This window comes from Gopherus flavomarginatus, chromosome 5 (genome assembly GCF_025201925.1).
Source record: "Gopherus flavomarginatus isolate rGopFla2 chromosome 5, rGopFla2.mat.asm, whole genome shotgun sequence".
NCBI classification, from domain to species: domain Eukaryota; kingdom Metazoa; phylum Chordata; order Testudines; family Testudinidae; genus Gopherus; species Gopherus flavomarginatus.
Window position 1 is genome coordinate 133,044,355 of NC_066621.1, and position 144,179 is coordinate 133,188,533.

The window sequence follows — 144,179 nt, forward strand, 5'->3', positions numbered from 1 at the left end:
GAACAATTTATTCAACCAATTTAGCCTCTTTCATTTGTCATAAACAATCTACAGACAGACTTAGATAATTTTGAACAACAAATTCTGTGAAAATCTAACCATTTGTGAGCAGTGCTTAAGCATGTAGCCCAAATCAAAAAATTGGCTATGAATAAACATACCCGAAGGCCAAGGGCTTTGTGAAATTAATATAATTGTCTAAATTTCAAATGGCCCTTAACTTTAGAATAGGCTGAACTACAAGCCCAGATCCAAAACATCCTGGAATGTTAGGATGATTGAAATCTGCATCTGTGTTTTGTGTCTTGACCTATTTCAGATTGAAAGGGAAGAACAAAATGTCTGTGTCAGAACCTTTGTCTTATTAACAGTACTCTATGCAAAATGACAATGTTGAGCAAACATGCAAATCATATATATGCAGCCCACAAATGAGCAGTCTACAGAAACCAGCCGCCATGCTGTGCTCTCATTATGGTGGCACCAGAGATTGCTGCTTCAGCTCCTACGTCCTTCTGTTTCTCAGGACTTTGATATCTCTGTTTCTTGTGCTACTGAATCCCACTTGAACATGAGAGCACAAGTAGGCATTGACTGCTGTTGCTATGCAATGAGAAGCTGAGTGACGCAAAGGGAAGGGAAGTTTATCTTTCTGGTGATTGAACTGCTGTTGATGCAGAAAGAGTCAGTAAGCACTAAGGACTGAAGCTTTTTTTTAAATCTGGGCACAGGAGAGGGAAAGAGAAAGACAGAGAGAGAGAGAGACTGTCATAAAATAAAAGACTTAGAACAGAATCCAGCAGCCTGTAAATGCCTCAGACAGTTCTAGAAGGAACCAAGGGATGAAAATGGAATGAATCTTTATAGGCTGCAGTTTAATCATTTTTAAAAAAATCTATGTAATCAGTTTTGGGAAAAGCTGTCCTCCCTTTAATAGTTCATGATGAAGGCCATTAGCTGGTGGTATCACAATGCTGGATGCCTCTTGAGAAGGGACCTCTGAAGGAGATGGACTTTGGTCTGTCAATGGGGGTATCAATTCCATCCTCCAAAAGTCTTTATTGTAGAGCCACAAGAGTTCTCCATTAGCCTATGGCATGGTGTGATGGGGTTCAGACTCACCACCACTGGCGCCTCCTGCTGTTTGCTTTGGGAATTAGCTCTGTCCACTGTGGAGCGCTCTCAGTGTGTGGTGTCTTGTCTGCTGTCCGTTCTGCTCTGCCAGTTTGGGACCCACGTTGCTCTCTGCTCGGCGGTGTCCTCTTTAGGACACTGCCCTCCGGCAATGCCCACTATTCCAGACTCACCCCCTTCCGGGAGGAAGGGGGGAGGTGGTTAACAGCAATCTTTGGGACTTGCACCTGCCTCCGTGGCCAACCAGAATCTAGCCTCATAACTCAGGGGCAAATTGCAGTCTATATTGGCCACAGTCTTCTGTGGCCAGCTGCAGTATAACGGGGGGAAGGGGAGGACTAGGCCCACCTGCTACTCTGGGTCCTGACCCAGGGGCCCACTAGCAGCAGCCTCCTTCTGCCCTCCTTCATCCCCCTCCTGTCTGCTTTCCTTCCTGGGCCGCTTCCCCTTTGGCCCTGTACACCTCCTTGACCCTTCGTAGCTATTTAACTAACTCAGGGCCTTCTTTCTGATCCTGTAAATGGACAGCCCCTTTGGTCCAGGTGGGGCTCAATCCTTACAGAAGCATTGGCAGGACTTTGGCCTCCTGAGACCCCACAAGACTGAGCATGCATGTTCTGAGCTGAAACTGTGATAAACGTTTTACCACAAGAAAAATTCCTGTGTGGGGTTTGAAGGAATAATCACCAACCAGAGTCTTTGGCAGAGTGAGTGATCGTCTGTGGTGGACTTATTAGAAGGTATGTGGTTCTTTTATTGTTTTTAATGTTTTCTCTGTAATGCTTTTACCTTAAGAACAAATGTGCTTGCTTAGAAAGAGGTTTGTGTGGTAGTTAGACTGCAGGAAGTTACACTATTTACTATCTCTCTGAAGTGAAGCAGGCCTGCTTAGGCAGTCTGACTTTGCTTAGGAGTTCACAGCATAGGAAGGGAGCTATGCAGTCTGGAAAGCAGGGAAGGATAGCTCAGTGGTTTGAGCATTGGCCGGCTAAATCCAGGATTGTGAGTTTAATTCTTGAGGGGGCCATTTAGGGATCTCAGGCAAAAAGAAAAACAAAACTGTTAGGGACAGTACTTGGTCCTACCAGTGAAGGCAGGGGACTGGACTCATGACCTTTCAAGGTCCCTTCCAGTTCAATGAGATAAGGTATATCTCCATATATTTATTTTTATATTTAAATACCCTAGTCCGGAGGGAGATAAATGCAGGTCTCTCATCAAGAGAAGTGATGGATGAGGAACCTGGAACCTAGGGTGGGTGCTATTGCAGGACCTTAGAGGGGGAATACAAGTGTAGTTTCTCTGAACTGTGATGAAGACCACAAGTTACATCAGAGTTTTAACTCAGTAGTTAGATACATTACATCCCTTCAATGTCTGATTTGATAGGTGATTTGTTTCATTATACAGGCAATGTATTTGATTTGATTAGTTCATGGTGTGTTTGACTTGGCAGGTGCTATATATTTGTCAGGGAACAATGGATTAATTTTGTCAGATGGTAATGGTTTTTGGCAGCATGAGCAGCATAAGTCTTACTAGAAGATGTGTTCTGCACATCAAGTTAGTGATGTATAAGGCAATACAGGTTACCTTTTTGGTGTATGTTTTAGTAATTAATTTCAATATGTAGTCTATCCACATTTTTTCTGTAGTGAATCTTTATGGCATCACAAACCTTTCTTGTTAAAGGCATTTGCCTGACAGGGATTGGGGAATAAGGTTTGACTCACTGCAGGAGTCTGCTCCTTTACATCCATTTCTGAAAGTAGTGGAGTTGTGTGTAATGACAGTATCTTTATTATGTGTTGTATGTGCACCCTGAGCTTTATGCAAGGAAGTATTTTATTTATCTAAACTATAACTAAACCATATGAAGGTATTGTTAATGACTGTTAATGACTGCTACAAAGTTTCCTACAGTAGCTTCTAGTCAGTGTTGAAATGTTACATGCAATATTTGTAATCTGTTTGGGGCAGGAACTGTCTTTCACTATATGTTAGTTGTATAACATCTAGTTCCAATCAGTTTGCTTACTGAAACATAAATGTTAAATCATCATCATCATTTTGGATATTGCCTGATTTTATGCAGAAATCACTGAACTGATTTCTGAAAGTAAAGACTAGGTTATTCAAGAGCCTGGGAGCTCCTTAGAATTGGTTTCTTTATCTAACAATAATTGTTTCTGAGGCTCATGATGCACTACAGTTTTTCAGATACCACTGTGTCGCCTGTGTAGCACTGTCCATGTGTAAATCACAGAACGCTTTTTGAAGGTCAGTACCACCATCCCCATTTTAAAGTTAGGGAAACAAGGGACATGGAGCTTGTACTAGAGCAGATCTTTTAGAAAGACATGCAATCTTGATTTAAAAATTGATTGCGATGGAGAATCCACCACAACCCTTGGTAAATTGTTCCAGTAGTTACTCACTGTTAAAAATGTATGCCTTATTTCCAGACTTATTTCCTAACATTGAACCTAAGTTTTCCTTCTTGCCGTTTCATCCCATTCCTCCATTGTGTACACCATTTTATTCCTGTCTCAGTGATGGTTGCAACCTTCAAATAATTGTAGGTGGCTACATATATCTTCAATAAATGGCAACATTTTGAGCCCCACCTCTTTATGTGAGAGGAGTCTGCAGGTCTCCATCCACCCCACCCCCTGAACAGGCCCTCATGTCAAAAAATCCACCACCAGTTGGCAATCTCAGTAGAGAGCCCAAGTTCTAAATAAAGAATGAATACTATAGCATCTCCTCACCCCTGTAAAGTTGTTGTAGAAGTGATCAGATGGTTTTATTATAGACGGTCTTATACAATATGTTCTTTTTATTTGATGTATCAGAGTTAACAGTTACCAGTGCTACAAGAGCTGTTTGGCAGTTCATTTTAGAAATTGTGCCTATCGACAGTAAATTTGTCCTCTTTTCCTGAATCTCTGATTGGATCATCTCTTGGGTCCAGAGCTACTGCCTAAAGGACATACGCACACAAAGAAAAATCATTATATGGTGTCAAAACGCGAGACCCTCTGTGCTAGAGGTGATCCCTCCTAGTCATGGATGAGCTACAATGGAAGAGCAGCATGGGGAAATCTTGCACTGCCTCTGCTCATGCTATCACGGGGTAGAGGATATCTTGCTCCAAACCATTAGTGAATACTAAAAAGCATAGAAAGTGTTCGTAAATTTTTTTCAAAAAAGAAACATTCCCATTTGTCTAGCATTTCCTGAAGTGGCTCAAATCCTGCCCTGTGGATCAATCTAGTTATACCACAGCCATCACAGTGGTACTGTATCACCTTCCAGTGAGCTCTGTGACACGAAGCTTTCAGGATGGGGGGGAGGGGGAAATTTCTAGCTGAAATATAAACGTAAATGCAACAAATACTTCAGTTTACTGAAGAAACAGGTAAGTCACATCAGTACTTCCCACAGTTTTTTACCATCAAGAAACTTCAGTGCTATTTCGTCCAAAAAGTATCAAACGGCCTCCATTTACCAAAGAAGCCAGTTTTCTTCCTTTCAGTTAACAGTGTTTTGCATGGGCAAATTCATTCACTTTTTTAATTAAAACACTTTAATGCAATCAAAGAGAAATTATAGGACAGCAGGGCCTCCTGAGGGGTTATACAACATTGACTCTATAATTTGTTCCACTTTAAGCAAATTGCAACACATCTAGCTCCTCGGAACCCAAAGTCACTCATCCAATGAATAGGCATTAAACTTTGTTTGCTGTCCCTAGTATTATACATCCCTAAGCACCTCTCTTCAGCCTGAATGGCAGTGTCAGCCCTGGGAATGCGTGGCAACTAAAATATGAATGGAAGAGAGGAGATTGTTTGGGAATGCTCTCCCCTCCAGCCTCTCTGACATTAGGTAATTAATCCTGAAAAGCAAGAGAACAAATGAATGTATTTTCACAGCACATCCTCCAGAATTCTCATTAAAGCAGAGAACAGAAAGTAAGCAGGAGAGAATCTGGAAAGGAGCTTCTGGTTTAATGAGCACCTTTCACATCATTTCTAGTTGCAGGCTTCAGAGGAAGAAAAAGACAGTTTTGCTCCCTGCTAATGCTCTTCTCATCTCTACTACAGAGAGAAAGGCTTCTGCTTACTTTTCCTCTTCACAAAAGGGCACTTTTCTTTCTTTTGAGTTGACTTTGCAGGGCTTAACAGAAGCTTCAATCCTAAAAGGATGTGAGATTGTAATTTTAGAGAGTTTACCAGACACTCTCTGTGTCTTATCTTCGCTGCCACTCCATTGCTATTGTATTTGCTCTGGCTGAAGAGAGAGCACAAGTGATCACAGAATCCTAGTATCCTGTGCATTGATATGCAACTTCTTAAGGGACAGGGAGCAGCCCATGGACAAGAAAACAGAAAACTGCTCCCCTTTTGCCTGTTAATTTGCTATTTTATGGTCAATTAGAGAGTTGTCCACAACTCACTCTGCCACCTTCCCCCAGCCAATAACCAGTTAGTGCACATTCATCAGATGCTGGCACAAGAGGAGACGTATCATCTAGCCACAATTAATAGGCTGTGATTCCCCAACTCCTACCCCCACTAGCCTGTATTGATGAATGAATGCAAGAGATAGTTGTCACAACTTTAGTCCCAGATTTGGACCTTAGCGTCCAAAATATGGGGGTTAGCATGAAAACCTCCAAGCTTAGTTACCAGCTTGGAGTTGGTACTGCTGCCACCACCCAAAAAATTAGAGTATTTTGGGGCACTCTGGTCCCCCTGAAAAACCTTCCCTGGGGACCCCAAGACCCAAATCCCTTGAGTCTCACAACAAAGGGAAATAATCCTTTTCCCCTTCCCCCCTCCCAACCCAGAGGGTATGCAAAGTCTGGCGAACAATCCAACACACACAGATCTCCCTCTGACTCCTTCCTCCCACCAATTCCCTGGTGAGTACAGACTCAACTTCCCTGAAGTTTCCCAGTAAAGAAAACTTCAACAGGTCTTAAAAGAAAGCTTTATATAAGAAAGAAAGAAAAATACATACAAATAGTCTCTCTGCATTAAGGTGACAAATACAGGGTCAATTGCTTAAAAGAATATTGAATAAACAGCCTTATTCAAAAAGAATACAAATCAAAGCACTCCAGCACTATATTCATGTAAATACAAAAGAAACAAACTCTTTGGTACTCACAACTTGGAAACAGAAGATTAGAAAGCAGAAATACTTCTCCAAAGCTCAGAGAAAGCAGGCAGACAGAAAACAAAGACTCAGACACAAACTTCCCTCCACCCAGAGTTGAAAAAATCCGGTTTCCTGATTGGTCCTCTGGTCAGGTGCTTCAGGGGAAAGAGACATTAACCCTTAGCTATCTGTTTATGACAATAGTAACCCACTGAAAGGCATACTCAAAATACATCCAAGAACATGTGTGTTCTCTATAGGAAAAAATTATACCTAGTCCTCAAAGAGCCTTGGCCAAGATTTTCAAAAAAGTGACTAGTGATTTTGGATGCCCAACCTGAGGTATCTTAAAAGGGCTTGATTTTCAGGAAGTGCTCAGCACCTGTCCTCTGAACTCAGATATTTCTTGTTGGGCACCCAAAATGCAGCCACCTGAACTAACTAGCCATTTTTGACAATTGTTGCTATGGTGCAGTAGCTCAATAGAGTAGTGACCCTCTGATGCCGTGAAATATAACCATTCAGATTTTGTAATTTAGTGCATGGTGTCCTGTGAGTCCTTACTGAAGCATAAATTCTTTTGAGATATAGAAGCATGTGTAGAACCTTTCATTTCCCATTCAGCAGTCTCTTTTTGCAAAGGGATTGAAGGTGTAAACAGTGGCTATAATTCTCATGAACTGTGTCCATTGGAAATATTTGTGGTACTGGACTAAGATTTTAGAAAACATTGACAGTTTCTCCGAGCTAGTTAGGAATTTTTCAACAGAATTACTTGTTAGAAAATGGTGATTCAATAAAATAAAAAATGTTGATGATACTTTTGCTGGGAAATTTCTTCTGGTCCAGGATGGAATTTCTAATGAAACCAGAGAGACACATACACACAGACTCCCCCACCCGAACGAGAATAGGTAATAGTCTAGTGTCTGGGGCACTTTTTAATCATGGTGTCCCCTCAGCCATGCCAAGAACCTATATGACTTAAATAGAGGGAGTAATATCCTTGAATTGGCATTAAAAGAAATAATGATAAGATTTGGCAGACTATTTGTTGTTTCTCTAGACTATAATTTTTTAAAGAGACAAGGCGGGTGCGATAATATCTTTTATTGGACCAGTTTCTGTTGGTCGTCTTCTTAGCATATGCACAACATGCCTCGAGTGGCACATGACCAGGATTCATCACCAAATTTGGTCCATTAGTTGGATCATTAGCTTCCCCAGTCTGGGCTGGGTACTGACTGGGAGTGCGACATGAAAGCTGATCCATGCCACCCACTTCTGTTGGTGAGAGAGACAAGCTTGGAAGAACTCTGTGTACGTTCGAAAGCTTGTCTCTCTCACGAACAGAAGTTGGTCCAATAAAAAATATTACCTCACCCACCTTGTATTTCTACTAGCTCAGGACCAACACAGATACCACAACACTGTAAATTCTTGGTAATTTTTGTGATAAAATTACCACCTTAAAATACTCCTTTCTATGGCACATAATTCAATGTTAGCGTCTTAGTCAGCTTTAACATATGAACCTGACCTGAGGTTTGAAAGAAATCCCCTTCCTCAGGTGTATGGTCCAGGCCTATTTGTGGAGGGTAGGCTGGGAATGTTTGCTTTCCTTCAGAGCCTATGATGACATATCCCTTGTGATTGATTTCTGGTGATTACAGGAGGAGGGCAGAAGCTGGGCACTCATGGACATTGAGTTTTCCCATTCTCTTCCATTATTACATGTAAGTGTATGGTCACGTCCTCATTACATTTCAGACTACAGCAGCATTTTTATAGCATGTAATCAGATTGTAAGTAGTTTATACATAAGGCCCATCACTCAGCCCTGGATTTGCACAGTTATTGCCCTCAACACCCACAGGAGGCCCAGGTCAGCTGGCTTGGGTTGCAAAATTGATGTGTAGACATATGGTCTTGGGCTGGAGGCTGAGCTCTGGTAACCCATGATGAGGGAAGGTCCCAGAGCCCAGGCTCCAGCCTGAGCCTGAATTTCTACACAGAATTTTTTAGCCCTGTAGCACAAGCCCTGTAAGCCCTGAGCCAGCTGACCATAGCCTGACTGGGTGGCCTGGGTCTTTATTCCAGTGTAGATGTACCTTGATAGACTTGTGCCCATTAAGTATGGTTGATAATGTAAATCTAAAGCAAGTTATGGATGCTAATGAAACCTACATCAACTCAATGTGATGCTCTGTTTCCCCTCTAGTGGTGATTAGAACACACAGAAGTTGACAGCTTTGGTTAACAGAAAGTTTTTTTTTTTTTTAGTTCAGGCAATAGAGGCTCATGATTTGGATTTAGAGGTAATGGGTTTGATTCCCCACTGTTGACTCAGCCAGGAACATGGCTGTGTACTGATAACAAACCAAATAACAGTTGTAGTCTGGAAGTTTTTAAAATTTCAAAATATAGGTTTATGTGGTGTCTTTTCAACGATTGGAATGTGAAAATTCTGGATGACATGAGAGCATACTGATTTATGCCACAGGCAAGCTTATTGATGTCAAAAGGGTGTATGTTACTGCGAGGAAGCACGGGCTGAATTTTAATAGGCTCAAAGTCCTTTGTGAATATTGCTTGAGGTAGGGACAGTCCAAGCAGATATATACAACTATCTTTTATTTCCAGCTGAATATTTCGATGTTTACTTTCTCTCAGTTGATTTCTGGTAAGCTGAACTAAGCTAAAAGATCATTCCCTAGAAGCTTTTGCAAAACACACATAGCTAAACAGAAGTGGTAGGTTTGCAAAAGATATTTTGAGCTGGCAGAAAACCCAATAGTTCAGTACAGCAATTGTAATGTATCATAAGCAAGAGTCAAGGAAGTGACTCATACAAAAAAGCCTTATGTGTATTGATGTCCATCTATAAAAGCTCCAAAGAAGCAATAATGAATCCTACTCTAATTCCTGGGTTGTATTTCCAAGGAAGATCAAGTTTTTATGCCAAGAAATGAGAAAGAGTTCTGAGTTCTGTTCTATTGCCACTGCCACACAGAGTTGGCATGTCACTGAGCAAGTCATAACTCTATCCCCCCATTTCCTGTAAAATAGGTATAATAAGTCTTAGCTTGGTGTCATGAGGCTAGATTTCTTAATATTTGTAAAGCATTCTAAAATCCTTGCTTTGCATTTCTATAGCATTTTTGATGTATTAATTAGGGAATATAGTGCAAAATACTTACATTTTAAGCCAAAATCTTTAAATTTGTTTGACAAAAGTTAGGCATCGAAGGACTTGTCTCCAGGAACACTTAATTCATGGCAAGTTGGGATATAAATCTTCCCCTACTCTAGCCTGTCACATACTGATTTTCCATGAGGACCCTGCTGCTATGCACTAAAAGTTCCCTAGTGCACTTAGATCTAGGGCTTGGCTACACTGGAGAGTTGCAGCGCTGGTGGTGGCTTTACAGCGCTGCAACTCACTCACCGTCCATACTTGCAAGGCACATACAGCGCTGTATCTCGCTGGCTACGGTATTGGCTGTACTCCTCCTCGGCCTGGGGAATAATGACTGCAGCGCTGGTGATGCAGCGCTGCTCCGCCAGTGTGGCCACCAAAAGCGCTGTTATTGGCCTCCAGAGGTATGCGGAGGTATCCCAGAATGCCTGTTCAGCCACTCTGCTCATCAGTTTGAACTCTACTGCCCTGGCCTCAGGTGACCTGCCCTTTAAATGCCCTGGGAATTTTAAAAATCCCCTTCTTGTTTGCTCAGCCAGGTGTGGAATGCAATCAGTGAATCTTTCCAGGTGACCATGCCTCCACGTGCTAAACAAGCTCCAGCATGGAGCAATGGCGAGTTGCTGGACCTCATCAGTGTTTGCGGGGAGGAAGCTGTGCAGTCCCAGCTGCGCTCCAGCCGTAGAAATTACAGTACCTTTGGGCAGGTATCAAGGGCCATGCTGGAAAGGGGCCATGACCGGGATGCGCTGCAGTGCAAGGTTAAAGTGAAGGAGCTGCGGAGTGCCTATTGCAAAGCCCGTGAGGGAAACCGCTGCTATGGTGCTGCTCCCACGACCTGCCATTTTTACAAAGAGCTGGACACGATACTTGGGGGTGACCCCACCACCAATCCGAGGACCATGATGGACACTTCAGAGCGGGGGGGGGGGGGCAGGAGTAGGAGGAGGGGGTGGAGGAGGAAACCTAGAGTGAGGGTATTGGGGTGGGGGGAGACACCCCGGAATCCCTGGAGGCATGCAGCCAGGAGCTCTTCTCAAGCCAGGAGGAAGGTAGCCAGTCGCAGCAGCCGGTACTTGGTGGAGGGCGAACTGAGGAGTGGGTTCCCGGTAAGCGGCTTTTATTTTCAGGATGGAAATTTTTTGGGAGAGGAGGGAGGGTTCTGCATGCATGCATGCATGCCTAGTTGTGGAATAGCGAGGAGCGGGGGGACCATTGCTGCACACAGGCAAGCTGCATGGGGCCAGGGCGGAATCCACAGTGCTGTAGAAGACCTTCCTGCTCTTCCCAGGTGACCCGCAGCAGCGAGATATCTTCCAGGATCAACTCCTGTGGAAAATGTTGGGAGAGTGTTCAGTGTAGGTGCCCCCTGCAGCTGTTTGCTTTCCCCAACGCACAGAAACCCCGAGGGCAGTACAGCCCTGAAGCAATCAGCCCCCTTACTCACCATTTCGGGGCTCCTGTGGGTCATGTGCGCTCTCTTTGGTATGGGAAAATTATGCTATTGTGAAGAATGTTACTCCTCCACTGTGTGGGAATAACTGCCTGAGATATAAACAATGCTGCCTCTGTTAAGTGTTGCCTTTTTTGCCTTTCCACAAGCAACCTTGAGTTCTCGGCTGCCCATGTTATCAACAGTTCAAAGACTCCAAAACCTCTGGAAGAAGCCGCGAAAAAGCAAAGAAGACCTGCTGCAAGCAGTTATGGATCACTCTGCCACAGAGAATCAAAAAGTGCAGGACTGGAGGGAAAAGAAAAGCAGGATCCACCAGAAAAATGCAGCGGCCAGGAAGAAAAGCACAAAGCAGCTGATAAGCATCCTGGCGCGCCAAGCGGACTCTATCTAGGGGTTCGAAGTCATGCAGGCAGAGCACTACTGCGCTGGCTCCTCCCCATGCCAAAGCTCTTTCCCTTGTGCCCCAATGTCAGCTCAAAACCCCCTTCCCCAGCATCCAGGTTCTTACCACCACCAGCTGCCTCCAACACCTATACGTTCACCAATCAGCCTTGAGAACTACGACCCTTACCCTCTGCATTCAATCCCCATCACCATGCAGTATAGCCATCCTGAAGTGCAGCAGTCATTGCACAGCACTCCAGACAGAACATATTCAAACCTGTGACTGTGCAGTTCCCCACCCCACCCCCCTACCCTTTTAGGTTCCCAAAATGTTGTGTGTATGTATCAGTAAAGTTAATTTCTTTTCAATAAATGAATTCTTGGCTTTGAAAACAGTCTTTATTATTGCAGAAAGTCAAAGATACCTTAGCCCAGGAAAGAAACAGGCACTGCAAATCATTTTAGGAAAAACAGATTCCTACTAACATTGTAACCACTGCACTTCACTCCCGTGCAAGGCACCAAACATTACTGTTGGTTTTCAGCCTCAAATTCCTCCCTCAAGGCATCCCTAATCCTTGCAGCCCTGTACTGGGCCTCTCTAGTAGCCCTGCTCTCTGGCTGTGCAAATTCAGCCTCCAGGCTTTGAATCTCGGAGGTCCATGCCTGACTGAATCTTTCACCCTTCCCTTCACAAATATTATGGAGAGTACAGCACACGGATATAACCGTGGGGATGCTTTCCCCCAAGTCTAGCTTCCCATACAGAGATCGCCAGCGCCCCTTTAAATGGCCAAAAGCACACTCCACAGTCATTCAGCACCGGCTCAGCCTGTAGTTGAACCGGTCCTTGCTCCTGTCAAGCTTCCCTGTATACGGTTTCATGAGCCAAGGCATTAATGGGTAAGTGGGGTCTCCAAAGATCACATTGGGCATTTCAACATCCCCTACTGTGATCTTCCATCTGGGAAAAAAGTCCCTGCCTGTAGCTTCTTGAACAGGCCAGTGTTCTGAAAGATGCGTGCATCATGCACCTTTCCAGGCCAACTTGTGTTAACATCAATGAAATGTCCATAGTGATCCACAAGCGCCTGGAGAACCATAGAGAAATACCCCTTCCGATTAACGTACTCGGATGCTAGGTGGGGTGGTGCCAGAATAGGAATATACGTCCCATCTATCGCCCCTCCACAGTTAGGGAAACCCATTTGTGCAAAGCCATACACAATGTCCTGCATGTTCCCCAAAGTCACGGTTCTTCTTACCAGGATGTGATTAATAGCCCTGCAAACTTGCATCAACACGATTCCAACGGTTGACTTTCCCACTCCAAACTGGTTTCCGACTGATTGGTAGCTGTCTGGAGTTGCCATCTTCCAGATTGCAATAGCCACTTGCTTCTCCACCGTCAGGGCAGCTCTCAATCTCGTGTCCTTGCACCGCAGGGTGGGGGCGAGCTCCTCACACAGTCCCATGAAAGTGGCTTTTGTCATCCGAAAGTTCTGCAGCCACTGCTCGTCATCCCAGACTTCCAGGACGATCTGATCCCACCACTCAGTGCTTGTTTCCCGAGCCCAGAAGCGGTGTTCCACAGTGCTGAGCATTTCCGTGAATGCCAGAAGCAATTTAGTGTCATACGCATCAGGCGACTTGCTATCATCGTCAGACTCCTCATCACTTTGTATCTTAAGGAATAACTCAACTGCCAAACATGATGTGCTGGCGAGACTCGTCAGCATACTCTTCAGCAGTTCGGGCTCCATTTCCCACAGAAATCATGCTGCACAGAAACCGTTGGGAGAGTCAAGATGGCGCCAAATGTGGACGGAAAAACAGGAATTGCTGGGATGTGAAGTGATTCATCAATGGGCGTTGGGACAGGAAGCAGAATGACCCTCACCTTCCGCCCCCTTCCCACAACCCACGGGGCCAAAATGGCATGAGGTGCTCTGTGGGATAGCTGCCCATAATGCACCACTCCCAACACCGCTGCAAATGCTGCAAATGTGGTCACATTGCAGCGCTGGTAGCTGTCAGTGTGGCCACACTCCAGTGCTTTCCCTACACAGCTGTACAAAGACAGCTTTAATTCCCAGCGCTGCACACCTGCAAGTGTAGCCAAACCCCTACTCTGCTTTGAAACAGATATACATAAAAGTGCACTAGGGAATGTTTAGTGAGTGGCCATAGGGTCCACATAGACACTTAGTGCATAGCAGGCCAGTGCAAAGTAGACTTACACTCCAGCTTGTTACTAACAAAGTGTTCATATAGACAAGCCCCAAACTTCTGTTTTGAGCTATATCATATATTTCAGAAAGGGTTAGACCAAGCAGTGTTCGTGGCCTACAAACACCTACATGAGGAAGAGATTTATGAGAAGAGATGGCTTGTAGAGCTAGCAGAAAAAGGCATGATGAGATCCTGTGGTTGGAAGCTGCAGAAAGATAAAGAGGGAGGGGTAGCTCAGTGGTTTGAGCATTAACTTGCTAAACTCAGGGTTGTGAGCTCAATCCTTGAGGGAGCCATTTAGGGATTGGCCCTGCTTTGAGCAGAGGGTTGGACTAGATGATCTCCTGAGGTCCCTTCCAACTCTAATAATAATCTATGATAGATCAGTAAATTCTAACTAGAAATAAGGCACACAATTTTTAAGAGTGAGGGCAATTTACCTAGGAACGTTATGGATTCTCCGTAATTTGACTTCTTTCAATCAAGACTGTATGTTATAGCTCAAACAGAAGTTAGGGGCTTGATGCAGGAATTATTTGGTGAGGTTCTATGAGTCATGTTATGATGAAGTCAGCCAAGATGATTGTGATGTTTCTGGCCTTTAAATCTCTCAATCTATTAAATGTTCCATCTGTGAACATATCGATGCAGGCCACTTAGCTAGCTGCATTGTTTATTTCTTCTATAGCATATGGAGATGATCGTGGTGGAGTAGCAGAGCTCTGTCAGATGTTTGTAATGAGCTCTTTCTGAGCCTTCAATCTAACCAGCTTGTCACTTTTGGTCTTAGAATTATGGAGAAGGTGTGAGGCGATAGCCTTTGACGACACTTTCAGCTGACTGCGTTATATTGAGCTAGCAGCTCCCAGCTTATGGAGGAGTGCCCAGGCTTTGCAACTGAAATGAGTGATGTAAAGATAAGGGCTAGTAAATGTCTGTAAAAACAGTTGAGACCCTCCTATGAAAGATGCTACAGTAGTGAAGGCTAGGAGGTGATTTACAGTTTAATAAGTCTATGCACAGGGAGAAGATTTCTGATAGAGCATTCTTTAATCTAGCAAAGCCATAACAAGATCTAATAGCTGGGGAGTGAAACTAGACAAATTCAGACTAGAAATAAGGCATACATTTTTAATAGTGAGGGTAATTATCCATTAGGACAACTTCCTAGGGATATGGCTGTCATAAACAGATAGCTAAGGGTTAATGTCTCTTTCACCTGAAGCACCTGACCAGAGGACCAATCAGGAAACCGGATTTTTTCAATTTTGGGTGGAGGGATTTGAGTGTCTAAGGTTTTTGTTTTTTCTGGCTGCCTGCTTCTCTGAGCTTTGGAGAAGTAGCTCTACTTTCTAGTCTTCTGTTTCCAAGTGTAAGGACAAAGAGATCAGATAGTAAGTTATATGGTTTCTTTTCTTTGGTATTTGCATGAATATAAGTGCTGGAGTGCTTTAATTTGTATTCTTTTTGAATAAGGCTGTTTATTCAATATTCTTTTAAGCAATCGACCCTGTGTTGTATCATCTAATACAGAGAGAACATTTGTACTTATTTTTCTTTCTTTTTATATAAAGCTTTCTTTTAAGACCTGTTGGAGTTTTTCTTTACTTCAGGGAAATTGAGTCTGTACTCACCAGGGAATTGGTGGGAGGAAGGAATCGGGGAGATTTGTGTGTTGAAGTGGCTAGCCTGATTTTGCATTCCCTCTGGGTGAAGAGGAAAGTACTTTTTGTTTCCAGGATTGGGAACAGAGAGGGAGATTCACTCTGTTTGGATTCACAGAGCTTGTGTCTGTGTATCTCTCCAGGAGCACCTGGAGGGGGGAAGGGAAAAAGGATTATTTCCCTTTGTTGTGAGACTCAAGGGATTTGGGTCTTGGGGTCCCCAGGGAAGGTTTTTCAGAGGGACCAGAGTGCCCCAAAACACTCTAATTTTTTGGGTGGTGGCAGCAGGTACCAGGTCCAAGCTGGTAACTAAGCTTGGAGGTTTTCATGCTAACCCCCATATTTTGGACGCTAAGGTCCAAATCTGGGACTAAGGTTATTACATGGTGTGCAGCTGGTGGGACTAGAATCCAGAAGCCAGTAGGAATATTATATTTTTCTTTTCTCTGCTAAGGGCTTTTTAGCAGAGAGAAACAGTTGGTTTTAAAAGGGAACCAGAGAGAATTTTTTTTCTGCTCTCTCTCGCAGTTTGTGGCTTGCATGTTAAGCAGAAGTCGTTAAGGACTATTAACAGTCTTTTGTCACACAATAGCACTCCCATTGAGAGTCATACCAGCACTTATAGGCATGCAAATAAAGTGGTTTTTCTGGTTTCCCTTCATTGAACATTAGCTAGAAAGAGAAAAGGAAAATTAGCTAAAGGTACTGTTGCTAGGCAGACTTCAGGAGGCAACAGAGAACCTGCAGTTCAAAAGATAAACACCGGAGGGCACCCCAACACAAGAAAACAGGAACCATGACTTCTAAGGCAAAAATTGACGCCGAAGAACAAATCAAAGAAGCTGAACACAGGCGAGAGATGGAAAAACACAAACAGCAACTGGAAATAAAACAAAAAGAGATGGAGATGAAAGAAAGAGAAGGACAGATCAAAGAGGCAGCCTACCAAAGAGAACAGGCAGCCTACCAAAGAGAACAGGCAGCCAAAGAGGCAGCCAAGGAGGCAGCACACAGAAGAAAACTAGAAGAAGAAGAGGTGGCCCACCGCCGAGAAATGGAAAACCACCACCGAGAAATGGAAAAAACAACAAAAAGAGAATGAAGAGAAGGAAAAACAGAGAAAACATGAACTGGAGTTGGCAAAAGCTGGGCTGCCTGTGCCAGCCAACCCTAACAACCCGGCGCCAAATATTGCTCCACAGCACAGGAAATTTCCCACCTACAAGGCAGGTGATGACACCGAGGCCTTCTTGGAAAATTTTGAAAGAGCCTGTCTTGGGTACAGCATTCCCGAAGACCAGTACATGGTAGAATTGAGGTCACAGCTCAGTGGACCTTTAGCAGAGGTGGCAGCTGAAATGCCTAAGCACCAAATGAATGACTATAAACTTTTCCTAACCAAGGCCAGATACAGGATGGGGATAACCCCAGATCATGCCCGTCGGCGTTTCAGAAACCAAAAGTGGAAACCAGAGGAGTCATTTCCCAAACACGCCTACTGCATTGCAAAAACTATGAGGCCTGGCTAACAGGAAACAACATTCAAACCTTGGAAGAACTGAACCTCCTCATACAAATGGAGCAGTTCTTGGATGGTGTTCCTGAAGACATCACGCGGTACATACAAGATGGAAACCCCAAGAATATCGCTGAGGCGGGGGAGATTGGAGCCAAATGGATGGAACTGGCAGAAAGCAAGAAAGCTACTGTCAAGGGGAACGATTACCCCAGGGGGCACACAGACCATAAACCCTACAACCGAGGACAGCCAAAGACCCCACATACCACCCAAGTAAAGCCACACATACCCTACCCTTCAACCTCACCAGTCTCCAGTAACTCACCTCGGCCCAGTGACCCATCAAATGGAAGATGCTTTAAGTGTAATGAACTGGGACATATCAAGGCCAAGTGTCCCAAGAACACCATGCGAGTGCAATTCATTACACCACCATCACACCAAAGATCCCCAGGCCCGGATGCCTCTCAAATACCCTTGGAGCGAAGGGAAAATTTGAGAGTGGGCGGAAAGAAGGTTACTGCGTGGAGAGACACGGGGGCACAAGTGTCAGCTATCCACCAATCCTTCGTTGACCCCAAATTCATCAACCCAAAGGCCAAAGTTACAATTTACCCCTTCATGTCACAAGCTGTAGACTTGCCTACAGCTCAACTGCCTGTCCAGTACAAAGGCTGGTCAGGAATGTGGACTTTTGCAGTCTATGACAATTATCCTATCCCCATGCTACTGGGGGAAGACTTGGCCAACCAGGTGAGGCGGGCCAAGAGAGTGGGAATGGTTACACGTAGCCAAACCAGGCAAGCTTCCAGACCCATTCCTGTTCCTGAACCGTCCACAGAGGCCCCGTCTGTGTTACCAGAGACCCAGACAGAGGTAGTGGACCCGGATTCCATGCCTACCACTGAAACAGCCACAGCATCTCCAGTCCCAGGCCCGGAACTGGAACAGCAACCAGCACCAGCCATTGCAACCCCATCTTCAAACTCAACGCCAGAGGGCGCCAGCGAGCCAAAACTGGCAGAAGCAACAGACAGCCATACCCAAAAGGCTCAGCCAGAGCCTGAAATACCCTCAGGTGCACCAGCGGAGAGCGGTTCACCAGCAACGGAAACAACCCCATCACCTACATCGCTTCCAGAGGGACCAAGCCCAAGTCCACAGTCTGAGGAAGAACTGGTGACCCCAGCCTCAAGGGAACAGTTCCAGGCTGAGCAGGAAGCGGATGACAGCCTTCAGAAAGCATGGGCGGCGGCACGGAGCACCCCACCGCCTCTCAGCTCTTCTAATCGATCCCGGTTTGTTATAGACCAAGGACTTTTATACAAGGAAATTCTTTCTGGTGGACACCGGGAAGAATGGCAGCCGCAAAAACAGTTGGTGGTTCCAACTAAGTACCGGGGGAAGCTCTTAAGCTTAGCCCATGATCATCCCAGTGGCCATGCTGGGGTGAACAGAACCAAGGACCGGTTGGGGAAGTCCTTCCACTGGGAGGGGATGGGCAAGGACGTTGCCAAGTATGTCCGGTCTTGTGAGGTATGCCAAAGAGTGGAAAAGCCTCAAGACCAGGTCAAGGCCCCTCTCCAGCCACTCCCCATAATTGAGGTCCCATTTCAGCGAGTAGCTGTGGATATTCTGGGCCCTTTCCCAAAAAAGACGCCCAGAGGAAAGCAGTACGTACTGACTTTAGTGGACTTTGCTACCCGATGGCCAGAAGCAGTAGCTCTAGGCAACACCAGGGCTAACACTGTGTGCCTGGCCCTAACAGACATCTTTGCCAGAGTAGGTTGGCCCTGCGCCATCCTTACAGATTCAGGGTCTAATTTCCTGGCAGGGACCATGGAAAAACTGTGGGAAACTCATGGGGTGAATCACTTGGTTGCCACCCCGTACCACCATCAAACCAATGGCCTGGTGGAAAGGTTCAATGGAACTTTGGGGGCCATGATACGAAAATTCATCAACGAATTTTCCAATAATTGGGACCTAGTGTTGCAGCAGTTGCTGTTTGCCTACAGGGCTGTACCACATCCCAGTTTAGGGTTTTCACCATTTGAACTTGTGTATGGTCACGAGGTTAAGGGGCCATTACAGTTGGTGAAGCAGCAATGGGAGGGGTTTACGCCTTCTCCAGGAACTAACATTCTGGACTTTGTAAGCAACCTACAAAGCACCCTCCGACACTCTTTAGCCCTTGCTAGAGAGAACCTAAAGGATGCTCAAGAAGAGCAAAAGGCCTGGTATGACAGACATGCCAGAGATCGGTCCTTCCAGGTAGGAGACCAGGTTATGGTCTTGAAGGCGCAACAGGCCCATAAGATGGAAGCATCATGGGAAGGGCCATTCACGGTCCAAGAGCGCCTGGGAGCTGTAAACTACCTCATAGCATTTCCCAATTCCTCACTAAAGCCTAAAGTGTACCATGTTAATTCTCTCAAGCCTTTCTATTCCAGAGACTTACAGGTTTGTCAGTTTACAGTCCAGGGAGAGGATGCTGAGTGGCCTGACGGTGTCTACTACGACGGGAAAAAAGACGGTGGCGTGGAAGAGGTGAACCTCTCAACCACCCTGGAACGTCTGCAGCGGCAACAAATCAAGGAGCTGTGCACTAGCTTCGCCCCATTGTTCTCAGCCACCCCAGGACGGACTGAACGGGCATACCACTCCATTGATACAGGTAATGCTCACCCAATCAGAACCCCACCCTACCGAGTGTCTCCTCATGCCCAAGCTGCTATAGAACGGGAGATCCAAAACATGCTACAGATGGGTATAATCCGCTCATCTACCAGTGCATGGGCATCTCCAGTGGTTCTGGTACCCAAACCAGATGGGGAAATACGCTTTTGCGTGGACTACCGTAAGCTAAATGCGGTAACTCGTCCAGACAACTATCCAATGCCACGTACCGATGAGCTATTGGAAAAGTTGGGACGTGCCCAGTTCATCTCTACAATAGACTTAACCAAGGGGTACTGGCAAGTACCGCTAGATGAACCTGCCAAGGAGAGGTCAGCATTCGTCACCCATACGGGGGTGTATGAATTCAATGTCCTTCCTTTCGGCCTTCGAAATGCACCCGCCACCTTCCAAAGGCTAGTAGATGGTCTACTAGCTGGACTGGGAGAATTTGCAGTTGCCTACCTCGATGATGTGGCCATTTTTTCAGACTCCTGGCCCGAACACCTACTACACCTGGAAAAGGTCTTTGAGCGCATCAGGCAGGCCGGACTAACTGTTAAGGCCAAAAAGTGTCAAATAGGCCAAAACAGAGTGACTTACCTGGGGCACCAGGTGGGTCGAGGAACCATAAACCCCCTACAGGCCAAGGTGGATGCTATCCAAAAGTGGCCTGTCCCACGGTCAAAGAAGCAGGTCCAATCCTTCTTAGGCTTGGCCGGATACTACAGGCGATTTGTACCACACTACAGCCAAATCGCTGCCCCATTGACCGACCTGACCAAAAAGACCCAGCCAAATGCCGTTAAGTGGACTGATGAGTGTCAAAAGGCCTTTACCCAACTTAAGGCAACGCTCATGTCTGACCCTGTGCTCAGGGCCCCGGACTTTGACAAGCCATTCCTAGTAACCACAGATGCATCTGAGCGTGGTATAGGAGCGGTGCTCATGCAGGAAGCAACAGATCACAACTTCCATCCTGTCGTGTTTCTCAGCAAGAAACTGTCTGAGAGGGAAAGTCACTGGTCAGTCAGTGAAAAGGAATGCTATGCCATTGTGTACGCCCTGGAAAAGCTACGCCCATATGTTTGGGGACGGCGGTTCCAACTACAAACTGACCATGCTGCACTAAAGTGGCTTCATACTGCCAAGGGGAACAACAAGAAACTTCTTCGTTGGAGTTTAGCTCTCCAAGATTTTGATTTTGAAATTCAACACATCACAGGAGCTTCTAATAAAGTTGCTGATGCACTCTCCCGTGAGAGTTTCCCAGAATTCAGTAGTTAAAAAGTGTTCTTAAAATGTAGAAGTCTGTTAGTTATATACTTAGGAGTATATGTAAAGGTGTATGTGTTGTATTAATCTGTTTATTTTCAAGTTCTAGAAGGAAATCGCCACCAGTGAGCTTCCCCACTGTCTGCAATTTGGGGGGCGTGTCATAAACAGATAGCTAAGGGTTAATGTCTCTTTCACCTGAAGCACCTGACCAGAGGACCAATCAGGAAACCGGATTTTTTCAATTTTGGGTGGAGGGATTTGAGTGTCTAAGGTTTTTGTTTTTTCTGGCTGCCTGCTTCTCTGAGCTTTGGAGAAGTAGCTCTACTTTCTAGTCTTCTGTTTCCAAGTGTAAGGACAAAGAGATCAGATAGTAAGTTATATGGTTTCTTTTCTTTGGTATTTGCATGAATATAAGTGCTGGAGTGCTTTAATTTGTATTCTTTTTGAATAAGGCTGTTTATTCAATATTCTTTTAAGCAATCGACCCTGTGTTGTATCATCTAATACAGAGAGAACATTTGTACTTATTTTTCTTTCTTTTTATATAAAGCTTTCTTTTAAGACCTGTTGGAGTTTTTCTTTACTTCAGGGAAATTGAGTCTGTACTCACCAGGGAATTGGTGGGAGGAAGGAATCGGGGAGATTTGTGTGTTGAAGTGGCTAGCCTGATTTTGCATTCCCTCTGGGTGAAGAGGAAAGTACTTTTTGTTTCCAGGATTGGGAACAGAGAGGGAGATTCACTCTGTTTGGATTCACAGAGCTTGTGTCTGTGTATCTCTCCAGGAGCACCTGGAGGGGGGAAGGGAAAAAGGATTATTTCCCTTTGTTGTGAGACTCAAGGGATTTGGGTCTTGGGGTCCCCAGGGAAGGTTTTTCAGAGGGACCAGAGTGCCCCAAAACACTCTAATTTTTTGGGTGGTGGCAGCAGGTACCAGGTCCAAGCTGGTAACTAAGCTTGGAGGTTTTCATGCTAACCCCCATATTTTGGACGCTAAGGTCCAAATCTGGGACTAAGGTTATTACAATGGCTGATTCTCTATCAAGTGAAGTCTTTAAATCAAGATTGAATGTCTTTCTAAAAGATACATACTCTAGCTCAACTACAAGTTACCGGCTTGATTCAGGAAGTATTGGGTGAAAATCTATGGCCTATGTTATGAAGGAGGTCAGTAAAGATTATCCTAATGGTACCTACTGGACTTATAATGCATTAATTTATAAATACAAAGTGTTACCAAACAACATTATTCTCCTTACTGATTAAGTATTCAGTTCCCTGAATGGCACCAAAAAGAATGATAAAGGGAAAACATTTCTAAGTGAATTATCCTTTGGTAATTCAATCCAATCAGGCTCTATATTAAAAATTCAGAATCCCTCTGCTTAAATTATGATGTATTGTAACAACAGGGGTCTGTCAGAAACAATGCACTCAGTCTTCAGGCAAGGTTCCACACACTGCTTTGAATGTTTCCTCCTGAAGAGAACTGTCAGCTGCAGCCGTGAATGAACAAGACTTGGTACAGTGAAGAGAGTAGGTTAAAACTGAGGTTCAGAAGAGAATAGTTTAATTATATCACAAATTCACCAAAACCTCGGATTCACCTTCTCTCCAGCATGGAGAAATATTATCTATGTAAATGTAAATTTTGAGATCAAAGGGAGGCAGAATTGGGAATGCTACAGCACTGCTTTGGTAGTAAAATACAACATACAATAAATATGACTGTACAGATACAAGCACACTTAAAATCCTTTTCAGTAGCAAGACTCAATTGTCAAGTTTTGTTAAGTCTGCGTTGTGAAGCAAAAACAGAGCTTATGTATGCATTCAGTGCAACAAAGGATTTCCTACTATGCCCCAGGAAATCTAACAAACCAAACTATTCTCTAATTGACTTATGTTCCACTGCACTGAAAAATGTGGTCTTTTTAATAAACAGCTCTAAAGCAAATTAAGAAGCACGTTAGGCAATTGTAGCTTGGTTTTGGAATGCAATAATGTTACACAACTGTATTTGCATGTTAAGCTAGGTGCTTTTATGCTGTATTTGTCAAAGGCACTAATAAATCATAACTCTATTTAAATGTTGTCAATCTACTTCATGAGACCCATGGTTGGCATGCTAGCTACTGGACCTCTATTCACACCTTACACCATCATTAATAGAAGACAGAAGCAGCCCACAGATTTATTTTACAGCAGAATTTAAAGAATTTGAATAGAATCCTGTGGCATCTTATAGACTAACAGACGTTTTGGAGCATGAGCTTTCGTGGGTGAATACCCACTTCGTTGGATGCATGTGACATGCATCCGACGAAGTGGGTATTCACCCACGAAGGCTCGTGCTCCAAAACGTCTGTTAGTCTATAAGGTACCACAGGATTCTTTGCTGCTTTTACAGATCCAGACTAACATGGCTACTCCTCTGATACAAGAATTTGAATGATACTATAGAGTAGTTTAGATGCAAAATTGAGTTTTGCATAAGGAAAAAGTGTTTATAAATACTCTTCTAATAAATTATTGGAATGAAAGCTGTTCATTTTTCATGGCATAGCATTTGCAATTCAAACATTTCCGTATTGTGCTGTTGCAGGAGCCAAGAAGAGAAATTGACAATGAATAGAAGTGAAAATTGACTAGTCTATTCCACTAGACAAGCAGAGTGAAATGCAAAAAGTAAACAAACAGCGTAAATCATATAAAAAATTATCTGTCAAATTATTTTACTTAAATCATCTAAGGCCTTGTTAGTAAGGGAGGTGAGGACATTTTGTTTTTAAAATGTGGAGATTATTATTTCCTTTTAGAACAAAACATGACCAAACAGCATACCTATTATAAACAAAAACAGTAAATTTACCTCTTTCAAAAAAGAATGACATCTGAAACGGTAACCTCCATTGTGGTGAAGAAGGAAGCTGGAAGTTAAAAAGTTATCTTAGGCAGTTTTTCCCAGGCAATGCTGGCGAATTCTGCCCAGGTATTATTCCCATAAAACAGACTGCCTAAACTGTGTTGTCAGAGAAAGGGCCCCAACAGACAAAGTTCTATCTCTGGTCAAGCCACTCAGGAAGTAATTCTCAATGGTAACCATTGGACTTTACTGCTGCTTATAGCTAGATCCCATACTGGAGTACATTTTGAACCTGCAATAATCTATTACTTTATTATTCCTCTACCATCTGCCACTTCAGTCTCTGCCACTTCTGCCACTTCTAGAGTGCTTAGCAAATAAAAGATATGATTTACCTGCTGCATATCCAATGAATGGATATACTGCGAAGTATAATTCTGGCACCATATTCCAATGGCACCAGATATAATGAGACTCTTCTCCTTCTCAGATAGTAGAAGAGCATGTAAGAAATAAATGTAAGCAAAGTTCTACATAATCCAAACTGCGGAAGTGAAGAAGAAGAAGAAGAAATGAAGCTAAGCATTTGGGGTTCAGAGTAGGAAAAAACGGGCTGAGTTGCTGTCCTCTGTGCTAAGCACCACAATGTTAAAAATTGTTTATATTAAGTAGTTTTTCTACTAAATCCACTAAATCTACTAATGGCTTTCACCTACAAGGGTCTAAATCAGAAGTCATTCCACAAGGGATATGCACCACGGAAGTGAAAATTTTGAAATTTGATTCCAAATGGAAGACTAGTCTAGGGTCTGGGCCATTGGTCCAGTAGCCTCTCCCATGAGTACTGCACAAAACCAGACACTGTCACCCTGATTTCCTTTTGCTTGAGTTTTTGTCCTTGTGTGTTGTATGACATTCCTTCATAAGCCTTTGATCTAATGTACCTGTCGATTAACGTTCTGCATATTGTGCTAGCCCAGCTGTATTCTCCCTGACCTTAGTTACATAGGTCTGCAGTGGAATTCAGGAGTTGGACAAGTTTCTTGTGAATCAAGACTACAACGAATAAGAGAATATCAGCAGTTTGAGCCTAGAACCAAATCACAAACTTGGTTCTAATATGCTAGTCCTACACCACTGGGGGGAGGGAGGGGAGAGGAATGGAGGAAGCACAAGGGACAGAAAAACCCAGCCCCTCAGACCTTAATGAGCAGATTGAACGACTGCCTGTTAACCACCTAAGCATCATTTGATTGTCCAATAAACCTGCAGGAAACTCACTGCACCTTTCCAAAATCAAAACTGGAGAGAAAACCATAGTTTAAGCTATATTCCTTCCTTCCTTCCTGCATATTTCTGCCCATCTTTCACGGAATTAATGCAGAGTTAGGCTGAGTGTCAGTGCCAGAGCCATGCCCCTGCACAGCTCTTAATACACAGGTCAAAGGATATCCTCCTTTAGGCCCCAATTCTGAAGAGACTTAAGCACATGCCTAACCTTATGCACTGTGAGTAGCTTATTGACTTCAGTTAGATTGCTGAAAGTGCATAAAGGTAAGTAAGCGTGTAAGTAATTGCAGTATCAGGGCCTTTGCTACTTTATTTTCCTACTGAAGTGATATTGCTATAGCTTTTATTGTGGAGGGAGCCAAATGACCCTATTACACTCACAGGGATGGCTATAAATGCATGCAAAGTTCATCTCAAGACAATTAATTATTGCAACTGCTTTGAAATTACCTTATGGCTTGTGATGCATGTCAATAACCTTTTAAACCTTTTAAGACTTTGGAGGACTTCCCAAAGTGAGACAATTCCATTATTCATAGAATCTAATTTAAAATCTTAAAATGAGAGAACCTCATTTAGATTCTGTTGTGGGTTTGTTTGTTTTTTTCCTTTCAGTTAATGGTAATCTTGACACGTACGAGAATGTTTGGCAGGGACACAAACAAAGCCATTCAAGTAACTGAGAATTGATTTTTTAATATATCATCTTCTTTCCATCATCACCCTCTGCAAAACTGTACATAATTATATTGAAAAAAATTGTATAAGATGCGTCTACTGATTAGAGGGGGGTGGGAAACCCCAGTGCATAGGATCAAGGTAAAGCTGATTCTTTAGATACTGCTGCCATTAATATGCTCTTACTTTATTAGTTGTATCATAGTAGCATCTAGAAGCCATGATCAGGGCCGCATTGCGTTAGGTTCTTAACAAACATGAAGCAATAAAAACCCAGCTACAGCTCCAAATAGCTTAAAATCTTGAAGCTGAGGCAACATGGATGGAACAAACAGATGTGTGGCAGGGGCAGGATGAAGTAACAGCAATACAAGTAAGTCTAGCATACTGAGTAGTAGTTGCAGCTTTCTACCACAGTTGCCAACTTTCATGTGGTAAATAAGCATCCCGACTTTCACAATAAGCCAAAAATCAAGCTAATCCCATTTCAAAACAAGGCCAAAACAAGTCAATCCCTAAGAACCCCAACACTCTGTGTGACTAGATCTCCTCCCCAGTGTACAGTCTGGGACCATGACTGTGCACCCATGACTCTCTCCCCTTGCCTGCTGGGAGCTGATCAAAAAAAAAAGCTACAAGCCAAACAAGCTACAAGCCAAAAACTAGCCAACAAGCAACTCACAAGCCAAATACATGCCCAATTTCTGCATTTTTTGAATAGGTTTGGTGTGTCTGCTCTCTACCCATTTAATAATGGGCAAGGTTTTTAAGGCATCTCAGCAGAGGTGAGACTTCAGGAGGGATCCAAAAGTGGATAAAATAGCAGCTGTACGGGCGACTTTTTCCCCATGTGTAAGGGACAGCATAAGAAAAGGTGTGAAGATGTTTGAGAATGAAGCTGCCTATTGAGTGGTAAAGGCTGGTGAGGCTGGGAGAGTGAGGGCAACAGTAGATGTCATGATGAATGAGAGTGGCTAGGTAAGGAGGGGCTAAGTCATGGAGGGGCTTAAAGATGTGATGTGGTGGAGCAGAGGGAACCAATGCAGTGATGCAAAGGGAGGGGTTATGAGGCCAGAATGAGGAGCCAGGAAGATGACTGCAGCAGCATTTTTTGGATAGACTTGAGGGAGGCGAGTTTACAGCAGTCAAGTACCTCTGTGAACCGGGATGGATTGGTACAATGTAATATAAAGCTCTGTGAGTGAAATGCAGGCAAACTGGAAACTCTTATTCCTCATTCTATTAGTTGGTCTGGCCCTGTCTTACTGGGAGTTCTACAGAACTCAGCACTCGCTCCCATGATCATAATGCATACACACAAGGAGGCTGAATTAAGGTAGCACAGGCAAGTTTATTTTTTGGAATTTCATAACTTTTGAGTGCATGACTTTGTAACCTTAGTGTTCTTGTAATAATTGTGTGTGTCAAGTATCAGAGGGGTAGTGCCACAGGATTCTTTGCTGCTTTAACTGTCTGTGTGTAACTCCCTAGGTTTTTAAAAAAGCAAACTGAAAAAAAAAACAAATTCCATCAGGTGACATCATATTGACACACACATGGGTACCATAGTTTGAGTCTTTAGATCCACCGTGCAGACTGTTGCCACTTGAACTGATAGGGTAACTGATAGCAATAGTAGGTTGTCACCCTCTATGTAGACCAGCATTAGAAGAGGGGATAAGGCTCCCACTTTTCAGGCAGGATTCACGGATGTCTGCTGACAGCAAAGGAATGATGCGATTCAGGAATCTTGAATTTCATCCAAGGCTCTGGAGGGGAGCTTTAGTGGACACTATCTCCTGCCTGTTTCCCCAAAGCTTGACACCTCCTATCCCATTCCCTCCATCCTGTCCCTGTCCCTTCTCTTCCCCAGTCCTGGCTTCTTGTCCCAGTCCCATTCTCTTTGCCTACCCAGTTACTGACTCTACTGCTTGGGTTTTTCATCTCTGTTTTCTTACCCAGCTAGTCCTTACCCATCTGGGCTCACTGTCCAAGCTCCAGTCCTCCACTGTCCTTGCTTCCAAATCACTCCCCACACCCCATCTCAGTCTCCTTGCCCAGCCAGTCCCAGTTGGCTGGCACCAGTCATCCCCCATTCCCTTGCCGGCTCTCACTCCCAGTCTCCTTGTCTAATTAGCCCTTGCCTCCCCTCCCACCCAGCTCCAAGTTCCAATCTCTCCACCCAACCAGTTCCAGCCTCTTTTCCAAAATTGCCAATCTCCCCATACATGGTTTTGTCTGGTATCGGACAGGAATTTTTTGATTTTTTTTTACAAGGTCATGCCAGTTAAGGTGGAGTAGTATGTTCTTAAAAATGGCGCCTTGTGGCAGCGTGACTTCATACACACCAGCATGACCTTGCATGTATGATGGAGGCTCACGTCATTCTGATAAGTGCCGGAATGTCTGATATTACAGGAACGTGTGAGTGGACTAGTCCTAGTGCCCAGCCCAATCTCACTGGGTGCAGATATAACAGGGATAGTTCTTCTGAGTGTCTGTAGTCCTGGGCTGAAATATGCTTAATTGCTCTGGAATATGGGGATTAGGCAGGTTCAGTCTGGTCCCATATAGCATGAGCAGTGAGGATGGAAACTTCTGAGATTTTAGTTGTTAAGCTCCAGAACATCTCTATCAAGCATGTGCAAATTGTGATTTTTTTCAAAGGTTTATATCTCAGCCAAATATGGGTGGATTTTCATGGAGATGAAAATCATCCCTGACACTAAACTATCCACCTGCCCAATTTCAAGTCTCCACTCCGAAGCAAGGGGGGGTATTAGAACATTTCAGAGGCAAGGTCTCCAATATTTTAATATTTTTTGCCTAGCCTCCTTCTTAGAAACAGCTGGACCATTTGGGCTGAAATTTTCCACTAATATTTCAGCCCGAGGCAGAACCCAGCATGGAAATTTTTAGTCCAAATAAGTGTGGCAAAGTTATAAGCAACTGAAAATAGGGTCTTATGATGGGAAGTGTCAGGCAGCCTTATGGTCTACCAGACCTTCCTCTAATATTGTAACTAATTGTATGAGCATTTCAAACACTTCCAGAAAAGGAAGCGTGCACCCTGATAGTTATCATTATTACCCTACAGTACAACACAGAGGAGTGGTGGGTAGTTTTTAATCAATATAGCTTTCAGGGGTTGATTTTTCCTGGCTAGGGAAAGAGATGGATGCCACTTCAAGCAAAGTTGAGGTCTTGGTCTCCTGCAAAACAGGGGGCTTGCCCTTTCCTTCAGGCCTAAGAGTGTTAAGCTTTGCATGCACTAGTAGTCTGGGAGTGGTCTTGGGGGATCCAGTACATCCCCTCGCCCCAGGTTTGAAGGCTTGCCTGTGCCTGACACAGTGAGCCTGGTTCCCGCTGCCCCGGCAGGAGTAAGTGGGGGGTGAAGCCGGTGGAAATGCGGGGCCAGGGAAGGCGCAATGTCTGTCCAAGGGCGGGTGGATTGGAGCTGGGAAGCCGGAGAGCAGCCCCCGCACGCAGCTAATCGCGGTGACGGGCTCAGCCAGGCTCGCGCGGCCGGCAGCAGAGCGGGCTTGTTCCCCGGGCAGGCGAGCGAGGGAGAGCCCGGGCATTGCTGCGGGGCTTTGCCGGAGCAGCAGGTGGGGAGCGGGCGGGGATCACATGACAGCTCGGGCTGCTCGGCGGCTGCGGTGCTGGGAGCTGCCGCTGCCTGAGCCGCTGCCCGCGCAGACCATGAGAGGAGGCTGCGGGGAGCCGGGCTGCTGCCGGGGCGCCGCGATCGCACTGCGCTGGAACTGCTAACGTGCCCGCGGCTGCTGCTGGGGGAGGACCAGCTCCCCCCTCCTCCTCCTCCGCAGCGCCACAGGGACCTGCCGACCCCGGGCAGCAGCAGCAGCAGCCTCTCCAGCAGCAGCGGCAGCACCACCAGCAGCAGCACCATGGACCTTTCCTTCATGGCTGCACAGGTAAGTGGCCAGTCCCACCAGATCTCAGTGCCTGGTTAGCCCCCACCCATCTCTGCCTTCCCCACAGGATCTGAGCCCCCTTCCTCGCCCGAAACTCCACCCCCTCCCGCCCCCAGGGGCTGCCCGGCCTTAGCCTCCAGTCCGGAGAGCTTGGCAGGTGCGCGGGGGGGACACGGGGGAAGATGCTGCTTTCTCCCCGCTGCTCCTGCTTGGCCCTGAGGCTCCGGGGTGGGCCGCGCCCGGCAGGGGCTGCTGTATTGCCAGAGGCTGCGAGAGGGAGCGGGGCATGTGGATCGGAGCGGATGCATTGTGGTAACTGAGCTTCCCCCACTCCCTGCCCAGCAGGGAGGCTCCTTTTCCGAGTGACTCTGAAGCTCTGTTTAGAACAGAGCGAACGGCGAGCACTGACCCAAATAGCTGGCAATAGAGGGAGTGTTTTGTGTACAATCGTGCTTAATGATCATTTAAATTGCACAATGTCATTATTTGGCAAAGGGGAGAAGGGATTATCCTTGTGCTCTCTGGGGAAAGAAAACCAGCAAGATTTCAATGCCAGCCGGCACCCTTTCATATAAATAAAAAATTTTACTGACTTGATCACAGAAACAATTAATCGCAATTCGTTTCATAACAATCATTAATAAAACCCAGTACAGTCGATTTATTTTCTCAAAGACCTTCCAGGATATCAGTAGGCACCATATTAACAAGAGTTCTTATGCACAAATCAGCATACAGCACAACAGCTGTTTACACTGAACAGAGCTGCACTTCTGAAAATGGAGCTGCTGTTCTCTATAAATAGTTTCATAGTTGCCTCTCTACTGCTAGGTTTACATTCTTGCAGGGGCACAACAGCAGCAACATTAGAAGCAAAATCTTATTTTTTAGTTGCCTGTTGGTGCTCAGCTGGCTGCCAAACCATTCATTTATATTACATTACGCTTCAAGCTTATGCCAGGTGATTTCATGTTAAATTGGATTATGTTGTATTCAGGGAGGAGGAAGCATGAAATATTTCCAGTTCTAATGTCTGCTGGGTGCCTCCAAGGCTGAAATATGGTTGTATAAAATCAATGGTCATCTCCTTATGCAGCCCTGCTTTCTATTATATTTATTTTGTTTTCAAATTGGAGTGAGAACAGTATTTTTCACCAGAGCCAGAGATTATTTTATCCCCTGAAATATTAATGGGAGTACAGTGTACAATTTGTTTTTCTCTCTTTAAGTGTGCGTTTGTGAATGTCTGGGTGTTTATGTATATTATTTTCTGATTCTGAAAACTGTTTCTGTATATGTCGTGTGTGTGCAAACGTATGACAAGCTGCCAACTGAGTTCTGTGGGGTAGTCCTACAAATGTATAATGAAATAAACATTTGCTATGGGGAGAGCAACTGGGTGGTTCCAGATATCCTCAAGGCCAAGAAAAGTCTGTGACCTGTGCGATACAGACATGGGGTTTTTGTATTGTTTTGTTTTGAAGAAAGAAGCTGTATCTAAGATATGCTATGAAAACACAGGTTTTTATGCCAATAGGTCATCTTCAATAGATTGTACTTTTAGGAGACTTTATGGTCATTTTTAGTGGAAGTTTTTTGTTTGGTTGGTTTGGTTTTTACAGAGAGGTGGGTATGATCTGCAAAATATGGAACTTTGCCAAAGGATTCAGCCCATCTCTCTTTAGAAATATACTAAGGTCTCAGTTTACATCAGTGTAATGGCCTGGACACTCATTTTATGAGTGTAACAGAGCAAAATTTGGTCCCAAGTATGCTGTATTTCATTAATGGAATGGTAGTGTTCTCTTCTATGCATCCTCTCCCTCTCCCTCTCCACAGCCTGCATTTTCTTGGTGTGGGTATCACGCTATGTCCTCCTGAAGGAGGGCTGACCCTGTTGCCCAAAAGTGAAGTAGTCTTTTCTGTGTAGTGGGAATGTCCGTAATAAGAATATTTTCTAAGCAATGCCCTACTGGGTGAGGTGGGGGTGGGGCTGGCGGGAATCAGTGGTTCATCTAATCTGCTCTCGTTCCTTCAACAGAGTTCCGTGCTGGATTATTCAAAGAAAATGGTCATGCATGCCAAGGGTCCTTGTTTAAGAAGGAATATACTTCTTTAGTTACAGGGTTTTCTATGGTTCCTATTACCATAGTCTCTGGGTGAGTGGACTTAGACAGGGACAAATGATTGTCTCAATGGACTGTAGGAGGAAAAGGTTAAACAATCTGGAGCTGTATTATCTTTTCCACATGGCCCCCCTGGTCCCGAAAATTGCCATGGCCAAAGGAGTCCCTGGGAGTGCAGCTCCAAAGCCATGCTGCCAGAGGCCAGAGCCAGGATAGAGGCAGAGGGCCCCTATGGGCCTTCTGTGCTTTTTCCAGGAGCCAAATGAATTCCAAGGGATCTGCCTGTTGGGGAAAAAGGGGGAACTCCATGAGGACATCCTTGTGCAGATTTCCCTTCATAAAACCCTTGTTGCATAGGAGGGGATGATCGGGGGTCTTATGTGCATATTATGTAAATCCATTTTAAGGGTTGCTATGTTTAGTAGAGATGCCCAACTAGCCTTCACTGGACCTTTACCACAGCACCTCTTACTCTGTCTTCTTTCTGAATGAAACAATCCTTTCCCCAAGTGGAATTTCATACAAACAGACACATGTCTCAAATTTTTGTTGCCCTTCTTTTTCCGGCCCCCTTTTCCTGCTGTTTTTGTAATTCAAAGCCAAGACGTATGGTCTGTTTGACATAACGGCTTTACCCTAGGGGTTCCAATGCTTAGTGTTGTCATCATGTCACCTACAGTATTTACGCAACTCTTCATTTTTCAAACTACCCCTTGGCTTTCAATCTGCTTGGTGTGGCTGGAACCATCTGTGTCCATAGCGTCTGTGATGACATATAGTGCACTGAGTTGGTCCTGCTTGACATGGAAAGTGAGGAGTTGGTGGTTAAAGGAGAGGATGTGTGAGGACAGCAGGTGAAATGGGGGCAGGAGGAGATCCAGTAAGATTGTGTTTGCCACTTTACTGCATAAATGCCCAATGCATAAATATTATACCTGATTTTTATGACAAGGTAGGCAGTGCTTATTTATGAGTGTAGAGCATAGTTAGCCACAAAGGCAAGGGTTAAATCTTAACTGAATTTCCTTGCTCTTATGAGTTCATCAGGCCATCTGCATCTGAGGAAGTGGGTATTCACCCACGAAAGCTCATGCTCCAAAACGTCTGTTAGTCTATAAGGTGCCACAGGATTCTTTGCTGCTTTTACAGATCCAGACTAACACGGCTACCCTCTGATACTTGACATCAGGCCATTAATATTCCTGTGAGAGAGACTTTATATATTGATCTTTAAGTAATGCATTCACACAATACATCAGGGATGGGCAACTTTAAGGTACAGAGGACCATTAAAACACTTTGTTTTTAGGCTACATATTGCATAACTCAGAAACGTTTTCTACATATAGCATGTTGACCAAACAAATAACTATGTACTAAGAGTGTAAAACTGAAGTGTTTTTAAATATAAAAGCCCCTTACAGATCAACCTTTAATTAAATAAAACAAAGTTTAAACAAATCTTTCATGAATCTTTTTTTTTCAGTGTGCAGAAGGGCAGCAGATTAGAAGTTGTTCATTAATTATGTAACACATTAAGGGTGGATCCTTAATTTTCATGTTTGTTTCAGTGTTACAAGAGTGAGAGGAAGATCTTGAAAAATGACTAGAAAAGATGTTATGTCATTTATGGACAGCCCCTTTGTAAATGAAAATAACAAAAAATAATTCTGAAAGATGTTTTTGTCTTTGTTGCTTTTAGTCTGCCTCCGCTCTGCTTCCCCATGGACTCAGGCTTCACCCTGGGAGCAGGTGCCCATGCGCTGGTTCAAAAAAGACATTCAAATTTTGACCCAGCCCCACCCCTTCGTCATGCCAGCAGGGAAGAGAATCTGACATTACTCAACTCTGGTTATTGCCTCCCCATTGGACCCACCCATGGCTGAGAGAGGTGTGTGGGGGGGAGGAGGGACTGTGGACTGGGGCTGGCCATCGTCAGATTGTCTGGGGTGGATGAGAGCCAATGGAAAAGCCGTAACCAAAGTCGGGAGGCATGGGACAGAGCCCCTCCCCCGTGTAAGTGATGGAGAGGTGGTTGGGCCAATGAGTGCTGTTGTGACTTGGCACATGAGCTCCTATGCCTAGTCCTAGGCTGTGCTCTGTTCCCCATCAACACAGGCTCCAGCTTCATCCCATGCCACTCAGCTCTGAATATTTCCTCCCTGTTGGCAGAGGTGTGCCCTGCCCTAGCCCTTTGTAAGGGAGCCTGGCCAGAATCTGATTAGCTCTCAGTTCCCAAGCAATTAGACAGTGGGGGACAGTAAGTGGAGCAGGGTGGTATGAGATGGCACTGGAGTCTGCGTTGATTGGTAAATGGAGCCAAACAGAGCGGTATGAGGCACCAGCAGTTTTATTAAAAGATTGCACCTCTCAGCAACCTGATTTAGTCTTAAACTCTGAGGCTGTAACCCTGCTATGAGTGGGACAAATAAAATGATCTGGTGTACTGGATATGGCTAGTTGCCCACCTGTACCATATAGCATGAGCCAAAGCCTGAATGGGTGAAGGCCTGTAAAACACCGTGAAACAATAGTATATACCTCAGAGCTTCTCTGATCTACACACTTTGGTGGCTGGTATAAAATGGGTTAGCTCAAGTCACCTCAGTGGTACTAGGCTGACTTACACTGACGTAAGATCTGGCCTCATTTAATTTACACAAATTCTCTTTCTCTTCATGTCTCAGTGAAAATGTAATGCTGGTAGTGAAGTTCCCTCTCAGACTCCAGTGTATCTGGAGCGTACCAAATACGCTGTTGGCCAAGATTCGCAAACTTGTACATCTTTAAAATTAGGCACCTATATTGCCATTTAGGCATCTGTATAAAAGTCTCCTGGTTTTCAGAAGTGCTGAGCACCCAAAACTATTGAAATCAATAGGAGCTTTGAATGCTCAGCACCTCTGAAAATCTGACTACTTTTGTTTAGGTTCTTAAATACAGAGTTAGGCGCTTAACTTTGGACACCCATAGTTAGAAAAACTTGGTTCTAGTGCATTTATTCCTATGTTCTGAAGTACTATACTTGATCACAACAACTAAATCACAGTTGTAAAAAACAAACACGTTTTGCGAGTCTGTGTCCGTGCTTTCTTACTGTATGTGTTCACTTATGGCCCAATTTTGCAGACCCGAACAATCACTACTCTTGCAAACACTCCATTAATTTCAGTGGGGTGACTCATGCTAATAAGGTTTTGCATTTTAATATAGACTTCAAAGAGTATAGTTATGTACTACTGAAAAACAGTATACGAGATATGTTGGCATGAAAGTTTTGAGCTATATTTTACCTTTATGTGCTGTTAGTATATATATTTTACCTTTGTGTGCTGTGTGTTCACCTGGGAGCACATTTGTACTGTAAATAATCTTAGAAATAAAATTGGCTTCTCTTTATTTTACATAGTGATTCAGTCTTTCAAAATAATGGCCCAATTCTGTGCGGGGCTGAACACCCTCAGTGCCCAATGGGAGCTGAGGGCATGTGGGACTTTGCAGACTGAGCCCTGAATTCTGCCTACATATCAGAAGGCTGTGCTGGTTAAAAAAACTGACTTAGTTTAGGGGGGAAGTGAAAGCAGCTGTACTAATAAAAAACAAATAGAAGAAAGAGGAAATTGATAATAATGACTATAAATCATAAGTTAGAAACTGAAGAAAATTGATAAGGGCAGCAAAAGGACACAAGGAGAAATCTATGGCAAGCAGAGTTAAGAACAATAAGGAGTTTTAAAAATATATTAGGAACAAAAAGAATTGTGACAGTGTTATTGGTCCATTACTAAATGGAAATGGTAAAATTATTAATAATAATGTAGAAAAGGCAGAATTATTCAATAAATATGTATTTGGGGAAAAACAGGTGATATAGTCTCATCATATAATGTTCATAACACTCCATTCCACTAATATATCTGGAGGATATTAAACAGAAGCTACTGAAGTTAAACATTTTTACATCAGTAGGTCCAGATAGCTTGCATCCAAACATTTTTAAAAGAGCTGGCTGAGGAGCTCACAGGACAGTTTAATGTCGATTTTTCAAAAAGTTTTGGAGCACTGGGCAAATTCAAAAAGACTGAAAGAAGGTGACTGTTGTGCCAGTTTAGAGTAAATGAAATGACATGGGTAAGCCTGTCAGCCTGACATTGATCCTAGGTAAGATATTGGAGTGGCTGTTCTGGGACTTAATTAATACAAAATTAAAGAACGATAATGTTGTTAATGGAAATCAACATGAGTTTATAGAAAATAGAGCCTGTCAAACTAAGTGGATATATATTTTTAATGATATTACAAATTTGGGTGATAAAGGTAATAGTGTTAGATTTCTGTAAGTCATTTGACTTGGCACTGCATGACATTTTGATTAAAAAAACCTGGAACTATATAAAATTAACATAGTACACATGAAACAGATTAAAAACTGGCTGATAAGTCTGAACATGTAGTTGTAAATGGGGAACTGTCATCAAGCAGGTGTGTTTCCAGTGGGATCCTGCAGAAATCAGTTATTGGCCCTAGGTTATTTGAAATTTTATCAATGTCCCAGAAGAAGACATAAAATCATCACTAATTAAGTTTGCAGATGAGACAAATTGGGGGAGAGGTAAACAATGACAAGGACAAGTGACTGATTCAGAGCAATCTGGATTGCTCGGTTAACAACATGTGTTTTAATACAGCTAAATGTACATATATACATTGAGGAACCAAGAATGTAGGCCATACTTACATGATCAGGGACACTATCCTGGACCCTATCCTCTGACAAAGATTGGGAGGGAGGTTCATGGTGGCTAATCAGCTGAACATGAGCTCCCAGTGTGGTGCTATGACCCAAAGAGCGAATGTAATTCTGGGATGTGTAAACTGGGGACTCTTGAGTAGGAAGTGGAGAGGTTATTTTACTTCTGTATTTGGCACTAGTGCAACCACTGCTGGAAGATTGTGGCCAGTTCTGGTGCCTACAGTTCAAAAAGGATGTTGATAAATTGTAAAGGGTTCAGACAAGAGCCATGAGAATGATTAAAAGATTAGAAAATGTTCCTTAAAATAATAGACTTGGGGAGCTCAATCTATTTTGCTTAACAAAGAGAAGGTTAAGAGGTGATTGGATTACAGTCTAAGTACCTAAATGGAGAACAAATATTTTAATAATGGGCTCTTCAGATAAAGATGTAATGCAATCCAATGACTGGAAGCTAAAGCTAGACAAATTCAGACTGCAAAAAAGGTGTAAATGTTTGATTGTGAGGGAATTAACCCCAACAGTTGTGATGGATTCTCCATCCATGACAATTTTGAAATCAAGGTTAGATATTTTTCTAAAAGGTATTTTCTTTGAATTATTTTAGGGAAGTTCTGTGGCCTGTGTTATACAGATCTGACTAGATCGCAATGGTCCCTTCTGGCCTTGGAATCTACGAATTATTTTGTCAGTGAACACAACCCAGTACCAGGCAAAGATATGTTTTCTGGTTTTGTTTTGTTTTTTGTTTGTAAAAACTCTGTAATTAGACAACAGCTTTAAGCGATTACAAAAAATTGGTGAAAAAGAATGGTTATATGGTCTTCAGTGTGAAACATATCATTGCGATGGTACATGCCAATTGTATAACTAGTTCCAGTGAGTTATTTTTTTAGGATTTACATTTGCAATATTCCCTACTCCCACAATGATTAAAAGAATAGAAAAGATCGGACTAATTTTTGCTCCGTAGTGAAAATGAAAATTGGGGAATCCTGCTTTCCTTTCTTTGTATTTTTATTGCACTAAGTGCTAAGTAAACTGCTATTTTCTGAACCCCATCAATGTCCTTTGCATTGTACCAACAAAAAGAGTACCTGGTAAGGAAAAAACTAAGCCATTTAAGACTCTGGAAAATGTGGTCCAGGTTTTTAATAGGTTCATTGACACAAGTGTAATTTACAAAATTTAAATTATCTTTCTGTTCTGCCTGGTTCAAAAGATTTTTCTGTACAACTTCTGAGAATCCAAGGTCAAGTTAAAGTTAACTCTTAGGGCTGCAATTTGAGTTTGCTCAGATAAAGTACAAATTCTTGAGGTTGCTAGAGTGACTCCTCTAACCTTGAATTTATGCTAGGGCTAGGTACATCTTGTACTTTGTGCTCCATAGACATTAAAGTGCAGCTCAGCAGTGCACTGTGGAGGTTAAAGAAACACATTTAAAATAATATATAGCAGATTCTATTTTAATTGTTCCCACATTCTGTGTAGGATGTGAGTCATTCCATTGACTTTAATAGGCATGGATCAGGTCCTTTTCACAGGAATGTGTTCTTTATCCCCAGTGCAGCTTAGAGAAACTCCAGGGCTCTAAATTGTGCCAGCTTGTTAATATACTCCATGGACTGTTACGCTAGCACAGGACCGCCAGATCATAGTGTGATCTTGCCATGTTCCCACCTCTCCAATCAACCCCTACCAGAGGGTCCAGGAAGTGTTGCCAGTGTATAGCTATTATAAAGACATTATGCTATTTGAAGAACCTCCGACAATGAGGTTATTCCATAGGGGCCTTTAAAAACCTTTATGGCCCCTTTACAGCAGCATAAAGTGGTCCCAGCATCAGGCAGAATCTTGACTACTGATTTTAGATGTATATGTTGAAACCTGGATTCAATATCAGCTTAAAGAGTTAGATCTTGTTGACTTGCTTGGTACCTTGAATCGGTGTGTCTGATATTCAGGAATGAATCACACTTGGGAACTTGTTCTTGTTTGGCACAAGTTCAGGAAAATGTTCTGAGCTTCAAAACAGTATATCATGTGGAAGAAAACAGATTAGAAAAGGAGATTTAAGATGCATGAGTATCACATGTCAGCTTTTTAGACTTAAAAGCCAAATCCTCTTTGATCCTTGGCATCCAACTTTAATAATCCTACCAAGTGGATGCAGACCTTCCCTTATATGAAAACATAATGGTTTCAATACAAACTTGCATAAACATTTACAATATAATAAGGCACGATAAATTCCTCTACCAGCTTTTCCATTTTCCAAAAGTTAAAGTGATTTTCAAAATTCAGGTCCAGACCCAGGTTTCAAATTCTCAAAGTTCAGGGCATCTTTTAAGATCAGGGGTTTTGATATGGCCCGTTATAGAGATATGGGCCGCTTGGGAAATTTAGGTACATATCAAATTCCACCCTATTCCCCTTTACCACAGATGTCAGTCGTGTTCAGATCCAGGACATTTGTTGGGCCCATTACTATACAAAAGGCTATCTGCTGCTAGGAGCTCTGGTGTGAGTAGTCTTTGGTTTGGCCTGTTTGGGATTTGATCCCATATGCAATTTATTTCTCTCATCAACAGAAGTTGGTCCAAAGAGAGAGATTACCTTACCTACCTTGTCTCATTGGAAATTACTAAAACTTTTAGGGAAGGAAAGGTGGGTGGGTAGGTGTATGTGTGTACTTATTGTGGACACCTGGGTTTTCCATTCATTAGTTTGTGTTTGTGTGGGGTTTTGTACATGTGCATGTATACACAGTTTAGTGAGAACAGTGCCTCTCTTTGCTGTCAGTTTTATGTGGCAATCAGCTAATAACTGAATTTTATGAAGCATTACAATTACGATTTTATTTCTGAGTCTGTTATGAATCACCACATCCCCTGTCACTACATTTTGAATCGTTGACAATTAGAATCCGAGTCTTTTTTAAAATTTCCTGCTAGTGCAAAAATGAAGTGGATAAAAATATTTGGAAACAGACATTGGTATTATCCATCAACACTCTTTAAAGAAAAAAAAAAAAAGGACTATTTCCCAGCTTTGTTATGGCAGGAGCTCTGTCGGGGTCCCATTGTAAAGTGGAAATTGCAAGAGGTGGAAGTGTGGAGAGGAATCAAGATTGAAGAAGCACCACATGCTGGTTGAATATACTGTTCATGCTTATGTGCATATTTTCCCCTGCCCTAAGATCCCAGTACTGCCATGTTCTGGGCACTCTTAAATGGGCTGAGCACTATCAACTCCTTTGAAATCAATGGGAAATGAATTCTTGGAGTACTCCCTCCATGTTTATATTATTGGGTTCTAAGTGTACATAAACAGAATTGCAACCTGTATTATTTAGAAAATTTGGCCCTGAGTTTTATGCAGATCTCTTTTTAATGGATATAGACTGGATCTCACAATGCAGGGATAACGTGCAAACAGAAAAGCATGCTAAATTAGACAGACACTTTATGAAGAATGAATAAACTGACAAACTTTATTGACAAGTAACATTCTTTGTGGGCTAGAAAGTTATCATTAGTTGTTTTAATTATAATAATCATTACCGTTGTTACAAGGATTTTTTATGGACCATGTGGTAGGGCCGGCTCACTTCTGTCCCTGTTTAATTCCACAAACAGCTCAGAGATCTTTATGCTGGTAAAAAACCTAGTGCAGTTTATTTACAATGCTGGTTCCCATTACCCTTGTATACTATACAGCCTTACACATAGGGAGCCCCCCAGCTTAATTAGCCTTTTAGTTCTCCTCAGCCCATCAATTAGGCCTAGGTCTTCTTAATGAAGTCTGCTCTGGAAAAAGCACAGCAGTTAGCACTGCAGTGACCAGAGTGCTGGCTTAGCTGCTGTTGCTCAGTACTCTGTTGCAGGCTGATACACTTTCTTGAGAATTTTGTGTGGCTGCTATAGGTATTAGACAAGATTCTGTGGCCTGTGATTGTTCTCTTTGCACCACTTCTCCACCACAGCATCCCCCCTAAGGCCAGTCTGCCAGTGGGAGAAACTGCCTGGCAGAATCTTTCAGTTGTGGTAGAGATGCAGTTGAGAATTAGGGAGCCAGTTCCGGCTCTTGATGCACCTGCTCCAATTCCTGTGCAGGACAACACTCAGCATAGAAGAGTTTAGCCCAATGACACAATTTTATTTTTTTTAAAGCAAACTATTTCTCCGCCCCACTCAGAGAACCCCCAAACAAACCAAAACTTGGTAGGAGACGTAGAGCTACCAAATGAGAATCCATTCTACTGCTTGTTTGCTTTAAGCTCCAGAGGTTCCAGGTTCAATGCCACCCGTTGAGGGCGCTAAGCATAAGCAGACTAAGCAATTGTTTAGGGCAGTGCTCCTCAACTAGGAGTAACGTACCACTAGGGGTACGCAGAGGTCTTCCAAGGGTACATCAACTCATCTAGATAGTTATCTAATTTTACAACAGGCTACATAAAAAAGTACTAGCAACATCAGTACAAACTAAAATGTCATATAGACAATGACTTGTTTATACTGATCTATATACTACACACTGAAATGTAAGTACAGTGCTTATATTCCAGTTGATTTATTTTATAACTATATGGTAAAAATTAGAAATACTGAAAAATTGCATAATAATGTGCTGTGCCACTTCTGTGTGTTTGTCTGATTTTTGTAAGCAAGTAGTTTTTAAGTGAAGTGAAAGTTGAAGGTACGCATGACAAATCAGACTCCTGAAAGGGGTACAGTCGTCTGGAAGGTTGGGAGCCACTGACTTAGGGCCTCAGGCAGCTCAAGGGGCCCCCTATTAATTATTATGCATTTGGGGAGGGCAAAAATATCCCTACTTAGGAGCCTGAATGGGCTAGTGCTGGCACTGCTATGATTTCACATAGTCCCTTGACTAGGTGAGATAATATAAAAAGAACCTGCTAAATCAGAGGTGCCCATACTTTGGAGCATGCCCCCTAGGAGGGCACAGAGGAACGTTCAGGGAGGGTGAGGCTGGGCCAGCCCCCATGGGGCACGGGGAGGAAACACTACGCAGCTCTGCTCCTGGCCCCGGTCCTGGCTGCCAGCTCCGTGCCTTGAGCTCAGCTCCTGGCCCACTTCTAGGGTCCCGGCTGCCAGCCCTGGCTGTCAGCCTCATGCCTGGGGCCCTGGCTGCTGGCTCCATGCCCAGTGCCCCAGCCCCCGGCGTCGGGCCAAGGCTCTGTCCCTAGCCATGGGCCCAACCTCGGCCCCCTTACCCTGGTCTGTGTCCTTCTCTTCCAGAGCTGCGGCCCCACTCCTGGCCCCGGCTCCTGGGACGGGGTAGCGGTGGGAGACAGACAGGGTAAGGGATGGATGTGAGATAAAACGTTTGAGGACCACTGCCCTAAATGGCTTACACAGACCACCATGTAAACGGATGCCTTAAAAGAGAAAAGGTAAATTAGTGTTGCTCTTAATAAAAAAGTGCTTTCAACAAACGAGTGCTGTCATCTCACTGGAGGTCCACCCAGAGCAGCAGTAAATTGGCAACATTTGTGCCATTCACTAAGGGCCTGATTCTCCTCTCACACTCAGGGCTAAATCAGGACTAATTCCATCGGCATGAATGGAGTAACACCTGTGTGAAACTGGTATAAGTGAAAGGAGAATCTGGCCTGCATGTTGTTCATGCCAGAAGCACAAATAGCTTGCATATCCGGGATGTCTGTAATTCCCATTGTAAGGCCAGGGGCCAGATGCACTCAAGGGTGCATTTTGAAGAGTTAAGTGATGCGCAGACCTTGCGCTGCCCTCACCTGCGGAAGAGTAAATTTAACCTACAAATAGTTAATGCCCCTTCCCTGCAACCTCAGCACGTGGCCTGAAGATGTCTGGTGCTGAATGTTTGATGAATGTCCTCTCCACAGCTCTGGGAGAAAACCAGGAGCAGAGGAAAACATTCCCCACTGTGATACCTTGTTGCATGCAAATACTCTGACATGAGTTTCTGGGTGCATGATAGTCATAATTTGGTTTATTACTTGCAGCTACTGTACGCCTACACACAGGCTTACACCCACGCACAGCTTCTTTTATGTATGTCTCCCAGCAAGGCAAGTTTGAAACCACAATTATTCCTGCTCCTCGACTGAACCTTTCATCGCTCCCATTCAGCGTTGAATTCTGCACTCGTATTAGCTGTCAGGCCCCGAACCTGCCAAGAACCAGCTAACTAGAAAAAATTAGTTTTCCAGTCACTTCAAATGAGCTGGAAGCCTGTTAGGAACAGACGTTGGGAGGTAGAGGCAGACCAAGTGCCAGTTCTTTTGTTATATGACAAGCTGATTCCTGTGTGCTGAATGATCAAATAGTACATTTTTTGACCCCAAAACTGGCTTTTTTGCTGCTGCTGCTGTTCTGCTTATTTCTGAGAAGTGGTTATAATGTTATAAAAAGGGGAAACATCTCCGAAATTATGTTTGACTTTTTAAACAATAATACTTACAACATTATTTATTCTCTGCCCAACCCACCAGTGGAGCATCAGTAAGGCACACGCTCCCCTGCTAGGCATCACGATTTGGGCTGCAGGAACCTGGAGCTGGCAGGAGCTGGTCGCACGATAGAAGCAGCATGTTCAGTCCTGCGGGAGGAGGAAGAACCTAAGAGATCACTAAAGCCACCCCCCTCTGGAGGGCGCTGCAGCATGCACATGCTTGGAGCAGAGAGGAGTAACGGGAGAATGACGCAGATCAAAAAGAGTCTCCCCAAATAAAAGAGTTTCCAAGACAGAGCATCTGATGCTGAAGACTCAGAAGGGCTGGTTCTCTGCAGCTGATCTATGGCTCCAGTTGAGTGAAATACTTAAGCATGTGCCTCACTCTGAGCTTATGAGCAACCCCATGGACTTCTCTTGTGATTAATGTGAGGCACATGCTTAAGTGCCTTGCTGATTTGGGGTCACTGGCTCACAATTCTGGGGCTACATGTGATTGCTGTGCTACAGTGGACTCTGCTTCAGCAGGGCCGGCTCCAAGCTTTTTGCCGCCCCAAGCAAAAAAATTTTCCCGTGCACCCCTGGCCCCGCCCCAACTCCATCTCATCCATGCCCAATTCCAACCCCTTCCCCAAATCCCCGGCCCTGTCTCCTCCCCTGGGCACACCGCATTTCCCCTCCTACCACTCCCTCAGGGAGGGGGGAGAAGCAGAGCGGCGGCGCGCTCAGGGGAGGAGGCGGAGGTGAGCTGGAGGGGGAAGAGCAGTTCCTCTGCCCCCCCCCGGGTTACTTCCTGTGTCCCTCCCTATGCCCCCTACAGCCGCAGCTCACTTCCGCTCAGGGCTGGCTCCCAGCTTTTTGCGCCCCAAGCAAAAAAAAAAAAAGATCTGGAGTGCCGCCCCTTGGAACGTGCCGCCCCTTGGAACGTGCCGCCCCAAGCACATGCTTGGAGCGCTGGTGCCTAGAGCCGGCCCTGTGCTCAAAGTGGATGCAGGCTATCTGGACAATCGGACCAGAGGGAGAAAGGTCATTTTCCAGAGCCAGGCTTCCAATATCACACTGTTAGCATTTGCTAGGCCTGTCCCATAACCTACCTTTCTATGCCTGTGTCTTCAGACTGTATGAAAATTTTCTTTGAGAAAGGAGTCCCACAGATCTGCCTGGCACTTTTTGGATTTCCCACTCTCATTTCCCAACTCAGCTTTTGTGCTCTAGTGCAGGGATTCTCAACCTTTTTCTTTCTGAACCCCGCCTCTCCACAACATGCTATAAAACAGAGGTGGGCAAACTACGGTTCGCAGGACCGTCCTGCCCGGCCCCTGAGCTCCCGCCCGGGGAGGCTAGCCCCTGGCCCCTCTCTGCTGTCCCCCCCCCCCGCCAGGGCCGCCCAGAGGATTCTGGGGGCCTGGGGTCTTCAGTGGCGGGGGCCCCCGTTTTGGCAGTAAGTCGGTGGTGAGGGTTCTTCCGCTCTGGGACCCGACGCCCAAGTACCCCTAAGACCCACGGTGGGGGCCCCCAGTGGCCGAATTGCCACCGAAGCGGGACCCACCGCCGAAGTGCAGTCGAAGACCCGGCTGCACTTCGGTGGCAGGTCCCGCTTCGGTGGTAGTTTGCCAGCAGGGGGTCCTTCCATGCGGAAAGACCCCCTGCCGGCAAAGACCGGGAGCAGAAGAAGCTCTGGGGGTCCGGGCCTCACGAGAGTTTTCCGGGGCCCCCGGAGCGAGTGAAGGACCCTGCTCCAAGGGCCCCGAAAATCTCTCGTGGGGACCCCTGCGGGGCCCGGGGCAAATTGCACCTCTTGCCCTCCCCTCTGAGCGGCCCTGTCCCCCGCAGGCTCACTTTGCTGCACCACCAGTGTGTGGCTGGCTCCGGCATGGTAAGGGGGTGGGGAGCGGGCAGTCCCAGGGGGCTGTCAGGGGACAGGGGGGAGGGGGCAGTTGGATAGGGCAGAGGTTCTGGGGGGGTGGCGGTCAGGGGATGGGGAACAGAGGGGGATGGATAGGCATAGGAGTCGGGGGTGTGTGTGTCTGGGGTTGGGGTGTGGATAGGGGTTGGGGTGGTCAGGGAGCTGGGGGTGTTGGATAGGGGGTGGGGTCCTGGGGGTCAATTAGGGGCAGGAAGTCCCGGGAGTGGGCAGTCAGGGGAGAAGGAGCGGGTGGGGGGGGTTGGATGGGTCAGGGCTTCTGAGGGGGGCAGTCAGGGGGTGGGAAGTGGGAGGGCACTAGGCTGTTTGGGGAGACACAGCCTTCCCTACCCGGCCCTCCATACAGTTTTGAAACCCCGATGTGGCTTGGGCCAAAAAGTTTGCCCACCGCTGCTATAAAAGCTCCACAGCGCACCTGTGCCACAATAACTGGTTTTCTGCATATAAAGGCCAGGGCTGGTGTTACGGGGTAGCAAGCAGAACAGTTACCTGGGGTCCTGTGCCACGGGGGTCCCTGCGAAGCTACATTGCTCAGGCTTCAGCTTTGGCCAGGATGCCGGGGCTCAGGACCCTGGGCTTCAGCCCCGTGTGGTGGGGTTTCGGCTTTCTGCTCTGGGCCCCAGCAAATCTAATGCTGGCCCTGCTTGGCGGCCCCCATGAAACCTGCTCGCGGCCCCCTAGAGGACCCCAGACTCCTGGTTGAGAACCATTGCTCTAGTGTACACAACAAACTAAAGCCCCGATCTTCAGAGTCTTACATTCATACCCATGCTTGGGTCTTTGAAAGATTTGGGCCAAAAGATGAAATTCTCTCATGTTTTAGCACAGCCCTTTTGGAAGGACTAACAAGAGCCATTGCTTTGTGGCAGAGCTGCAAAGTTCAGGTTGGCCAAGGCGACCAGTAGCACAGATTAGGAGGGCATCTTTATTGGCCTATGGGACTCAGAGCCAACAGACATGGATTCTTGTCCTGATAGTGACACTGGTTCAGCGTGTGAACTTGAGCAAATAACTTCATCTCCCCATGGCTCAATTTCCCCATCTGTAAAATAGGGGTAATAAACACTATCTTGCAAAGCACTTTGAATTAAATGTGCTATATATTATTATTTAGGTGGAGGATTTTTATAATATTTGTACATAGTTTTCCCATGTGATTGTACTGTTTGTGAAATGTGCTGGATTAGCAGCCCAGCAGATTGAACTCCTGTGTTCACTGAATACATAGAATACAGGCAGCACCTGCATAAGCTTTCCCATGCTGCTCTGTTCCAGTGTGCCTTTGACTTTTATAGGAGAAAAGATACTCCTGTCTTTGATCATTCTTCTCTTGGCTTCTCTGCCGAGTCTCCCAACCAGAGTGCCAGTTAGTGTCAATTGTGATATAGAATCTAATGCACCTGGCATGAAAACAACCACACTCATTTCATAGAGGTGATAAAAATATCAGAGGGTAAAATATTGTGGTCACTCTTAATCTGGGCTGATCGATCCAGCAACCCAGATCTGAACGGCTCTGAATCCCATTTTCAGCACATGGCGACACCTAATCACTTGGAGAAAAATGCTTAAAATGTAAAAATAAAACAATTGAGGGGAAGGGAGTGAGTTCAGACACCTCCTTTTTTTTCCTATTCACCTGTCCCCAAATTTTCTCCCTTGCTTACCAACATTGTGGGTGGACTTTATCAACCTAAAAATGCTTGTTATTTGTCATGTCCTAACTTTAATGACCATCATTTGGTATTACTGGCAGCCCGTTCTGTGCTAGTCTTTGCCAAATGTGCTGCTACCTTTTCACAATTCTAGGCCTCGCACCACTTGACCAGGCATGCTGTGAAAATGCACAGATGGCTACGGCAGTGAAATCCTGTACTGATTCATTGTCAAAGTGTGACAGTTGGTTTATTCTCCTGTTGTGTTCTTTGGCACTCAACATGTAGATGGGATAGAAAAAGCAGAAAATAAGTTTGTTTTTTCTCCCAGATGCCTTGCCTTCCTGTGTAGCTTTGCAAATCATTATCCGTGTAATGTCATGGAGAATGAACAGAACCAGGCCCCCTTTGAAAACTTTGTTTTACAACTGTGCTTTACGCTTTCCACGTGGTCCTCATCTTTACCCAAGCATCCCTGACTTAGCATGCAGAGAGAATTTAGAATAGAATACACTTTGTTTTGATAGTATCTTCCTTACTCAGCATGAAGGGTTATGATGTATTCTTAACAAAATTTGAAATGCAAGTATTTTTCAGATGTTGTGACTACATAATTAATCCCATTTCCATAATATTTGCCTGGTGATAACTGTTCCCTGGAACATGCAACAGCCATAAAAAGAGAATTTAGAGATCTGTCAGCAAAAGGTAATATGCTAAAGAAGTTGCCATTGAGGGCTCCAATTCAACAAACCATTTCTGTTCAGCAAAGCAAAGGGAGTGGGGGTGAGGAGAACATGGGAAATGGAAGAAAGGCAGTGGCCAAATTCTGCCATTTGATAGCTGGACCTTTCTGATACCAAGAAAAATAGCTTCAGCTGTGTGTGTGTGTGTGTGTGTGTGTGAGAGAGAGAGAGAGAGATCTGTCCCTCTCTTTCTCTCTGTTGTGTTATATACTCAGTATATTAACACATCAGTGCATTCTCTCTGGAATGATAAGAACTGGATGTGCCTTTCATGATAAAATGGCACTGATTACTGTCTGCCTTATTGGTTATACAATATAGAATGGTTTGAATTAATTTTGAGTATGTTTGCCGTAGTCTGGATGCCAGCTCATTATTTCTAGCAGTGTTGGATTAGAAAATTGCATCTAGGTTATAAAATTTTAATTCAGTGCTAGAGGAGAGGCTATGGATTTATCGAGGTCTCCTGTGAAATGAAATCAGTCCTGTTATGCTGCTTAACCCGTGTTATTTAAGAAATTTAATAAAATAAAAACAATGGAAAATTATATAAATAAAGTATTGTTAATATGTTAAGAAACTGTATGAGTGAATAAACAGCAATCTTGCTTTGTCAGGCCAGACAAGATGATTTAATTAAATGTTTCTTCCCTCTCTAATTTCCATTTTAATAGCAATATTGTTCTGCATTATTGCTCTTGTACAAGAAACGTCATATGAAGGAACCACACTTAAAGCCTCAGTAACTATATTTGCTAAACATATATAACATGCGAGGCTTAGCTACATGTATACACTGCTGCTCTCTCATAGATCTGGTGGCTTCTAAAACAGAAGATGGTTGGGACTACTGTGGGGCTCACACACTATTTAAAAGCATATTACCCAATTCCTAAGTGCTACACATGCTTGCCATTTTTAGGCCCTGATTTAACTTCAGTTATGTGCTTAAGTCCCATTGATTTCAAGCCACTTTCCAGAGGAAGTTAAGTATCATTTACAGACAGGGCACCTGAGGCACAGAAGGGTGGTGTGACTCACTGAAGATGTCAAGGAATAAATTAGTAGCATAATCAGGCCTGTGGGGAGGGATAGCTCAGTGGTTTGCCCATTAGTCTCCTAAACCCAGTGTTGTAAATTCAATCCTTGAGGAGGGATTGGGGGCAAAAATCTGTCTGGGGATTGGTCCTGCTTTGAGCTAGATGACCTCCTTCCAACCTTGATATTTTGTGATTCTATGACTCGCCGTTTGGTGGTCTGTCCAGTGGAACACACTGCCTCTCCTCCAGGTCAAGTTGAGACTAGTCCTTCATGAGGGCAGGAAGGTTTCTCCTACTTCTTGTGTCATGCACAGAGAGGCAGCTGGACTGGTGTGGTGGTGTGCACATGTGTCCTATTCCAGTGTTTACCCCTCTTCCCATGCCTGGGTTACATGAGGAACTTATACTACTGCATATCCCCATCCAGTATAACCAGTATCTCAAAGCCAACATTGTCTCTCTGATTCTCTTTGAAATTGATGAAGTCTAATCTCCTTCCCCATCTTAAGCAAGTCTTGCCCTGCCACGCTGCACTCACCGCAGTCGAACACAATCGGTTATTAGGGCCCCCTTTCATTCGAAGTGACTTCAATAAGTATCGTCTCTGTGCTGTGAAAGCCAAAAGCAATCTTTTCAGGCCCAATCTCGCAAGCTCTCTGAGGGCAAATCTTTCAGTAAAGCCAGGGCAGGCTGGCAGAATCAGGCTGTACATTTACACATCCCAGGAACTAGGTGAAACTCAGTGATTGTTGATTTGCTCAGAGGCAACAAATGCAGGGTTGGGGGAGGAGAACCCACTTTCAGCTTATGTAAGGCTACTTATTGAGGGTTACCTCATATTCAGCTCAGTTATGGTAGCTGCAAGTTCCTTGCCTTCTCTCAAAGAAGGAACAAGATGGTGACAAAAGAGATAATACTCCAACTGTCTGTCATATTTAGACCTTGTTGTTCCATGTCAGCCAGCGTGCACCTATTTTTGGCACAGAAAGTTCTAAAAACACAGGAGTAAATGGATTCAATATTCACTCAGTAGTATGAAAATATTTTCTAATTATTTTTAAAGTAGACCATTAAAAAACTAAATCACAAGTAATAATGTAATATCCCTGCTAGTTGCTTAGACAATATTGACAACATGCGGTATAAGTTGGTAATTGAATTTCTTCTGCTTCCTATACTAAATTAGTAGGAGGTTTAAGCATTTAATGCCAGATCCTTAGCTGATTTAAATTGACAAAGCTCCATTGATTAAATTTATACCAGCTGAGGATCTGGCCCTTAAAGTAAAGATTTTATTCTTGGATTCAGTGGGTGTGTTATCGCAGGCTTTCCAAATCTGCTAAAATGAAAAAATATTCAGCACATGGCCACACAATCTTTGCTATTAAAAGGCTGAGAGGATGCACAGTTGTGTGACTATAAAATCAAATTGAAGATTTCTTTTGTTTGTTTTTTGAAAACAGTAGTAGGGGAAAAAAACATTTGAAACCAATTAATGCTTTCTCCCTGGTAACCTAAAAATGAACACGTAGCATCACACTTTCCAGCTCATCCTCCCCAAAAACATGGGCACAAGACCAATTTTATAACAGCTCATTTAGTCACTAGATATTTTTTAAAGTCAAACAAAATTGTTGATAGTATACATTCTTTTCTAAATAATGCAATAAGTCCCGATTCAGCAAAGCTGATCTGCTTAAAGTAAAATGTGTTTATGTACTTGGGTGAATTGATGCCTGGTATAGGGGACTCAGTTAAACAAAACAAAAGAATGTAGCACCTGCAACTCCCATTAAAGTCAGTGGGACTTGAGTATAGCCAGCACCTCAAGATCAGGACCATTTTCTACAATATTTATTTTCAACACATTGATAAACTTCATTTAGAATAAGACCTTTCTGAGCTCACCTGAACAAGCTCCTTGCCATAGGATCGTCAGCTTAGGAGATTTATGTTACATGAAAATCCCACTCAGGTTGCAGGACTTCAGTCACACCACCTCCAAAAGAATAGACAGATTCATGAAATGAACAGATGCCCACTAATTACTCCTGCCAAAGATCAGGTTAAAAGGGATGCCTAGTCCACCCCTCCACATTAGATTGAATTAATTATCCCTGACCTATTCCTGATAGATGAGCATCTGATTATCTCCAATGAAGGTGATTGTCTATTCTCCCTTGTCTGCTGGTGCTACGGTATACTAGCTAGTGCCTTAAAGTATTAACATAAATCATTAAAACTAAGCTACAGTTGTTAAAATGAATGAAGAGAATACATGGGATGCAATATATTTGCATTTATAATTGTTTGTTTGCGTACTCAGTAAGCCACAATAGGTCACGCAGTTATTAATGTGAATTAGGAGAGATACATGACGCAACTAACTATTCCTTTCCCATCCACAACTTCAGCTAGTATCAAATTAATTCAGCCCATGTCTTTTAGGGTTGTTAAATGCATTCCCCATTAAAGATGTTAAAAGCATAATCCTATGTAGGATTCTGTTTGCCTGTTCCTGAGCCTTCCCTTTAATAACATTTTGAATTCTACCTCTACTCTTGCAAATAGGGCACTTCCCAGAAGGCATCAGGAGTGACCAAGTGGAGCAATCCTTCAACTGACAAAATCAAGGTCCTTGAATATTTTTCAATTTAAATTTCTCTTGCAGTTTTTTAAATGATAGTAAACCAGACTCTTTGTACAAGGCCCATATCACTGTAACCAACTCTCCTAGCAATACAGTTCCCCATCCTATCTTAAATTTGGTATTGCCTGAGAGCATTTACTTAATAACCTGTCTTAAATTGTTCCCTGAGGTCCAAATTTTACTCTGTTACAATGCACAAATACAGTTTAACACCATAAAACCCATTAGAATGACTCCAGATTTACACTATGGTAACCTTTTGTTAATTTTTCAAACTCTCCAGACAGCCAGGTTGATGGACACAGAGATGGGCCAAAGCATTAGTAATGGCATATTTCTATATCACAAACCTGTCTACCGATCTCAATGCGATGCAGCGTGTGTATTCTTACTATCAGAAAACCTCAGAAGTGATATGATGTCGCTTCATATTGCTGCCATTTAGTGGCTAGGCTGTACCAGCCCTAGTGCTGTTGTGTAGGGGAATAAGTCTCCCCCAGACCTTCCACCGCCTCTATAGGCCACAATGTTAGGGCTATAGGGATCAAACACTGAAGCTGTTTACCTGATGCTACGCTAAAGGTACATCTACACTGCACGCTCCATACAGCAATATATAGAGTATAGACATCCCCCCCCACCCAGCATGGGTATGAATAGCAGTGTAGACAGTGAGGTGCTGCTTAGCTGCAAAAAGACATGCCAGACCCTTAGGGTATTTACTTAAGTACGTACTCTGTGTGGCTTTCTACACACCAAAGAAGTGCCCCTCTATCAACACTGCTGTTTTTAGCAGTGTAGTATCCTTCAGCTGTCTCCCAACTGCCAGATTCTTTCCTCTCACAGGGACCTGCAGAAGAGGTGAAGGACTCCAGCAGCAGGGAAAGGGTCTGGCAGATCCCCACTGCCAGACCTTTCCCTGCTTCCTCCGCCTGCCAGAGCCTTTCACTGACAAAGCTACGTGCTACAATGTGGATTTAGCCTGCTTTTCACTGTGGCATGTAGCTACACATACCCTACACATTGCCACAAGAGGTCTACAGTGTAGACATAGGCTTAAGGTATGTACCCTACACTGTTCTCTACACACCCACCCAAGCAGTGCCTCTCCCACCGGCACTATTTTAGCAGTGTAGTGTCCCACTGCCAGAGCCCTTCTCCACCTCAGGGAGCTACCAGAGCCTTTTCCTGCTCTAGGGACAGACTCCGGCAGTGAGGAAATGTCCATCAGATCCCTGCAGCGGCGATAGACTCTGACGAGGAGGCTCCAGCAGCTCCTGATCTGCGAGGATTTTTCTCGCTGCCTCCCCTCTGCAAAATCCTTTCATTGCCATCTCTAGCTACACACCGCAGTGTGGATGCACAGCCTGTTTTTTGCTGCAGTGTATAGCTATACATGGCCTACATGCTACCATCACTGGTGTGCAGTGCAGACTTACCTTAAGGAGCAAGCGGGCAGTCAGGGATGGATAGTTGGTGGAGCTTTAGCTCTGTCACCCACCACCCCCACATAGCAGCCAACAAAGCTGCACCCTTTCAAAGGGTGAGATAAGTGCCCCCTGTTCCCAAGAGCAATAGAGGAGCACCAGAGAAATTGTGCCTCACTGATGCACCGTGCCCCTTAGGCTGCCCCTGGGTTTTCCCAGCTCCATGCCACCCCTAACTGCAGGCTAAGTGCTATAAACACAAACTAGCCTTAGGCTTTTAGTGGGAGCAGGAACAGGCACTGCCTGCACAGAGCTAGTTACCCATCCAAAGAAAAAAGAGTCCGGTGAGACATGTTATAATTGTCACATGCATAAAACATACAGCAGGGTTTGTAAAATATGCAGGGGTCATGAGCAGGTATTCTGAACATGCACATTGCTTCTAATCACCAGCTCCGGTCGCACACACTTTGCTTTCAGCGCTCAATTATTTTATTATTTTTGGCATTACTGTTTTCCATCTGAATGTAGTGTCCTCTCACAGCTCTGCACCTGAATAATCAGTAAATGCGATGAATCATTTGTACACAGAAATTTAAAAAATAGAAGCTTAATAAAGCAAGTAATCAGCACTCAGCAGGTAGCATAGCCCATCATGAATGCTGGATGTTATATGATTAATTGGAAAATTAAAATTATTAAACAAAGGAACTAATGATCATCATTTTTATTTTTTCCTCATGGATGTAATAGACCCACATGTCAGACTGCAATACACCAAACACATCTGTTTGCCATGACCTGTGTGTTCCTTTTTTCAGGCATGAAATGAAAGGCCACAGGGCTACATATTTTCCCTTAAAAATTCTCTCCTCATTAATTGATGGATCATTTTAGGAACTGCATATTAGAACTTGTTGGGAATTTTCACAAGTGAAAGATTTTTCAATGCCGAAAACAATTTTGATAATAGTGAAATTTTCTGTGGAATTTTTTTTGATTTTTGTCAATTTTTGTCAATTTTCTGTTGGGAAAACTAAATGAAATATTTCAGTTTGTGGAACTTATCTGAAGTGCTTCTTTTCCAATCAATTCAACACTAAACTGCATCTCTATATAATGCTGCATTGCCTTATAGATGTTATTAATGCAGATATCTGATGCCCCCATTTTCTCCTATGGACCAGACCTCTTGTCTGGACTACACTTCCTATGATGCAACATGGTCTCCCTTCTGACTGAACCATTTGATGCATCATGGGAGGTGTAGTCCTGCCAGGGAGCCCAGCCCTCTGGGGAGAATGGGGCCATCAGACACATGAAAAATGGTGAAACTGTAAGCATGCAAATTTGATGTGCTAGTTACATCAGTTAGTGCTGTTCCCAGGATGGTGCTAATTGAACTGATGCAAATATACAGAGATGTCCTGGCCGAATTAAATGTTACACAAGTTGGTCAAAATACCTATGTTAACTATAGCGCCACTGAAAACAGAAAAATAGCTTATGACAAATGATAGAGAATAATATATAATGTAATATAACATAATATAGTACATAAATTAATATAATTAATTTTAAAAGTCCAGATTTAACGGGACCTGTGCAGTCAGAAGTGTACTATGTTGACCGGACTATGTTACCAGGCTCTAATTTAATTATAATTCGATGAGAAGATTAACTGAAATTAGGAAAAGCTCAATACAGTTGTGCATTGAAAGAGAAAGAATGGGAAAAGGGAGTGTTAAAAAGGCTGCGAGTGTGCTAACTATCCTCCTACAAACTTTTTCCTATTATCTGACCTAAATCTCCCTTGCTGTAGATTAATCTGATTACTTCCTGTCCTACTTTCAATGGACATGGAGAACAATTGATCACTGTCCTCTTTATAGCAGCCAATGCAAAGATCAATCAAGGCCTAGTGCTCTGAAAAGGCTTCCACATTTCTAAGTCTGAATGAATATCACATTTCCGTGCAAATACACCATACTCTGTACATACATATTTCTAGACACCTTGTCCCTCCCCCATAACCCATCTCATGATTCTGTAACCAAGGCCCCAAATTTTACAGATGATCAAAGCCACTGTTCATTTGAATACACCTCTGACTTAGATTGTTTAATTTTCTGAATTTTAACTCAGCAAGAACTATGGTTTGCAATAGTATTTGATATACAAATGAGAAACTATCTGTCTGCAAAACTAATCATGATTCTGCATTTTAACAAAAATGGAAAAGTGATTGCAGCTCCATTATTTTGATGATTTCTGTGGATAAAAACAAAAAGTGGTTTATTTGGAGGCAAAAATCTTGCCATTTGAACACAAAGATTTGCAGAGGTGGGAGTATTTCTGATTTAACTCATGGTGAAACTTCATGTTTTCAGGGGAAGAAAAGCATTTGCTGATGTATATGGCTAAATTTCACTTCTTATCAAATCTAGAGGTTAAGACCAAGAGTAAGAAGATCTGGGTTTTTCTGTTCCTGAACTCCTGTTTCTGCTACTGTCTTGCTATGTGACCTTGGACAAGTCTTTCTATTTTATTTAATTTCTCTGGGCCAAGCTTACCTCTTGTTAATTGTTAAACTCCATTGATTTATTTGGGTTTATGTGTAGGCCGAATGTGATCCCTAGGAGCTGAGTGTCTTTTTGCAGATGTAAAATGAGGATAATATTTCCCTACCTTATTCAAATGGAGTTTGTGAGGCTTAATTACAGTGTATGCATCAAAATGAAAACTGGTAAAGTGGTTTCACACAGCTCAACAAAGAGTGTAATGACAGAGTACAGTTACAAAGGACTCCAGAACACTTTAACTGTCAGGCAAAGAATTTCACACTTTAAAAAGTTAATTATTTGTGCTTACAGTCTGTGTGCCTTTCAATTAATTATTCTCTGTCTCCTCACACTGCATTGATAAAAACTAAATCTGAAAGGGCACAGTCCTTTAGTGTATTCTGCACACAAATTTGATCACCTGGGCACATAAGCAATTTTGGGCAGAAAAACAGTGCATGGGAGGGGGCTCAAATTTGCTTATCTATAAGTTGAATCCACCTAGTAAAAATCAGATCAATATTTTTATTATTTTTGCACTTTTTGGTGATGCCAGCATTGATTTGCACAGGTCAGTAAATAATGTATGTGGATAAATGTTTGTTATAGACAAGGAAAGGAAACAGATATTGTTAGAGCCCTGCGCAGATACAAAATTTGTATCTGCATCCGATCTGCAAACACGGTCCGCGGATATCCAGAGATTTGCTGGGCTTTATATATCATGCTGTTGGTGGCTATTTTGGTTGTTTCTTTTTAATATAGTGTGGATATATTAGAAACCAGGGAACATGCGTGATGAAAATAATGTTAGGGATGATCAGTTCTTGAGCCCAATCTATTTCTGTGCAGCACTTACTTGAAATTCAGTAATTTTTGCCGCTAAGGTCTTGACTTCACTGGAGTGTTAGCTCAAGGTGTAATTCAAATGCTGCCCATAACCCAGCTCCTAGCCATACAAAACAATCTCTAGTTCTAAAAACTCTAGCTGGCTTGTCAGAGGCTGTGGGTTGAATCTTGAGTGGGGCTGATGATCCAGCTAGTAATGCAGTGGGGATGCTGCCAATGCAAACACTCAGGACCGGCTCTAGGCACCAGGTTTTTTTGGTTGTTTTTTTGTTTTTTTTTTTTGCGCTCTCAGAGGTTTTTTTTGTCTTTTTTTTTTTTCTTTTGCTTGGGGTGGCAAAAAACCTAGAGCCAATCCTGCAAACACTCTGTGCTGCTCCAGTATTATTTTGCAGTATGGCCAATGATACTCAAGCTAGGCTAACACAAGAAGAGATAACTTGAACTACTCTGCATTGAAGACGTACCTCAAGACTTTGGGCTTCTATCATTGTCGTCTTCTGGTGATTATTCCCCTCTATTCGGCACTGGTGAGGCCACATCTGGAGTATTGTGTCCAGTTTTGGTCCCACCACAGAAGAGATGTGGACAAACTGGAGAGAGTCCAGCAGAGAGCAATGAAAATGATTAGAGGCCTGGGGCACATGACTTATGAGGAGAAGCTGAGGGAACTGGGGTTATTTAGTCTGCAGAAGAGAAGAGTGAGGGAGGATTTGATAGCAGGTTCCAAAGAGGATGGAACTAGGCTGTTCTCAGTGGTGGCAGATGAGAATAAGAAGCAATGGTCTCAAGTTGCAGTGGGGGAGGTCTGGGTTGGGTATTAGGAAACATTATTTCACTAGGAGGGTGGTGAAACACTGGAATGGGTCACCTAGGGAGGCGGTGGAATCTCCTTCCTTAGAGATTTTTAAGGTCAGGCTTAACAAAGCCCTGGCTGGGATGATTTAGTTGGTGTTGGTCCTGCTTTGAGCAGGAGGTTGGACTAGATGACCTCCTGAGGTCTCTTCCAACCCTAATATTCTATGATTCTCCTCCTACTTCTCTAGTTGCTCCATCAGTATGTCCTTTGGAGAATCCTCATCATCCCCCACCCTCAACTTTCTGTGTGGGTTCCACAGGGCTTTTTCCCTCTACACCTCATCATTGGTTAATCTCATCTGCAAACACAAATTCAACGACCATCTGTATATGCTGACAACTCACAGATCTACCTCCCTACTCCAGACTGGAGCCTGTCCAAACTAAAATCTCAGTCTTTCATTCTAACATCTTCTCCTGGATGTCTGGTCATCAGCTCAAGCTCAACATAGCTAAAATAGAGTTCTTAATCTTTCTTCCCAAACCTTCCCTTCCACTTTCTTTGTCAGTGACTGTGGACAACATCATCATCATCCTACCTGTTGCTCAGGCCTCTAACCTGGGCATCATTTTCTACTTGGATCTCTCTCTAGGTCCTCACATCCAGGCTATGTGTAAATCATGAAGATTTTGTCTGCATAACCATTTCTCTGGCCTTGACAAATGCAGTCTTGCTCTGCTCATATCCACTTTGAAGGCTGCTGCAGAAATCATTTTCCTAGCTCATCACTTGGATTATATAACCCCCCTCTTCACATGCCTCCAGTGGCCTCCCCTTTTCTATCACAACGAACATAAACTGCTTGTCTTCACTTTCAAAGCCCTTCACTTCCTATCTATCCTCTCTCATTCAGTATGGACATGGCGACTTCCTCTTCTGGTTGTCCACTAATGCCAGCCTCCATTGTCCACTGTTAAATTTTCAAACAAACACCTTCGTGTTTTCTCCCATGCCGCTTCTCATGCTTGGGAGGAGCTCCCCGTAAACATCCACAAAGCTACCTCATTTTCCTCCTTCAGATCGCTCTTTAAAACTCACCTCTGTCATGAGACCTACAAAAAACTTGACAGTTCAGCTGTTGGTGTGCCGAAACCACTGCCCGTCATGTTGACCAATATTGTCTCATTGTTTCCACCCTTGTCTTTCTATCTCCATCTGTTCTCTCTTGCCTTGTACTTAGATTGTCAACTCTCTGGGGACAGGAACCACCATTTTGTTCTGCATGTGTATGGCACCTAGCACAATGGGTTCCTTGACTGACTCCTAAGTGCTATGGTAATACAGATAATAGTTAATAATAAAAAATAATTTAAAAAAAAATCAAGTTCTAGCCCATTGAACTGCAAAGGGTTCAGCTTGTTAAATATAATCTTCATGAAATTTTATCCAGTTGGCAGAAATGCTGAAAGCTCATGAGTAGTATGTTCCCATGCATATAGCCAAATGCTTCTGAAAGCTCTTGACCTCCTGTGGATCCTCTCAGAATGACCTCAAAATGTCCAGTGCTCTGTAGCTGCTTACTCATAGTCCTGCTACATGTTGTATGGATTGACCATATTTTACTGGACAAGTTGGATCACATAGTGTTTTTTCATATATCCCGAGCACATTTGCTTTGATGATAAACTCTCAGTTCTTGCTCAGGAAAGGAAATGGTTTGTTCATACTATTAGCTGTTGGGGCAAAGCTACAGAGACAAACAACAGGCAATAGAAAAAGATCAGTTACACTACTTGAGCTCAGTCTCTTTTTATCATTCCAGTTTCCTCATGCTCATCCCTTTCCTCCTACTCTGGGTTAGCCGAGTAATAACCCTCAAAGGAGTTAAGCAGACTGGCAAATCCAGGTACCTCTTTAGTTTTAATCACCTTGTCTCAACCACAATGCTAGGGAATTATCCAGTCAATAAAGTTGCATTTAGCAGAGTAATTCATTTGCAGATTTATTTGTGTGAGATTTCTTTCCCCTGAAACAGTCTGAGTTTCAGTAATTCTTCATCCAACTTGCTGGCAGCACAGAGAACAATCACTGCCAGACTCTTATGAATGCTGATATCATTGCATCCTTTGTGGAGCAGTGAGAAAATGCTAGCTTTTCATTTATCAGTCCTGAATTATCCACTGGCACCACAAGCATATATCACTATATCAACCAAGCACATATCAACTACCACATTACTGCTTGCCTTTTTCCAGTTTTGTCTAGCTAGCCATACTGCAAAAACACAATAAATTTGTAATGATTGTGTATTGAAGGTAAAGATGGCTTCATGCCAAAGGATTTGAATCGGCTTTCGGATCCAGATTTCAAACACCATCAAAATAAAAGGGTGTTCTGATCTGGGTTTCTGGATTGGCTCATGACAAAGATGGGACTAGGGTTGCCAGGTGTTCGGTTTTTATCCAGAAAATCTGGTTGAAAAGGGGACCTGGCAGCATCCATTCAGCAGTGCTGACCAAACACTAAAAGTCTGGTTACCGGAGTAACCACAATCAGGCTCCCTGCCAAGAGACAGGAAGAGCAGCAGCTGCTGCTGGAGCCTGGAGGAGCTGCTCTCTGCTCAGCTGCTGAGGGATAGAAGTGGTAGGCTGGCTCCTGGACACAGCTCCAGCCTCTCTGGCAGAGAGGTAGGTACCAGTGTTGCCACCGCCTGAGAAGGGGATCCTGTGTGTCCCCACTCCGCTGTGCTCCCACTCCGGCCCCTCGCTCAGGGTACCAACCCTGCCACCATTGCTGTGCGCCTGCCTCGACCCCTCCAGGGACCAACCCCCTCCTCTGCCCCACTGTCCCTTGACTGGGCAGGCAGGCAGGCTCCATGTCAGCCCAGCTCTGCAGGAGGCAAGTGAGTCCCTGGATAGCGGGGAGTGAGTGACGGTGGGAGATGGGAAGAAGAGTGAGTGGGGGCAGGACCTAGGGGAAGGGGTGGGACAGAGGTGTCTGGTTTTCAGCAGTTAGAAAGCTGGCAACCTTAGATGTGGCACATTTGCAAAGTTCAGATTCAGAGTATTACTATTAGTTATATAGCACCCAAAAATGGGCCATGGTCTATATATTAAGACAGGTCACTGTCCTAAAGAGCTTGCAATCTAAAACGTAAAGGACAGATGAGGGACTATCAGGGGCGACCAAGCACAGCAGGCAGGCTGCCTTCGGCGGCTTGCCTGCGGGAGGTCCTCGGTGCCACGGATTTGGCGGCACGCCTGCGGGAGGTCCGCCGAAGCCGTGGGACCAGCGGACCCTCTGCAGGCATGCTGCCAAAGGCAACCTGCCTGCCGCCCTCACGGCGACCGGCAGAGCACCCCCCGTGGCTTGCCGCCCTGGGCATGCGCTTGGCGTGCTGGTGCCTGGAGCTGCCCCTGGGGACTATGGGGCAAGGAACATTGAATCTTCAGGATGTATTTCAAACATCCTTGAAATTTGAGGGATGTTTGAAACTCAGTGTTTTGATTTACTCTAGTTTGAAATGATCTCATAAAAGATATTAAGGAAGTTCTCAGTTTTGGCTACATGGACAAGCTAGTTAGCAAGTGCTGTCTCTGGAAGAATGAATTCTTCTTATCTTCTCTCTGCTATAGTTTATTTTTGCATAACAGAGACATCTCAACAGTCATTTAATAGTGAGTGCTAAACGATTCACTCTTTCGTCTCACATGCTAACTAGAGGTTGTCAGATTTTTTCAGACAAACCATATTTCCATCAGAAAATGCTGTATTGTCTAAAGGAACATGTCAATTACAACAAAATTTTCTTTAAAAAAATGGAAAAAAGAGTTTTGATAAGGCCAAATGTTTTGATTTTTCATTTTGTAATATTTTCAGCTTTTAAAAAATCCATTATCAGAAAAAAAATTTCAATTTTTTGTTTCAAAATGGCTTTTTGACCTGAAATTTCATTATTTTTTTACTTAAAATATTGTAATCAGAATGAAACATTTAGATTTGATCAAAACAGAATGCTCTGATCAACCCAAAATATTTTGCAGAAAATTGAAATTTTTTTGCAGAAAGGAAATTCTGATTCCTGCACAACTCTGTTGCTAATATTGTGCATTTTCCAAGGTTTTAAAGCAGTCGGATACATTTTAATTATGTTGAGCTCAATAACTTAAATTCAACTATTTCCTGATAGGCACAAAAGATGTGGAACCTAGAGCACTGTTGGAAATTAGGCTTTCTAATGTTCATGTATTCTTCTGATCTATCAAAGAATAAAGCATCTTTGTAGGTAAGCATTGCCATGGCATTGCAAGGAGCACCAAAAAGTTAGAGATCAGGCATGATCCTTCCCATTGGGAAACATATTCTGAATATCTTGGTGTCTGACTAGATTTTTCAGGATGCTCAACTTCTCCATGGGATAGTAATAGACTCTGTCCTACCTAGGCATTGAGAGGATATGTTGAGGAGATGGAGCACTTGCACAGCTGACCAACTGCTGGTTGGAACCATGAGTGGAATATGCCTCCTTAATATGGCACTCCAAGTGACAGATCCAGACCAGAGCTGTATCAAGCATAGGAGTTGTGGCTCAAGGTACCATTTGGTTTGGTTTGATTTTATGGCTCTCTAGCTGCAAGTGGGAGAGAGAGGAAGCTGGATAAACAAAGCTGAGTTCAGGGTATGGAGCAAGGAGTTCATTTTCACAATCCTGTGCCAGCAGTTCCATCAGCCTTGAATACAGGCTATGTGTTCAGAGCCCTTCTGCTCCCCTTCTTTTCTGAACTGAGCCAGCTGCCCTCTGGATCAGTCAGCAAGGCCACACTAACCAATAGGTTCATGAAACCCGGGACTAGGGTACAGCAATTGTAGGACCACTATTCTGGAGAGGTGGCAAGATATGTAAACAAGGGAGTGGAAGCAGTGAAGAGAACTAGACAACTAAGTGGACTCTGAGGCTTTCTGGCATGACTTAAGCAGCTATAGCTGTTGCAGTCTCAGGGAGGAGCTGCAGGTGCATGCTGGCCATGCAGCTGGAGGAGAACCATGCCAGCGAGGGGATAATGTATGAACAAGAGAATCTGTGAGAAGAAGAGGAAGGATTTCCAATCTCCTTATTGGTGCAGTGCCAGGATTTTAATTAATAATAATTAATAAACTAATATTGTAACAACTAGGGATCAACGGAGTTTGGGATTCCATTGACTAGGCACTGTTCAGAAACAGAGTAATAGATTGTACCTGTCCCGGAGAGCTTACAAACTAAATAGACAAGACAGATAAAGGGTAAGGGAAGGGATATAATACACAAGTAGAGGAAGTAGAGTGAGTCTGCAAACACCATGTGAGTATCACAATTTAAAAAAATTATTTGGCTGGGATTTAGTTAGGAGGGGATTAGCGAGACAGAAAGACAAGAGAAGGGAGAGCTGTGAGGGGGCAGGGCAGGGGAGAAATAGTAGGGTAAGAAAGAAGAAGGGTGTGCAGGGCTGGTGGAGTGAGGCTTGGGTGCAGAGAATGTGAGGGAGGGAGTTGAAGCAAACAGCCAGTCAGCACTAGGGAGAGAGTGTCCAGCCAAACACTATAAAGCACTCTGATTACATCATCAATGTCCACCGGTCCCTCTGTGTCTGCTCCTGCTGGAATCCATTCCTTTGGTCCCTGGGACTGGCAGCTCCTTCCTGGAATTTCTTCCTCTAATTTATCCATGTGAAATTATATTGCTACATTGCATAATAGCTGATTTTAAACCCATCCTTTCCATATGAAGATATTCAACACTGATATACAACAGAACGTCGCTCCGCTATGGTTGAGGCTAGAACGTCGCTTTCTCCTCTGGTATGCTCCTTCCCAAACTATTGGACCCAGCCTTCATTCATTAATCTACACACAAGAACTACATTTATTTATTTATTCTTTTGACTGATTTTGTGGAACTATTTGCTACATTTTAGCTTGTTTAATGTTATGAAGCTACAGGCTCACTGAGAATGGTGCTCTATAAACTAGTGAGAATAATGATAACAATAAAAATAGTTATAGTGAGACTAATAATTACTAATAACCTCATCTTTTATTAGAGTTGGACTGAACAACGGCAACCTACTACCTGGAGGATTGTCTGAGATCTGTGGTCCAGGATCGTCAAAAGTGACTAGTAATAGCGGATACCTCTTTTAGGGGGTTCCCAGTTTGAGACACGCAAAAGTGACTTCACTTTCAGAAGGCAGTTGCTCAGTTCTTTCTGAAAATCAAGCAGTACTAAGGGATTTCAAATCAGCTATCCACAAACCTGAGGCTCCTAACGTCACTAGTTAACTTTTAACAATTTTGCCCCTATGTATCTATATGGTATAATTCCAAATGACATCATAGTATTGATGGTCCTGATTGGCCAGCCATTTCTGGAATTATCCCATACCAGGAAGAGGAATGATATAAAAACATGGCTTCCCTTACTGCTGTCATCACTTGATTTGCCAGTGGGAAAATTATGGGAGGTAAATGAGGAATATGTGAATGGAAGACCTTGGCTGGTGCATTATTTTGATCCTGATGCATCAGTCATATTTATATATTTCTACCCTGATAGTACCTTGGGTCCAGTCATGAATGAGGTTCCATTGTACTGGGCAGTGCACAAACATGGAGTAAGAGACCATCCCTGTCTTGCAGGGCTTACAGTCTATATCAGTGGTTTTCAACCTTTTCATTTGCAGGATCCCTAAAAATTTTCAAATGGAGATGCGGAGCCCTTTGAAAATCTCTGAAAAGACTGGCCCAGATAGAAGTAAGGGATATAATAGAAAAGCAAAGTTTGCTTATTTTCACAGTGTTCCTCCTGCAGGTGTGAAACAAATCAAGACGTGAGAATCGTGTTGCTCTCAGGTCTTGTTTTTACTGTGTTTTGTAAGTAGTGTCATACTCAAAATCCATCTCAATTGATCCTGTGCTGTAAAGGTTCCAATAAATACCTGGATTAGATTTTTTTTTGGCACTGTTCCTTTTTTGAAACATGTCAGTTCAGTTCTAAGACAGATAGGCTACAGAGATGGTCCCTTGGTAATGAATCATCCTCTTATCTGCTTTCTAGAAACTTTCTGTCTTCGGGGCGGGGAAGTTTTCATATTGTCAAAAATTTCCAACATGCACAATTCTGTTTTTTTAATTTCAAAATGACTTTTCATTAGTTTATAGTAAAAAATTTTTTTAAAGAATGTGAAAGCTCACAACTGAAATGTTGCAAAATTATTAAAACAAAACATTTTGAGTGACTGAGCTAATTTCTTTTGCCTTTTTGATTTGTGAAAATTTTCAAGATTTCAACTTTTTATGGGAAATGTTTTTAAAATCTCGAGAATTTTCATGGGACAGGAAAACCACTTCCCACTCTGACTCACTTGTGACAGCAGTGCTCTGTAATTACAGATCTTGTTAGCATTTCCAGCGTGAACTCCTATTTTCATGTGTTCTTAACTAAGCTGGTAAACCATACACGGGTATTGTATTTCCTTGGTATGGGAATAAACATGTATTTCCTGCCTCGATCCTTCCACTCATGTTGCAGGAAGTTGGTGGTATTCCCAAGTCCAGGGCTTGTTGTAGGGTTTGTACAGGCCTCTGGGCCTGATTCAAAGTCCACTGAAGTCAATGAGTCTTTCCACCGACTTCAGTGGACTTTGGATCAGGCCCAATGTGAAGTATGCAGGGCCCCAGCTGATCATCCCTAACCTTCATATACCCATGATGTCCCTCTTCCTCCGCAGCTGCCTCCTGCCTGTCTGTGACACTCTAGACTGTGGCAATTTCCCCGTTTCCCTCAACTAGTTTGTGAAGTTCCGACAACACTCCTTGTTGACCCAAGAAGCCTAGAGGAGGACCTACAGCACAACTTTTCAAGCAGGGATCAGAGCAGGGCAGTGTTCTGCAGAGAAGCTAATGCAGACACTGCAAATGCTGGTGAATACACTGCCCACCTCTTTGAATTATTGTAACTGCATCACAGTCTAGTTCTCTTATCTCCACAATAGTACCCCAACTATCTCTGTTGGACTCACCAGGGTGTTGGCTTGAGTACATTTGTTTGCTGTGACTTGTCAACATTTACCTACCAGTAGGTAAACCCCGTAACCTTTGAAACTAGAGACATAATTGTGTATGACAGTCATTAGTGGATAATCAGAAATCTGTCTGAGAGCATCTGTTTTAAGAGATTCCAACATTATTAAAGTTTAAGCATACTATGTTTGGAAGTTAAATTACCATGCTAATTAGACAGTACAACTACTTCACAAGCCATAGGTCCTTTTTCTTTAGGGTCACATGCATATTTCATGTGGACTTCCTGAGTAGTTGAGAGTTTGGCCTACTATTTCATGCAATCATGCATCTACAGCCTGCAGTGTAATCTGCAAGCACATTTCATATCATGTATGGGCCAAACAGGGACTAAGTAACCCAGGATACTTGGAGCTCACAGGTTGTTGCTATTGCAGAATAAGTGGACTCCACTTGCTTGGATCTCTTCTTTCTCAGAGCTGCCATATCAGATAAACAACCACAGATTACATCACAGCTTCAGCTTGCTGTAAATGGCTGCCATTCCTAGAAACATTTCCAGACGATGTACTTCCTGAAATAATAGCGTGAGTGGGGAAAAAGTGAGGGGGCCTGAGTTTCCTCTCACTTACACATCTGTAAATCAGGTATAAAGCTATTTAAGTCAATGTTGTTATACCAGTGAAAAATCAGTGTGAGAGAATTGGAGCTTCTGTGTCCAATGACTTGAAATCTCATAGGTAGATCAGGTATCTGGAGTGGATACCTGCCAGCAGCTGGTGTCTCCCACTCATCTATGCCACACGTTAATACATGTGTTGGTATAAAGCATTACTGGTAGTTGTGACATGCAGTTGATACTGAGCCTAGATAAAGTAATTTCTTTATTTCTTTTAATATGAGTAACAAAAAAGGTAAAAAAATGTGCTGATGCCACAGAACGTTTCCAAGTGTAACTAATCACCATTTAAAACAGAAATGAAAAAAATAAGGGATGGATCAGGGTTCTGAAATATTCTGCTATTCATCTGATTGAAATATCCACTGTTAGTAGAACCAGAAGTGATTCTTTAAGTCACTTCAGAGCAGATATGTCTTCATGTATGTTGGTTCAATGCCCAGGATGATAAAGACCCACTTTTGATTGAGGTTTCTGAGAACTACAGTAATGCAAACAATTAGGTTATTATTTATATTACATAAGTGACTAGACTCCCCAATTGAGATTGGGGCCTCATTGTTCTAGGCACTGTCTTAAAAACATAAGAAACAGTCCCTGCCATGAAGAGCTAAAATATAAATAAGGAATTGATATAAAAGTGGAGAGCAAAGAAACGTAAAGTGACTTATTCAAGTCGTAGAGCAGGTCAATGGCAGAGACAGAAGTTGAAGCCAAGTTTCACGAGTAACCATGCCAATGCCATATCCACTGGACCATTAGTGCCTCTCATCCCCTCAGCCCTGACCAGAACTGACCACCTCCAGGAGAGAAAGGACAGGTCAGGCTTCATGTTTTTCCAGTCCTTGTTGTCTCAGCTGAGAATATAAATAAAAGCTTGATCCAAACTCCATTGAATTTAATAGGAGCCTTTCCATTTACTTCAGTGTGGTTTGGATCATGGCTAAGTGACGTGGGCTTTTGAATTGGACCGAGATCACCAAATTCATTTTTCATAGGCCACAAAACAGCCTTCAAATGATCAGAGTTTTCATTTTCTACTGACTTGGCTCAGATTCATATCAGCAACCTGTAAGTGAGAGGTTGTACAAAGTATTGCCAATCCCCTGAGCTACCCAGTCTGCAAAACATGGTATTTTTCTCCCTAGCAGCCTGTTATAAACTCCACATCTTTGTATGTCACATATTCTCAATAAACTAAAGTTTCACTACTTCTATCATCTCTGGTAATCTGAAAGTGAAGCCATTGTGCTAGACAGTATCTTTCCACTGATGAGATTCATATAATCTAGGGGTGTCAAGCGATTAAAAAAATTGTGATTAATCATACAATTAAAAAAATTGTAATTAGTCTCACAATCTTGCTTTTAAACAATAATAGAATACAATTTATTTAAATATTTTTAGATGTTTTCTACATTTTCAAATATATTGATTTCAATTACAGTACAGAATACAAAGTGTACAGTGCTCACTTTATATTTATTTTTATTACAAATATTTGTACTGTAAAAAAATAAAATAAATAATATTTTTCAGTTCACCTAATACAAGTACTGTAGTGCAATCTTCTTATCATGAAAGTTGAACTTATAATGTAGATTTATGTACAAAAAACAACTGCATTCAAAAATAAAACTTTAGAGTCTACATGTTCTTGTTCAGCCGATCTCTCAGAAAATGCTTGTTTACATTTGCATGAGATAATGCTGCCCGCTTCTTGTTTACAATGTCACCTAAAAGTGAGAACAGGTGTTCACATGGCACTGTTGTAGCTGGTGTCGCAAGATATTTGTGTGCCAGATGCGCTAAAGGTTCATGCTTCAACCACCATTCCAGAGGACATGTGTCCATGCTGATGACAGGTTCTGCATGAGACCGATCCAAAGCAGTATGGACGAACGCATGTTCATTTTCATTGTCTGAGTCAGATGCCACCAGCAGAAGGTTGATTTTCTTAGTGGTTCGGGTGCTGTATTTTCTGCATCGCAGTGTTGCTTTTTTAAGACTTCTGAAAGCATGCTCCATACCTCATCCTTCTCAGATTTTGGAAGGCACTTCAGATTCTTAAACTTGGGTCAAGTGCTGTAGCTATATTTAGAAATCTCACATTGGTGCCTTCTTTGCGTTTTGTCAAATCCGCAGTGAAAGCGTTCTTAAATGAACAACATGTGCTGGGTCATCATCTGAGACTGCTATAACATGAAATATATGACAGAATGCGGGTAAAACAGAACAGGAGATATATAATTCTCCCCCAAGGAGTTCAGTCAGACATTTAATTAATGCATTATTTTTTCAACGTGTCATCAGCATGGAAGCATGTCCTCTGGAATGGTGGTCGAAGCATGAAGGAGCAGACAAATGTTTAGCATATCTGGCACATAAATACCTTGCAATGCCAGGTACAAAAGTGCCATATGAATGCCTGTTTTCACTTTCAGGTGACATTGTAAATAAGAAGCAGGCATTATTATCTCCCTTAAATGTAAACAAACTTGTTTGTCTTAAGGATTGGCTGAACATGAATAGGACTGAGTGGACTTGTAGGCTCTAAGGTTTTACATTGTTTTGTTTTTGAGTGCAGTTATATAACAAAAAAAAATCTACATTTGTAAGTTGCACTTTCATGGTAAAGAGATTGCACTACAATACTTGTATGAGGTGAATTGAAAAATACTATTTCTTTTATTTATCATTTTTACAATGCAAATATTTGTAATAAAAAATAATATAAAGTGAGCACTGGGCACTTTGTATTGTGTTGAAATTTAAATCAATATATTTGAAAATGTAAAAAAAATCCCAAATATTTAATACATTTCAGTTGGTAGTCTATTGTTTAACAGTGCGATTAAAACCATGATTAAATATATTACTACGTTGTATGTATATGTTATATATTATATTTCTATGTTGATAGTTTAACAGGTGGGTCAATAGTATTTCATTTTTGTTTTAATTCCATGATTCCTTTACATAATAGACAATAAATAAACAACTTTCTTTACTTAACTGAGATACACTTTAGGCAGCAGCAAAGCACAGTTGAGACAAATTACCTTCTTTTTTAAAGACTATAATGCAGAATTCTATTTTCTACAATATCTCTTGTCACAGAGTACATTATGAAATTGTTACATCATGGTTCCCAATTTCATTTCAAGGGTAAATTTACTCAAATGATGAATGGCATGTAGAGAACCATTCAGAGCACCATCAGTGCTTTCTGAGACTGAAAAGATGATATCTAGATGTCAAAGAAACCTTCATGAAATGCTTGCTCTTGCATTCTCTTGTGTTATGGGCTAGAAACCACTGATGTGCGAAATGTTTGCTAGGAAATCTGAAGACATGAAACACATTGCCCTGTTTTGGAACCCTCTATGAGTATGTGAAAATGTAGGACTGGAAGGGACCTTTAGAGGTCATCAAGACCAGCCCACTTCCATTGATGGAATTCCACAGTCTCCCTTGGAACCTATTTCAGAACTTAGCTACCCTTATAGTTAGAAAAATATTCCTAATATCTAACCTAAATCTTGCTGCAGATTAAGCCCAATGCTTCTTGTCCTACCTTCAGTGGACATGGAGAACAATTGATCACTGTCCTCTTTATGACAGCCCTTAATATGTTTGAAGACTATCAGGTCCCCCTCAGCAGTCCCAGGTTTACAATGGCACCTGTGGCGCTATGTTCAGAAAGGGCCCTGCCTGCTCTGCTTGGACTGCGCCCCGAGGCCCTGCCAGCCCGCTGGCTCCCCCCTGCCCACCACTTGCTCCTCTTGGTCAGCCCACCGGCTGGCCAATGGCTCCTCTCTGCCCCCTAGCCCCACCTGCTGTCTCTTCTTTGCCTCCGGCCGGATCCCAGTGCACCTCCAGCTCTGGGCATTCTCTGCTTCCCACCACCTCATAGACTCATAGACTCTAGGACTGGAAGGGACCTCGAGAGGTCATCGAGTCCAGTCCCCTGCCCTCATGGCAGGACCAAATACTGTCTAAACCATCCCTGATAGACATTTATCTAACCTACTCTTAAATATCTCCAGAGATGGAGATTCCACAACTTCCCTAGGCAATCTATTCCAGTGTTTAACTACCCTGACAGTTAGGAACTTTTTCCTAATGTCCAACCTAAATCTCCCTTGCTGCAGTTTAAGCCCATTGCTTCTTGTTCTATCATTGGAGGCTAAGGTGAACAAGTTTTCTCCCTCCTCCTGATGACACCCTTTTAGATACCTGAAAACTGCTATCATGTCCCCTCTCAGTCTTCTATTTTCCAAACTAAACAAACCCAATTCCTTCAGCCTTCCTTCATAGGTCATGCTCTCAAGACCTTTAATCATTCTTGTTGCTCTTCTCTGGACCCTCTCCAATTTCTCCACATCTTTCTTGAAATGCGGTGCCCAGAACTGGACACAATACTCCAGTTGAGGCCTAACCAGCACAGAGTAAAGCGGAAGAATGACTTCTCGTGTCTTGTTTACAACACACCTGTTAATAACACACCTGTGTGGCCCTGCCTGTCTCCCGAGAGCTGAGCCACCTGGGACTGGTGCAAAAGCCTGGCCAGTCTCGGTCAGTTGGGGCTGGAGACAGTGTTGGGGGTTTGGCTGGGCCACTCCAGGCAAGTGAGTCCTGAGGCAGCCCAGCTGGGGTAGGCCCTGGCCTGGCTGATTGCATCACTCCTGAAGAGCCAGAGCAACAGGGCCGGCTTTAAGCCGATTCACCCAATTCCACGGAATTGTGCCCTGCACCAAAGAGGGATCTGCACCTGCACCTAAGGGGGCCCCACTCCAGGGATCTTCGGCGGCATTTCATCAGTGGGGGGTCCGCTCTGGGGGTCTTTGACGGCATTTTGTTGGTGGGGGGTCGGCTCCGGGGGTCTTTGGCGGCATTTTGGCAGTGGGGAGTCCGCTCCGGGGGTCTTTGGCGGCATTTTGGCAGTGGGGAGTCCGCTCCGGGGGTCTTTGGTGTCATTTCGGTGGTGGGGGGGTCTGCTCCGGGGGTCTTCGGCGGCATTTTGGCAGTGGAGGTCTGCTCCAGGGGTCTTCGGTGGCATTTCAGCAGTGGGGGGGGTCCGCTCTGGGGGTCTTCGGCAGCATTTCTGCAGTGGGGGATCCTTTGGTGCCGCGGAAAGTGCGGAGTGGACGCCCCGCTGCTGAGTATTCTAATCGGGCCCCGTGGGTCATAAAGCTGGCCCTGCAGAGCGATTCCACGCCCTGGGACCAGCCCTGGCTGTGCTGCTGGCTCAGCCCAGCAGACACACTCACCTCCCAGCAGGGCCGGTGAGTGCAGCTGGGAGGCAAGGCGTGGGGTAGTGGGTCTCTGAGGGACCTGGCGGGGGGGTACTGGGCTGTGAGGGGGCGGGGAAGATGTATGTGTTGGGAGTGAGGATTCTAGGGGGGATGCTGGACAGTTGTGCGGCTGTGGGCAGGGGGCGCTGGGCAGGGTTGGTGTTGTACACCTCAGCCTTCTTGATATCCTCAGCTATTAGCTCTCCTTCCCTGCTAAGTAGAAGATACACTTTTGACTGAACTTGAGCCCAATGTTAGCCAGTCTGGGCTCAGTTCCTCTCAGTCTTTTATGTCTCATTAAAAAATCCATTTCAGCATATCAAGACAATGTTATCATTTAGATTGCAGCAGCAGGACTGCCGGGGGGGGGCAAGTGGGGCAATTTGCCCCAGGCCCCACAGGGGCCCCCATGAGAATATAATATTTTATAGTTTTGCAACTTTTTTTTATGGAAGGGCACCCCGAAATTTCTTTGCCCCAGGCCCCCTGAATCCTCTGGGCAGCCCTGTGCAGCAGAGTCCATAATATGTTTGGTGCTTCCCAAATATCTGAGAAAAATATACAATTGCTTAAAAGAAATAATAATATGACTACTGGTAACTGTTATTGACTTAACAATTCCTTCCTAGCCTCTTTATCTTCCTATGTACCATAGTGGCCTTTGAATTACATTTGAGATAGGTACATGCAGATCCTAATTTTTAGATGTATTTCTTGCTGGTTAGTAACTTAAAAGTAACTTAAAAATGGATGGGCATAGGGAATAGTCTTCCAAAAACACGTTGCCAGGTTAAGTGTTTCTGTTGAACTGCTCTGAAAGAGCTGCATTTTTGTTATGAGAAATGGCTATGCGTGCCTCCCAGAGGATCTGTCTTGATCCTGACCTCTGTAGCTTGACTTGCTTTATTCTAAATGCTTCATTGTTATCCTATGTATGTGCTTATGAGATTGCCTGGAGAGCAAATGGAACGTAAACCCAACCAAATGCATTGTGAGCTGTGTTGTGCCCTCAGGATACTCCTTAAATGGAGACCTTAGTGTAACATTTTCAAATCTTGATAGCTAAAAAGAAATACCAGTGATCTGACTTACATAAACTGTCAAACACCTGCAGCACAGAACCTCTGAATATGCAGCCGCTTATTTAGATGCCTAACTATGGCCTTGGATGTGTAAGTTTGGGCACACAGGCTTGAAAATGTTGGCTTTAGTTTGTATATTGGACTTGAATCTCTTCAGACTTACACTGGTTTGACACAGTGTAAGTCTAGTGATCTCAGAGGAGAATCAGGCCCTTTGTCCATATATTATTAATGGGGTGTGAAAATGCGCCGTCTTCCATAGAAAGCCAGAGCCTTAAATTCAAAGTCTATAAGAATGTAAGAACCGCCATACTGGGTCAGACCCATGGTCCATCTAGCTCAGTATCTTTGTCTCCCGGCAGTGGCCAGTGCCAGATGCTTCAGAGGGAATGAACAGAACAGGGTGATTATCGAATGATCCATACCCTGTCTTCCAGTCCCAGCTTCTGCAGTCAGAGGCTTAGGGACACCTTAATATGGGATTGCATCCCTGACCAGCTTGGTTAACAGCCCTTGAGGGACCTATCCTCAACATCACCACAGCGTCTAGGAAATATGAGAGACAGCTCATCGACCAACCTCTTTTGGTCTGCACATTTCTCCAAGGTGACTCCTTAATTCCTCCCTAACAGGGAATTGTCTTTGAGTAGGTCTGTTTCCAGTAGGGTCTCACAGGGATTGGTTCTTGGCCCTAATCTATTTAATATTTCTATCAATGACCTAGAAGAAAACATAAAATCATCACTGATACAGTTTGTGTATGACACAAAAATTGGGGGAGTGGTAAAAAGAAGAGTACAGACCACTGATTCTGCCCTTCAAGTGTAATCTTCAAAAGCACTGTAAGGGAATTAGGAGCCCAAGTCTCATTGATTTTCAGTTGGATTTAGGGTAAATTTTTCAAAATCACTGATGTGACCCTGAAGCCTGCATCCCATAAAAAATCAATGGTGCATGGCTCCTAAATTACTTAGATACTTTGGAAAATTTTGCCTCTAATTTCCATAGGGGTTTTTGAAAATCTCACCCTTACTCTTTTCAATTTAGCAAACACTGATTTCATTTCCTGTGTTGACAGTGGGGCTGAAATCAACATTTCCCTCTCCCCCCACTTTTCCAGTCTTTTGTGTCCCTGATTCCTTCTTAGACAGAGTATGAGAAAAAGGATTTCCTCTTTCTCATTTCTCCCTCCTTTAAATCCTTCCCTCTCAGAAGGCCAGTAATGGTCCTGCTGTTTGAATCCCACTCAGAAAATGAGTAAATAAAATTAAAGTAAAATAAATTTTCCATCATCCAAATTCCAGGCACCATCTTCTTCCTTCCTCCTCTCCCCCATCCTCCTCTCACTTTTTTCCAGGACACTATCCAGTTGGCTACTGCAACATAGGCACCTCACAGTCACAGCCAGACTAACTGCTATACAGTCTGTGATACCTGCTTGCCAGTCACAAACCATGACTGGTGAGGATCTCGTCCTGCCCAAGCACATCAGTACACGTTAGCTCCTAACAGCAATGGCCAGCCCTGACAGTGCCATTAGAGTACTTCCTGACTAGCAATTCACTGAATTGCCATCCCAGTTGTTCAGTGCCACCAGTACAGAATGCAAAAGGTGCATTCAAGCTGCTTCAACCATTGCACTTTCCAGGTACTCATTCTGTATATGTATCAAAGCCCTATTCTCCAAGGCTGGCTCTAACTTTTTTGCCGCCCCAAGCAAAAAAGAAGAGTGCCGCTCCGCGCTACCCCCCCCCACGAGCGCAGCACCGCCTAAGCCCTGCCCCCAAGCGTCACGCTTCCCGAATCCCCTCCCCTGAGCATCACGCTGCCTGAAGCCCCGCCCCCCAGAGCGCTGCTCCAAGCCCCCGCCCCTCCAGAGCGCTGCATCGCGCCAATCCCCCGTCCTTCCTCCAAGCGCCGCTCTAAGCCCCTGTCCCCCCTCCAAGTGCTGCGCCAAGCCCCTGCCCACTGGGCACTGTGCCAAGCTCCAGCCCCCGCCCCGAGCACCGCACTACTCTAAGCCCCCGCCCACCGGGCGCCCTGCCAAGCCCCCGCCCCTGCGCACCCAGGCGCCGTGCCAAGCCCTCCCCCCTCCGAGCACCATTCTAAGCCCGCGCCCCCCCGAGCGACGCGCTGCGCTGCTCTAAGCCCCCGCCCCCCCCTCCGAGCGATACGCTGCTCTAAGCCCCCACCACCGCCAAGCGACGCACCAAGCCCCCCCCGGGCGCTGTGCCAAGCTCCCGCCCCCCCGAGCGCTCCCCAAAGCCCTGCCCTCTGAGCACCCCACTTGAAGCCCCACCCCCCCAAGTGCAAAACAAAAAAAAACCCCTCCAGCGCTGCCCTGAGAAACCAAAAAAAGAATAAAAAAACCGAGCACCGCCCTGCCCCAAGGTGCCGCCCCAAGCACGTGTTTGGTCAGCTGGTGCCTGGAGCCGGCCCTGCTATTCTCACTAACCATACCCTTCATTTGACAGAACCATGCCTGCTTATGAAGGAATGTCATGGTGCACAAGGAATAACCAATCTTGGTTAGTCAAGGGTCAGAGTTTAAATCACTCCTAACTATTAGGGATTAGGAAGAGACCTTAGTGGGGGGTATATTAGCCCGAATCTGCCAACTACAGGGTTTCTTATTTTTGTACCATCCTATGAAATGTCTGGTATCGGCCACCATCATATATAGGATTTAGATTAGATGGACCTTGGGTTGGATCCAGGATGGCAATTCCTCTTTTTCTATATTCCAACATTATATTTTATCTGAAAAAAAGCAACACAGCCCAGCACACAATGCCTTTTGGGAGGGCATTTCATTTCAGACACATGGAAATGTACTTAATGCAGTTAGTAATACCATCTACATTGTATTAGTGGAATGTTTCAATAGATGCTGTGGAAAAACTAGGAGGAAGTTTATCTGTCAGATGAAAAAGTCCACATGCATTCAGCTCATAATGCCACACCTTATATTTTAAAAAAATCCTTCTCTTAAAAATAAATCAGGTAATGATGCCAAATAGAATCCTCTACCAAGTAAAAGCCCCAGTGTTTCATGACCACCTCTCTTGGCTTTGGATGTGGTACTGGTGTAAAAACACTAGTGGAGAGGGGGTCAATTGTCTCATTCTCTTGATTATAATTAAATAGTATAAAATTAGCAGTTGCAGAGTGTTTTTCATGAAAAGATCTCAAAGCACTCGACAAGGGTAGATAAGTATCATTAATCTTATTTTTTAAGGAATGGGAAACTAAGGCACAGACATCTCATATTAATTGTCCAAAGTCACATAGCAAATTACTGGCAGAGCCAGGAATAGAACACAGGTTTTTCTGATGCTACAGCAACTGCCTCCTGAAATCACTGAAGACGATTTTTTTCAATTAGCTCGTAGATTTATCACTTATGTGCCTTTGGGATTCTTACCATTGACTTCAATGGGCCATGGATCAAAACTTTGTATTTTGTCACTCCTATATGTTGTTATCTGCCTAACAGGGTGTTTAGTCTATTGTTGTATCACTAGATAGGGTATGAGGGTCTTTGGCTCTCATTAGCAGAGATGGAAGTGGAAATGTAAATCTCAATGCAGGTTGAGTTCAAAACTAATTATTATTCAATGACTAGAACTCATTATGGATTGGCTTGGTGAGTTCATAAAAAATAAAATTCTGTCCACTCAAAATGGCTACATTTGATGCCGATTTAGGTAGTTTTGGTGCTTCTGACAAAGGCTGGAAGAATTTCAGAGGGCAAGTGTTGGAGGGGCTGAATCTAGAGGGACCCGTTATGTGAGAGTAAATCTTGATGGGTCTAAAACATGAAGAATTTTTTAAAAACCGACTATGTAGCCTATGTTGACCATTGTGTGCACCAGCTTGTACTGGGAATAATAATATCTTGTAGGCTAGTTCAAACTCAGTTGCACTGCCCATAAAACATTAACCAGCTGAGCCTTAGCTAAGCCACACTAACAAGCTAACACAGCTTAGCTCTATTTCATCAAAGAAACATATAGCTATTCCATGCAGATTGAAGATCCATCAAACTATCTGCTTGATGCATTTAATATAGTGTTGGTTGTAGTACAAAGGCAGGCTGGGATACAATTGCCTACTGAGGGGAGTAATTGCTATCACAGCAGCTCTACTGTAGGTAATGATACAAAATAACTACCTCATTGTCAAGTATCAGAGGGTAGCCGTGTTAGTCTGGATCTGTAAAAGCAGCAAAGGATCCTGTGGCACCTTATAGACTAATGGAAAATATCCATTAAGGAAAAAGCTGAGGCTTTTTTCCCTTTGAAGCATTTCCCTTTGAAAGCCAGATATACTCTTCCATTCCTGCATGTGTTTTCCCATGAGGGAACTAATATTTAGAATGGTTTAATACAATGTTATCATTAGGGTTACAGCATGATGAGGGCACTGCCCTGCCTCTCTCTGGGTATATTTGAGGCTATAACCCTTACAGCTGTCTCAGAGTTGCTGACAATGAGGTAAAAGCAGCAAAGGATCCTGTGGCACCTTATAGACTAACAGACGTTTTGGAGCATGAGCTTTCGTGGGTGAATACCCACTTCCTCAGATGCATGTAATGGAAATATCCAGGGGCAGGTATATATATGTGTGCTAGCAAGCAAGCTAGAGATAACGAGGTCAGTTCAATCAGGGAGGATGAGGCCCTGTTCTAGCAGTTGAGGTGTGAAAACCAAGAGAGGAGAAACTGGTTCTGTAATTGGCAAGCCATTCACAGTCTTTGTTCAATCCTGAGCTGATGGTGTCAAATTTACAGATGAACTGAAGCTCAGCAGTTTCTCTTTGAAGTCTGGTCCTGAAGTTTTTTTGCTGCAGGATGGCCACCTTAAGGTCTGCTATAGTGTGGCCAGGGAGGTTGAAGTGCTCTCCTACAGGTTTTTGTATATTGCCATTCCTAATGTCTGACTTGTGTCCATTTATCCTTTTCCGTAGAGACTGTCCAGTTTGGCCGATGTACATAGCAGAGGGGCATTGCTGGCATATGATGGCGTATATTACATTGGTGGATGTGCAGGTGAATGAACCAGTGATGGTGTGGCTGATCAGGTTAGGTCCTGTGATGGTGTCGCTGGTGTAGATATGTGGGCAGAGTTGGCATCGAGGTTTGTTGCATGGATTGGTTCCTGAGCTAGAGTTATTATGGTGTGGTGTGCAGTTACTGGTGAGAATATGTTTCAGGTTGGCAGGTTGTCTGTGGGCAAGGATTGGTCTGCCACCCAAGGCCTGTGAAAGTGTGGGATCATTGTCCAGGATGGGTTGTAGATCCTTGATGATGCGTTGGAGGGGTTTTAGCTGGGGGCTGTATGTGATGACCAGTGGAGTCCTGTTGGTTTCTCTCTTGGGTTTGTCTTGCAGTAGGAGGCTTCTGGGTACACGTCTGGCTCTGTTGATCTGTTTCCTTATTTCCTCGTGTGGGTATTGTAGTTTTGAGAATGCTTGGTGGAGATTTTGTAGGTGTTGGTCTCTGTCTGAGGGGTCAGAGCAGATGCGGTTGTACCTCAGTGCTTGGCTGTAGACAATGGATCGTGTGATGTGCCCGGGATGGAAGCTGGAGGCATGAAGGTAGGCATAGCGGTCGGTGGGTTTTCGATATAGGGTGGTGTTAATGTGACCATCACTTATTTGCACCGTGGTGTCAAGAAAGTGGACCTCCCGTGTAGATTGATCCAGGCTGAGGTTGATGGTGGGGTGGAAGCTGTTGAAATCATGGTGGAATTTTTCCAGAGTCTCCTTCCCATGGGTCCAGATGATGAAGATGTCATCAATGTAGCGTAGATAGAGAAGGGGTGTGAGTGGACGAGAGCTGAGGAAGCGTTGTTCCAGGTCGGCCATGAAGATATTGGCATATTGTGGGGCCATGCGGGTGCCCATAGCAGTGCCACTGATCTGGAGATATATATTGTCATCAAATTTGAAATAGTTGTGTGTAAGTATAAAGGCACAGAGCTCAGCAGCCAGTTGTGCTGTGGCATCATCAGGGATAGTGTTTCTGACAGCTTGTATTCCATCTGTGTGTGGGATGTTTGTGTAGAGAGCCTCTACATCCATGGTGGCTAGGATGGTGTTTTCTGGGAGGTCACCAATGCATTGTAGTTTCCTCAGGAAATCAGTGGTGTCGCGGAGATAGCTGGGAGTGCTGGTGGCATAGGGTCTGAGTAGAGAGTCCATATATCCAGACAGTCCTTCAGTGAGAGTGCCAATGCCCGAGATGATGGGGCGTCCAGGATTGCCGGGTTTGTGGATCTTGGGTAGTAGATAGAATAACCCTGGTCGGGGCTCTAGGGGTATGTTGATTTCTTCTGGTGTTAGTGTAGGGAGTGTCCTGAGTAGATGCTGTAGTTTCTTAGTGTATTCCTCAGTGGGATCTGAGGGAAGTGGCCTGTAGAATTTGGTATTGGAGAGTTGTCTGGCTGCCTCCTTTTGATAGTCAGACCTGTTCATAATGACAACGGCACCTCCTTTATCAGCCTCTTTGATGATAATGTCAGGGTGGTTTCTGAGGCTGTGGATGGCATTGCGTTCTGCACGACTTAGGTTGTGAGGCAAGCGATGTTGTTGTTCCACGATTTCTGCCTGTGCACGCCGGCGGAAGCATTCAATGTATAGGTCCAGGCTGTCATTTCGACCCTCAGGAGGAGTCCATGTGGAGTTCTTTTTCTTGTGCTGTTGGTGGGAGGGCACCCGTGTATCAGTGCACTGTTCAGTGTTGTCCTGGAAGTATTCTTTGAGTCGGAGACGGCGAAAGTAGGCTTCCAGATCGCCACAGAACTGTATCATGTTGGTGGGGGTGGCAGGGCAGAAAGAGAGTCCCCGAGATAGGACAGACTTTTCTTCTGGGCTGAGTGTGTAGTTGGATAGATTGACGATATTGCTGGGTGGGTTAGGGGTACCACTGTTGTGGCCCCATGTGGCAGGTAGGAGTTTAGACAGCTTACAGTCCTTTTTCCTGTGAAGAGAGGTGAAGTGAGTAATGTAGATCTCCTGTCTTATTCTAGTGAAGTCTGTTTGTATAGAAGTTTGGTTATTAATGAGAGTCTCCAGGTTGGAGAGCTCTTTTTTGATGTTTTCCTGTTTGCTGTATAGGATGCTGATCAGGTGGTTCCTCAGTTTTTTTGATAGCGTATGACATAATCTCTCACTGTGGTCTGTGTAGTATGTAGATAGCAGTGGATTTTTTACCTTTAGTCCATTTGGTATGATGTCCATCTGTTTGCATTTGGAAAGGAAGATGATATCTGTCTGTATTTGTGCAAGTTTCTTCATGAGGTTGATGGATTTCCATTCCATACGGCTAAATGCAGTGCCTTGCATGGTGTCAAGTATCAGAGGGTAGCCGTGTTAGTCTGGATCTGTAAAAGCAGCAAAGGATCCTGTGGCACCTTATAGACTAACAGACGTTTTGGAGCATGAGCTTTCGTGGGTGAATACCCACTTCCTCAGATGCATGTAATGGAAATATCCAGGGGCAGGTATATATATGTGTGCTAGCAAGCAAGCTAGAGATAACGAGGTCAGTTCAATCAGGGAGGATGAGGCCCTGTTCTAGCAGTTGAGGTGTGAAAACCAAGAGAGGAGAAACTGGTTCTGTAATTGGCAAGCCATTCACAGTCTTTGTTCAATCCTGAGCTGATGGTGTCAAATTTACAGATGAACTGAAGCTCAGCAGTTTCTCTTTGAAGTCTGGTCCTGAAGTTTTTTTGCTGCAGGATGGCCACCTTAAGGTCTGCTATAGTGTGGCCAGGGAGGTTGAAGTGCTCTCCTACAGGTTTTTGTATATTGCCATTCCTAATGTCTGACTTGTGTCCATTTATCCTTTTCCGTAGAGACTGTCCAGTTTGGCCGATGTACATAGCAGAGGGGCATTGCTGGCATATGATGGCGTATATTACATTGGTGGATGTGCAGGTGAATGAACCAGTGATGGTGTGGCTGATCTGGTTAGGTCCTGTGATGGTGTCGCTGGTGTAGATATGTGGGCAGAGTTGGCATCGAGGTTTGTTGCATGGATTGGTTCCTGAGCTAGAGTTATTATGGTGTGGTGTGCAGTTACTGGTGAGAATATGTTTCAGGTTGGCAGGTTGTCTGTGGGCAAGGATTGGTCTGCCACCCAAGGCCTGTGAAAGTGTGAAAGTGTGAAAGTGTGGGATCATTGTGAATGGCAATATATATCTCCAGATCAGTGGCACTGCTATGGGCACCCGCATGGCCCCACAATATGCCAATATCTTCATGGCCGACCTGGAACAACGCTTCCTCAGCTCTCGTCCACTCACACCCCTTCTCTATCTACGCTACATTGATGACATCTTCATCATCTGGACCCATGGGAAGGAGACTCTGGAAAAATTCCACCATGATTTCAACAGCTTCCACCCCACCATCAACCTCAGCCTGGATCAATCTACACGGGAGGTCCACTTTCTTGACACCACGGTGCAAATAAGTGATGGTCACATTAACACCACCCTATATCGAAAACCCACCGACCGCTATGCCTACCTTCATGCCTCCAGCTTCCATCCCGGGCACATCACACGATCCATTGTCTACAGCCAAGCACTGAGGTACAACCGCATCTGCTCTGACCCCTCAGACAGAGACCAACACCTACAAAATCTCCACCAAGCATTCTCAAAACTACAATACCCACACGAGGAAATAAGGAAACAGATCAACAGAGCCAGACGTGTACCCAGAAGCCTCCTACTGCAAGACAAACCCAAGAGAGAAACCAACAGGACTCCACTGGTCATCACATACAGCCCCCAGCTAAAACCCCTCCAACGCATCATCAAGGATCTACAACCCATCCTGGACAATGATCCCACACTTTCACAGGCCTTGGGTGGCAGACCAATCCTTGCCCACAGACAACCTGCCAACCTGAAACATATTCTCACCAGTAACTGCACACCACACCATAATAACTCTAGCTCAGGAACCAATCCATGCAACAAACCTCGATGCCAACTCTGCCCACATATCTACACCAGCGACACCATCACAGGACCTAACCTGATCAGCCACACCATCACTGGTTCATTCACCTGCACATCCACCAATGTAATATACGCCATCATATGCCAGCAATGCCCCTCTGCTATGTACATCGGCCAAACTGGACAGTCTCTACGGAAAAGGATAAATGGACACAAGTCAGACATTAGGAATGGCAATATACAAAAACCTGTAGGAGAGCACTTCAACCTCCCTGGCCACACTATAGCAGACCTTAAGGTGGCCATCCTGCAGCAAAAAAACTTCAGGACCAGACTTCAAAGAGAAACTGCTGAGCTTCAGTTCATCTGTAAATTTGACACCATCAGCTCAGGATTGAACAAAGACTGTGAATGGCTTGCCAATTACAGAACCAGTTTCTCCTCTCTTGGTTTTCACACCTCAACTGCTAGAACAGGGCCTCATCCTCCCTGATTGAACTGACCTCGTTATCTCTAGCTTGCTTGCTAGCACACATATATATACCTGCCCCTGGATATTTCCATTACATGCATCTGAGGAAGTGGGTATTCACCCACGAAAGCTCATGCTCCAAAACGTCTGTTAGTCTATAAGGTGCCACAGGATCCTTTGCTGCTTTTACCTCATTGTCAGCAACTCTGAGACAGCTGTAAGGGTTATAGCCTCAAATATACCCAGAGAGAGGCAGGGCAGTGCCCTCATCATGCTGTAACCCTAATGATAACATTGTATTAAACCATTCTAAATATTAGTTCCCTCATGGGAAAACACATGCAGGAATGGAAGAGTATATCTGGCTTTCAAAGGGAAATGCTTCAAAGGGAAAAAAGCCTCAGCTTTTTCCTTAATGGATATTTTCCTTAAAACCACATGTTTTCAGACCTGCTACAATAACTGAGGAGTAAGAATACTGCTAATGATGTATTGGTTTTCATAAGAATTGTAACTCATTTTTGTTCAGCATTGTCTTTCCCTATTTATTTTCTTCCTTTCTCTTCATCAGGGCCAATGGGGGGACAGGGAGCCAGTACAAATTACTGGGGCCCGGCAGTCCAGATGGGGGCACCGGGCCCAGCTTCCCCAGCTTTGTCGGCCCTTTTTAGCCAGTCCGCCCTTGCTGGGGGGCCCAAAATTTTTTTTTCACTGGGGCCCAAACCTGCTCTCGGTGGCCCTGCTCTTCATCTTTATGTTGCATTAGCTATTTCAGAATCAAAGAGAGACATGATGTAGGAGGTGAGGATATGTGATGTGTATTCTATAGTCTTTTACTTAAGCTATTTTTTTATTTGAACACATTCTCTCTCTTTCCTAGGACCCAGATCAAGATCTAGAAATATATTTGGCCCAATCACCTTTGTAAACATAAAAATACATTGGGGGGAGGCGTGGGGAATATAAAGATAAAGATGTTCTGAAACAAAGTAGCATTACTTCTCCCAGTCCACACCCCTTATTCATGAAGACAGACCAGGTCACAATAGATATGGCTAACAGCAGGGCACCTTGACCCAATAAAGGAGATGTCATTTACAACAGCTTTCAGGAAAAACAGAAGGTGTCAGTGTGGGTACAGACCTGCTGAGGGAAAGCTGCCCAAGTCTCTCAACGCAACCCACTTGGGGGTCCCAACCGTTGGACTTCAGAAGGAGTCAGAGCAGGCACAGCGAGGATGCCAGTCTGCCATGGTAGGAGGACATGGGCAAGATCTTCAGCTGCTGTAAATCAATGCATCTTCAATTATCTCAATAGAGCTACACTAAATTACAACAGCTGAGCATCTTGTCCATATTTCCTGCTTTCCATCCTAAAGACCTACTAGGTGAATCTGTCCATCTTGGGTAGTTAGCGGGCCCCATCACTGTAGTATCTGAGCACCCCACAGTCTTTGAGTTCTCCCCATAACATCCCTGTGAGATAGGGCAGTGCGCTTATCCTTATTTTACAAATGGAGAACTGAGGCACAGAAAGACTAAATGACTTGCCCAAAAGTGCCCAGGAAGTCCATGGCTGAGCTGGGACTTGAATGCAGCTCTTCCAAATCCCAGTCTAAAGGCCTCACCACTGAACTGTCTTTCCTCTCTCATTGCTGTATGGCAAGGAGATACCAGACTAAGAGAGAGGCAATTTTAGCAAAGTGTTTTTGCTAAGGGAGATGTGATTTTATTCAGAAGGCAACTATTAGAGACTAAATGCCTTCCAATCTGTGATGAAGAGCAAACCTATAAACAGAGAGACTCAAAGTTATAAAATATGTCTGTACCAGCTGCTGAAAGTCAACACTTCATAATGGGTCACTGCAAGTCCTTCAAAAAGTCAGCTGAGCTTTTTCGCCATGTGCTACTCTCAGATGTTGAAAACTATTCAATTGCATTGTGTGTGGTATTGCAGGGTTCCGACTTGACATTACTTGCAGTGCTGTGCATGTCCACACTGTCCATGTACTCTGAATGGTACTTACACAGAAATGGCAGCACCATGTGTCTTATGGTACTTACAGCTTCTCAGATTCAAATAATAAATAATCTAAGTCTAGTAAAATGTTTTGTGTAAGAGGCAGGTCCTTCAAATGAAGTGTTCTACTGATAGCATTACAAATGCACACTCACACAACATCTCTCTCTGTTACTCTGTGTAGTACAGGGGTTCTCAAACTTCATTGCACTGTGCCCCCCTTCTGACAGCAAAAATGACTACATGACTCCAGGAAGGGGGACTGAAGCCTGCCCCGGGCCAGAGGGGGACCAAAGTCGAAGAACAAGGGATTCAGCCCTGGGTAGGGGGCGGGGGCCTGTAACCTGAGCCCAGGGATGAAGCCCAAGCCTGAGCCGTGCTGCCCAGGGCTCAGGCCTGGTGCTCAGGCTTTGTGCCTGGGCCCCAGCAAGTCTAATGCCAGCCCTGGCAACCTCATTAAAAGGAGGTCGCAACCCACTTTGGGATCCCGACCAGTGTTCCCTGGAAGCCACGCGCTTGGGCGGCCGCCCAGGAGAGATTCAAGTGCTGTGCATTTGAATAGCAGAGCCACGCATATCTAGACGGTAGTGTGTGTTCAGGTGCCTCTCCCCCTCACTGCTTTGCAGCCATCTTGCTTCTGCAGCTGCTCGCGGGACCCTCCTGCTGGCTGTGCAGAGCAGGGCTGGGGAGGGGGAAAGGATGGTGCTGATGTCAGGGTGGCTCCCTTCCCTCCCCCAGCCCCTGTACCCCATCTCCACAGAGCAGAGTAGAGGGAACAGGGCTCAGGACTCGCAGCAGCTCTGAAGTCTGAACAAGCCTTTAGGTGAGTGAGTGCCTTAAAAAGACAGTGCACAGTCTCTCAGACTCACACACACACACTCTGTCTCTCCCCCTCTTCCCTGCCCATTTACCCCAACTCCTCAGAGCAGGGAAGAGGGACATGGTTCAGGAGGAGGAGAGTTTTCAGTGAGTGCCTTAAAGAGACAGTGGACAGGCGTCTCTCAGAAATTTCCCCAGCATCCATCATATACACAGTCTCTGTGTCACACACACACACTGTCTGTGTCACACACATGCACACACTCTCTCTCTCACAGACCACACACAGTCTGTGTCACACACCTCACAACACTATTGTTGTTACTTCTTGGTACTTCCTGCAATCCACATATATTCTCTGTAATTTTATTCTTTCAAAGTGTGTTTTAATTTTTTGACTGGTCTATGCATTTCATAATTTTTATTTCTCTCTTACACTTAAATTTAATTCTTTGAGTAGTGAGTCCTAAAATGCCTAGTTTGTTCTGGCTGGAGAAATTATCCCTATAGGTCACTTTTAAAAAATATATATTATATCTAGGTTTTTTGTTTCTACTGGTGGCGCACATCCGCACATTAACTTGGTGCACATAATAAAATTTATTCCACACATGGGTGAAAAAAATTAGAGAGAACATTGGTCCCAACCCACATTTTGAGAACCACTGATGTAGTATAAATGTTACACTGGTTATTTTCCATTAAAAATGAAATATGCTTTACATTCCACTTGAAGCCTTTAGAACAGGCCACACTGAAGCGGGGGGCGGGGGGGAGTCTCTGCCTTTTACAGCTTTGAGTGCTATTGATAACAGTTTACATGCATCAAATACATTTCATCCCAAAAGGTCCCCCACATGCTTTACAAATGATGGGCCAAATTCTGCAAAGCAGAGTTGAGTAGAGGTCCTGTCATGGGGAAAAGTGGCTATGCTCTGTTATCCTCCACACTAAGCTGCTTCTCTTGAGCTCAGCGATACATGACGAAGAGGGGTGTGGCTAGGTGTGCTGGTGAGAAGTTAAATCCACATAGGTAGGAAGTGAGGGGGAAGAGTTACCTTGTTCCCCTTGCAGGTAAGTGGGACTTGACATTTGAGGCAATGCAAGTTAATGCTGCGAGAAGCAATAACCCTCTGTGGTGCAGTAGTGAGAATATGTGCACAGTGAAGGGCAAGAGCATCATAGGACAATGCTGCAGAGCAGAAATAGGGGCCAGGGGATTCCCAGAGACAGATCCCTGACACATGGGAGGCCAGAGATCCACCAGTCCATCCCTGCATCTCAGCTTCTTCACCTCTTGATGGTCACTCCCCATGGCAAGACTACTCTACTGCAAGCCTCACCTCCCACAAGAGATGGTATGGTTTACTGGCAACAGGACATGTAAACCTGCCCTGCCCTTCTAGGTCTTTTATGGTGTGGTGAAGGAGAAAATTTGATCTTCAGTCTATAAACTATTGGTACCATATATAGGAATCACTAGCCCACTACTCAAGTACACTGCACCCACCTTCCCAGTGAAACACGGTAACTGATTAATAATGCCCTGCTCCATAAGCATCAGGGGCCATCACTTCACTTCTCCCACTCTTCACTGGCCCACGATGCTGTTCAGCCACCCAGAAGAGAGCCTGTTAAACCACACATGCCCCTGTATTCTTTGGAGCAAAGGAAACTCAATCATTTTTAGAAGATAATTGATTTTACAGACGCTGTTCCCACAAAAACGGGTGGGATTCCTTGAGAAGTTGTTAGCCTCTTCTTTCCCTGGGATGTGCAGAGCTTAGAGCTGTGTTTGCTCTAAATTCTTAGTGCAGACTCTAATGCTCTGGTCCTTTCTCGCTAAAAACACTATGGTTTTGTTTTCTGAAAGATTGTCTCTGAAGTGCCTTGAATAAAGTAGGTGTTTAAAATGTAATCCCAACCTGAGACTGCACTCTCCCCATTTCAAGGCTTGCTTGATACTTATAGCATCATTTGCTAATGCTCCCCTGGGGACATTTTGAGAAATCTGTCTGTATAAGCTCAGGCTCGAGTAAAGATTAATATGAGAATAACAGGATTGTTCAAAGCTTTGACTTCACTGCACATTTCATCTTTTGAAGATGGATAATGCACTAATCATCCCTGCTCTAATAATGGAGAAATAGGTTCTTGATTCAGAGATAAATGATCATTTATTGTTGAAAACCAAAAGGTGGAAGGTGCAGCAGACATGCTACTGAAGCTTGAGCCATCTCCCATTGATGTTAATAGGTGTTTTCCATTGACGTTAAAGAGGACTAGATCAGGCCCTGGAGAGCCTGTTGAACAGCAAGCACCAGTTCCCCCTGCAAATGATGTGTGGTGTTTGTGGTAAACATAATTCCCTCCTCCCTCCATAAGTAAAGGTTCATTTGTTGACCAAAGATTTTTTTTTCCAAGAGCTTTTTCAACCATTCTAGCCTAAACCCAAGAAGCTATGATTATTGGACAGGTTTCGGCATTGTAGCTGTGTTAGTCTGTATCAGCAAAAACAATGAGGAGCACTTGTGGCACTTTAGAGACTAACAAATTTATTTGAGCATAAGCTTTCATGGGCTAAAACCCACTTCATCAGATGCATGGAGTGGAAAATACGATAGGAAGATATATACACATAGTATATGAAAAGATGGGAGTTGCCTTACCAATGCTAACGAGACAATTCAATTAAAGTGGGCTATTATCAACAGGAGGAAAAATCACTTTTGTAGTGATAATCAGGGTGGCCCATTTCAAACAGGTGACAAGAAGATGTGAGTAACAGTAGGGGGAAATTAGCATGGGGAAATTAGTTTTTAGTTTTGGTAGTGACCCATCCACTCCTAGTCTTTATTCAGGCCTAATTTGATGGTGTCCAGTTTGCAAATTAATTCCAGTTCTGCAGTTTCTCGTTGGAGTCTGTTTTTAAAGTTATTTTGTTGAAGAATTGCCACCTTTAAGTCTGTTATCGAGTGTCAAGGGAGGTTGAAGTGTTCTCTGACTGGTTTTTAAATTGTGCTCTGGAAATGTGTAGGAAAGCAAACAATGATCTTGCCCCCACATTTTTAAATGAGTTGAACGAAAATCAGACTGTGGAGTGATAATATAATAAGACATTTGTAAATGTCCGCTTCTTGATTTGGAATTTTGTGAATCATTTATTTTAGGATCAGAGGATAACTGGTGATCGGTTTTATGTACCGTTTTTGTTATAAAAATATTTTTCTGTCCCTGAAATACTCAGTTCATTACAAATTTTTTTGAAAAGTGCCTTTTACTAAATTTCCTTGCTGTAGTCCATTCTCCTTAGGTGAAAGAGTTGTATTTTATGTGGCCATCTTACAACAAGTGTTGTCTTTGGACAACTCCTCGACTCCTAATGACTCCATCGGGAACTGAGGGTAGTGGGAAAGGCTCAGCACCTTGCAGGATCAGCCTGTTTGATGCTAATGGTAATCATCCTTTAAGAAATAGGATCAGTACAGTGAGATAACTATCCATTCTTGTTTCCTTCACAGAATAAATCTATTCTTTCCTTTTCATTCCTATCAAGGAAGAAAGGGATCACCTATGATGAAACAGGTTAATGTTTAATAGCCTCTTTGATCTATGGCTCTAGACCAGTGGTTCTCAAACTTTTGTACTAGTGACCCCTTTCACATAGCAAACCTCTGAGTGCGACCCCCTCTTATAAATTAAAAACACATTTTTATATATTTAACACCATTATAAATGCTGGAGGAAAAGCGGGCTTTGGGGTAGAGGCTGACAGCTCACAACCTCCACATGTAGTAACCTCTCGACCCTCTGAGTGGTCCCAACCCCAGTTTGAGAACCCCTGATCTAGACACAATGTTCAGTCATATATCATTTCAAGATATTGTATCCTGACATTAGTTACCTAAACAGCAGTGTGTTTTCAAAGAGCCCAGCAGAATGCAAAAGGCTTGATCCACACTGGAGCCTATGTTCAGAGTTGGACCTGAGCAAAGCACTTATTTGCTTTCTATTCAATCCAGACCAGCAATATGCCACTGCTACCCCGATTGCTTAGACCCAAAAAAGCTCATCAAGTTAGTAGCAGAGTTTTGGTACAAGTTATTTAATCATAGAATTTCATGGTTGGAAGGGCCCTCAGGAGGTCATCTAGTCCAACTCTCTGCTCAAAGCAAGATCAATCCCCAACTAAGTGGCCCCCTCAAGGACTGAATTCACAACCCTGGGTTTAGCAGGCTAATGCTCAAACCACTGAGCTATTTCTCCTTTTGAATAATAAATGTGTTCTGGAATTGTGTTTTATAGCATGTATTTTGCTGCCTTTGTTGATGTTTAATATGGCATAGCCAAACACATCTGAATTGCCTTATCGCTGTGGTATTTCATTTCGAAAGCACAGAGCAGTTTATACATATGTGATATCGAACCAGGTTCCATACTCTCACGTTGATTCATCTGTGTGCCTTTCTCATGTTTACATTCCTTGGCTCTGGCTTTCAAAGCACAGGACTGAGTCAGAAGATTTGGGTTCTGTTCCTGGCTCTGGCACTCACTTTTTCTGTATTCTTGGGCAAGTCACTTAACCTGTTGTCACACTGTCTGGTGTGGCTCAGTGCCATAAGTGCCAACCCCAGAACAGGCTGTCAAGAAACAGGGCATGAACCACAGTCTGGTTGTGTGTCCTATACTTAGATTTCATCAGCAAAGTAACAAGTGTGATATCCTATAACAGCCTTAATAGGGATCTTACAGACAGTCCCCTTAGGTACTCCAATCTGTCTTGCTACCCAGCCAAGCCTTCTGTGATGGATGGCTCCTTAGTCCAAAAATCACACCAATATTCAGGTTACTCCCTGTCCCGAAGGACCAGTTATGCCAGAGCAATTGTATTGAGATCTCAAACCAAAGACAACACTTGTATCCAATCCTGTAACAAACTAACTAAAGGGTTATTAACAAGGAAAAAGAAATAAGAATTATTTACAAGGCTAAAGCAGGTAAACATACATATAAGTGAGGTACAATCTTAAGTTCAAAAGGTAATAGAAGCTTCTATAATAAGCTTTTATTTCTGTTAGGGCTAACCCAGGCCAAGCAGCTTGGGGACCTCTCGCTTATATTTAGGAATCTTTGCCCCTCAGAGTCCAAACAGCAAAAAGATACCAATTTCTCCTTAACAGGCATTTTTATTCCCTTCCCATGGCTTCAACCTGTGATGAGACATGGGCTTGTGCACGTACCCTCTTCAGGGGCGAGGGGGAAGTAGTCAACAAAGTCTTCTGTCAATAATGGCTTGTCTGATATCTGCAAAAAGAACAGGAGTACTTGTGGCACCTTAGAGACTAACAAATTTATTTGAGCATAAGCTTTCGTGGGCTACAGCCCACTTCATCGGAAGTGGAGTTCAAACTACTGACCAGAGGGGTCAGGATGGACATTGTGGAACACCTCCTGGAGACCAATTAAAGTGATAAAATCAAGGATGATGTATACACTAGCACTTCGTTGACAAAATTTTTGCGCAGAAAGCTTTAATGTCTCGTGTTGGGGCAGTTTTATTTTGTTGCCAAAACAGGGCATCTTTGCTCCCAAAAGTCGCATCGCAGTGTGTACACATTCATTGTTTTGTCAACAAAAGCTGTCTTTTGTCGACAAAACTCTGTAGCATAGGCAAGGCTTTAGGCTGTTTATACACTAGCACTTTTGTCAGTAAAAACTTTTATCAGTGAGGGATGTGAAAAAACACAACGCTGACAGATATAAGTTTCACCGACAAAAGCACTGGTGTGGACAGCACTCTGTCGGCGGGAGATGCTCTCTTGCCAACATAGCTACGGTTGCTTGTTGGGGGTGGTTTAATTATGCTGCTGGGAGAGAGCTCTCCCATTAACATAAGAGTGGCTACATGGGAGACCTTACAGTAGTGCAGCTGCAGTGCTGCAGATGTGCCGCTGTAAGGTCTGTAGGGTAGACATAGCCAAAGCAAACATTTTTATAGTTACTGAGCAGACATTTAAACATTACCTTGTAACATGGGATACAGATGTTATAAGTAGGTTTAAAACATGCAGCATCATAAAATCATAGAAGATTAGAGTTGGAAGAGACCTCAGGAGGTCATCTAGTCCAACCCCCTGCTTAAGGCATCCTACAAACATTCCATAAAGTCTAAACACTAAAGCACATTCTGATAACTCTTATATCAGAACGTGCTTTAGTGTTTAGACTTTATGGAATGTTTGTCTAAACACTAAAGCTGTTCTAATAATACTAACACACTCTTCAGCCAGTCTAGTTTCAAGCTGTGCATTTGTCAGTGTTCAGTGAGGCCTAGGGGCACCTGGTCTGCCAGCGTCACACCTCTCTCTGCCTTGATTTGGCCAGACGGATGTAAAATGGGGATAGCTACACTGACCTCCTTCACAATGGTGCCCTGAGGGTTAATTCATTAACAGTAATATTATTTAAAGTTCTCAGATATATGAAGGCTATAACTAATCATTTCACTTCTCCAAGTCAGGATGAAGAAGCATATGTTTTAATGTTTTTCAGCCTTATCCCATACATCAGATTTGTGCATCATGCTGCTCCAGGAGAGAAGTTGTGGATAATACCACCTCCTAGTTCAGAGACACTAAACTAAATGTATTGCTGGTATAATAGTTACTTTGCGGTCCTTGTAGTTGCACCACAGGTGTATTTGGTCTCATTGTTATTAGTTAGGTACTAATTAATATAGCATAAGCTTATCCTCTCACTGGTATGGCTCTCCTCTATCCAGTAACCGACCCAATCTACTCAAACATTCTATCGTGGAAAATATTCCACCCAAGTTGTCGCTCACTCTCAGGCAACTCTTCTGTGCAGTCTTAAGCACGTGCTTAATTTGAAGCCCATGAGACTACAGTAACTCCTCGCTTGATGTTGTAGTTATGTTCCTGAAAAATGCTACTTTAAGCAAAACAGTGTTAAGTGAATCCAATTTCCCCATAAGAAGTAATGTAAATGGGAGAGTTAGGTTCCAGGGGAAAAAAATTTCACCAGACAAAAGACTATATTATATATACATATACACAGTATAAGTTTTAAACAAACAATTTAATACTGTACATAGCAATGATGATTGTGAAGCTTGATTGAGGTGGTGAAGTCAGAGGGTGGGATATTCCCCAGGGAATACCTTACTGCTAAATGATGAACTAGCATTCAGTTGAGCCCTCAAGGGTTAACATATTGTTAATGTAGCCTGACACTCTGCACGGCAGCACGAGTGGAGGAAAGGGAAACAGCATGGCAGAGAGCGAGAGAGAGACACACCGTGTGTGTGAGAGAGAGAGAGAGAGAGAGACATGCATTGCCCCTTTAAGAACGCTGTCTCCACTCTAAGTACACTGCCTTTTTAATTAGATCAGCAAGTTGAGACAGCAACTACTGCCAGCAAGATCCTTCTGTCCTGATCCCTGTCCTGCTCCCCACGGTGCTCTGTGGAGTTGGAAGGCAGGAGCAGGGGAAGGGGGACACCCTGACATTAGCATCCCTATCCCCTGCCCTCTGCACAGCAAGCAGGAGGCTTCCGGGAGCAGCTCCAAGGCAGAGGGCAGCAGCAGCACACTGCGGGGGGTGGGGACGACAGCTGAACTGCTGGCAGTTGCTAGCCTGCTGGGTGGCTGCTGCACGGTGAACTTAGGGGAGCTTATGGGGGGACTGCCGGTCCACCCTAGTTCCAAGCCCCCACCTAGGGTGACCAGATGTCCCGATTTTATCGGGACTGTCCCGATATTTGCTTGTTTGTCCCACGTCCCGACCAATGTTACGTCAGGACACTGGACAAACATGCAAAGGCTCCCGAGCCCGGAAGGGCTCGCGCCCTCCGTCGCTCTGACTCTGCCCCTTCCTTCCCCCATTGGATCCCTCCCCAAATCCCTGCCCCCTCACTGCCCCATTGGCTCCCTCCCCAAATCCCTGCCTCTTGCCAAGCACACCATGCCCAGGAGACGCAGGGCAGTGCAGGGCCGGGGTGAGTGTGAGTCCGGCCTGGCCCTGAGCAGGCAGGACTCAGGCGCGGTACCTGGAGGGAGAGTAGGGGGCGGCCCGCGGGGCCAGGCGGCAGCCATTCTCCCCACCTGGCCAACAGGACTCGAGAGCAGCCGCTGCTGCAGCTCCCACTGCCGCGGGGGAAGGAAGTGGCCAAGCACGTGGCACTCGGCGGCTGCGGCTTTGGAGCCCAGGTCCGAACCCCCCGCGCCCGGGCCTGCTGCAGGGACCCAGCAGCACGCACGCTGCGCCCAGCCCCTGGCCAGTCACGTCTGGGCTGGTTGCCCAGCTGGTGCAATCCCGCAGCGGAGGCATCGGCAGCCCAGCCCCGTTCGTTCCCCTGTGGGACCTGAGCGGGATGAGGTGGCTGGGGCCTGCTGCCCCCACTCCGGGGCCTCCTGCGAGTTTGCACCTGCTGGGCAGCCAGCCCAGATGCGACTGGCCAGGGGCTGGGCACGCGGAGCGTGCGCGCTGGTCCCCGCAGCAGGCCCGGGCTCGGGGGGTTCGTAGGCACCAGAGCCGCAGCCTCCGAGCTTGGCCAGCGGCCGTTTCCTCCCCCTGCAGCAGTGGAAGCTGTAGCAGAGGCTGCTCCCGAGTCCTGCTGCCCAGGTGAGGAGAATAGCTGCCGCCTGGCCCCGCAGGCCACCCCCTACTGTCCCTCCAGGTACCGTGCCCAAGTCCTGCCTGCTCGGGGCCAGGCTGGACTCACACTCACCCCGGCCCTGCGCACCCCTGTCTCCTGGCCCTCCCTCCAGCACTTGCGGAGGGAGGAGGAATCGGGGGTGGGGGATTTCTTTTTTTTTTTGCTCTGCTGCCATTTTTTTCTACTCTGCCCCCCCACACACACATCCCAATATTTGACCTGGGTGATCTGGTCACCCTACCCCCACCACTAGCTCCAATGGGCTGCTCTTTCTGCAAGCAGTGGACAAAGCAGGCGGCTGCCAAACAACGTTACAAGGGAGCAGCAATGTAACAACAAATTGATCAGCAATGTAACAGCAAAACAACGTTAAGCAGGATAACTTTAAGTGAGGAGTTACTGTACTCCCCTGCTTAAAGTTAAGTGTGTGCATACTTTTTTACAGGATCAGGGCCTTAATAATCAAAATATTACAAAATTTCCACCATTCTTAAATTGTGGGTCCTATCTGATAGCATTTGATGAGACCCATAACCAGGCTGAGTTAAAGCTCTGGGTTCTTTACAATGAAGCAAAAACCAGCTAAAGATTAATAGTGTTTTTATTTATGTGGTTTGGTTCTGCTGTCCTCTCAAGTAAATCAAAAGCACCGCATTTTCCGAGGCTTGCCTCAGAGTCATGTTTATTAGGTCAGAACAGATACAAAGTTCTGGAATAGATCTTTTTACTGCCACATGTAATAAACTGTTAATAGAGAAATGTATGTAAATGCTACTTGGTGTCTGATCCACAGGGCACAGCATGTTTTGATGCTGTGTGATCAGTCAGTTCTCCCACAGAAAAACCACTGGAGGGATTTGGGGGTGGGGAATCTCAGTGAGACTTCCCTCATGATACTTTCCCCAAAGAGTGTTAAGAGTGGGTGTCAGTGACAAATTTTTCTCATGCACCAGCCCACCCCACCCTGTGAAATAAGCAGGGGATACTGATGGCAGAACCTGGGGATATGCAAAAGACCTGTCTATGCAAAGTCTTCTGCACCGGGGATATCTATATGGTGGGGAGGAAAGGTGGAGCATGAAATCCCCAACTGTGTTTTCAGCAGACAGTGCTGTAGTCCTGTTTGCTTTCTGAACATATTAGGCCAGAATGTCAAAATAACTCCATTAATTACTCAGATTCACACTACCTGACGGCTCTGGCCCTTTATCATCAATTAAGTCTTCTGCAACTTGTTCAGTGAATTTTTAGTGTACTTGTTTGAGTTTATGAATCTTCTGTCTCCACAAGGGTATGTTCCACTTCCAGTGGCGGTGTATATGAATAAGCTTTTGTAGGTTTCTTTCACAGGAGGACAAAACACGAACTTCAGTCAATAGCTGTCCTGGTAAAAGAAGATGAATTATGAATGTGTAGGGACTTTTGTGTTCTCTTTTATTACATGTGATTTACCTGTTCACTGTTTGATTATAAATCAGGTGGGGGAAGAACACCATATATAATTTTCTGCATTATTTCTGCCTTCCACTTGTTTAATTCCTCTAAGCAGCACAATTCTGCTAGGTTTCTTGGTGTTGATAGTTTTTACTTTAGTTATGAAGTGATGGCCATTCTGTAAGCCACTGCCTATATTTTGACATCTGGGTGGCTGGAGGGCATATACAGCCCTACTAGAAAGGTCATTTGCCTTCCTTCAAAAGTCCATATAACTTTAATTTTGGCTTTTTAGTAGAGTTTGTTTAGCCGTGAGAGGTCTTTAAAATAGTTGATCATCAAGATCACGTGGGTTTCATACACACAATTTTGCCTTGATTGAGATTGTTTGTGTTATGAATTGTCCAAGGAGTTGAATACACTGTTACCTACATGATATATCAATGATGCCAGTGAACATATTTCTCTATAATCTCTCTCTGTCTAGGAAGGGAATGTTATCTTTTATTTAGAACATGGGAGTGGCTGCCAGATCTCTTCAGTTATGTTCCTAGTGCTAGCAGCAAAGAATCCTGTGGCACCTTATAGACTAACAGACGTTTTGGAGCATGAGCTTTCGTGGGTGAATACCCACTTCCTCAGATGCATGCCTCTGAGGAAGTGGGTATTCACCCACGAAAGCTCATGCTCCAAAACGTCTGTTAGTCTATAAGATGCCACAGGATTCTTTGCTGCTTTTACAGATCCAGACTAACACGGCTACCCTCTGATACTTGGTTCCTAGTGCTGCCTCACTGGACCATATTCTCTGGCCTGCTCCACTCTTTTTATATTGCCCTTAGCTCCTATGCTGGGGATACCCTAGCAAGGCCTTCCACTGCACAACCCCACTGTAGGGTGTGTAAATGAGCCGGTCACCTCCTGAGTGCCAGCCCATGGACTATGGTAGCTCTGCAGGCAGCCTGCCTTTGTTTTCCCCTTCCAGGTGCTTCTTAAATAAACTCCATACAGGCTTTTTTTTTTTTGGTCCAGCAATGCCCGCTCTCCCAAGGTCTGATTTATTGCCATAAGACACAATACAAAACTCACTGCTAGAGCTTCTCTTCTCCCCCTGTGTCTGCTCTCCATAGCTTTTCCCTGCCTTGGCAGGCCTCTCTCAGCCCTGTCTGGCTGGAGTCTTTTTCTATTCCCATGGAGTTTGTTCTCCCTGGACCTCAAAGTTCTTCAGCCCTCTGGCTTCCAGGACCAAACCCTTCCACCTGGTCAAGGGTATCTGGCAAGAGCCTTCTGCTCACTGCAGCTCTTCTGACTGCAGTCTCTGCCACAGCTTCATCTCATTGTCTCTCCCTGAGTGTCACCCCTCTCTCTACCGCTTCCTGCTGCTCTTAGAGTGGAATCACCCTATCCAAGCTCAGAAGTACCTACTTAGTCACAAGGGCTGGCTGGCCCTTAAAGAAGGCTTGTTTCAGCAGGGAAGGTGGTTCTTCAGCTGCTCCCGTCTTATAGCCCTCCCATTTTGGATGATTGTCCAAAGAGAGGAGCAAAATCAAGTAGCAAAAGAAAGGAGCTGAGCAGCTACTTTACAGTATAAGATTATCCTGCTTGAGAGAAGTAAAAATGCAGGCATGGTCTTAAAAGTGCCTGTTTCCCCGATCACACACTGAATTTAAAGTTCAGTCACCTCCACTCAGAAATTACGTGGATGGGAATCATATAAGTACCCAGATGTACAGAAAGAAAACTGTCTTTCTCAGATCCATGTATAATATCACAGGTTCCCTGAAATGAAGTTAATAGTGCTGATGGAAACATTATGATGTACACATTTAAAATCTGGCTATACTATCAAAAAGTGCAAAGATCCCATGAAGGTGATGCAAGGCATTGACAAATCCATTGTCTAATGCAGGGGTGGGGAAACTTATTGGCCCGAGGGCCATATCTGGGTGGGAAAATTGCATGCAGAGCCATGAATGTAGGGCTGGGGCAGGAGGTTGGGGTGCAGGAGGGAGTGTGGGGTATGGGAGAGGATGAGGTGTGCAGGAAGGGGCTATGGGCAAGGAATTGGGGTGCAGGAGGGGTGCAGGGTGCAGAGGGGGCTCAGGGCAGGGGGTTGGGGTGCAGGAAGGGTGTGGCGGGGGCTCAGGGCAGGGGGTTGGGGTGCAGGAGGGGTGTGGGGTGCAGCAGGGGGCTCAGGGCAGGGGGTTGAGGTGCAGGAGGGGTATGGCAGGGGGCTCAGAGCAGGATGTTGTGGTGCAGGAGGTGTTCGGGGTGCAGGGTCTGGCCTGGCACTGCTTACCTGGAGCAGTTCCAGAGTGGCAGCGGCACGCAGTGAGGTTAAGGCAGGCTCCCTGCCTGCACTGGCACCATGCTGCTCCCATAAGCGGCCGGCACCATGTCCCTGCGGCCCCTGGGGGGATGAGGGGCAGAGGGCTCCATGTGATGCCCTCGCCTGCGGGTACCTCCTCCGAAGCTCCCATTGGCCATGGTTCCTCATTCCCAGCCAATGAGAGCTGCAGGAGCCAGTGTCTACAGGAAAGGGCAATGTGTGGAGCCCTCTGCCCTCCCTTCCTCTCCAGGGACCGCAGGGACGTAGTGCCGGCTGCTTCTGGGAGCAGCACGGGGCCAGGGAATGCAGGGAGCCTGCCTTAGCCCAGTGGTGCCATGGGGCTGGCAATCCCACAGGCCGGATCCAAACCCCTGATGGGCTGGATCCAGCCTGCAGGCTGTAGTTGGCCCACCCGTGGTCTAATTATTAAGGCAAGGAATGTGCCTGGCAAAGGACAGTCTTCCATATGTGATCCCAAAATTGTGCATGTGAGAGCTTTGCAGTTTTGACAGAATGAGTGGTAGTTACTACTTAGTATGAAAAGATAAATAACATATTAAGACCCCCCAAAAAGTTGACCCTGAACTTTAATCTAATGTCAAATTCTTCTTCACAGATTCCTGTTATGGGAGGAGCCTTCATGGACTCACCCAATGAGGATTTTGGTACAGAATACTCCTTGTTTAATTCATCGGCCAATGTCCATGCAGCTGCTTCAATGCAGAACCAGCCAGAAGAGACATCCCGCTCCTCAAACGATGCCATATTGTTATGGATTGCGATCATTGCAACAATTGGAAACATTGTGGTTGTGGGAGTGGTGTATGCCTTCACGTTTTAAGAAGACCGGAGACTGGAATATTGCAGGAGTGGATGGCTACAAGCGTGTTTGTTGTGCGTGTTTGTGTATATATACATGTATAGCTATATAAATATATATAGGTAGACACATTTTGTTCATTAAAAGCTGCCACCGTACTAGAAATGAAGTGCAAGTTATTAAACTTGAACTTCAGTAGCAAAGTTTGGATGCATTGGCAAATTTTGTGGAGGCAAAAGCTTTAATCAAGAACAGTCAATATATGTCATGTATAAATTAGATGTGAAAGGCCAATGCCGATATGCGAAATACAAAATGAAAGTGGGATTTATGTAGAAAATGCTATTTTCCTATTGGTTAGATTTTCTAGTAGCTCTTCTGTTTTTTGTTTGTTCCTTTTGTTGAGTTTTTAATCTGCTTTTGGGATTGGTATTTCTATCACATTATATGAAAAATGCTCTGTATCTTATTCTCCATGGAAATCTAGTTATCTAGATGTGCAGATGCATTGGATGGTGGGCATTGGCTCAATTGTAATTAGCAGATTTTCAGGATTCTTGTGTGTTGAACTAAAATGCCCATGATCATTTGGCAATGTGTAAAGTGTAGATATTAATCTTAAAGCAGTGGCATGCAGGTGGATGCATGGCTGGTTTATCTAGGACTTCCCTTCTAAAGACAGTGAGCAGATACGATAATCTGAGTGTTAATACTGAATCTGCTTCATATTTCCAGAACCTGTACTCCAGAGGATGAAGTGCTGGCAAGTGAGTTTTAAATGGGAGGGGCAAAAGCTCCAATTTCCATCAGACTCTTTACAGCCAGAAATGATAATGATTATAGTTCATTGGATTGACTCCTTCTAGAAAATAAAGACTGTGGCTCTTTTTGGTTCATTATGCTGAAATCCAAATTTCCCACAAAAGCCAGGGGGTCAAATAAGCTTTATTTATGAATGAAAGAAATGACTTAAAGTGCAATAATTCTGCAGCCTAATTAACTGCCAGTGATTCATTTATGAGGATAAATGAATCACAAAGTTTACCAGATAGCCCTACTGTGCACATACATAACCTCCCATGGTGAATTGGGTACATGAGTTACATACAGTGGTGGGATATACGGAGCATTGGAGGGCAGTAGCTTAAGGGAAGTTGCTGATAGACCTTGACAACTGTTTACATTTAGGCACTAATATGTTTCTAAGGCCTTATAATGAGGGGGGGAAATGTAAAATCAATTGTGGTAGCAATTTTATACAAATATTTGTATTAAGTGTTCTATTAATGGGTAATGTCTTTGTTGTATTAATCTTGTAAACAATGATTTATAAGGACTGTATCCATCCAAAATAATCTGTAGCCTTCCTTGCCAAAGGAAGGAATCTTCAGCCAAAGCTCATCTGAGCTGTAAAAGCCTGCCCCAGTTCTCCTTCTCTTTTAAAAAAGGTGATGGATGTGAACATAGAGAAATGGCAGCAGATAAATACTTTACACAAAACCTCTGTGTATTGGACAGTTCTCCCTCTACTCTTGTCCCCTACATCTATTACCCTGATTTCAGAAGGCCCTGTCTGCAGGCATGGTGGCTATTTTTGACACTTCTCTGTCACTCAGCTCAAGGCTGGAGTAAGAGCTGGCAAACGTATGGAGAGGTTTTGCTTTTATTTTTCTCTCTAAACCAATTTTCCTGCAGGGTTGGTGGATAAGTCACACAATCCAAGACAATATGTCCTAAATGAGCATTTCAGCTTTTGCATTTATTTATTGTTAGTCAAAGTGTTGGCCTGTAAAGCTGCCCCGGTTCTTTTGCAGCTGGCTCACTGTCAGTCAACTGCAAAGATCCTTGATGCATGAAATCACAGGAGAGGATTCCCAAGGCCCTTTTCTAGGAACCGTACCATACTCTGTATGGCTACCACTTCAGGAGGGAAGTGCAGTACCATTCCATAGCAGTGAACCTCTGGAACCAGACTCCTGGTTAGACTGTATGGATGTTCGGTCACGTAGTATCTGTGACAGGCACCTGTGAAGCTGATATTTTAGATGATTGACATGCTACTATGTCTACTCTCTCCTTTATAGACAGAGGATTTAATAGGGGGAACATCTATTAATTCTCATATGAGTTACATACATAAATTCCCTGCATTCTGGTAAGAGAATAAGCCATTAAGTGCTAAATCCTGTAGCCCAAGTAAAGCCCTGAATGCAGTGAAATTAGTGTGACAGGGTGCAGAAGAGCCTCTACAGTTGATTCAAAGAGGAGGCATTTGGATGTAGGATGGGTTATGTCAGCAGTGCATTTGTAGTCCCCTCTCCCCGCTCCATGTACATGTGTATGTAGTGGAAGAGCACAGCCCTCCATGGAGCAGCCTAGTGAAGGAGACTTCAACCTCCCACCCCACCACCAATAGCAATTGCCAAGTGAAGTCCTTAGTGCAAGGCCCATCTAATCAGGCTTTGGGCAGGGGAAAAGATTTGGTCCTAAGTGTGTATGCCTCCTCGGCTTTCCGTTTTAAGACACTCGTGTGGTAGAACAGGTTAATTTCATGCCCTCAGCTATTTCAGGTGTGTCACTAGCATCATAATTGCATCAATTAGTTACTAATAGGATTTTTCAGTACCTCAATAAGGCTCTGGAGTGATGCTACCTCGTGCAGTAAAACTATTTTTGCATGGTTAATAGTAAAGCATTTTCACCCTAATTAAAACCAGTTAGACAATGTTGTGTTTCTCTAATGGGAATCTTTTGCCCCTGCTCCGTGAATTTGCCAGTAGAATGCTTTGCTTCAACTTTTTAGGATTTTAATCTAAATGCAATTAGCAAAGTTTATCTTTAATCTCCCAAAGTATTGGACCAAATTGAAAAGGTACAGTCAACCATGAAAAAAATACTTGAGAATGAGTTGTTTTAAAATGAGAGACACTGCCATGTTGTCTTGTGCAAAGAGATGCCTTACTTTCATATGAAGTCAACAGGAATTGCAGGAAAGATTGGAACGAACAAGTTCTCCCCCTGTCCTCTTCATATATATTTTTCATCATCAGAGTTGACTTGCCAGGAGGGGCCTGATGTAACTTAATGTAACTGGTTTAAGAGGGTGACATATAAAGTAGGGTATCTAAGGAAAATATTTGCTCTTGCCACATCTCACACTTGAAAAGATTGTAAATGTGTAGTTAGCACTGTGAATTCAGGAGATTTCCACAAAATAAAGGCAGGTATGATGGGAACTTTATGATTAAAACTAGCCTTCTCCAGGGATATGTATGGACTATTGAATGAAAAGTCTGGGCAGTGTGTTTTCAAGTATATTAGGGATGGGCTTGCTCTGAGGCTGAATCTCATCAAACTAGGTGGATATGCAGCTCCAGAACTAGATGATAGCTGTCTAGGTATTTGTAACAGGATCTCAGTGTGGTACCTGAACCTAAGGTCCAGCTATGGACTGGAACTTCAGCGCTTGGCCCTCTCTCTGTATTGGGCTAAACCGGAAGGCGGAATCCAAATACCTCCTCGTATTGGGGAATTTCAGATTTGGATCCAATTCTGCATCCAAACATTGCAAAATGGACCCAACTCCCAATCTTAACTGGTGAAAGCAGCAGTTCTGGGACAATAAGTAGGGCCATGGCAGATGCTTCTGCATCAGGAACTTTGTTAGGATCCTTGTACTTTTGACTGCATTTTAGTGCTCTTCTTAAGCAGGTGTATGCTATGCCCTGACCTCCTCCAGCTAGCACTTACTGCCTACTGCACCATAGCCACTAGCCCCCTGTGGACTGTGAAGCCCCCTCTTCCAACAGCTCTCACTGTCTTTGGGATGTGGTATTAGCTTCGGCATGTCAATCAGGAATTTCTGCCTGTACATTTGTGCATGCTGGGGAGCCATTCTACGTGGCTATTTGGCAGGGGACGAGGAGCCTCTCTGCACTTCTGCCTTGGCCCCCTTCCTCACCCAAGGCAGGAGTCAGCTCAAAGATTAGTTTAGGTCAGTATTAAAGTAGAGGCATGTAACACAAGCAAATGACAATGGGATACTCAGTGACACGCAGAGAGTGTTCATAGTTGTATTAGGCCTTTGTAGTGGAGAAGGCAGAATACTTTTTAAATCTAGCATAAGACCCCTAGCTGTGTAAATGCCACACCTTGTAAATGTATGTAGTAACCATATCTGGCCTGTTCAAGGTCGTTAATGTACCTCAAGCTTATGGGCTGAGAGGAGCAAGGAGATGGACTGGTGATCTTCCATAACTTCTAGAGCACTGGCTCTCAACCTTTCCAGACTACTGTACTCCTTTGCCAAGTCTGATTTGTCTTGAGTACCCACAAGTTGCACCTCACTTAAAAACAACTTGCTTACAAAATCAGATAAAAATACAAAAGTGTCAGAGCACACTATTACTGAAAAATGGCTTCCTTTCTTCCTTTTACCATATAACTATAAAATAAAGCAATTGGAATATAAATATTGTATTTACATTTCAGTATATAGTATATAGAGCAGTATAAAGAAGGCATTGTATGAAACTGTAGTTTGCACTGACTTTGCTAGTGCTTTTTATGTAGCCTGTTGTAAAACTAGGCAAATATCGAGATGAGGTGATGTTCCCTGTGGAAGACCTCTATGTACCCTGGTTGAGAGTCACTGTTCTAGGGCTCTGTGCTCATGTATCTCACTATTTTTAGAATGATTTGACCATGAGCAGTCACCACCCCAACTGAGCAGTGCTGTTGGCATTTTAGCAAAGAGACAGGATTGAACAGGTATGGAGACTGCTGGTTCCTCCAGGTCAGGAAGGAGGCATGTTAGTAGGGAGAGGTGAGGGGGGAAGCTCACAGAGCTGCCCCTGCTGTCCTTTTTCTCTTTGGCCTCCATCACTGTTAATCCAATACATGCCCCTAGCACTAACATTCCTTTACAACAAAATGAGAGAGGTGGAAAACATGCCTGTTTTCCAGCAAATGTGGTTTGAAATCAATCATTTCCCTTTGTTAACAAACTAACAACAACCAAAGGGAGGAAAGAGATGGCTTGTGTGTTACAAGCAATATAGATCACCATTTAACAGTGCTCTTGTCAGGCGCTGAGCCCCCTCAACTCTTCCCAACTTCAGTGAGAGCTGGGGGCACTCAGCATCTTGCAGGAGTGCTCAGCACCAGTCAAGAATGAGATGAGAGAGGATACAAGCTAAACAAACATCTGCTTCAGATACACCCACATCGAGCCATCTGGAAGGCTTCTACTGTGGTTGAGTCCAATCCAAATACAGCCACAGTCTTTGTTCAGTGAGCCATTATATATTTTCTCTATTATTGGAAGCCTTCTGTTTAATATCTTGCCGTTATTAAATTCTTAATATCCTCTTTGCATTTTCCTGCAGGGAGCTAGTAACTATTAATTTAACACAGCTCTGCTTTGCACACCATGTCCCTGCAAAGTATAATTTTACTGAGTTTCCTGTGGTTAATCACAGAAGTAGATCTGGAAAATGACATTTTGTTAAAAAATATGATTTTTATTAATAAAAAGAATTGGCCAAAATCAAAACCCCTGGTAGAAACACTTCTGAGCTTTTAGGTTTTGATAACTTAATTGCATCTAACTAATGCTATGGAAGATAAAGGGCACCTCGTGTTTCACCTAATGGTATAAAGTTCCATGCAAAATTCCGAGCTCTGTTAACTAGCATCCTGTTCCTATGCTCCCAATTCATTTAGACTGATCTCTGTTCACACAAGAGCTGGACATGCCAGGAGGACATAGTGTACAGCAGCTCCTCCCTATTTCTGTTGTTGAGACTCCTGAGGGAAGCACTTGTATTCACTCTGCTGGCACTAGCAACTGTGGCCAGGGATCAAGACTGAGCTATGTGTACTTTGATTAGTCACCACAAGAAACGCATAGGAGAATTTATCCAGGGTGTGGAAGATGAGGGGTTGTCCCACCTTAGTCCCAACCTTGGGCATGTCCTACACAGGTTGGAGCATCCTGTGGCCTGCTTTAAACTATGCCAGCTTTCATGGTCCCCTAGCTGGGCATTGCTGGAGTACATGAGCTCCTCATGCCCATCTCTCTCATCCCTCTTTTTCTCTGACATAGCCCCTGCACCAAAGGCTGCGGGGTGAGGTGGTGTCGGAGGCAACCACGCTGATTCTGTGTTGACTGTGGATTCCCACAGACATCAGGAATCCCCAGCAGATTGTTTTAGCTCTCTTTGCGCTGGCTGAAAATCACAAAGCGGGTAGAGTGAGGCCAAGAATCTACCCTTCCACATCAAGAGTGATACGTGCCTTCGCAGAATGAAGTGGGTGACATTTTTATGTGGTTCCAGCCTATGCCAGAGTATTTAGACTGATTCAATATGGCTTGGCCTGTGACAACAGGTAGGTTATTTTGAGAATGTCAATTATCCTAGTCAATTTTGTGATGGGTTGTGTGTGCCTGTCATGTCTGCATTGGCTAAAAGAAGCCAAAACAAACCTGACAGGTTTACACAATAGATCAATAATTTGACTAGGACTATTTACCTCTGTCAAAACTAACCTGCAGGCTATGGTTTTTGAGGCCTGTCTATTACATCAGAGCTACTTGTTGCTGAATAGTCAGTGGAAGGGGAGAAAATATTTACTTCTGAAAGGCTTGGCGTTTAGGCCACTTTAAACTGATCTTTTTCCCTCTTTTATTAATTCTTTTTCCCCTGATCTTGCGATTGCAGTCGCTCATTTTGGGAACTATCATAACACTTAGCCAGGAAGACTCCCCTAAATTATAAAACCTGCTTGTAACAGAAAAGCCTTTGAGCACACTAGGTCTGCGTAGCCTATTGCAGGGTCCAGCCCCAAAGACAGGTTCACCTTGAGGTTCATGGACATGTTCAAGATGTTGCCAAGGCAACTAGCCCTTTAACATGAGTACAACCTTGTACTCTCATCATCTGGAAGATTTAACAAAATGGGAAAATCCCCAAAGGCCCCCTTTGTTAGATCTGTCCTGTACTTCCTATGCCGGGGGGTGTGTCTGGCGGGGTAGGGGATGGAGATCTTCAGGTACAGAAACGGCAAAAGAGGCCTCCCAATTTTGGCAAAATGTTTGAGGAACAATTTATTATGTAAAGCCCTATGTTGTATATAAAGAGATATAGACAACAATAGAAAATTGTATAACAGACGGATCGCTGATTCATAAATAGTTAATGAGGAAGCATTATTTGCATAATGCTAACACCACCTGCTGTTATATAGACCTTTACAGTGGTAGCTCTCAAAGTGCTTTATAAGGGAGGTCAGGGTTGTTGTTTTCATTTCACAGAGGAGGTAACTGAGTCTCTGACAGCTGAAGCAATTTACCCAACATCATCCAGCAGGCTAGTGGAAGAGCCAGGGCTAGAACTGAGAGCTCACAATTCCTTGTCTAGGACACAGTCCTTTGGGCCATACTGTCTTCCTTGACTGTGCACCTTCTTCTAAAGTATCTGGCTACAACAAATCAAACACAACATGACACAATTCCTTTATTTTGTTATCTTCCCCCATTGGCACTTTTTAAAATCTCCCTTAGGGGCACATGAGTTAATTCCCAATCAACCCATCCAGTTGATTGAGAACCAGAACTAGTCTTCCTCCCATCTCTCAATTTTGCAGACATTCCAAACACTGCTAGAGAAAGTCCAGGGGAGCAAGAGCATCTTCCCTTCTCAGAGGTAAGTGTTAGTTACCAAGGGCCATACAAAACTACCCAATATTTCTGCAAGCCAGACAATACTTTGGGGGCCTTGGCACCACTATGTTGCAATTCCCTCTGAGACCTCTTTCCGCTCAGCTTCCCAAGAACTTAGTTCAACTCCAACCTTTGTCATGCAGGTATCTGTATGTGGCACAGCAGCACTATGCTGAGTTGACCAGACTCAAACAGCAGGGGTGGAGGCAGAGTACATCACTGATCTAAAGTTATGCAGAAACCCTTTCTCTTTTTATACATTTACACTTCCCATTGTATTTACTATACATTGCACCATGCATTTTTATATTGGCTTGGTTACTGTGTAGGAGCCACCCCTGGACAGCATGCGCTGTTCATGTCTTGTCCATGCTCAACCTACTCTTTACTGCATCTTCACATTCCTGACTTATCTTGTTCATTGTTATCTTGTTCATAGTAAATGATTCCTTGGGTGTTCCCCCAGTTATCTGAGCTAGCTCAGACATTCTCTCTTAGCCTACTGACCCATTTATTTAGCTTAGTTACTACAAATATTCCATCTTTAGTCTGCTGATCAATTTCCCTCTCTAATCCTGTCTTCCACAAAATGAGGCTTTCCCCATATTTAATTACTTATTATCAAGCCAGGCTTACATTCCTACACCTTCCCATTTATAGCGTCTATGCTCATCCATACTTGTGCAGCTTAAACATGCCGGCTGCCTGAGTCAATAGAAGCTCAGCCTTTAACAGCAAGCTGGCACCCACAAGTGCAAGCTCCTACCTAGCCAGCTTTTAGTAACCAGCCTCCTTTTAACCTCAAAACCCAGTCCTCGGGTAATTCTATAGCTGGAACTAGGGTATTAGATTACTAATAGAAAACGGGGTGGGAGGAGGAGAAAAGGAGGCTAATGGGGTCGCACTAAGAGCCGCATCCCAGAAAGTGGATAAATCTTATGCATACCCACATTGTTGTTGTTATTATTTGTTTGTTTCTGGTAGCATTAACAATGTGTTAGACACTGTACATACACCAAAAAAAAGACACAGCCACTGATTCAAAGAGCTTCCCATCAAGCAATTCAGTTTAAAGGGTTCTGAGGATAAAATTCTTGATGAAGTAAGAGTTGGTCTAAGACTAATGCGTGGCTGTGTTGATGTCAATGGCTAAACTTCCATTGGCGTCGGTTGGGCCAGAATTTTACCCAATGTGAACTCATACTCCTCAGTGTATCTGTGGTCAGAGCAGGTGTTTGGAGCTCACTTGTCAGGGTATTTGTGGCCCATCTTATCTCCAATAAGTACCAGAACTCTAGCACCCAGGATTAAATGGTTTTGGATGTTGAATACTGATCAATATAATACTGTTGAATATTGACCAATATCATACTGCATTTAAATATTCTACCAAGCACTGGAAATGCAAATTTTCACAGCTAATGTAATGTTGGACTTATACAGTAATTTGCTACAGTTTATACAATTTTTTCTTGATATGGAGAGAACTCTTTCTGTTAAAGGTTGGGGTAATATTATGTATTGAAAAACCGATCCAGACTTGCTCCTATGGAGTAGGAGAATCCAGAGCCCCAAGAATATGGAGACTTTCTCCCAAAGTCTAATACCCTGTCATCTTGACTTTTTTTCCAGGTGTCTGGCAAAGTGATATTTAAAAAAAAAAAACATTATGGGAAAGCTACTGAAGAGACTGTTCATGCTTTATTGTGTTTCATTGTGCTGTAATCAGTGCAGGTAGCACAAATAGATCAGACAGACTCTATGGGACCTTTTCCATAACAGAGACAAAGATGCAGGACTGACCTTATACCAGTATACGGCATTATGCTAAAACCATCATCATGGATTTAAACTGCACCATGCACTCATATCCAACGAAACTATCATGTCAGTCTCTTTGGGTGACTTTGCAATACACACACTTTTTGTGATGTAGTGAAATCAGACACGTCTTTGTATGTCATCATTTGGTATGTGGACCTGTCCCTAAATATTCCCCATGGTTCCATTTTACAGTGTGTTTAATTTTGCCTCTTCCAAAAATAATGATGAGCCAGTTTTGATACAGATATTGCTATCTATGAACTCTTGTCCTCTTGGCTGTTCTTCATGTTGACATGGGGGCAGAATTGAGGCCAGAAAAGGCTCATGTATCATTCAGTTAAAGAAAAATAACCTGAATTGAAATACTTCTGCAGTCCTAGTATTATCATTTATTTTTATATTAATGTTGTGCCTCAGAGCTGTAGTCATGAACCAAGCCCTCGTTGTGCTAGTTCTGCAAACACAGAACAAAAAGATGATCCCTGACCTTAGCAGCTCCTAAGCCACAGATATTTAAAACCTGGGGATCTCTTTTGCTCTCAGGTGTTGATTGAAGCAGATGTATGAAAATTCCTAAGGCCACCCACCTGCTTCAACACGTGGGGGAACATCATGGGCCCAGAAGCGAAGAGAAACAATCCTAGCAGCAAGGGAGGGAGACACTCGCAGAGGAACAGCTGGTAGCTCCTCCCCCACCTTGGAATCTCTGGGGCCCTTTGTGGGAGTTGGGCATTGATTGGGCCATTCAGAGATTTAACCTGGAGACTCTTTGGTTCCATTCCAGCAGATGATATGTGATCATTCCTAAATCAAATTCTGACCAAAAACCATAGATGTGGGAACTTGCTTGGAACCTTTCTGACAGAACTGAAAAGAAGTTTAATAGCGAGGCAGTGAAAAACCCCTTAAACACCTTCAAACACAAACTCATCCTGCTGCAACTGGATTCCGTGGAATCAGACAGCTAAACTATATGCATAATTTTACTCACACGAGTAGTCTCTTTGATGTCAATGGAATTACTCATATGAATTAAATTAAACTGCAAGATCTAAGCCTAAAATTCATACTGGGTTATTAGGCTCCTCCCTTCACAAGAATGCCTACAGCCCCAGTGCTGCAAGCTGGTCCTTTCCCTCTTGTGCAGCCCCCATTGGCTTGACGAAGGTTCCTTGCTGATAAAATGGGTCTGCCTGTGCAGAATAGCTTGCAGGACTGGGGCCTTAAATTCTTTTATAGCTCTAAAATCTTTGTTATTTAAAAAGAAATCCGATCAATGTATTTTTTAAATGAATGGTTAATAGAAAATCTGAACATTTTGATAGATGGGGCAGAGGGGTGTATAATATAGCAAATTTGTAACTTGCCTTCTTCCATTTTGCTGCTTGCTTGAGGAGTGTCTGAACTTAATCAAGTGAAGACTTGCTTCAATTCTGAAGTTGACAAGCCCTTAATTGGGTGCAAAATCTCAAGAGAGTTTGTAGGTAATGTAAATAGGTCAAAGAGGTAGCTTTGTTACCTAGCTTGCAATGTATTTATTTTTTTCAATTTTGGTTAGCTTTTCATTTCAACCAGTTGCAGAATTTTTGCAAAAATTCAAACTAATTCCATTGATGCTGTCCAAACTTCACCCAAACTCTCACTGTTTTAGGATGTTAAACCTTCCTTTTAATCTTATTTAAGTCACAGGCTTTCACAAGAGTCCCTTGGTATTTCGTACCATCTTTATTAAGTATCTTTGATAATGTAACACTCATGTTCTTTCTCTCTGCTAGTTCTTTCTCTGCTTGGTTTGCTTTGAAGGGGCTTCACTGTACTGTTTTATATTGTATGGGTTGGTTTACAGAAACTTTATTCTTGTAATGAATTGTTCTTGAAATGTGGATTTATCTGTACAGATAAAGTTTGTTCTGTGTCTAATTGGATTTTTCATAATTTCTTGTAATCCTTACTGATATAGTAAACAGAAAAATGTTCCTTTAAGCTTCTGCTGCGTTCATTTCCTAGTTATTTAACTGGCTTCACTATGTATTTACTTATTACTTGTTTACTCTTTTTACTATGATGAGAATATTTGTTAATGTAAGATTAAATTTGTGCTTTTTCTTGATAAAGTTCTTGAAATTGACCACAGCAGGATGATTTTTATTTAATGCTCTCAGTTAACTTGAAAGGGATTGGATTATAATTAAAATTGAGTCTATCAATATATTAATAATCACCTATAATTTACAGATCTCCATTATTTGTTAATCTCTGAGAATTTATTAAAAATAAAAAACAATTTAAAATAAATGCACCACTTATCTGTTACATACAGTACCAAGAAGAAAGGCTGTAGATCAACACTGATAACAGAATAGGGTGACCAGACATCCCAATATTATCAGGGGCATCTTGATATTAGGGGCTTTGTGTTATATAGGCAACTATACCCTCCTCCCTCCTAAAAAAAGTGTCCCAATTTTTCACACTTACTGTCCAGTCACCCTATGTAGCAGGGCAGCAGGGCCGGCTCTAACTTTTTTGCTGCACCAAGGAAAAAAGAAGAGCACTGCCCTGCCGTAACCCCCCTGCGAGCGCCACGCCACTGCACCCCCCACCAGCGCCATCGAAACCCCCGCCCTCCCGAGCACCATGCTGCCCAAAGCCCCGCCCCCCAAGCGCCATACCACCTGAAGCCCCACCCCCTCAGAGCACCATGCCACGCCCCCACTCCCCTCTGAGCGCCGCACTGCCCCAAGCCCATGACCCCCCTCCGAGTGCTGTGCCAACCCCCACCCCCCCAACGCCGCACCACACCACGCCCCCGAGCACCGTGCTGCCCGAAGCCCCACCCCCCTGAGTGCTGCACCGCCCAAAGTCCCACCCCCCCGCGCGCCGTGCCACCAAAACAAAAAAAAAACAACCTTCCAGCACTGTCCCAACGAACCAAAAAAAAAAACCCCGAGTGCCACCCTGCCCCAAGGTGCCACCCCAAGCACGTGCTTGGTCGGCTGGTGCCTGGAGCCGGCCCTGCAGGGCGGGGTAAGCCCCTTGAATTCCCTGCTAAAATGCCTGCTAAGCCCAGCTTTTTGGTAAGGAGGCCTAATGCAGGGGCTCAGGCAGCCGGCAGAGGGCCTAGCTGCAGGCCCTAATGAGGGCTGACTCACAGCAATGACTCGAGTTGAATGCCAGCAGCTGGGCCATAAAAGCCCTGAGGAACGTTTAGCCGGGGAGGAGACAGGAGGGGGTTTTTTTTTTGTTTGTTTGTTTTTTTCTCTGAACACAGTTTAATGAGTTACAAGAGTTTTTGCAGGTTAATCCTTCTTGGCAGCAGCCTTCCTCATGGCTGCCAGAACATTGCTGAGCTCTTCACGTTTTCGCTTGGCCCGAATGTGAATACCAACCCTCTCTGTCTCCTCACCCCAGGAAAGGAACCTCATGGGCCAGCAGACCCTGGGGAGGGTCTAAATGTGGATTACTGTTGTACTGTAAATAAAGACACAAGGGTGAAGCACTGAAGAAGGTGTGAGGACTATTTATTTAACCAGCCAACACAGGGCACAGAGCTAAGAGGGCAGATACCTGTGCGGCCCCTGTGTCACCCTGTAACAGGTAAACACACTTATATCCCCACCCTACACCTCAGCTAGATGATCACTCTCTCCAGCTGTCTGGAAAGTTGGTTAGCCTTATCCACCAACCCTGTGTTCACTGTAATAGGAATCCTGCATGCAGTCCTTAAAACTCCATTCTGCTCCTCCTGCAATGCTGTTACCACTTCTCAAGGTCTTTTGCCTCACTATAGTTATTGCCATGGTGATGCACTCTTGGGTCTCTTATCCCAGGAGTGAGATAAAGGGCTTTGAGCTATGTCAGTAGCACAGTTAAAGAAACATGTCCTGCTCTTGGTGCTACAGAATGGGACAAGGGTAGCTCTCTGACTTGCCAATGATACTCGATGGGGGAGCAGACCTATAGGCTGGCCTCTAAGGGTATGTCTACACTCCAGTTAGACACCTGCGGCTGGCCCGTGACAGCTGCCTCAGGCTCATGGGGCTCAGGTTGCAGGGTTGATTAATTACAGTATAGAGGTTTGGGATTGGGCTAGGATTTTGAGCCTCTGGACTTTCCCACAATCCTAGACTCCAGGCTCCACCCTGAGCTCGAATGTCTATGCTGCAGTTAAAGAGCCTTGCAACCTGAGCCCAAGTCAGCTGGCATGAGCCAGTCGCAGGTTTTTAATTGCAATGTAGACATTCTCTGAAGAGCCAAGATGAAGTGGAAAGTGGCCCAGCCATCTTCTCTTAAGAGGAGTTAGTGATAGGGCAGGTAGAAGGCTGACTTAATGGTCCTCCTGCAGATGGCTAAGAGGAAGTCCAACTCTGTTGAGGGCAGAAAGGAGTGCTATGAAACTCATCTTACATGGTTTCAAATAAATATTTATCTTAATTTGTTGCTCCCAAATCTGCATGGATGGTAAATTTGGCTAACACTCATAAAAACCCAGATCAGCTCATACTTATCAGGCACAGTGAGTATGAATCTCACTGGAGTGAATTATGTCATTCAATGGACTAGAGTTACTACATTTATAGACTCATAGACTCTAGGATTGGAAGGGACCTCGAGAGGTCATCGAGTCCAGTCCCCTGCCCTCATGGCAGGACCAAATACCGTCTAGACCATCCCTAATAGACATTTATCTAACCTACTCTTAAATATCTCCAGAGATGGAGATTCCACAACCTCCCTAGGCAATTTATTCCAGTGTTTAACTACCCTGACAGTTAGGAACTTTTTCCTAATGTCCAACCTAAATCTCCCTTGCTGCAGTTTAAGCCCATTGCTTCTTGTTCTATCATTGGAGGCTAAGGTGAACAAGTTTTCTCCCTCCTCCTGATGACACCCTTTTAGATACCTGAAAACTGCTATCAGGTCCCCTCTCAGTCTTCTCTTTTCCAAACTAAACAAACCCAATTCCTTCAGCCTTCCTTCATAGGTCATGTTCTCAAGACCTTTAATCATTCTTGTTGCTCTTCTCTGGACCCTCTCCAATTTCTCCACATCTTTCTTGAAATGCGGTGCCCAGAACTGGACACAATACTCCAGCTGAGGCCTAACCAGCGCAGAGTAAAGCGGAAGAATGACTTCTCGTGTCTTGTTTACAACACACCTGTTAATGCATCCCAGAATCATGTTTGCTTTTTTTGCAACAGTATCACACTGTTGACTCATATTAAGCTTGTGGTCTACTATGACCCCTAGATCTCTTTCTGCCATACTCCTTCCTAGACAGTCTCTTCCCATTCTGTATGTGTGAAACTGATTGTTCCTTCCTAGGTGGAGCACTTTGCATTTATCTTTATTGAACTTCATCCTGTTTACCTCAGACCATTTCTCCAATTTGTCCAGATCGTTTTGAATTTTGACTCTGTCCTCCAAAGCAGTTGCAATCCCTCCCAGTTTGGTATCGTCCGCAAACTTAATAAGCGTACTTTCTATGCCAACATCTAAATCGTTGATGAAGATATTGAACAGAACCGGTCCCAAAACAGACCCCTGCGGAACCCCACTTGTTATACCTTTCCAGCAGGATTGGGAGCCATTAACAACTACTCTCTGAGTACGGTTATCCAGCCAGTTATGCACCCACCTTATAGTAGCCCCATCTAAACTGTACTTTCCTAGTTTATCTATAAGAATATCATGCGAGACTGTATCAGATGCCTTACTAAAGTCTAGGTATATCACATCCACCGCTTCTCCCTTATCCACAAGGCTCGTTATCCTATCAAAGAACGCTATCAGATTAGTTTGACACGATTTGTTCTTTACAAATCCATGCTGGCTATTCCCTATCACCTTACCACCTTCCAAGTGTTTGCAGATGATTTCTTTGATTACCTGCTCCATTATCTTCCCTGGCACAGAAGTTAAACTAACTGGTCTGTAGTTTCCTGGGTTGTTTTTATTTCCCTTTTTATAGATGGGCACTATATTTGCCCCCTTCCAGTCTTCTGGAATCTCCCCTGTCTCCCATGATTTCCCAAAGATAATAGCTAGAGGCTCAGATACCTCTTCTATTAACTCCTTGAGTATTCTAGGATGCATTTCATCAGGCCCTGGTGACTTGCAGGCATCTAACTTTTCTAAGTGATTTTTTACTTGCTCTTTTCTTATTTTCTCTTCTAAACTTACCCTCTTCCCGTAAGCATTCACTATACTAGACATTCCTTCAGACTTCTCAGTGAAGACTGAAACAAAGAAGTCATTAAGCATCTCTGCCATTTCCAAGTCTCCCGTTACTGTTTCCCCCTCCTCATTGAGCAGTGGGCCTACCCTGTCCTTAGTCTTCCTCTTGCTTCTAATGTATTGATAAAAAGTCTTCTTGTTTCCCTTTATTCCCATAGCTAGTTTGAGTTCATTTTGTGCCTTTGCTTTTCTAATCTTGCCTCTGCATTCCTGTGTTATTTGCCTATATTCATCCTTCGTGATCTGACCTAGTTTCCTTTTTTTATATGACGCCTTTTTATTTTGTAGGTCACGCAAGATCTCAAGGGTAAGCCAAGGTGGTCTTTTGCCACATTTTCTATCTTTCCTAACCATCGGAATAACTTCCTTTTGGGCCCTTAAAAGCGTCCCTTTGAAAAACTGCCAACTTTCCTCAGTTGTTTTTCCCCTCAGTCTTAATTCCCATGGGACCTTACCTATCAGCTCTCTGAGCTTACCAAAATCCGCCTTCCTGAAATCCATTGTCTCTATTCTGCTGTACTCCCTTCTACCCTTCCTTAGAATTGCAAATTCTATGATTTCATGATCACTTTCACCCAAGCTTCCTTCTACTTTCAAATTCTCAGCAAGTTCCTCCCTATTTGTTAAAATCAAGTCTAGAACAGCTTCCCCTCTAGTAGCTTTTTCAACTTTCTAAAATAAAAAGTTGTCTGCAATGCAGTCCAGGAACTTATTGGATAGTCTGTGCCCCGCAGTGTTATTTTCCCAACATATATCTGGATAGTTGAAGTCCCCCATCACCACCAAATCTTGGGCTTTGGATGATTTTGTTAGTTGTTTGAAAAAAGCCTCATCCACCTCTTCCGCCTGATTAGGTGGCCTGTAGTAGACTCCCAGCATGACATCACCCATGTTTTTTACCCCTTTTAGCCTAACCCAGAGACTCTCCACACTTCCGTCTCCTATGTCCATCTCCACCTCAGTCCAAGTGTGTACATTTTTAATATATAAGGCAACACCTCCTCCCTTTTTCCCCTGTCTATCCTTCCTGAGCAAACTATACCCATCCACACCAACATTCCAGTCATGTGTATTATCCCACCAAGTTTCAGTAATGCCAATAATGTCATAGTTGTATTTATTTATTAGCACTTCCAGTTCTTTCTGCTTATTACCCATACTTCTTGCATTTGTATATAGGCATCTAAGATACTGGTTTGATCTTGCCTCCCAGCTTCGCCCAGACCCTCCTTCCTCTCTGCCATTATAGCCCATGCTCCCTCCTGTTTCCAACTCATCTCCCAGGTCTTGTTCCCCACTTACCTGTGGGCTTTGCTCACCTGTCCCCGTCGAACCTAGTTTAAAGCCCTCCTTACTAGGTTAGCCAGTCTGTGCGCAAATAAGGCCTTTCCCCTCTTCGAAAGGTGAACGCCATCTGTTCCTAGCAGTCCTTCCTCGAATAGCATCCCGTGGTCGAGGAAGCCAAAGCCCTGCTGGCGACACCATCTTCGCAGTCAGGCATTCACCTCCACGATGCATCTGTCTCTGCCCGGACCCCTACCTTCAACAGGAAGAATCGAAGAGAATACCACCTGCGCTCCAAACTCCTTAACCCGTACTCCCAGAGCCCTGTAGTCACTCTTGATCTGCTCAGTGTCACACCTCGCAGTATCATTTGTGCCCACATGGATGAGTAGCATGGGGTAGTAGTCAGAAGGCCGGATAATCCTCGACAATGCCTCTGTAACATCTCGGATACGGGCCCCTGGCAGGCAGCATACCTCCCGGGATGAACGGTCAGGGCAACAGATGGGTGTCTCGGTCCCCCTCAGAAGAGAGTCTCCAACCACCACTACCCTACGTTTCTTATCAGTGGTGGCAGCAGACCTCCCAGCCTTAGGGGTACAAGGCTTCACCGCCTTAACTGTTGGGGGTGATTCCTTCTCTCCTGTATCAAGAAGAGCATAACAGTTATCTTTCAGGAGGCAGTGCCTAATCATCGTTCATTTAGCTGTTGCCATTGTGGAAATCTGGTTGCATATTTGAATTTTTACAAATGTGTGGAAAATTTGAAATAAAACAAATAAACAAAGGTATGTATTTTGTGAAGGCTAATTTCAGGTAGCAGTGAGAATTCTCCTCAATAGTCAAGGAGGAAAATAGCAATCCATTTACAGCGAAAGGTCTGTCAGATCTGAGTAGCATACGCCAGTTTAGTTTGATAGTGTCAGTATCATAAATATTCTACCACTTCCTTTTCAGTACAGGGGTATGAATGCTTTCTGTGACCTAATTATCAAAGGCATTAAGTAGCCTCCATGTTAAGTATACAGATTCTGATTTCCTCACTGTTGACTTTAAGGAGTTTTGAGTGAGCTTCTTCATTCTTTTTTCCCCTCTAAATTCTCAACTCTAAAGTTTTGTGCCACAGTGCTAGTTAGAGCTGGCCAGAGCCAAGATTTCCCACCCACAGGGTATGCCAACGTTTTGATTTTTGTTATTCTCAATTGGAACAATAATAAATAAACAAATAAATAATCAATTTTGAAATTTTGTTTGGGAAAAACTGAAATGACATTTCATTTTGACCTTTTCAAAAATTGCTTTTATAAAGGTAGAAATCACTTAGATAAGGTAGAAACATTCAGTTTTGACTTTCTTGACTTGACTACTATATTATGTCATGTCATGTGCTACATATGTATATATATTTTATACACATTATATTATGACATGATGTGACGTTATGAGCATAATATAATATCTCATTAAAAGGTGACAGGGCCAGAAAGAGTTAATTAACTCACCTCACCGACTGACCTGACCCATAGGTGAACCTTAAGAATTGGTTAGGAAGATATGTAAATGAGTAGAGCTTTGAAATGCATGTCTGCATTGTTAGAGGTAGAAGGGTAGATGTTTGCTCAGGTCTTGGGATGCCAGCAAACAAGTCTTGTCTATTGCTATAGTTTTAATTCAAAGATCAAAAAAGGGAATATTAGCATTTAAAATCATACTTGAGTGAAATAGTATTATTGTCTATGTGTCTCTTTGAAGGTTGTGGTAACCTGTATCTGAACTGTTTAATAAATAAATTAGTCTGTGCTAATTGCCAGGATGTTTGGGAGAAAGAGTTAAGCCTATTGTTTTCTCAGGCCGAAAGGCTGCTAGAAATGTATAAGAAGCCTGGGACACGATCCTTCTTCATCTCAGATCTGCTTTGGGTTTCAAGAGGGGGAAACCTTAAGCCACAAGGATTGAGATCCCCAGTCTCTGACTGGAGTCACCCTGAATATGGACATTGAATTATAACCTATGGACTATTTCTAAAAGGACTTTTGGCAACTACAAGCTCACCTCTATTATGTATCTGAACCTCAAGAACTGAAATCAAGTCTATATGTATATTAGTCTTTTAACCAACACTCTCTCTCTTTTCTTTTCTAATAAATTTTAGCTTAATTAATAACAATTGGCTATAGCGTGTATTTTGGGTAAGATCTAAGTTATAATTGAACCTGGGTATGTGGCTGATCCATCTTTTATATGATGAAGTAAGATTTTCAGGAATCATCATATCTGACAGGTGTGCCTGGATGGAGGCCTGAGGCTGGGCACTTTAAGGGAACTGCGTTGTTTAAACTTCTAAGTAACCAGTGAGGTACCATAGAAGCTGTTTTGTGCTGGCTTGGTAAATCTAAGTATTGGAATAACCACCAGCGTTTGGGGTTTGTCTGCCCCGTTTTGTTTGCAGTTAACCCTAATTGAGTGACCTCAGCTGGCTCCCCCGGGCAGCACCATCACACATGACAATTGAAATTATTTGACTTTTGTATTATAAATTGTAATATAACAAATCAAAAATATAATAAAGTCAAAATAAAATATTTCAATAAGGTTAAAATGAATCATTTTGATAGATTTTCACTAAAAATTCTGATGCATTCGATAAGTTCTCATGAAATGTTTGGATTTAATCAAATCAGCATTTTCCACCAGAAAAACATTGTCAGAATAATTTTGACCAACTTTAGTACTAGTGTTTGATATAAATCCCTTCCCCCAGGTGCTAAATTGAATTATATTGCATTTTTCAACCAATTTCTCTGTAATCTCTCCTGTGTGTTATTTAGTTCTAAGGAAAGTAGCCTTCTCAGGAACTAGCTGTGCCAAAGAGCAATTGTATAAGGGTCCTCCTCCAAACCTTGTCTTAGCAGCTGTTTGCCAAAACATTCTACAGACATAACTTAACCAAAAATCATAATGTCTTTGGCTTGAGAAAATTACAAGATTTGTTCATTGGGAAAGTTATACATTTTCCATGAGTCAATGCAGAGAAATTACCAGGGGCTTCTTCACATCTGTTCAGTGAAAATCTTCTGCTGCAATGCACCAATTTTTAATTGGAAAGGAAGCACTGAAGAAAGTACATTTTAAACGAAATAAGGAAGCACCACTTTGTATACAATTTTTAGGGAGGTATAATTAGCATAAAAAGAAGACAATGCTCCTGTTAGATACTTTGCAAGTTCCCATTCTATCACAGTGCAAGCAGGAAGAAAGTCACCATGTTAAGTCTCTATTATTTAGCATGATTCTTTGGTGCAAGTTCACTCAAATATTCTCCTCCTTTATTTGCACTGCAGATCTCTCTCTCTTTACCTATTCTGTACACATCCCACATGCAGAATTGCAGAGTAACAGCAGAGATACTCCAGAGAAGAGATCTACCCTGAGAATTGGAGAGGAGAATTTTGTCTGGAGGCTCTATTCTGACTCTTAATCCTTATGGGCCACTTTGTGCCTTTGGTACCCTGAAGCTTGCTGGAGGGGGCAGCTCTACAACCATAATTCCCAGGAGGAATTCTAGCTGACTGAGGCATGGCACCAAAAAAACTGACTCTGGAAAGATTGCCAGACCAATGTTTGTATTGAACATAATTTCTTGTTACTGAATCCATCTTTATCCTTCTGCTGTGCCACAGTCACATCTCATCAAATGCATTCATTTCACACATATATTTTGTAAAGATTATATCAGTGGTTCTCAAACTGTGGTTTGGGACCCCAAAGTGGGTTGGGATCCCATTTTAATGGGGTTGCCAGGGCTGATATTAGACTCGCTGGGCCCCAGAGCTGAAGCTCGAGCCCTACCACCCAGGGCTGAAGCCTGAGACCCACCGCCCGGGGTTACAATTGAAGCCTGAGACCCACCCAGGGCAGTGGGACTCAGGCTTTGGTTTCCATCCCCACTCCTCGGGTCATGTAGTAATTTTTGTTGTCAGAAGGGGGTAGCAGTGCAATGAAGTTTGAGAACCGCCGGATTACATTGAAATGCTGCCAGAATTGGTGTCTGAGTCCCCATCCTATTCTAAACACAGCACACAAACATTGGCTTAGTGGCCAGAACTCTCCTCCCCAGCCTTCCGTTTTCCTCCTTTCTTAGTTTAAGAACAATAAACCTCAGCCTAAACTTCCTCCTGAGCTAGGCTATTCCTAGAGTTCTCCCAGTGGCAATCCCTCTGTCCCAACCCTAGTTCCTTCTGCCCTACAGAGAGACTCTCGAGGGGACTGATTTACTATCTTGTTACTACATTTTTATGCCAGTGTGAATTTAACAATGGCATGTGGGTAGAAAGGAGTAGTTTTAAATTATTGGACACCAAGTAATTTTATTTTAAAATTAATTAAAATGTTTAGTCCATCAAAACAAGAAATGGTGGGCCTGCTCTCCTTAATTGTTTCTTTTACTGCCAACTCAGGGGTGTGACTCCCACTATTTTGGAACATAAGAATGGCCATGGCCAGACCAACAGTCTATCTAGTCTAGTATCTTGTCTAGTGCCAGATGCTTTCAAGGAACTGAGACATCTGGTCACCCTAACTGGGAGTGTAGCAAGGAGCCCAAAAAAGCTGAATAGGGTTTGGCTGTGTTACAAACTGCAAGTTGACCAGTATGTTGCAGCCAGATTTCCCCACTGACCCAGCGGTGGACCACTCCGCCACTGTTTGGGCCCTGGAGTGGGACAGAGTGGAGTGGGTGGGCCTGCGTCCCCCCTACTCTCTGCCACCCTACCCCTGGGAGTGGCAGACTCCCCATCTTTAGGCCAAGAGGCCTGCATTGGTTTGGCACCCACCCAAGCTAGGACGCCAGATGATATGGCTGGCTCTCTCGCCAGAGAACTAATCCCCCCCTAGATTGCTGTGTTGCTCTACCTAACCGTAGGCCAGAACCGTTACCTGATGCTGCCCCACTCTGATTGAGGGTCCCAGGCAGACAGATGCCCTACTGCTCTGCTTGACTGCTTGCCAGAGCCTTTAACTGATTACGCTCCTGCCCTGATTGAGGGCACCGAGCCTATAGACTTACTGCTACACTGCCCGACTGTGGGCCAGAAGCATTAACTGTGTGCTGTCCCTCTCTGGCTAAGAGCCAAGGCTCACAGACCCAATTGCTGCCCGGCCTGGACTGAAGGTGTGGACCTATTAACTGTCGGCTAATTCCTGTGCTGAACGGAGTCACTATGGGAGCATTGCAGTGAAAGGGCGGGGTCTCCCTCCCTGATGGACAGGAAGAGAATCATAGAAGATTAGGGTTGGAAGAGGCCGCAGGAGGTCATCTAGTCCAATCCCCTGCTCAAAGTAGGACCAACACCAACTAAATCATCCCAGCCAGGGCTTTGTCAAGCTGGGCCTTAAAAACCTCTAAGGATGGAGATTCCACCACCTCCCTTGGTAACCCATTCCAGTGCTTCACCACCCTCCTAGTGAAATAGTGTTTCCTAATATCCAGCCTAGACCTCCCCCACTGCAACTTGAGACCATGGCTTCTTGTTCTGTCATCTGCCACCACTGAGAACAGCCGAGCTCCATCCTCTTTGGAACTCCCCTTCAGGTAGTTGAAGGCTGCTATCAAACCTCCTCTCACTCTTCTCTTCTGCAGACTAAATAATCCCAGTTCCCTCAGCCTCTCCTCATGAATCATGTGCTCCAGCCCCCTAGTCATTTTCGTTGCCCGTCACTGGACTCTCTCTAATTTGTCCACAGCAGCCACCTTACAGTTCTCAAAAAAGTATTTTTAAAATAATTCTTAGAGTGTCTTTAGCTTATTAGTTATTAAATAAGATGTTGATTCTTCATAACAATTTTTGGAAAGATGATTCTTGTTTTCCTGAGCTGACTGAGGGAGTTGATTGAGCACTGGCAATAATTAATGTCTGGTTAATATAAATAATCTATACTTAAATAATTTCTTACATTAGTAATTTGATTAGCAAGGTCATTAGATTCCATGCTGGTACATAATTTTTTAACCATTTACATAGCAATCATATTAGGAAATCATATTGGGAGATTTGCATTTAGTTAAGATACTTGCAAGTATGCAAAGGGGTTTGTCATTTCAACATTTAAGAAACATTTCCTATTACACATTTTTTTCAGGAGTTTTAAAGACACAAGCAGAGATTTTTCTATAAAAGAAAAGGGGGTGGAGGGGAATGGTATAGTCCACTTTACCACCTAGATTTATTGTTCTGATAAGACTTTCCTGTTTCCTACCTTTCTTTTTAAAGTATACTGCATAAAGAACATCCTCACATTTTTTCCAATTTGATCAGGTCTTTACTTAAGCCATGACTGTTTTGCATGCTCTGTATTCCTAATATTAGGATTACGTTTGCACCACACTTATATCTTGTGTAAGAGGGAGGTGCCTGTTCTAGATAAGACATTTTTTTGGGTTGTCTGTTGACCCAAGCTCCTTAGAGTTACAACCTTTTTGTTATAGCAATTAAATATTTTGTACAAAACACTCATTTTAATAACAATACATCTTTCAAACATAGCACAAAAGAAAACAGTATAAAGTTAAAGCAAGGTAAAGTTTAAAATGCAGCTTTCCTGAGTTTCTGTAACACTGTTGGGGTACTAAACATGGTTTTATGGCTAAGGAGGGGTTATCTTCCTGGCATTTGCTTTTCTTTAGGGTGACAGATGCAGAAGTCTCCTGGAATTTCTTTGATTAGCCTGAACATTTTTCTTATAATCACATGCAAGAAGTTAATAGATTTTGGAAGAAAATGATAGTGTCTATGTTAAATAAACCATTTGATGGTGTTGTTTGAATCCAATATATTGGAGGCTGCCAGAAGATGGTACTGTGGTTTCTCTATGTCTAAGAGCAAACTCTCAAGGAAGATGGGAGGGTCAAAGTAGGGAAACTGCCGAAAGCAGGAATAGCTACCACTTCTCTGTGTAAATATGCATGTAATTCTAGTAAGACCTGGGAACAGCACTTTGTGCTGTTAGATTGGCCAAACCCCATGAAACTCATTTAGTTTAATGTTGGGAGGAGGGATCGCTCAGCGGTTTGAGCATTAGCCTGCTAAACCCAGTGTTGTGAGTTCAGCCCTTGAGGGGGCAATTTAGGGATCTGGGGCAAAAATCTGTCTGGGGATGGGTCCTGCTTTGAGCAAGCAGTTGGACTAGATGACCTTCTGAGGGGTCCCTTCCAATCCTGATATTCTATGAACTTGAAACTCACAAAAGGTTTGTCCAATGAACCTGAGCTGATCAATCAACATATTTTACACCAAAACCTTGGCAAGTTTGTTTTTTTTTTAAAAGCCCACAAAACCAGGTGAATGTTGGCAGCATTGACTGGGTTATATGTTGAGTTTGGGGCTCATTTGAACCCAGGAACTCCAAGTGAAATACATGGGCTGCAAACACACAAGGACCAAAGAAAACGTGCACATGAACTCACTGTGATTTTTGCACAGCTGCCTTGCTTCTATCGTGGAGTGAATAGCCCCAAAGCTGACACTCTCCCAGTGCCATTCCTGCTATACCTATTCCCTTGCAGCTTGAGCCAACCTGCCTACTTTCCATTCCTGAAAACATCCCTGTTTATAAAACTGCAGTTCTGTTAGACAGCCCAAAGAATAGTGCACAGATGTTCAGTTAACAAAGGAATGTTTAATTCTTATTGCAACATAATGACTTTGCATGGGGTAACTAATACAAAGCAGACAGCAAGAGGGTATCTGAACCCTTCCTAAGCAAACATTATTTCTCACTTCTCATGCAGAGAAAGGACTTATCAGTAAACAACTTTACAGCACTGGCTGAATATAGGCATTGTATTATACCAAACCCATTCCCAATCAAAGGCTGGAGATGGAGTGACCTGCACTGCAAATGAACTGAAGCAATAACTTCCCCAGTAATTTCAAATGAATTGTGTAAACAGTGGATGGCTCACTTAATTAGAACAATCTGGGAAAAGGACTGCAAGAGGCTGGCTTAGTTTTCATACTATTTTCTGCCATGTTCATTAACTGGATTCTTCTGTCAATTATCATCTTAATTTTCCTTTGATCTAAATTAATGCTGACTGAATCTTCTTATTTTTGCACCTTCTTAATTTGTTATTCCTTAATCATATCAAAACGTCCAATTGATTCAAATGATATTTTTCTTATCGACAGTAACTTCTCAGAGATCTACATTTTTATGCCCTCTAGTGATACCACTTCTCTAGCTAGAGAAGCAACTTTTTAGTTACTCGTTGTCTTTTTCTATGCACACTGTTTATAGAGCTGGTTAAAACTCAGGAATTTTTATTTGGGAGAAATTTTGAGTTTTCAGAATTTAGTTTAGTTCTGAATTAGAACAAAACTCAAATGTTTTGAAATGTTTCGCAAACCAGAAATCTAAACAAAAAAATTGTTTCAAAACCATGGACATATGGTGATTCAGAAACAAAACATGTTGGCTTGGACTGGCACTGCTGGCTGAAATTCACATTCTTGATATTAGCCATGCTTTTATAAGACATTCAGGTTCAACAAGCCATCAATTTTTCCATGAAACTGTTTTATCAGAAAATTTCCAACCAGCGCTAATTATTTATAGCTATTGTGATGGTGTTTTTAAAAGCTCATCATCAATATTGTACTTAGGCCCAAATTTAACAAATATTGAATCGGCAACCAATGCATGGTGTAGAAGCTTACAACACAACGGCAATATGTAAATTTTCACTGGTCACTTGGGGAGAAATTCACTGCTGTGCAGAGGGCCAGCACAAGTAATGTCCACCATTTAAGTCCCCTTATCTGCTCATATCAGTATTTAACTTGGACTTCAGTGATTCAGAGGCCATGTGAGTTTCACCATTGAGTTGTAATCCTGCTCCTACTGAAGTAAGTTGAAAGAGTCCTATTGACTTGAACAGAGAAGGATACTTGTTTACCAAACGTACCAAACTTCTGAACCCCAGTGTGCTTCATGTCCCATTCTGCTCTTGCTCCAGGAAGTCAATCCACTTAGTGCCTTTATTTTAAGGGTTATCCTTCCTTCTACTTTGGGTATTTTTCCCTTGCCTCCTATACAGTCTGCCTTCAACTATTGTTGTTGTTTTGGATACTGTTAATACCTTCCACTCATCCGACCATTTCTCATATTTGAAAAGTATATTGGCTTATAGTTGCAAAGACTTCTATCTATTATGAATGATACAAATTGTCTTCCTTATGAATAATTCTTTGAGGGATACATCATAATACTGAAGGCTTTTCCTTCTCTTTTCCTTCCAGTCTTTTGTGGGTTTAGTGATCACCCTTGATATTACAGAAATCAAATATTCTCCTTTGTCTATATCATCAATTATGACTCCTCCATAATGTAATTTTTTAGCCTTGAGATATCATTAGAATTCAATGCGGATCAGAGAGGTCTCCAAGGGAATGCTTCATTATGTACTATCCACTAATCGTTCGAGCATGTCATCATTGAATTATGTTTCTGTTTTCTTTCTAAGTTATAAAAGCAAAATGATCTACATCCCATCTACCTTTTGGTCTGAATCACACTTTACCTCAGCAGGCCACCACAAAACTAAAATGAAAATTGGATCAGAAACACAGTCTTCATGCTTCTCTAAGTAGGCTGGGGGAGGTATTCAGCACAGATATATTTTTGGACATAGTGTACCAAGAGGTGAAAGTAATTTAAGGGCCAGAGTTCTGAGCAAGGTGTGTGTGTGTGTGGATGGGGGCCTGTAAATCCCCAGCCCTTAAAATCGCTGCCAGAGCCCGAGGGCTCCTGGTCACCACTGCTACCCCAGGGCTCTGGCAGCGATTTTAAGGGCCTGGGACTCTGGCTGTGGTAGCAGCAGCTGGGAGCCCAGTCCCTTTAAATTACCACCGGAGCCCCAGGGCTCCTGGCCACCGCTGCTACCCCAGGGGGCAGCTTCCACAGGCCAGCAATTTGAAAGGGTCCTGGGCTCCTGGCAATGGCCAGAGCCCCAGCCCTTTAAATCACCACCAGAGGCCTGCTTCCAGGAGCTCCGGGCCCTTTAAAATGTTGTCAGAGTCCTGGGGCTCCCAGCCCCTGCCGCCACCACTACCTCAGGGCTCCAACAGTAGGGCTCTGGCAGCGATTTAAATGCCAGGGGCTCCGGTTGCTGCTGAGAGCCCAGGACCTTTTTAAATTGTTGGCCTGTGGAAGCTGCCCCCTTCTGGTACGGTTGGCTGTGTAGGGCTCTTGCTGTACAGTACCAGCTTACTTTCACCTTTGAGTGTACCTTTTAAAAATTCCTTCCTTCCCCACACTGTGAAAGTCTCTTCCTTATGGAATTGTCCTTTAAAATTGAAATGACAAAGCATTCCTGGCTAAATTTGGTGGCCTGCTGTAGTGTTGTGGTCACCTGCTCCTGCCCTGAAGGGCTTGAAATCAGCCCTGGGACAGGGCTGAGGCTGCGTGAGGGCTGCTGCTAAGAAGAGCAGCAAGCCTCGGCTAACTGGGGAAACAGCCACAGCTGGGGCCATGCCCCAATCAGACTGTAGCTGGCCTTATAAAGACCAGGGAAGCCAGGTGCTAAAGATGACTCTCCCTCTAGCTTCTGAGGGAGAAGGGCCTGGCTGCCTAGAAGCTGAGGAAGGTACTGAGAGTGGAGCAGGGCTGGGAAAAGGCTAAAGGAGCTGGGGAGCTCCAGCCTGGAGAACCTTCAGGCTGCAGGCATTGATAAAGGCCAGGACAGGTATTGGGGCTACAGAGGGGTAGCCTGCAGTAGGCAAAGGCAGCAGGTCCAACCCCCTCTTTGCCAGTGATGAATGCTTTGTACACTGCAGTCTGCCCCAGTGAACGGGGGTGAGATGGGGACTAGGCAGTAGCCATATACTGAGGCAAGGTGGGGGTTCCCCTGGAAGTGGGGAGACCCAGAGACTGTGGGATTACTGCCAGGCGGCAACACCCCAGTGGAAAAGGGGCACCGGGGTCCGGGAGGGACATGGGGGCCCAGCAGTAGCGAGACACCAGCCGACAGAGGGCGCTCTGGAGGCTGGAAGCTAATTCCCTGAGAGACCAGCAGAAGGTGCTGCAGGGGTGAGTCTCACATTGTTACACTTGTGTTATCCATCAAATCAGACTAGATTATCATAATACAATAGTCCCTTGTGGACTTAAATTCCATGAATAACCTTTTAATGACTTTTTTTAATGATCTGATAAAATGTAATGGAAAATTCTCTCTTCTATGGAATAGTTTAAAAAAATAGAAAGTTTATCATATTCTACTAAATGCTATCGATTTTCAGAGTTAATTTCTATAGAACCCCAGTAAATTTCTATAAGCCATAGTTTTTTCAGCCCTACTTCAAGGTCTTAAATTGGACATAAGTGGTGCAGGCCTTCAACACAGCATTGCATTTCACTCTTAGTTTATTTATTTATTAAAGATAAAGAGAATTGTTGAGCATCACATTTTCTTACATGAATATTAAAGGAGATGGTGACAAATATATTTCTTAGTTTGAGCTTAAAAAAAATACATGAGTTGAATCTTGTCTGTCAGTAAACAGCAAAGTGTACTGAGTCCAGGGAACATGTAGTTGAACTGACACATGGACTTTGAGATCTATCCATGAAAAGCACAAAGAAAGAGCAAGGTATTATCATCAATTGTTATTTCCATCCACAGAGAAAAAAGACTATACTCCCCCCTCTCACTTTAGAGCAAGGAGAGCAAGAAATAACAACAGCTCAGCATGCATGAAGGAGCCCAGCGTGTGTCTGTTCTGCCGAGCATGGTGGAGCAACTTGGAGACAGCCAGAGTTCTTAAATATTTAATAAATGCAGTGGCCATGGAAACAAAGGCATCAAAGTTTTATGTACACCGTGCCTTAAAGAAAACCTTCATTTTTAAAATAAGGACATTTTCCTTCTAACTGAAGTTGAACTAACAACAACAGTGAGTGGGCTGCTTGTCAGCAAATGTCTAGTGAAGAAGCTTGAGGCCTTTAGCGCCCTGTATTTGACTCGTGATCTGCTTCTGCTTTTCTGGTAGTTTTACCACAGAGTAGCTTCACTGGGCCTGATTCTCACAATCATTGTACAAAGTGGATCTAACATGCTAAAATATCACTCACGTAGCATTTCATACCAGCATGGCACACAGTGTTAAGTGACTACATATGGTGCAAAGGAAATCAGCTCCAGTGACTTCATTGGAGTTACTCATAAGCTACACCACTCTGAGTTCAGAATTAGTCCCTCTGTCTCACATACAGCCCTGAAAGTGTTCATTAGGTTTTCAGTGCCATGCAAGCCTCAGGGAAAAAACAACAAAACAATAAGTCAGTCACCAGGATTATCAAACTGCTGCAAGCAAAAAGCCACTGCAGCTTGAAACCCTTTGTTCAGTTACCAAGATTCCTGTCATTGTTTGTATTTGCAGCATTATGACCAGGCTTTTCCTTCTCACACTCATAGTATGGAGACGCAAACCTGCATGGTAGCTCTTGCAGATGTTTTTCTTTATTATAAACTCTGCAGGCATGTAGGAAGGAGGTGGCAGCTGAAGTTGCTGTCACTCCACCTCCTGGGGAAAAAAAGTGAGAAGGCAACTACTGGTAACTTGCTCTAGCTCTATATGAATTTTTAGTGTTTCAAAGCTCTCACTGAGGAGTGAGCTCTTTAAGAATCAAGCACTGAACCCCAAATCTCCCTGAGTGAAATCCTGTCATCACTGCTTTCTCCCACAGCTTTCTCAGCTTCCCATGAGTGATATCCTGTCCAACTAAATCATGTATTGGCAACAAAATACATCTCCTCCTTGTTGTCTGCTTTACTGTCTAAGTTGGGATATCCAAAATTTGACCAAGTTTATTATTTCCCCAGGTGTCTCTGCAAAGGCCATGCAGTGCTTTATGTATACCTCTTTGACGAACAAACGGTTCAGTGATATTATTTGTAGTAGGCACAGGGAGGGAAATATCTAGCACTCCTTGCCTAAATTTAGAAACGGTTGAGGGCAGGCATCAAAAGCCAAGTGAGGCTAAGTTATCATAGACCTTTCTCTGTTTGTGAGCAGAAGAGATATGCCCACCTTCTATTTTGCAGTCCAAAACAATGTGAAACTTTTCTGAATTGGTGGTTCGTTACTCATGGAACTCAGCGCTGGTTCTTTCAAATTCACAAACCATTCTAGCAAACTGGGGCCTGGTTTCACGTGACTCCGGGCTGTTTTATGTTTTTGCGTCTCTGCAGATAGTGCATCTCTGCTGCTCTTGCAGGTTTTAATGGTTTTAGAGCCTGATCCAAAACCTAAGTGATGGCAACAGAGATTTCCAGTTGACTTCAAGGGACTTGGAACTAAGCCTTTGTTTGAAAACTGGTGAAACTCTGCACTTGTGAGCTTTGCTTTGAGTCAAAACCTCAAAGGAGCATTGGCCTGTTAGACCCAGGGTTGTGAGTTCAATCCTTGAGGGGGCAATTTGGGGATTGGTCCTACTTTGAGCAGGGGGTTGGACTAGATGATCTCCTGAGATCCCTTCCAACCCTAATAATCTATGATTCTATGACAATAGCCAGTTTCTCCCCAGCTCTAGTGAGCAGCCTTGCCATAACACAAGAGTGTGTGTGTGTGTCTGTATTCACATATATCTTTGTGCATGTGCAGAGTGGGAGAAAAAGACACTTGCGGGAACCACAGATTTGAGTTTCAAGTGTTTAACAAATTAAAATAAATTCTTTTAATTAAGAAAAGTATTTTTAAAGTCTCTCAATTTGACAAGCCAAATTGCCACTGTTATGATTAGCATTCCAGAGCAGCTCTATGGCATAACTGGTCCCTAATTACAGGCTCAGAGTTATGAGCACTCACATTCTGCCTCTTTCCTCAACTTTCTATCCCCTATGGATTAATGTAAAGGCTTCGCCTCAGGCCTTTGTTCTCCCATGTAACATCCTAACCTTATCAGATTTTCTCATGCATATGTTTATTCTCACAGCCTTTCTTCATGTTTTCAGCTGTGGGAATTCCGGCCACCTGCAGTAACTCTAATTCAAATGACATGCTGTGATTATCAAACTATTGTTTTTCTCGCATTATCACTACATAACCCTCAAGCGAATGCAGCCCAACACACTGATGTTTTTTACTTCATTGAGAGGCTGCAAATAGCATAACTTCTTGCGAAAGCGACCAAAAACATGTCCCCGATGCAGCATCTTGACACACTACAGCATTTCTGCCTCAGTCTAATCCTTGAGCATCCTAAAGAAGAATCTTTGCTCAGACCCACTGCATCGAATAAGTGCCTCCAGTTTCTTAGTGAACTGTTTCTCGCTTTCCTTCCTTTTCTATCTGATTTTTCCCTTTAATGAGAGAGAGATCTCAGCTGTGATTTTTCCAAACTTTCCAAAACTGAGGAAAGATTCAGATTACATGATCTAGCTCAGAACCATCATTCATCTTAATCTTCACCCATTGAATTATACACTGGCATTTTAGTCAAGAGTGGGAAATGGTTTTCCTGTGGTTACAAGCCCTGTTCCCATTTCTGGATCTTTATTTAATTTTCTTATGGAGAAAGGCCCACACCAAAACTCCAGCTCTGAGGTGTCTGAATTTTCCAAACGATCCCTATGTTTAGAATGGGTGTGACCTGAAAGCCCTAATCTTAATACATACACCCAGGTCTGAGACATTTAAAAGCAGATTGAAATGTACCTTGAGCCCATCTCAGTTTGTATGTAGCCCTTTCACTTTTGCCAGAGAGATTTTTCTCTTCTTGGTCTCTTACTTGAGGGGATGAGTCACTGCAAATCTACATTTCTCCTTCCTTAAAAATGCTGCCGTATGTTGTCATGTTACAGCCGATTGTTATGTAGGACACCTTAAAATTAGAGATGTATCAGTCATAACATACCCACAATCCTAAAAGTAACTTTGTCCATTAGTTATTTATCATAGGATGAGAATTATCCTGCACAATGTCAGCAACTAAAATCTTCTGGGATAGTTTGGTTTTTAAAATATATATTATAAAAGTTTTCTCCTGAAAAATTTGCTGCCAGGAGCAAATGTTTAAATGGGTCTTGACTGGATGCTGAGCCTGTGCCGAGGGCTTGTTTCCACTGAAACAGTTAGCTCAGTTTAGTACGTTTGCGTTACATCACTCATGTTAGCCTAGCTTGAGCAACCACATGAAATACCCCCTGAGCTATAAAGAGTGACTGAAATAACAGCTGATGAGTTGTTGTAACTCGAGTTCCCACATCCCCACTGGATCACTAGGTCAAGCTTCATGAGCTCTTGAACTTCACCCCACAGCCTGGACAGGTCGGCTAGCTCAAGATTAAAGTACCACTTGACTCAAGCTAGAGATCTGCATGTGTGGACAAAAGTCGGGTTAGGCTCAACACGAGAGTTATAGCATAAGCTAACAATGCTGTGAAGACAAGCTCACATGCAACCATCAGAAGCAGACAGCTACACCCAACCAGACGAGTTAGAAATTGCTGTAGCAGGGCCTTAGTTTCTTCCTAATCAGTTTAGTTTTGGGTAAAATTCACCCCTGTGCAAAGGGCCAGCACTATGCTTATATCAGCCAATTACCACCCCTCCTCCTTCCCCCCCCATTACACAATACAGCAATGCTTGTGCTGTAAAGAGTCTGAATATTTTGTGTCATTTGTTTATCTTTTAAGTATGGAAATGTTTTCCTTAGGCTTCATAAGAACTGTTAGAATTTTAAAGTGATAAAAATCTATAAAATGTTTCCTTTCCTTTAAAATGTTGTTCTTTAAAAAAATAAACATCCATAATAAGCATTTCAGCAGCTGACTCTGACTGTGGAGTCCAAATCATTTGTAACCACAGGTGTAAGGAAGCATCTTGAATAGTTTCTTTAGATTTACTCAAAGAGAGCCCGATTCTGTTGCCCTTGCACTGGGCAGTACATCACTCATTGAAAGCAATGGGACTATTTGACAGTACGATACTACCATATGCAAACCATGGTTCTGGCCCTAGACAGACAGTGCTTGGCCAAGTTTACATCCTAGCTCTTATGCTCTAGCCCAGGGGTCGGCAACCTTTCAGAAGTGCTGTGCCGAGTTTTCATTTATTCACTCTAATTTAAGGTTTTGCATGTCAGTAATACATTTTAACATTTTTAGAAGGTCTCTTTCTATAAGTCTATAATATATAATTAAACGATTGTTGTATGTAAAGTAAATAAGGTTTTTAAAATGTTTAAGAAGCTTCATTTCAAATTAAATTAAAATGCGGAGCCCCCCAGACCGGTGGCCAGGACCCGGGCAGTGTGAGTTCCACTGAAAATCAGCTCATGTGTTACCTTTGGCACACATGCCATAGGTTGCCTATCCCTGCACTAGCCCATGGTTGTTTTCATTATCTATCACCTCTCCCTTCCAGCTACAGCCTGATACCCATCCCACTTCCTTATTCTTCCCCTCTTCCTGTATCCTGAACATAAGGATCATTTCTTTCTAGCAAGCAGTGAGCCTCCTCCTCCTTGCCTGCCGAGCTTCACCTGTTAACTGGCCTCTTCCACATGTTTCCACTCTCCACCATGCCAGGAATTCCCAATGCTGACCAGCTGAGCCATCTACTGCCTGGGAATTCCCTGTCTGAGGCAAGGGGCGGGAGCCAGCAACAGGAGTAGGGGCAAGCCAGAACAGGGAACCACCATCAGATCTGCTCACTCACACTTGCTCTGTCCAGGAACCCAAAAAGGCCCTTTCCCCCTGGCAAACTCAGTCAAGCCCACTCCCCTGGCCTCAAGAAAAGTGGCTATCCCCAATGTGTAGAACACTCATGGACTGGCTGGCAACCTAAGTGTTAAATGCCTTAATAAACCGAGGGGTGTCTGCCAACACAGGCAGAACCAAGAACTACTCACCGACTGTTTTAGTCTTTGGAAGGAGATATTGACAAGATACAGATAACACCACATGGAGATGAGTGAAACCACAATATGATTACTCTCCTTAGAGTGGAGTGAAATAACCAGAAGATGCAGTTTTTAGGATCTCAGTGTGGTAGCCAAAGATTTCAGTTTTCCTTATTTGAACCATACTGTTTGCCTTCTGCTGAGTGTTTAACCAATGGATGGAATATTTATGTAATAAAAAGCCAAGGGAAAGAACAAGCAGAAGCATCTGACGTATTTGAATCTATTTTTCTATTTCCGCTTGGCTACAAAGTTCCTGAAATGTGTGACTGCCCTGCAGGGAATGTGTCATTTTTTATGTGGGTGTTCCAAGTTATTTCCCCTGTGTAAAGGAAGAAATGATTATTAAGATTAATGATGATAAGAATAAAAGAATCAGATTCCTGTTATTGAGGAAGAAAATGTCCAACTGCCAGATCTGATAAAGTGTTATTCTATAAATGTCTGACCATGGCACATCTGTAATGGAAGTAGATGTTGATCGTAAAGAGCTCAGTTAGGTGGGAATGTCTGAGAAAAAGATTATGCAATAGCCAACAAAAGCTTCAGTCAAAGCCACATGCAACTGCAGGGAATGAGCTAAAAATAAGTCATGCTCACAATGCAAGAAATTTTCAGCAAGAGAGTTGGTAAAGAAGGGGGAAATGTAACAATTTCCTACACACTTGGATTTCCTGAATTAAACACTGCAGATGATTCCAACTTTGTACAATGGCAATTCCATTAACTAGTCCCCATCTGCACTATGGAAATGGCTCTTTGCTGGCATCTGTTGACATCAATGGGTCCACCTTCAGCTAGTGTTGAGCATAGGTAGAGCCCTTCATTTTCAGTTTTTATTTTATTTATTTTTTCCTGGGAATTTATCAGTGTTTATTACCACAACAAACAGGTGAATATCACTGCAAAAACTATTATTAATTTTTCTGGGTAAATATCAAGGTTTATTTTGGTGGATGGAAAGATGGAGGGAAAGTATTCAGTAGACATGCTTTGAATTCTGTTCATCAATGTGGTTTGCTGCAGAACTAGAACAGAATTCAAAACACAATTTCACCTCTGAGTTTAAGAAAATAATCTCTCTAATCCCCAAATAAAACTTTTCATTTGAACAAACAGTTCACTGTTGTAGTCTTAGGACTATTAGCCTATAAATATTTACATTTAATAATTGGGTCATGCCATTTGCAGCACAAACACTCAACTTCATCCTTTTCTCCTGTTTCTGTTTTTCTAAAACTTTTGAAAACTTTGTGTTCTGAAATGTATTCTCATACAGATTTTCATTTTCCTTCCATTTTAATGTATCAAATCTTTAAACTATTATCTGCTAACAGTTTGAAATGTGTCTGTGGTGGGCATGAGATTCATCAGTATGTTCAGCTGTGCACACACTTCAGAACTCACGTGCGTGTCTGTTTGTTTATTGTGTGTATCTTCTAGTCTAATACATAGCCTTACTTCAACAGGCAGCTTTGCGTATGCACACAGATGAGTGTATTATTGTAATACATATATCTCGTGCAATCTATTGTATTTTCCTAATAAAACATAATTTTTATATATTTGGATGATACAAAAGTAGTGCAAAAATTGAAAAAAATGAATAATACTTTTTGTAAAACATGGGAATTTTTCAGTAAAAATTGGTTTAAACTGAAAACAAAGGGGCTTAGGCGTAGGTTAGGCGGCAATTGCATCTAGCAGCTAGATCATTAGACTAGGAGCTAGGAGGCCTGGGTTCTGATCTGCTGAGTGATTATGGACAAGTCACTTCACCTCTGTTTTCCCTCCCAGTGTTATTCTGTCTTGTCTATTTTTCAGAGTAAGGACTTCAGAGCAGAGACTGTCTCGCATTATGTGTTTGCGCAGAGCCTATCATAATGGGCCCTCGTTCAGAGCTGGGACCTCAAGGCACTGATGGAAACAAACAATAGTAATAACAGACAAAACAAAACCATTTCCAGCACCATCACAGGCAGTGTGACTGGGGTCATGGATTCTCTGGCTGGTTTTGTAGTAGTGCTTGGATAAGTCTGTGCTGTTTTAAACAAGGCCAGCTGCTAACAGTTCACAAGGGATGCTATGCTGGCTGGAGATCAAAGGCGTGGGCTCCATGGGTGCTCCAGCCCTGGAGCACCCACAGGGAAAAAATGGTGGGTGCGCAGCCCCTCTATCAGCTCCCCCACCAGTGCCTCCGACGGGCTGGTGGCCCTGTGGATCAGCACCTCCCCCTCTCTCCCCTCTGTTTCACGGCATGCTCGAGGCTGGGAGAGAGAGGGAGAAGCGAGGACGCAGTGCACTCAGGGGAGGGGGCGGAACTGGGCAGGCAGAGGCAGGATGGGGATAGGGCCTTAGGGGATGGGGTGGAGTGGGGGCAGGGCTTGGGACAGTGCCGGGGGTCAAGCACCCCGGAAAGTCAGCATCTGTGCTGAAGGTTTTAGGAACACAGCATGATCCAGCCACAGCCTCTGTGCCAGGGATGGATAGAGAATGGAGCTGGTCACTCCATCTCTGCACCAGCTAAGAACTTTGCCACACCAGGGGAATTCTTAGCTGGGAAGATCCAGCAGCCTTTCAGCCTCTAAATCATGTCTGAAAGGAGCAAAGGGATCAGAATGCACAAGAGAATCTGGCTCAGTGATTCATCTAAAGCGTCAGTCATGTTCTCACAACAATGATGAAGAGAGTTTTGTCCCATATACACTTGCAGTTATACCATTTTTGACATCATGGTAGAAACATGGCCTCAGCAGTTCAGTGTGGAATGAAACACCCTGTTCTCACTTAGTTATGCATTTACAACACTTGCTGGAATTTTTCCCACTCCTCTAAACTAGCTATAAACAAAGCTATTGGGTTTATCTTGCTGATTTATAAACAATGTTTATACACAGATGGATGGCGAGGGATGAGAGCTTGCTGGTCCATCTGGGGCTTTTCCTACTGCTTCACAGGCTGATTAAATATGCCCTCTGTCCTATTTTACTGTTATTTGACCATACCACCTGTCAAGATGTTTTTAAAAAATAGAAATAGATTCTTTTGCAGCCTAGTTGAATTGAGAAAATCCATCAGGCTGGTGGCCAATGCTTTCAACATTGTTTTAAAATGGCAATGCCGAAGAGGCAAGGAAGAAGAAAGAGACAGTGTCGTCTATGCTGAATGCACACACAGAGGCTACATAGCTGGAAAATGATGTCCATCACCCTGAGAGTGTACAGAATTTTCAAAAGAATTCAACTCCTGTTTAGGCACCTAAATGTCAGATTTTCAAAGCTTCCAACAGCTCCCATGGTGATACTTAGAGCCAGACTTTCAAAAAGCTCAGCACCCAAAACGCTGATCTGTTTGAAAAACTGGCAACGATGGAAGCAAATGCCACATGATAATAAAAGCCTCAGTCAAGCCTTTTCTTATCAAGGGAGTTATTTGCAGTTTGGTCTCGCTCTGCTATGACGTACATTATTTATTTAAATGGTAAACATCCATATGTGAGCTAGTAAATTAAAAGCTAAAGCAAAAAAAATGTTTCCAAGTTATACCTCTGCCCATATGCACCTTAAGAGGATTCTGCCATCACTCATGCATGTGAGTAACTTACTCATAGTAGTCCCATTGGCTTTAAGCTATAAGTGCTGTGATATCCTGCAAGACAAGGTAGATAAGGACACATTTTTTATTGGCCCAGCTTCTGTTGGTGAGTGAGACAAGTTTTGTGTAAACTCTATGTAAGCGCTAAAGCATGTCGCTCTCACTCAGAGAAGTTGGTTCAATAAAAGATATTACCTCTCCCACCATGTCTCTCTAATAACCTTGGACTGACATGGCTTCAACAACATTCAAATCCTCTGGCAGATTTCTGACAAGCATTTTGCCTAATGGTCAACAGCTGGTTTTCATAGTATGGGGATCTGCTTAAACTGGGGATGAAAATGAACTCTGGTCTAGAGAATTAACAGTCCTTTTATTTTTGTAAAGTGCTCCGGGATTTAGGTATTAGATAAACACAATGCTCTTTTATTTTTTTCTATTTCACTTTGCATCTCCAGAACAGAGAAACAAAGTCTGTGTCAGGTTCTTGCTCTTTATTTGAAAAACTTTAGTCAAGTACCATGCCATTAAGTGCCATGTGGGCTGAAGAGAAGAAGAGCAGAATGTTATCTCCTACTAAATCACTGATTGCCTTTCTGTAAGTCACTGCTCACTTTGACTTGTTTCAGTTTACTCATCTACAAACTGGAGATAATACTTGCCTACCTCACAGGTGTGGTATAAAGATGAATACTTGAGGCATGTAGAGCACTTTGACAGCCTCTGATGAAAGCTGTTATATAATTTGTGGCAAAGCTCCAACCAGGTGGATTATGCTAGCCTCAAAGTCTCACTGTGACCTTCCACGTAGCCCTTCTTTCTCTAAGGGCAAGGGTCATAGCCTACTGAGCCATTTTCATCATAAGCCATCAAGGGAGGTGGGAAGAAGCAACCATCCCTCACACAGTCTCTCTTGCTTCACAGTCACTGTGAGTAATAGGAGGAGGGAATCCAGACCCTTCCTCCACTTTGGGTTCCAGCCCTGGGACCCTAACAGCAGCAACTCTTAGTAGCTGACTTTGAAACAGGACAGTACAATTCCCTGGACCCATTCCCCACATCAGCCCACGCCTCCATCTACTCCACCTTTACCTCAGGATCTCCTCACCTGTGCCAGATAGGGTTTGTGCTGCCTAGTTTCTCCAACAGCACAACTTCTTCCTACCACATCTAACTAACTGGGAGGCTTTTAACTAATTTCAGCAAACTCCTGATTAACTTCAGGTGTCCCAATCAACCTAGGTGTCTTCACTGCTTTCTGGAAGGATCTTAATTCGCCCCAGGTGTCTTAATTGACCTGGAGCAACTGCCATTTACTTACCCTAGTAACAGGGATTTGTTTAGCCTGGGGCTAATACATTTGTCTCCTACTACTTTCCTACAGCCATCTGGCCTTGCCCTCTCAACAAATTGTTATGAAAAAAAGATTTGGAGGCTAACTTGAGCATCCAGAAAGCTGGAGTAGCTGGCCTCCTGGGTGCTCTTCAATAACAGCTCCTGCATCAACCACCATCCCTCCAGGCCAGGTGCAGGGGATGGATTTGGAAAAGTTCAGCATGGCTGTGGCATCTCTATGAGTGGACAACCCTGTGCTACTAGAATAGCCCACTGTGGCAATGGGAGCTTGGTGTGATAGTGAGAGCAGCCCTGACTCTAAGAACAGAGCTACACTTAAAAAGCTGCTGCAGTGCAGCTGTGCCACAGCAGCTCTTTAGTAAAGATGCTACTACCCCAATGGAAGATGCTCTTAGGGTTAATCCACCTCCGTGAGAAGCAGTAGCTATGTTGACAGAAGAAGCTGTCCCACCAAGCTCCATAGCGCCATCTACAGCAGGGGTTAGGTTGTATAGCTACGCTGCTCAGGGGTGTGGCTTTTTCACCCCTTCTTCCCTTGCACCTCCACGTGGCATAGTTCTACCGATGAACGTTTGTAATGTTGACCTAGCCTAAGTAAGCCAGGCGCCACAGCCCAGGAAGTGCAGCACAACATATAACTTGGAATTTCTATTCTGAAAGCACAAATATCTAAGACACAGTGTACATTTTTTCCCAAGGAATGAAAAATAGAACATGACATTTATTCCACAGGTTGAGCTGTCAGATTAAGTCCACATGAGGTTTGCTCAGATTTCTATGGGAAATATAATATACATCCATAATGATATGTATACATAAATGACTTTATTGTCTAATTCCCATGAGAGGTAATGCCTGCTAATGCCGGACCCAGCCTAATCCTGCTTAGCTTATGAGATCTGGTGAGAGCCCAGCATGTTGTGGCATGGTTGTATACCACATGTCCACTAAGACAGAATTCTGACCCTGGATATGTGGAATAAGACTTTTATTTAAATCAGTGGAAGGCAGTCATGCACATCTAAGGGCAGAATTGGTCAGTCTCACTGCTCTGTTTTAAACATTTATCTTTCATTTGTAAACAAAGATTCTGCATATAATAGTAATATCCTGGGAAACCAAGTTTTAAAGCTGACTAAAGTACTGGTATTTTTATTTAATGTTTTTGTAATGTATTGCAGGATACTAAAATCTTTAGATAAGAAAACCTCCTATGAAGGATTCCAGAACATGCTTTAGAAATGGGAATACACTAAGGAGAATAATCTCAGTTGTGATAAATACTTCAAGGGGAATCTTTGAGTTACAAGAAGTTGGTCAACACGGAACCTACTACTTATTAGTGTACTATCTTCCACATTGTCTTTGTCACTATTTATGAGTCTGTAATTGGCCCTCTTTAACCAGTGGAGGTCAGCTGGGAGGGACTTTGTGGCTCCAAGTTGTAGGGCTGTGAGATCTGTGACTTGCCACTGAAGATTTGGAAAATCCTTGTAATCAGGATCAGTCATACATAAAGTCTGAACAGACAGGTTCATTTTGCCTAATTCTAAAGCCACTCAAATGTCAGACTGCAACATTATTGAGTTCATGTTTCACTTTGGAGAAAAAAAAAGGAGTGGGTCAGATGGGTCAGAGTAAAACATACAGTGAAACAAATTGGATGGATAATGGAGTAGACAGAAATAGCAAATACCGAGACATTAGAAATGGGTGGAGAAGAAGGAACAGAGATGTATAGAGGAAGAAATTCTGCTAAAGAAATTCATTGTATTCTGTGAGCACCCATCAGTACAAGCCTAGCTTTCTTATGGGGTTGATGAGAAGGGATTTTTTAATTTTTAAGGCCAAGTCTATGTGTAAGACGACCCCAGGGTGCAACCTGGAACTGGGGTCTCTCTGGAATTCTCACCAGCTGGCTCCCTTACTCATTGTGAGGCTGTGGCAAGCTGCAGACCTCTCCCAGTCCTCATAGACTCATAGACTTTAAGGTCTCCTGTACAATGCAGGCCACAGAATCTCACCCACCCACTCCTGTAACAAACTCCTGACCTATGTCTGAGCTATTGAAGTTTTGAACTTGTGGTTTAAAGATTTCAAGGTGCAGAGAATCCTCCAGCAAATGACCCATGCCCCACGGTGCAGAGGAAGGTGAAAACCCCCCAGGGCCTCTGCCAATTTGGAGGAAAATTCCTTCCCAACCCCAAATATGGTGATCAGCTAAACCCTGAGCATGTGGGAAAGACTCACCAGCCAGACACCCAGGAAAGAATTCTCTGTAGTAACTCAGATTGCATCCCATCCAACATCCCATCACAGACCACTGGGCATACTTATCTGCTGATAATCAAAGATCAGTTGCCAAAATTAAGCTCTCTCATCATACCATCCCTTCCATAAACTTATCAAGCTTAGTCTAGAAGCCAGATATGTCTTTTGCCTCCACTGCTCCCCTTGGAAGGCTGTTCCAGAACTTCACACCTCTAATGGTTAGAAACGTTCATCTAATTTCAAGTCTAAACTTCCTGATGGCCAGTTTATATCCATTTCTTCTTGTGTCCACAGTGGTACTGAGCTTAAATAATTCCTCTCCCTATCTGGTATTTATCCTTCTGATATATTTATAGAGAGCAATCATATCTCCCTTCAGCCTTCGTTTGGTTAGGCTAAACAAGCCAAGCTCTTTGAGTCTCCCTTCATAAGACAGTTTTTCCATTCCTCGAATCATCCTAGTAGCCCTTCTCTGTACTGTTCCAGTTTGAATTCATCCTTCTTAAACATGGGAGACCAGAACTGCACACAATATTCCAGATGAGGTCTCACCAGTGCCTTGTATAATGGTACTAACACCTCCTTATGTCTACTGGAAATACCTCTCCTGACATCCCAAGACCACCTTAGCTTTTTTCACAGCTATATCACATTGGCGGCTCATAGTCATCCTGTGATCAACCAATACTCCAAGGTCCTTCTCCTCCTCTGTTACTTCCAACTGATGCGTCCCCAGTTTATAACCAAAATTCTTATTATTAATCCCTAAATGCATGACCTTGCACTTTTCACTATTAAATTTCATCCTATTACTATTACTCCAGTTTACAAGGTAATCCAGATCTTCCTGTAGGGTATTCTGGTCCCTCTCTGTATTGGCAATACTTCCCAGCTTTGTGTCATCTGCAAAATTTATAAGCACTTTCCCATTCTTTGTGCCAAGGTCAGTAATAAAAAGATTAAATAAGATTGATCCTAAAACTGATCCCTGAGGAACTCCACTAGTAACCTCCTTCCAGCCTGACAGTTCAGCTTTCAGTATGACCTGTTGTAGTCTCCCCTTTAACCAGTTCCTTATCCACCTTTCAATTTTCATATTGATCCCTATCTTTTCCAATTTAGCTAATAATTCCCCATGTGGAACCGTATCAAATGGCTTACTGAAACTGAGGTAAATTAGATCCACCGTGTTTCCTTTGTCTAAAAAAAATCTGTTACCTTCTCAAAGAAGGAGATCAGGTTGATTTTGCACAATCTACCTTTTGTGAAACCATGTTGTATTTTGTCCTAATTACCATTGACCTCAATGTCCTTAACTACTTTCTCCTTCAAATTTTTTTCCAAGGCCTTACATACTACAGATGTCAAACTAACAGGCCTGTAGTTATCTGGATCACTTTTTTCCCTTTCTTAAAAATAGGAACTATGTTAGCAATTCTCCAGTCATATGGTACAGCCCCTGAGTTTACAGATTCACTAAAAATTCTTGCTAATGGGCTTGCAATTTCATGTGCCAGTTCCTTTAATATTCTTGAATGAAGATTATCTGGGCCCCCTGATTTAGTCCCATTAAGCTGTTCGAGTTTGGCTTCTACCTCGGATGTGGTAATATCTACCTTCATATCCTTATTCCCATTTGTCACTCTACCATTATCCCTAAGCTCCTCATTAGCCTCATTAAAGACTGAGGCAAAGTATTTGTTTAGATATTGGGCCATGCCTAAATTATCCTTAACCTCCACTCCATCTTCAGTGTTTAGCAGTCCCACTTCTTCTTTCTTTGGCTATAGAACCTTTTACTATTGGTTTTAATTCCCTTTGCAAGGTCCAACTCTACACAAGCATTTACACAGGCAGAGACACACCCAGCAGCAGTTACTTGAATGCCTTTGCCAGTCACTCAATAAAGAGGCTTCAGCCTCCAGCCTAGAACCCCAGAGATGAACCATCTTGCCCTGGTCAAAACCCTGACCAGTGCAAGTTTATTTTTCAGTCCACCCCTCCCTCAATGTGGAGAGGACAATGCACCAACTCCTGCTTCTGAGCCGATTTCCCTTTTGCACTTCAAACAACACACTCTTTTAGGTAAAAAATATAAAAGATGTGTATTAACTACAGAAAACAGATTCTAAGTGATTATAAGTAATAGCAAACAGATCAAAGTAGATTACTATAAGAAATAAAACAAAAACACAATCTAGGTTCTGTAAACTGGATGGGATTTGAATCAAGAAGCGTCTCACCCTATTAGATAGTACAAGCAGGTTGCAGCTTTCATATACACAGGCTGGAATTCTCCTGTCCTTCCTGGGACCCTATTCCAAAGTTCAGTCTTTGTTCCTAAAGTGTTTCCAGCTGTAAATCGTGAGAGGAGTGAGGCCAAGTGATGATGTCACTTCCCTCTTCTGATCTTCTGCCAGCTTGCTGGAAAGATCTTTTGCTTTGACATGAGTCAGACAGTCTCCATTGGGTATGTGCTATCTCTGATTTGTAGCAAGCAAAACAGTAGCCCTTTAGAAGACAAGGTAATAACTAACTTGATTTTAAATATTAAAATACTGTTCATGGTTCAGTAAAAATGCAAGTTGTTATAACTCAGATCCATTGGTCTGGAACTGCCAAATAACATAAGGAGCCTTGAAACAAAAATACTTTTTCACTGCAACTTGTTTTAGGAGTAAAAGCAAAACCCATGTAATGATACAATTTACTTCTTTGTTATTTAGTCATGCTAAATACACACTACAACTACAAAAAAAAAAACTAGATAAATTCATGGAAGATAGGCTATTAGCCAGGATGGGCAGGGATGATATCCCTAGCCTCTGTTTGCCAGAAACTGAGAATGAGCCACACGGGATGGATCCACGCCCGCCGACAGGGGTGGCAGCAAAGGGGGCAATCATCTGGGCAGGCCTCAAAGGCGATGCTGGAGGTGGGCGGGAAGGGTCAGCCACCCACCCTCCCCAGATGTCTGCTCGGGGCACTCGACCCAGCAGCCAACCCTGGCTGGGGAGAGGAAGGAGTGGGGTCAGAGCTGGAAGGAAAGAGGAGAAGCCAGAGCCTCTCCTCTTCCAGCCATGCTGCCAGGTGCAGCGCAGCATCTTCCCTGAGGCTCAGCTTCTCTAGGGACAGTGGCCAAGCAAGCCAGAGCCTTCCCCTCCCCCCGCTCTTCCCGGCATGCTCAGAGTTGGTTTCTGTCCCCAGAAGCTAATCCTGAGCAAGGTAGGGAGCGGTGAAAGCAGTAGCCCTCTCAACACAGGGTGGTATCGGTGGCGGCCAAGGCAGCCAGGCAGGTATGTGAAACCCCTGACTGTGCCAGAAGAGCATGCCCAGCAGCGCAGCTGGCAGCAGCTTGCTGGGCACCAACCAGCACAGGTGCAGCACTGCTCAAATGTCAGGTGGACCGCGTCCGCACAGGCTGGGGGCCCATTGACTGTTCTGTCCCAGGGACCAGAATTGCTGTCAGGAGGCCTGGATGGATCACTTGATGATTGCCTGTTCTGTTCATTCCCTCTGTATCATCTGGCATTGGCCACTGTCAGAAGACAGGATACTGGCCTACATGGACTTTTGGTCTGACCCAGTATGGCCGTTCTTATGTTCTATGTCTTATTGGTCCATAAAGAATGAATTGATACTGCAGCAGTCCTGTTGCACTGTAGTCTGTGGCTTTGATCAAAATCATGCGTTCTGGATGTCACTCTGTAGGCCTTGTCTCAGAAATAAATTATAGTAACAGCACAAATAGACAAATGGGTCAATATTACAGAGAAACTGAACAAAAATTGGACACAATTATTTTTTCTGTCTCCAGTGGAGGAGGAGTGCAGAGATTCACAGATACAGAAGTAAAGGGTTCTGTTATTGAACTGTGTAGAAATAAATATCAGATTAAAAGAAATAAAAATATTAGAAAGCTTCTCTTACTCATCTTAAAAGCATTGAAATTCCATAATCTCTTCTGCCATAATTCCAATTTGAGATGGGCTAGCTGAGTGCAGATAAATAAGAAGCAATATAAACCAGAAACCTAAATCAAGCCACACTATTCTAGAGGTCTGACAATGCTCTGCTACTACTACTATTATTACGGTAGTGCTTAGTACCCCAAACAGGAATTAGAGCCCATTGTACTAGGCAATGTTCAAGCAAACGTCATATAGACAGTCCCTATCTCTAGAAATCTTACAAGCTAGGTGTTAGACAATATGCAACAGGAAAATAAACAGACATATGGGAGGTAGGGATTGAACGACCAGGTTAAAGGTAGGTGGCATTACATAGGTCGTCAGTCTTGGTGGTCTCTGTAGTCAGAGGTGGTCTCCAATCTAACCAATGTCAGCTGTATCTTCTATTTTAAATTCTTATCACTTTTTCTATTGCATTTCCTGGTTCTGTGTGGAACCCAGAATAGGAAATGAAAAATTGCCAGGTGAAAAGCTATTCTTGGGAGATCTCCAGCTCAAACTTGCATACTCAGGAGGTTTAGATTAGAGCTGGGGCCCAAACTAACACCATGCATATGAACCCCATGGAATTTGGGGAAAGTTCAAATTCAGAATCCAGCTTCACAGCCCTGGCCTATCTCTAGCTATCTAGCTTATAGAAGGTTTCTGCCACATAAGCATCTGGATTTCAGCATGTTTCTATAGTGTGAACCTCTGAACCCTCTGAGGCTTCATCCATCACTGTAATCTGGCTACTAGCTTCCAGTTACTGGAAGGAAGCACAATACATGCCCTGCCTTCTCACACAAACCTTTTTGCAGCTACTGGAGTTTCCTCAAGCAGATAATTAGTAGTTTTAATTAATGAATGTGTAGAGAATTTGTTTACCCAAGTTGATTTGCCTAGGATGTTTCAAGCTTTGACAGAGGTGCTAAAATATAAGCCCACTGCATATGCCACCTAAAACTTTCCCCTTTTCAACATTCACAGTTCAGTAATGAGACTCTTCTGGCTCATAAACTTTTTGTTGTGTGGGAACAGTTGTCTGTATTCTTTTGAGCAAAACTGAAAACATCCTCATTAAATTTGATGAGCATTTGTTTAGTTTTTACCAGAGTGCTCAGTTTTTTCCCTGTTAGGGGCTGAAAAGTGCTTATTTCCAGTGTCTTAGTTATCACCCACTCACAATGTGATGGCCCAGATTAAATAATGCTTTAAAAACAGCAACTACAATTCTTTTTTGTAGAAAATGTGGTAACGTGAAGACACTGCTGTTGTCTAACATGAGACAAAAAGGGCTATGGGACTTGAGGGTAAGTCATGGACCAAATAACTGTTACAATGTTTAATATCGAGAGTTCTTTATAGACCTTTAATGCAGAGTGAAACACATCTTTTGGTCTTGTGGGCCAGAAATACAAAAGAGGAGGCACTATCTGAAAAATTGTCTAATATCATGCAGTTACTGACATCTAATATACTATTTGACCTATTGCCAACATATCTGTTATGAACCACATAACCTTAGGCTCTTCCCAAGTCATGTATAAGATTTTCTGTCTCCCTGTATTTCACGCTCTCTCTCTCTCTCTTTCTCTCTCAGAACAAAACCAAAACCAAAACAATTTGAGGATTACACAGTATCTTGCCTCATTATTACAGTGTGGTGCTAATCCATCTGTAATTCAAGTTGCAGCTTTCTTCTTGTTATAAGCCTGATTCTCAGCTCCTCTCCAACCTCCCAAAACTATTCACCTGACATTTCACATTTGATTTGCATTTCATAATGGATAAATATGTTTTCCCGAAAGTTTGGTGGAAATCAGGAATTTTACGGACATGACTGAAATGGT

At 43.7% G+C, this 144,179-nt stretch overlaps 1 protein-coding gene across 1 annotated transcript; it reads left to right on the plus strand.

Moving 5' to 3' along the window:
- The first annotated feature begins 29,265 nt into the window (after window positions 1-29,265).
- On the plus strand, window positions 29,266-101,568 carry C5H14orf132 (chromosome 5 C14orf132 homolog). The gene is made up of 2 exons (XM_050954501.1): window positions 29,266-29,481; window positions 96,922-101,568. The coding sequence occupies exons 1-2, from the start codon at window positions 29,455-29,457 to the stop codon at window positions 97,144-97,146; spliced, it is 252 nt and encodes an 83-aa protein (XP_050810458.1). The 5' UTR covers window positions 29,266-29,454; the 3' UTR covers window positions 97,147-101,568.
- The last annotated feature ends 42,611 nt before the right edge of the window (window positions 101,569-144,179 follow it).

What these genes read in the sequence shown, in the direction of transcription:
- C5H14orf132 (XM_050954501.1), top strand. Translation starts at nt 29,455, where the DNA reads ATGGACCTTTCCTTCATGGCTGCACAG. An exon ending in TTTCCTTCATGGCTGCACAG is followed by an intron (nt 29,482 to 96,921) that starts GTAAGTGGCCAG and finishes TCTTCTTCACAG; the next exon opens with ATTCCTGTTATGGGAGGAGC.